The 142110-nt window shown below is 46.5% G+C and overlaps 10 protein-coding genes and 1 long non-coding RNA gene across 11 annotated transcripts in view; 8 read left to right on the top strand and 3 right to left on the bottom strand.

Annotated features, from left to right (window-relative positions):
• Window positions 1-39147: 39147 nt before the first annotated feature.
• On the top strand, window positions 39148-40111 carry LOC127311538 (uncharacterized). The gene is made up of 2 exons (XM_051341972.2): window positions 39148-39404; window positions 39501-40111. The coding sequence occupies exons 1-2, from the start codon at window positions 39285-39287 to the stop codon at window positions 39894-39896; spliced, it is 516 nt and encodes a 171-aa protein (XP_051197932.1). The 5' UTR covers window positions 39148-39284; the 3' UTR covers window positions 39897-40111.
• Window positions 40112-42618: 2507 nt separating this feature from the next.
• Window positions 42619-45452, top strand: LOC127311539 (succinate dehydrogenase subunit 8A, mitochondrial). Its single transcript, XM_051341973.2, has 2 exons — window positions 42619-42833; window positions 45134-45452. Exons 1-2 carry the CDS (start codon window positions 42735-42737, stop codon window positions 45209-45211), a joined length of 177 nt encoding a protein of 58 aa, XP_051197933.1. The 5' UTR covers window positions 42619-42734; the 3' UTR covers window positions 45212-45452.
• Window positions 45453-57555: 12103 nt separating this feature from the next.
• Window positions 57556-59563, top strand: LOC127316268 (aspartyl protease family protein At5g10770-like). Its single transcript, XM_071823791.1, has 2 exons — window positions 57556-57817; window positions 58260-59563. The coding sequence occupies exons 1-2, from the start codon at window positions 57556-57558 to the stop codon at window positions 59549-59551; spliced, it is 1554 nt and encodes a 517-aa protein (XP_071679892.1). The 3' UTR covers window positions 59552-59563.
• Window positions 59564-78944: 19381 nt separating this feature from the next.
• On the top strand, window positions 78945-84604 carry LOC127311540 (chaperone protein dnaJ GFA2, mitochondrial). The gene is made up of 17 exons (XM_051341975.2): window positions 78945-79149; window positions 79237-79323; window positions 79392-79483; window positions 80274-80357; window positions 80450-80488; window positions 80637-80759; window positions 81313-81363; window positions 81440-81527; window positions 81633-81697; window positions 81792-81866; window positions 82412-82484; window positions 82562-82653; window positions 82734-82805; window positions 83214-83270; window positions 83372-83420; window positions 84030-84096; window positions 84179-84604. The coding sequence occupies exons 1-17, from the start codon at window positions 79026-79028 to the stop codon at window positions 84279-84281; spliced, it is 1341 nt and encodes a 446-aa protein (XP_051197935.1). The 5' UTR covers window positions 78945-79025; the 3' UTR covers window positions 84282-84604.
• Window positions 84605-84937: 333 nt separating this feature from the next.
• On the top strand, window positions 84938-86320 carry LOC127311541 (formiminotransferase cyclodeaminase-like protein). The gene is made up of 2 exons (XM_051341976.2): window positions 84938-85544; window positions 85625-86320. The coding sequence occupies exons 1-2, from the start codon at window positions 85154-85156 to the stop codon at window positions 86200-86202; spliced, it is 969 nt and encodes a 322-aa protein (XP_051197936.1). The 5' UTR covers window positions 84938-85153; the 3' UTR covers window positions 86203-86320.
• A 2628-nt stretch (window positions 86321-88948) lies between these two features.
• LOC127311542 (elicitor-responsive protein 1-like) lies at window positions 88949-90525 on the bottom strand. Its single transcript, XM_071823790.1, has 4 exons — window positions 90439-90525; window positions 90236-90340; window positions 89010-89136; window positions 88949-88952 (listed from the first exon to the last, which is right to left on the bottom strand). Exons 1-4 carry the CDS (start codon window positions 90473-90475, stop codon window positions 88949-88951), a joined length of 273 nt encoding a protein of 90 aa, XP_071679891.1. The 5' UTR covers window positions 90476-90525.
• A 1472-nt stretch (window positions 90526-91997) lies between these two features.
• On the bottom strand, window positions 91998-93057 carry LOC127311543 (uncharacterized). The gene is made up of 2 exons (XR_007857734.2): window positions 92755-93057; window positions 91998-92278 (listed from the first exon to the last, which is right to left on the bottom strand). It is a non-coding gene; the product is annotated as an uncharacterized lncRNA (long non-coding RNA).
• A 2360-nt stretch (window positions 93058-95417) lies between these two features.
• Window positions 95418-106840, bottom strand: LOC127316270 (uncharacterized). The gene is made up of 6 exons (XM_071823789.1): window positions 106589-106840; window positions 106287-106485; window positions 105216-105634; window positions 105003-105108; window positions 104826-104918; window positions 95418-95467 (listed from the first exon to the last, which is right to left on the bottom strand). The coding sequence occupies exons 1-6, from the start codon at window positions 106763-106765 to the stop codon at window positions 95418-95420; spliced, it is 1044 nt and encodes a 347-aa protein (XP_071679890.1). The 5' UTR covers window positions 106766-106840.
• Window positions 106841-120479: 13639 nt separating this feature from the next.
• Window positions 120480-121954, top strand: LOC127311545 (protein LATERAL BRANCHING OXIDOREDUCTASE 1-like). The gene is made up of 4 exons (XM_051341979.2): window positions 120480-120704; window positions 120797-121056; window positions 121158-121488; window positions 121611-121954. Exons 1-4 carry the CDS (start codon window positions 120504-120506, stop codon window positions 121851-121853), a joined length of 1035 nt encoding a protein of 344 aa, XP_051197939.2. The 5' UTR covers window positions 120480-120503; the 3' UTR covers window positions 121854-121954.
• A 4621-nt stretch (window positions 121955-126575) lies between these two features.
• Window positions 126576-128945, top strand: LOC127311544 (probable low-specificity L-threonine aldolase 2). Its single transcript, XM_051341978.2, has 10 exons — window positions 126576-126692; window positions 126879-127343; window positions 127434-127545; window positions 127645-127695; window positions 127783-127854; window positions 127933-128065; window positions 128167-128225; window positions 128319-128416; window positions 128596-128662; window positions 128743-128945. The coding sequence occupies exons 2-10, from the start codon at window positions 126904-126906 to the stop codon at window positions 128824-128826; spliced, it is 1116 nt and encodes a 371-aa protein (XP_051197938.1). The 5' UTR covers window positions 126576-126692; window positions 126879-126903; the 3' UTR covers window positions 128827-128945.
• A 12745-nt stretch (window positions 128946-141690) lies between these two features.
• Window positions 141691-142110, top strand: part of LOC127311547 (jasmonate-induced oxygenase 4) — a 2059-nt gene continuing 1639 nt past the window's right edge. Inside the window, exons 1-2 of the mRNA XM_051341980.2 lie at window positions 141691-141761; window positions 142031-142110. The exon at window positions 142031-142110 is cut by the window's right edge and continues 161 nt beyond it. Coding sequence (XP_051197940.1) covers window positions 142044-142110 — 67 coding nt within the window. The 5' untranslated portion in view covers window positions 141691-141761; window positions 142031-142043. The remainder of the gene's footprint in view (window positions 141762-142030) is intronic.

Here is a 142110-nt window from a genome sequence, read left to right as displayed (position 1 = left end):
ATCACTGGATCGTCGGCGTTGGTCATACTGACTCACATACTTGTTGAGGAGCACCGGCGGGCCACCGGGCGTGCCAGAATGTGTTGACGTCAAAACCCACCGGCGGGCAGCGACGGGCAACACAGTAGAGCCGGGAACAACTTAGGGCTGCGGCTGGCCCTGGTCCCTCCGAGCGACGGCCCGCAAAGCCTCTGGTACACACGTCCGATGCTGATGCAAGGGCGTGCCACCTGACCTATACCTGGCCAGAAAGGTGATGGAGATGCCTCGCTTAGTTTCCTGCATGGCATACACGTAAACATTAAATACGAGCCTCGATCGGCTCTCAGGTTATCCTGTGAATCGGCTCAAGGAGCCGATCCACCCATGATTCGTACGGGGTGCACGAATATATGGTGGTCCTGCTTGATCAAGATAAAGCTGATACAATCTACGACGATTTAGGGTTTTCACCGCATAATCGGATCATCCTACTCACGATTGGGCCTCGCGGCCACGCACGGTGATCGTAAGCCGATCCTAGATAGGGCTTAAAAACCAACACGAGGTTGATCCCCGGAACATCCTGTCTAGGACTAGCAAACGACACCCTACGTGCCGCTGGATCCTCCAACCCTTTGTAAGGCCTAACTATTGCAGATATTAAACTAATCCTTGTAGAACAAGGAGCAACCGTAACGGATCGGATCTACTAAATAACGATCAAGCGGGGTGCCGCCCCTACACCTAAGATAGGTGTAAGGGCGGCTAGATATGCAAGGGTTGCACTACGATAGCATGTTATACGAAGAACTATGCTAACCCTAACACATCTATGATAACTACGTTGCTCGCCATCAAAAAGGCTTCAGTACGAGCAACGCATGAACAACATAAAGCTTGTGCTGCCTAGATCGCAAGATGCGATCTAGGCAGCATGTTGCTTACCGGTAGAAACTCTCAAGACGAAGGAGTTGGCGATGCGCCGAGATTGATTGATTGGTTGAACGTTGGTTGTTGTTTATTCCATAAACCCTAGATACATATTTATAGTCCAGGGGACTTTCTAATTCAGGCGTGCACCTAACCGTGCACAGGTCAATCTCTATTTTTTAATCTAAGATGCAATCTACTATATTACGATACACGGGCAATCTAGCCCAAACTCTTCGTGCAAGGCCGCTTCAGAGATCTTCCACGTGTAACCTTCCAAGCCCATCTCCCTTACGGCCCATCTCCTGATTTGGCCAAAATCTGGTGATAACAATAACTCATTCACTTATTATTACAACTATCATACACATGTCATCTTGGAGCTCCTCTTGGGTCCTAAGAGGAAAACTCCTGGGTTCGAGGCGAACCCAACTTAGCTTACAATATAAGAGTCTCATTAAGTTAAACATTTATTTCCTCGAGCAACTAAATACTAAGAGTTCGGCTGCTCGGTTACTACTACTACTGGATATCTCTAGACTTGATCTCCTCCGGAAGCCTCCCCGGATCCGTAGACGATGAGGTAGTCTACGCCTTCTATACCTCCAGAAAGGTCTGGTTCTTCATAGCCGATGATCTCGGCTCCTTCATTGTTGTCGCAGTCCTCCTCCAGTCGATTCAGACAATCTAAGCATGGGATTTAAGAGTGGGATGAGTACGAGCGTACTCAACAAGTTCATTATAGATAAGAGGTGTTTAATGCACTAGCTACGATATTAGACCAGAAAGTCTAATACCAATGCAGGTTTTGATAAACATTTCTTCAAGAGATTGCTTTTATTTTTAAAGAGCTATGTCCGTCAGCCTTCACCGGTTTACTAGAACTTCATGGAGCTCCTTTCCGGCTGCGTTCGCAGTTCCTCATCCCGGAACAGGGAGTGACAGGTCACAGTTCTTTACACTCTGCAGAGGTGTGTTGCTTTACCCATAAGAGATCTTAACCTTGGTGCCAACCGGGCAGCTTTCCCGTCCACACTTCCTTTGGTGTGAGGCCAGGTATAAGGTCTAGCCAATCATGTTCCTCCGCTACCTCGAACACCCACCCGTTGTTGCATGCCCCGACCCTGGGTCCACGCCGGTCCCATTATTCCCGTAATTTCAGGGTGGACCCCGACCACGACGACAGTGCTGGGCTCTACCATACACTCCTACGCCGGTAGCTGCAACCCATCATAGACCGCATTACCGTGGGGAATTAGAATGGGATCCCCACCCTCCGGTTGTTCCGCAAGACACAACTGCTACGGCAAACAATGCTTTACTGTGGGGAATTAGAATGGGATCCCCACCCTCCGGTTGTTCCGCCAGACACAACTGCTACGGTAAGCGCATCCGTTGATGAACGAGAGGTGGAAACACTTTTGACTACTCCGTCCCACTCCGGATCTTATGGTTAACACGGGTATTACGGCACAAGAATCACTGGCGACATTTGTTGTTTAATCCTAGATGGATATAAACCCGTGCAATGGAACCTCCACCATATCAACACCATCCATGGTTCCATTGCCCACCACATAGTCATATTCATAGTTATGAAAGTAGTGGTTTTGATTTTTGTGCAATAGTGATAACCATAATACTTTGCAAGTAATTTGATAAAAATACTCAAATGACATGAGCAAGTGATGAACTTGCCTGAACACTGCAAAGTTTTGCAGTTGGATGGTGTGGACTGACCCTTGTCCTCTGGTTCTGAAAAATAGCATCATTGTCCGAGAAGGGCAATGGTTAAAGAAGCAATTATGCATGATTCCATTTTTAGGGTTTGTTTTCCCCCCCTTCCGATGTCGTTGTTATTTTATGAGAGGTTAAATACTAAGCTTAGAGATACTTAATTTAAGGTAAATACAACCTTGAAATATTGTCAAGGTGTTTTTGATAGTCCATTGCATTAATGGACTTATTTTCTTTCTTGAAAATAATATGTGTGAGTTAAATGATTATTTAAATCATCAAATGAAGACTTATTCCAAATTGTCTTCAAAAATTCTTTTTTGTATTTTATTGTGATAGAGAATTTTATGCTGATCTATTTTCATATTTTTAATTATTTTTTTAGAGCTGTATTTTATTTTATAAAATTCTTGGGAATTCTCATTTAAATGGGTATTTTGGAAATGTCCAAAATACCCCTCGGGCCCACCTGTCAGGCGGCCGAGCTGGTTAGGTTGGACCAGCCCAGTGGGCTCGGTCCAACCGACCCAGTCGCTTCGTCGTCCTCCCTTGCTCCCGAACCCTAATCCCCTACTCGCTCTGGCGACGCGCGCGTCACCGCCCCCTTTGCCGAATTATTCCGGCCGACTCCGGCCATCGCCGCCGGCGAGATGCGGCGCATCTGATCCGCCGTTCGACGGCGCTTCAGATCCACCGCGCCGATCTGTGTTTTGCCGCTTCCTCGACGCGTCCCCATCGCCTCTGCTCACCTGCCGTGGTGTGCTGCGGCGAGTTCGTCGCCGCCGACACTCCTGGTGCCAAGGCCGTGTGCCTCGCCGTGCCTGCGCTGGAGCCTCCGTGCTTCGGCGACCGCCTGGCTTGGCCATGGCTTGGCGCTGCCGTGGCCAGGCTGTGCCGCCGTACCGCCATGGTGACGCCGTAGTGCTCCGCTCCAGGAATGTGCGCCGCCATCCTCTTCCTTCTTCCTTCTCTACTGCTAGTTCATCCTCCTCTCCTGTTCTCTTCTCCCTTGCGTCTGGCTCGACTACTGGCCTCATCCCCCATGTGGAGATGTTGGCCGTGCCGATGCGCTGCTGCGGCTTGCTAGCTTGTGCGCATGCTACTATGCTGTGTGACTGTGCTGCTGCTATGCATCTGTCATGGTTCTAGTTTGTTGTGCTATGCTGTTCTTGCTCAATTGCTTACTGTTGCAACTCATGAACTATTGCTCATGAGCATGCTGTGGTGCTCTGTGTAATTTAGTGGCTCCTGCTGATTCTCTGGATACCATTCCTCTCCTGTGTGTGCCATTGATTTTCCTTGGCTTGATCATTCTGTGATGATCCTTGCCTTTGGCAAGTGCCAGTGCTTCTGATGTGCTATTATCTGTGCTCTAGTTCCTGGACATGCTCAATTGAGCCTAACTGTTGCATTAACAACTCCATCCCTTGATGGAGTGCTTCTGGATACAATTATAATGCTCTATTCACTTATCTGTGATGCAATTGTTCAATTATATGGTTAATTTATTTATCTAGGCCATGTGATGATGCTATTCTAGGCTGTAGTGACCTGTAGCAAGAGCTAGTGATGCTCTGATGATCAATTTATCATTTCTTGCTTGTGAGCAAGTGTGTGCTCCTCACTGTGACTCACTGATGCACACCAGTGCTGCTTGTGCTTCATACAGGCTTAGCCTGTGTGTGCTGGTGCTTGTCTAAGCATCAGTGGATGCTTGCAATGATCCATTGGGTCATCTGCAAGATCCAGTGCATCATTAGCTTGCCTGCTTCATTTATCTGCTTAGTCTGCCTTGATATTTGGATATCTGATGTGAACTGCCTTGCAGTGATGATCATATAAGTGGATTTGGTTAGAGCTAGAAGGATGCCAACATCTGTTGGGAACCCTGGCTCCTTTTTGAACCCATCTGGGTGATGATATTAGTGCATGGCTTCTCTGTGGAATTTGGTATAGTGGTTGAGGTGGCCCTCACAGCAATTCCTTGCTGTTAGGGTAGCTCCCACCTGTATTGGCTTGCTGTGATTTGGGGAATATCTCACTGGAAGAATCCTTGTGGTTTTTCCAGTTTCCTTTGATGTTGATAAACATAAATAGACACTTAATAGTCTATCTGTCTGATGGTGTAGTGGCTATAGGTGCTAAGTGAAACTGGCTAGCTAGATAGGATCATTCCTTGTTGGATTTCTTTGATTATGCCACTGGTTTGGCATAGCCAATGTTCCCAGGGTGCTTTCCTATTGGTTTCTCTCTTGTTCACTTGCACCAATTTGGCTAGTAGCCATATGATGACTCACATATAGGGTTTCTACCCTTGTGGTGTACTTGAGATCATGCCTGTGCAATTTATGAACAAAACCATCTGGTTTGTTCATGATGATGTGTATACCTCACTCCAGCTCCTAGAATTGGTGTTGGTGTAGAGGTATTGCTTCTGGTTGGGTTATGAGCTTGCCCTGCTCCTCCTGACTTGCTGGTGCTGCTTGGTAAATTTCTGGTGATTGGGAATTAGATTGAACAGCAGTAGCTGTTCTTGTGTTCTTGTGTTCTTGGTGACTTACCCAGATGCATGTCGATGAATGAGCTAGTTCTGGCGGTGGAAAAAGGTTTTATATGAACCTTCTTTTGCTCCCTGGTCGACAGCTTGGCCTGGCCACCCTTGGTGACTCCTCTCTGGCTTGTGTGTTGTACAGCATGCACACATGCAGTGTGAGCTGCCTGTGTGTGTGTGTGTGTGTGCACCTGATACTTTGAACTTGGCTTGGAGAGGATCAGCTCGGCAGAGTTGATCATATCTGCTCAATTTTTCCTTTCTTTCTAACCTGCCAAGTGGCTATGCCACTTGGCATAACTTCTATTTGTTGTGATTATGTGCAGGGATCAACAATTGATCAAAATGAATATGGAGGTCATCAAATCCAAGATCAAGTGAAGATGATCTTGTAGTATTTAGGATAGGATCCATCCTTGTACTTTTCTTTTTATATTTAAGCAATTCTTGTAATGTATTGTATTATTCATTTATTTTCTTTATGAATATTGTAATGACAATGTAAATTGTGTGATGATCAATAAAGCTCAAGGTTTTCTCTAATGAGCTTTACTTTATTTTAATTGTTCATATTGTTTATTATTTATAATTTACTTAATGAATTTCCTCACAATTGAATTTATGAGATATTTATTTGATGTTTGAATTTGAAATTCAAATTCAACTTAGGTTTGAACTCAATCATGCAACTTAAGTTGTGATGCAAACTCTCCCCTCTCTTCTCAAAAACCTAGTTTAGTTAGATGAGAAACAAGTTTGTCGCACTCTCAAAACCCTAACCCTGTAAGGTGTCGAGAGAGAAACTTGTCCCCCTCCAATGCAGTTTTTGTTTAAAAGCGCGAAATTTCCCCAGAATTTACCATACAATGCACATCCCTTTCTAAAATCTACCCCTCGATCGTCTCTAAACCTGGGACATTACAGCCTTTCCCCCTTAAAGAAAACTTCGTCCCGAAGTTGTGGTTGTAATACCTGAACAGCTCGGGGTATGTTTTCCTCAGGTCTTCCTCCTTTTCCCAGGTAGCTTCCCTCTCGGGGTGATGCTTCCATTGTATCTTGCAGTACTTGATAGCTTTATTTCTGAGTTGTTTCCAGCTCTCCTCGAGAATCTTGGCTGGCTTCTCGATGTAAGTCAAGTCTGGTTGTAACTCGAGCTCTTCATGTGATACTGGTTCATCTGGGGTCTTTAAGCATTTCCTGAGTTGTGACACATGGAATACATTGTGAACTTGAGCTAGCCTTCTCGGTAGATCCAATTCAAAGGCTAAACCTCGGTTCTGACTCAGTATCTTGAAAGGTCCTATATATCTAGGACTGAGCTTTCCTTTTACTCCAAACCTCTGGAGTCCTTTCATCGGGCTTACCTTAAGATATACCATGTCTCCAACTCGTGGCTCCCATGTTCTCCGCTTCTGATCGGCATAACTCTTTTGCCGACTTTGGGCTATCTTGAGCCTATCTCTGATAATGTCAATGATTTGTTGTTTTTCCTTAACATAATCAGGGTTGAACTCTTTGCTTGCTCCGGCTTCATACCAACATATCGGTGATCTACACTTTCTTCCATACAGAGCTTCAAATGGTGCCATCTTGATGCTACTTTGGTAACTATTGTTATATGAAAACTCTGCTAGTGGTAAGTGCTCCTCCCATGATCCTCCGAAGTCTAGGGCACAAGCCCTAAGCATATCCTCTAGGATCTGGTTAGTTCTCTCGGTTTGTCCACCGGTCTGAGGATGGTAAGCGGTACTATAGTCCAACTTGGATCCTAAAGCTTCGTGTAGTTGCTTCCAGAATGCTGATGTGAACACGGAACCTCGATCCGATACGATCTTCTTGGGCACTCCATGTTTACTCACGATCTCTTTGATGTAAAGATCGATGAGTTTCTCTCCTTTATCCTGCTGATTTACCGCTAAGAAGTGGGCGCTCTTCGTCAACCGGTCCACGATTACCCATATCATGTCCTTCTTTTTATTAGTCATGGGTAGTCCGGTAATGAAATCCATCCCTATTTCCTCCCATTTCCACTCTGGAATAGGTAAAGGTTGTAACTTTCCTGCCGGACTCTGGTGTTCAGCCTTCACTCTCTGGCAGGTATGGCATTCCGCCACATATTGTGCTATTTCTCTCTTCATGTTGTTCCACCAGAATAACTCCTTTGGATCCATATACATCTTTGTACTTCCCGGATGAATGGAGTATGGTGTTTGATGAGCTTCCCGGAGTATTACTTCCTTAATTTCAGCAATATCCGGAACGCAAATTCTCTTCTGGAACCATAATGATCCAGATTCTCCTTGGTGAAATTCTGATGGTCTTCCCTCATCTATTCTTCTCATCTCCTCAACGATAAATGGATCGTCCAGCTGACCCATCATTATCTCGTTCTTTAGGTTAACATTCAACTCATCGGCTACTTGTAAAGCCGATAGTCCTTCATGGGCTTGAAACTCAAGCTGGTATTAGGCTTGTTACTAACAAACCTCTTAGGCTCAAACTTGGCCTTTTTCCTCTTCTCTTCCTGCAGTTGTTTAAAATCATCTTCCAGAGCGATGGCAGCATCCACCAACTCTTGAAACTCCGTAGCTCTCATCATACGGAGCTGTACTTTGAACTGGGGACTTAACCCCCTCAGAAACCTCTTCTTCTTCTTGTCCTCGGTGTTGACTTCTTCAACCGCATACCGGGATAGCTTGGAGAATTCCCTGACATAAGTCAGGATGGCCTTGTCCTTCTGCTCGAGACTTTCAAATTCTCGACGCTTCAGCTCCACAATACTTTCAGGGACATTGGATTCCCTGAACTTCCTCGTGAACTCCTCCCAGGTAAATACCTTTCCAGCCGGATAAACGGCTACAATATTGTCCCACCATGATGCGGCAGGTCCACACAGCAGATGGGTAGCGTAACGGACCTTCTCTTGATCGTTACATCCAACAGTATTGAGCTTTCGCTCAGTATCCATAAGCCAATCTTCCGCGTCCATTGGCTCGGGCGCATATGCGAAAGATATAGGCTTGGTGTTCTGGAAGTCTGCTAAAGTGACTCCCGGATTCTCGGGTCTCTCCACCCGGTTCTGTTGCAGCAGCTCTTGAAAGAATTTGTTCTGCTGCTCCAACGTAACACGTTGTCTTTCCTCCACCAGCTGCATGTACTGGACAAAATTCTGCTGCGTCATGGGTGGTGGTGGTGGTGGAAACTGATCTCTGGCTGCTCCCTCAGCCTCTTCCTTTTGTTTTGCTTCGCGCTCCATGCGCTGCGCTTCGGTCTCCTCTCCTAACGTTCCCGACATAACCCCCTAGTTCTGCAACACAAGATGATACTCATAATTACTCCATGCGCAAGTTTTCTGAGCTCAACTTTGTGCACAGAACTAGTCACGCAATGGAAATCAAGAAGCAAATCCAAATCATACAAAACATATACCCTGTATATACATACTTAAGTGGTCTTATTACAATACTCAAGTCGATGTGAGTATGCAAACTCACTTATTAAAGTATATGTACAAATTTATACAAATATTACATACTATAATACACGTGGTACTTGTGTATTATAGCCTCGCCTCCCTTGGTGGACTCTAGTCGATCTTCACTCCCGGTACATCCCAGGCTTCCATCCGGTCGAACGTGTCGTCCTCCTGATAGACCCTGGAACATAAGGTCTCCCCGTTGGCTGGTAATCCGAATCAGATGATGATCCTAGGGAGAAATCTGTGTTCACAAACTGATCGTTAAGTGCATCGTAGTCCACCCATCGGGTGTACTCCCCTGTAGCTCCACCATATGTGTTACCCACACTCATACCCGACTCAACCTGTGTCGGATACCCTCCATCAACTCCTTCATTACTAGGATAACCCTGGTTCTGGGTTGTGGAGTCATCATTCATCTCCCCATCATAATACACAGAAGTAATATGAGTTCCAGTATCAGATCCCCAACGCCAACCCGTGGAATTCTCGATAGGAGTCTCGGAACGCTGATTGTTTCCGGATTCCTCTCCGCCCTCGTATCCCCCATAGGAACTACCCAGATAGTTCCCAGGTGTAACAGGTGTAGGTTCACGCTCAAGTGGATCAATACTAATGTAGTCACCAGCTGAGTAAACTGGTGTGTGCACCACATTCTCCATAGGTTCTTTCCCTCTAATCTCCTCCTTGGGTTCAATAAATTCCTCTAGCATTGTATCAATCGCTCCCGTCAGATGACGGTTCAGCTGATATAACAATGACAGTAAGTTGCGGCTGTTATCCATATACTTAGCGGCTTCTGCTGGTTTGCGTTTTGCATATCTGAAGTGGTTAAGCATAGGATCATCTTCCTCTCCCATATGAGGAATGTGTGTGAATTCGGAACCCATAAGCTCTTTCGTCTTATGCTCCCGAATATCGGTTATGGCTCTCATTATGGCTATATGGTAGGCTGTGTTGATAGTCCCAGCCTCACCTGCTGGCATAACTATGCTCATTCCCAAGGATTCGGGAAGTCTTAGCCCTACCCTACACTTTGCCAATACTGGTCCATCATAGTACCAGTATTTCATCACTTGGATTTGGGGATCGCACCCAAATTCAAGTAACATGGCACGAAGAATGTCTGCAAGTCCTCCGTCATATTCACTCAGGTTTGACGGCTTCACTTTCACATTTCGTCCCGGGCGTGAACTTGCCATTGTTGGCTGTAGAAATAGAAAGAATATAAGATTAGTAATAATGCATCATAATAGAGATAATAAAGAATTATCGCACTAAAAGATATGATAGTTTTATTCTCAAGTGAATATACACCATATTTTTAGAGAATTCTTTACTAATCCTATTTGACTCCTAACGTTTTCGTCCCATTTACTAGGTTCCAACCTAAGGTCAAAGCTTTTGCTCTGATACCAACTGTGGTGACCCTGCATACCACTGCATGTTGTAGTATGCCAGTCGTTGATATAACATTCACGAAGTACCATTCTGCAAATATTACATCCCTCAGAGTAGTACAACAGAACATAGCAGGGTCCATAACTCATTCACTTATTATTACAACTATCATACACATGTCATCTTGGAGCTCCTCTTCGGTCCTAAGAGGAAAACTCCTAGGTTCGAGGCGAACCCAACTTAGCTTACAATATAAGAGTCTCATTAAGTTAAACATTTATTTCCTCGAGCAACTAAATACTAAGAGTTCGGCTGCTCGGTTACTACTACTACTGGATATCTCTAGACTTGATCTCCTCCGGAAGCCTCCCCGGATCCGTAGACGATGAGGTAGTCTACGCCTTCTATACCTCCAGAAAGGTCTGGTTCTTCATAGCCGATGATCTCGGCTCCTTCATTGTTGTCGCAGTCCTCCTCCAGTCGATTCAGACAATCTAAGCATGGGATTTAAGAGTGGGATGAGTACGAGCGTACTCAACAAGTTCATTATAGATAAGAGGTGTTTAATGCACTAGCTACGATATTAGACCAGAAAGTCTAATACCAATGCAGGTTTTGATAAACATTTCTTCAAGAGATTGCTTTTATTTTTAAAGAGCTATGTCCGTCAGCCTTCACCGGTTTACTAGAACTTCATGGAGCTCCTTTTCGGCCGCGTTCGCAGTTCCTCATCCCGGAACAGGGAGTGACAGGTCACAGTTCTTTACACTCTGCAGAGGTGTGTTGCTTTACCCATAAGAGATCTTAACCTTGGTGCCAACCGGGCAGCTTTCCCGTCCACACTTCCTTTGGTGTGAGGCCCGGTATAAGGTCTAGCCAATCATGTTCCTCCGCTACCTCGAACACCCACCCGTTGTTGCATGCCCCGACCCTGGGTCCACGCCGGTCCCATTATTCCCGTAATTTCAGGGTGGACCCCGACCACGACGACAGTGCTGGGCTCTACCATACACTCCTACGCCGGTAGCTGCAACCCATCATAGACCGCATTACCGTGGGGAATTAGAATGGGATCCCCACCCTCCGGTTGTTCCGCAAGACACAACTGCTACGGCAAGCAATGCTTTACCGTGGGGAATTAGAATGGGATCCCCACCCTCCGGTTGTTCCGCCGGGAACACAAGCCCCCTACGGTAAGCGCATCCGTTGATGAACGAGAGGTGGAAACACTTTTGACTACTCCGTCCCACTCCGGATCTTATGGTTAACACGGGTATTACGGCACAAGAATCACTGGCGACATTTGTTGTTTAATCCTAGATGGATATAAACCCGTGCAATGGAACCTCCACCATATCAACACCATCCATGGTTCCATTGCCCACCACATAGTCATATTCATAGTTATGAAAGTAGTGGTTTTGATTTTTGTGCAATAGTGATAACCATAATACTTTGCAAGTAATTTGATAAAAATACTCAAATGACATGAGCAAGTGATGAACTTGCCTAAACACTGCAAAGTTTTGCAGTTGGATGGTGTGGACTGACCCTTGTCCTCTGGTTCTGAAAAATAGCATCATTGTCCGATAAGGGCAATGGTTAAAGAAGCAATTATGCATGATTCCATTTTTAGGGTTTGTTTTCCCCCCCTTCAGATGTCGTTGTTATTTTATGAGAGGTTAAATACTAAGAACATCTTAGAGATACTTAATTTAAGGTAAATACAACCTTGAAATATTGTCAAGGTGTTTTTGATAGTCCATTGCATTAATGGACTTATTTTCTTTCTTGAAAATAATATGTGTGAGTTAAATGATTATTTAAATCATCAAATGAAGACTTATTCCAAATTGTCTTCAAAAATTCTTTTTTGTATTTTATTGTGATAAAGAATTTTATGCTGATCTATTTTCATATTTTTAATTATTTTTTTAAAGCTGTATTTTATTTTATAAAATTCTTGGGAATTCTCATTTAAATGGGTATTTTGGAAATGTCCAAAATACCCCTCGGGCCCACCTGTCAGGCGGCCGAGCTGGTTAGGTTGGACCAGCCCAGTGGGCTCGGTCCAACCGACCCAGTCGCTTCGTCGTCCTCCCTTGCTCCCGAACCCTAATCCCCTACTCGCTCTGGCGACGCGCGCGTCGCCGCCCCCTTTGCCGAATTATTCCGGCCGACTCCGGCCATCGCCGCCGGCGAGATGCGGCGCATCTGATCCGCCGTTCGACGGCGCTTCAGATCCACCGCGCCGATCTGTGTTTCGCCGCTTCCTCGACGCGTCCCCATCGCCTCTGCTCGCCTGCCGTGGTGTGCTGCGGCGAGTTCGTCGCCGCCGACACTCCTGGTGCCGAGGCCGTGTGCCTCGTCGTGCCTGCGCTGGAGCCTCCGTGCTTCGGCGACCGCCTGGCTTGGCCATGGCTTGGCGCTGCCGTGGCCAGGCTGTGCCGCCGTACCGCCATGGTGACGCCGTAGTGCTCCGCTCCAGGTATGTGCGCCGCCATCCTCTTCCTTCTTCCTTTTCTACTGCTAGTTCATCCTCCTCTCCTGTTCTCTTCTCCCTTGCGTCTGGCTCGACTACTGGCCTCATCCCCCATGTGGAGATGTTGGCCGTGCCGATGCGCTGCTGCAGCTTGCTAGCTTGTGCGCATGCTACTATGCTGTGTGACTGTGCTGCTGCTATGCATCTGTCATGGTTCTAGTTTGCTGTGCTATGCTGTTCTTGCTCAATTGCTTACTGTTGCAACTCATGAACTATTGCTCATGAGCATGCTGTGGTGCTCTGTGTAATTTAGTGGCTCCTGCTGATTCTCTGGATACCATTCCTCTCCTGTGTGTGCCATTGATTTTCCTTGGCTTGATCATTCTGTGATGATCCTTGCCTTTGGCAAGTGCCAGTGCTTCTGATGTGCTATTATCTATGCTCTAGTTCCTGGACATGCTCAATTGAGCCTAACTGTTGCATTAACAACTCCATCCCTTGATGGAGTGCTTCTGGATACAATTATAATGCTCTATTCACTTATCTGTGATGCAATTGTTCAATTATATGGTTAATTTATTTATCTGGGCCATGTGATGATGCTATTCTAGGCTGTAGTGACCTGTAGCAAGAGCTAGTGATGCTCTGATGATCAATTTATCATTTCTTGCTTGTGAGCAAGTGTGTGCTCCTCAACTTTGTGACTCAGCGATGCACACAGTCTTGCTTGTGCTTCATCTGAGGCTTAGCATGTGTGTCTTGGTGCTTGTCTAAGCATCGGTGGATGCTTGCAATGATCCATTGGGTCATCTGCAAGATCCGGTGCATCATTAGCTTACTGCTTCATTTATCTGCTTAGTCTGCCTTGATATTTGGATATCTAATGTGAACTGCCTTGCAGTGATGATCATATAAGTGGATTTGGTTAGAGCTAGAAGGATGCCAACATCTGTTGGGAACCCTGGCTCCTTTTTGAACCCATCTGGGTGATTATATTAGTGCATGGCTTCTCTGTGGAATTTGGTATAGTGGTTGAGGTGGCCCTGACAGCAATTCCTTGCTGTTAGGGTAGCTCCCACCTGTATTGGCTTGCTGTGATTTGGGGAATATCTCACTGGAAGAATCCTTGTGGTTTTTCCAGTTTCCTTTGATGTTGATAAACATAAATAGACACTTAATAGTCTATCTGTCTGATGGTGTAGTGGCTATAGGTGCTAAGTGAAACTGGCTAGCTAGATAGGATCATTCCTTGTTGGATTTCTTTGATTATGCCACTGGTTTGGCATAGCCAATGTTCCTGTGGTGCTTTCCTATTGGTTTCTCTCTTGTTCACTTGCACCAATTTGGCTAGTAGCCATATGATGACTCACATATAGGGTTTCTACCCTTGTGGTGTACTTGAGATCATGCCTGTGCAATTTATGAACAAAACCATCTGGTTTGTTCATGATGATGTGTATACCTCACTCCAGCTCCTAGAATTGGTGTTGGTGTAGAGGTATTGCTTCTGGTTGGGTTATGAGCTTGCCCTGCTCCTCCTGACTTGCTGGTGCTGCTTGGTGAATTTCTGGTGATTGGGAATTAGATTGAACAGCAGTAGCTGTTCTTGTGTTCTTGTGTTCTTGGTAACTTACCCAGATGCCTGTCGATGAATGAGCTAGTTCTGGCGGTGGAAAAAGGTTTTATATGAACCTTCTTTTGCTCCCTGGTCGACAGCTTGGCCTGGCCACCCTTGGTGACTCCTCTCTGGCTTGTGTGTTGTACAGCATGCACACATGTAGTGTGAGCTACTGTGTGTGTGTGTGTGTGTGTGCACGATACTTTGAACTTGGCTTGGAGAGGATCAGCTCGGCAGAGTTGATCATATCTGCTCAATTTTTCCTTTCTTTCTAACCTGCCAAGTGGCTATGCCACTTGGCATAACTTCTATTTGTTGTGATTATGTGCAGGGATCAACAATTGATCAAAATGAATATGGAGGTCATCAAATCCAAGATCAAGTGAAGATGATCTTGTAGTATTTAGGATAGGATCCATCCTTGTACTTTTCTTTTTATATTTAAGCAATTCTTGTAATGTATTGTATTGTATTATTCATTTATTTTCTTTATGAATATTGTAATGACAATGTAAATTGTGTGATGATCAATAAAGCTCAAGGTTTTCTCTAATGAGCTTTACTTTATTTTAATTGTTCATATTGTTTATTATTTATAATTTACTTAATGAATTTCCTCACAATTGAATTTATGAGATATTTATTTGATGTTTGAATTTGAAATTCAAATTCAACTTAGGTTTGAACTCAATCATGCAACTTAAGTTGTGATGCAAACTCTCCCCTCTCTTCTCAAAAACCTAGTTTAGTTAGATGAGAAACAAGTTTGTCGCACTCTCAAAACCCTAACCCTGTAAGGTGTCGAGAGAGAAACTTGTCCCCCTCCAATGCAGTTTTTGTTTAAAAGCGCGAAATTTCCCCAGAATTTACCATACAATGCACATCCCTTTCTAAAATCTACCCCTCGATCGTCTCTAAACCTGGGACATTACATACTCCTGCCTAGGCGTATAATGGGAAAAGGACTAGAGGAGCCGTAATTGCATGGGATTTGGTGGATCTAGCATTGCCGAAATTGATTGGCCATGCCATAAATACCACTGATGATACATATGAAATTTGGAGTGACTTAGTCATACTCCTTCCTAGGCGTATAATATGCATACTCGTAGTCTTCATAGTCGCCGCCGTTGTACTGGTAGTCGTCGCCTTCTAAGTTGCCGCCGTTGTCGTCGCTGCTGTCGTCGTCGCTTTCGTCGGGCGGCGCTCGTGGCTCGAACTGAGGGTAGCGCAGGCGGGGGATATCGCCGGCCGTGATGTAGTCCATGACGCTCTGTAGAGTCCGGCCGTACCACCATAGCCGACGGCCGGCCTCGTGGAAGTTCCCAGGAGGCAGACCGTCCTCCTCATACCTAGCGAGCGCCCTGTCACGCCGATTGATGAAGAAGGCGTCCCAACTATGATGGTTATCGGGATGCCAGCGGAGATTCATCCGCTGCTCCGGTGTGAGATCGAGGTAGTAGTGGTTCGTGATGGCCGCCCGGCGCGCAGTACCCTGAGGGACGGGAGGGACCGGCACGCCTCCGGCGCTTAGGCTCCAGCCGGCGGGGATGCGGTAGCCCGGTGGGCAAGGGTAGTTCGAGGCGCAAAGCTCCTCCACCTGCTGGTAGGTTAGAGTGGGTGCGGTGGAAGCCATGAGAGAGTGATGAGAGATTGTAGAGATGTGATAATGCTGGCCAAGCCGGGCTACATATATGTAGTGAGAAATGGCGGGAAAATGGGAGCGGGAAGACAGGAGACGGGAAGAAAGTGGCGGGAAGAAAGAGGCGGGAAGAAAGGGAAAAAATGGCGGGAAGAAGAGGAATCCAGAGTTGTTCATCTAATCTTTAGTCCCGGCTGGTGGGTTGATACGTCTCCGACGTATCGATAATTTCTATTATTCCATGCCACATTATTGATGTTATCTACATGTTTTATGCACACTTTATGTCATATTCGTGCATTTTCTGGAACTAACCTATTAACAAGATGCCGAAGTGCCAGTTGCTGTTTTCTGCTGTTTTTGGTTTCAGAAATCCTAGTAAGGAAATATTCTCGGAATTGGACGAAATCAAAGCCCAGGGGCCTATTTTTCCACGAAGCTTCCAGAAGTCCGAAGACGAAACGAAGTGGGGCCACGGGGTGGCCAAACCCTAGGGCGGCGCGGCCCCACCCCTGGCCGCGCCGGCCTATGGTGTGGGCCCCCCGTGCCGCCTCTTGACTTGCCCTTCCGCCTACTTAAAGCCTCCGTGACGAAACCCCCAGGACCGAGAGCCACGATACGGAAAACCTTACTGAGACGCCGCCGCCGCCGATCCCATCTCGGGGGATCCAGGAGATCGCCTCCGGCACCCTGCCGGAGAGGGGATTCATCTCCCGGAGGACTCTACGCCGCCATGGTCGCCTCCGGAGTGATGTGTGAGTAGTCTACCCCTGGACTATGGGTCCATAGCAGTAGCTAGATGGTTGTCTTCTCCCCATTGTGCTATCATTGTCGGATCTTGTGAGCTGCCTAACATGATCAAGATCATCTATCTGTAATTCTATATGTTGCGTTTGTTGGGATCCGATGAATAGAGAATACTTGTTATGTTGATTATCAAAGTTATATCTACGTGTTATTTATGATCTTGCATGCTTTCCGTTACTAGTAGATGCTCTGGCCAAGTAGATGCTTGTAACTCCAAGAGGGAGTACTTATGCTCGATAGTGGGTTCATGCACGCATTGACACACGGGACAAGTGACAGAAAGTTCTAAGGTTGTGTTGTGCTATTGCCACTAGGGATAAAACATTGATGCTATGTCTAAGGATGTAGTTGTTGATTACATTACGCACCATACTTAATGCAATTGTCTGTTGCTTTGCAACTTAATACTGGAGGGGGTTCGGATGATAACCTGAAGGTGGACTTTTTAGGCATAGATGCAGTTGGATGGCGGTCTATGTACTTTGTCGTAATGCCCAATTAAATCTCACTATACTCATCATGATATGTATGTGCATGGTCATGCTCTCTTTATTTGTCAATTGCCCAACTGTAATTTGTTCACCCAACATGTTGTTTGTCTTATGGGAGAGACACCTCTAGTGAGCTGTGGACCCCGGTCCAATTCTCTTTCTTGAAATACAATCTACTGCAATACTTGTTCTACTATTTTCTGCAAACAATCATCTTCCACACAATACGGTTAATCCTTTGTTACGACAAGCCGGTGAGATTGACAACCTCAGTTTCGTTGGGGCAAAGTACTTTGGTTGTGTTGTGCAGGTTCCACGTTGGCGCGGAATCCCGGTGTTGCGCCGCACTACATCCCGCCGCCATCAACCTTCAACGTGCTTCTTGGCTCCTCCTGGTTCGATAAACCTTGGTTTCTTTCGAGGGAAAACTTGCTGCTGTGTGCATCATACCTTCCTCTTGGGGTTCCCAACGAACGTGTGAGTTACACGCCATCAAGCATATTTTCTCGGCGCCGTTGCCGGGGAGATCAAGACACGCTGCAAGGGAGTCTCCACTTCTCAATCTCTTTACTTTGTTTTTGTCTTGCTTAGTTTTATTTACTACTTTGTTTGCTGCACTAAATCAAAATACAAAAAAATTAGTTGCTAGTTTTACTTTATTTGCTATCTTGTTTGCTATATCAAAAACACAAAAAAATTAGTTTACTTGCATTTACTTTATCTAGTTTGTTTTATTTACTGTTGCTAAAATGGCCAACGCTGAAAATACTAAGTTGTGTGACTTCACAACCACAAATAATAATGATTTCTTATGCACACCTATTGCTCCACCTGCTACTACAGCAGAATTCTTTGAAATTAAACCTGCTTTCTTGAATCTTGTTATGCGAGAGCAATTTTCTGGTGTTAGTTCTGATGATGCTGCTGCCCATCTTAATAATTTTGTTGAACTATGTGAAATGCAAAAATATAAAGATGTAGATGGTGATATTATTAAACTAAAATTGTTCCCTTTCTCATTAAGAGGAAGAGCTAAAGATTGGTTGCTATCTCTCGCCTAAGAATAGTATTGATTCATGGCCTAAATGCAAGGATGCTTTTATTGGTAGATATTATCCCCCTGCTAAAATTATATCTTTGAGGAGTAGCATAATGAATTTTAAACAATTAGATACTGAACATGTTGCTCAAGCTAGGGAAAGAATGAAATCTCACGGTTAAAAATTGCCCAACCCATGGACTGACTACTTGGATGATCATCCAAACCTTCTATGCAGGACTAAATTTTTCTTCACGGAATTTATTGGACTCAGCTGCTGGAGGTACCTTTATGTCCATCACTCTTGGTGAAGCAACAAAGCTTCTTGACAATATGATGATCAACTACTCTGAATGGCACACGGAAAGAGCTCCACAAGGTAAGAAGGTAAATTCTGTCGAAGAAACCTCTTCCTTGAGTGATAAGATTGATGCTATTATGTCTATGCTTGTGAATGATAGGACTAATATTGATCCTAATAATGTTCCATTAGCTTCATTGGTTGCACAAGAAGAACATGTTGATGTAAACTTCATTAAAAATAATAATTTCAACAACAATGCTTAGGAACAATTCTAGTAACAACTATAGGCCATATCCTTATAATAATGGCAACGGCTATGGTAATTCTTATGGAAATTCTTACAACAATAATAGGAGTTCACCCCCTGGACTTGAAGCCATGCTTAAAGAATTTATTAGTACACAAACTGCTTTTAACAAATCTGTTGAAGAAAAGCTTGGGAAAATTGATATACTTGCTTCTAAAGTCGATAGTCTTGCTGCTGATGTTGATCTTTTGAAATCTAAAGTTATGCCTAATGAGAATCATCATAATAAAATTGTTACTACAGCAAATGCCATTCAAGTTAGAATTAATGAGAATATAAGATTAATGGCTGAACTGCGTGCTAGGTGGGATAGAGAAGAAAATGAAAAACTAGCTAAAGAGAAGAATGTAGCTAAAGTTTGGACTATTACCACCACTTGTAATGCTAATGCTACACATGTTGCTGCACCTCCTACTAATACTAATAAAAGAATTGGTGTTAGCAATGTTTCCACTTCTAATGCAAAGCGCGAAAAACTGCTCGAAATCGCTAAAGCAATAAATCGCTCGTGATAAAGCTGCTGAAATTTTTTCCAACATTGGGGATGATGATCCCATTGCTTTAGATTATAATGGTTTGAATTTTGATGATTGCCACATCTCTGAAGTTATTAAGTTCTTGCAAAAACTTGCTAAAAGCCCTAATGCTAGTGCTATAAATTTGGCTTTCACGCATCATATTACAAATGCTCTCATAAAAGCTAGAGAAGAGAAACTAGAGCGCGAAGCCTCTATTCCTAAAAAGCTAGAGGATGGTTGGGAGCCCATCATTAAGATGAAGGTTAAAGATTTTGATTGTAATGCTTTATGTGATCTTGGTGCAAGTATTTCTGTTATGCCTAAGAAAATTTATAATATGCTTGACTTGCCACCGCTGAAAAATTGTTATTTGGATGTTAATCTTGCTGATCATTCTACAAAGAAACCTTTGGGTAAAGTTGATAATGTTCGCATTACCGTTAACAATAACCTTGTCCCCGTTGATTTTGTTGTCTTGGATATTGAATGCAATGCATCTTGTCCCATTATATTGGGAAGACCTTTTCTTCGAACTGTTGGTGCTATCATTGATATGAAGGAAGGTAATATAAAATATCAATTTCCTCTCAAGAAAGGTATGGAACACTTTCCTAGAAAGAGAATGAAGTTACCTTTTGATTCTATTATGAGAACAAATTATGATGTTGACACTTCGTCTCTTGATAATACTTGATACACACTTTCTGCGCCTAGCTGAAAGGCGTTAAAAAAAGCGCTTATGGGAGACAACCCATGTTTTTACCTACAGTACTTTGTTTTTATTTTGTGTCTTGGAAGTTGTTTACTACTGTAGCAACCTCTCCTTATCTTAGTTTTGTGTTTTGTTGTGCCAAGTTAAGCCGTTGATAGAAAAGTAAGTACTAGATTTGGATTACTGCGCAGTTCCAGATTTCTTTGCTGTCACGAATCTGGGTCTACCTCCCTGTAGGTAGCTCAGAAAATTAAGCCAATTTACGTGCATGATCCTCAGATATGTACGCAACTTTCATTCAATTTGAGCATTTTCATTTGAGCAAGTCTGGTGCCATTTTAAAATTCGTCAATAAGAACTGTTCTGTTTTGACAGATTCTGCCTTTTATTTCGCATTGCCTCTTTTGCTATGATGGATGAATTTCTTTGATCCACTAATGTCCAGTAGCATTATGCAATGTCCAGAAGTGTTAAGAATGATTGTGTCACCTCTGAATATGTCAATTTATATTGTGCACTAACCCTCTAATGAGTTGTTTCGAGTTTGGTGTGGAGGAAGTTTTCAAGGATCAAGAGAGGAGTATGATGCAACATGATCAAGGAGAGTGAAAGCTCTAAGCTTGGGGATGCCCCGGTGGTTCACCCCTGCATATATCAAGAAGACTCAAGCGTCTAAGCTTGGGGATGCCCAAGGCATCCCCTTCTTCATCGACAACATTATCAGGTTCCTCCCCTGAAACTATATTTTTTATTCCATCACATCTTATGTGCTTTTTCTTGGAGCGTCGGTTTGTTTTTGTTTTTTGTTTTGTTTGAATAAAATGGATCCTAGCATTCACTTTATGGGAGAGAGACACGCTCCGCTGTAGCATATGGACAAGTATGTCCTTGGTTTCTACTCATAGTATTCATGGCGAAGTTTCTCCTTCGTTAAATTGTTATATGGTTGGAATTGGAAAATGATACATGTAGTAATTGCTATAAATGTCTTGGGTAATGTGATACTTGGCAATTGTTGTGCTCATGTTTAAGCTCTTGCATCATATGCTTTGCACCCATTAATGAAGAAATACATGGAGCATGCTAAAATTTGGTTTGCATATTTGGTTTCTCTAAGGTCTAGATAATTTCTAGTATTGAGTTTGAACAACAAGGAAGACGGTGTAGAGTCTTATAATGTTTTCAATATGTCTTTTATGTGAGTTTTGCTGCACCGGTTCATCCTTGTGTTTGTTTCAAATAAGCCTTGCTAGCCTACACCTTGTATCGAGAGGGAATACTTCTCATGCATCCAAAATACTTGAGCCCACCACTATGCTATTTGTGTCCACCATACCTACCTACTACATGGTATTTTCCGCCATTCCAAAGTAAATTGCTTGAGTGCTACCTTTAAAATTCCATCATTTACCTTTGCAATATATAGCTCATGGGACAAATAGCTTAAAAACTATTGTGGTATTGAATATGTAATTATGCACTTTATCTCTTATTAAGTTGCTTGTTGTGCGATAACCATGTTCACTGGGGACGCCATCAACTATTCATTGTTGAATTTCATGTGAGTTGCTATGCATGTCCGTCTTGTCTGAAGTAAGAGAGATCTACCACCATATGGTTAAGCATGCATATGTTAGAGAAGAACATTGGGCCGCTAACTAAAGCCATGATCCATGGTGGAAGTTTCAGTTTTGGACATATATCCTCAAATCTCAAATGAGAAATTTATTAATTGTTGTTACATGCTTATGCATAAAAGAGGAGTCCATTATCTGTTGTCTATGTTGTCCCGGTATGGATGTCTAAGTTGAAGAATAATCAATAGCGAGAAATCCAATGCGAGCTTTCTCCTTAGACCTTTGTACAAAGCGGCATAGAGGTACCCCTTTGTGACACTTGGTTAAAACAATGCATTGTGATGATCCGGTAGTCCAAGCTAATTAGGACAAGGTGCGGGCACTATTAGTACACTATGCATGAGGCTTGCAACTTATAAGATATAATTTACATGATGCATATGCTTTATTACTACCGTTGACAAAATTGTTTCATGTTTTCAAAATCAAAGCTCTAGCACAAATATAGCAATCGATGCTTTTCCTCTATGGAGGACCATTCTTTTACTTTCAATGTTGAGTCAGTTCACCTATTTCTCTCCACCTCAAGAAGCAAACACTTGTGTGAACTGTGCATTGATTCCTACATACTTGCTTATTGCACTTATTATATTACTCTATGTTGACAATATCCATGAGATATACATGTTACAAGTTGAAAGCAACCGCTGAAACTTAATCTTCTTTTGTGTTGCTTCAATACCTTTACTTTGAATTATTGCTTTATGAGTTAACTCTTATGCAAGACTTATTGATGCTTGTCTTGAAGTGCTATTCATGAAAAGTCTTTGCTTTATGATTCACTTGTTTACTCATGTCATATACATTGTTTTGATCGCTGCATTCACTACATATGCTTTACAAATAGTATGATCAAGATTATGATGGCATGTCACTCCAGAAATTATCTGTGTTATCGTTTTACCTGCTCGGGACGAGCAGAACTAAGCTTGGGGATGCTGATACGTCTCCGACGTATCAATAATTTCTTATGTTCCATGCCACATTATTGATGTTATCTACATGTTTTATGCACACTTTATGTCATATTCGTGCATTTTCTGGAACTAACCTATTAACAAGATGCCGAAGTGCCGATTCTTTGTTTTCTGCTGTTTTTGGTTTCAGAAATCCTGGTAAGGAAATATTCTCGGAATTGGACGAAATCAAAGCCCAGGGGCCTATTTTTCCACGAAGCTTCCAGAAGTCCGAAGACGAAACGAAGAGGGGCCACGGGGTGGCCAAACCCTAGGGCGGCGCGGCCCCACCCCTGGCCGCGCCGGCCTATGGTGTGGGCCCCCCGTGCCACCTCTTGACTTGCCCTTCCGCCTACTTAAAGCCTCCGTGACGAAACCCCCAGGCCCGAGAGCCACGATACGGAAAACCTTACTGAGACACCGCCGCCGCCGATCCCATCTCGGGGGATCCAGGAGATCGCCTCCGGCACCCTGCCGGAGAGGGGATTCATCTCCCGGAGGACTCTACGCCGCCATGGTCGCCTCCGGAGTGATGTGTGAGTAGTCTACCCCTGGACTATGGGTCCATAGCAGTAGCTAGATGGTTGTCTTCTCCCCATTGTGCTATCATTGTCGGATCTTGTGAGCTGCCTAACATGATCAAGATCATCTATCTGTAATTCTATATGTTGCGTTTGTTGGGATCCGATGAATAGAGAATACTTGTTATGTTGATTATCAAAGTTATATCTACGTGTTATTTATGATCTTGCATGCTTTCCGTTACTAGTAGATGCTCTGGCCAAGTAGATGCTTGTAACTCCAAGAGGGAGTACTTATGCTCGATAGTGGGTTCATGCCTGCATTGACACCGGGACAAGGATGTGAAAGTTCTAAGGTTGTGTTGTGCTGTTGCCACTAGGGATAAAACATTGATGCTATGTCTAAGGATGTAGTTGTTGATTACATTACGCACCATACTTAATGCAATTGTCTGTTGCTTTGCAACTTAATACTGGAGGGGGTTCGGATGATAACCTGAAGGTGGACTTTTTAGGCATAGATGCAGTTGGATGGCGGTCTATGTACTTTGTCGTAATGCCCAATTAAATCTCACTATACTCATCATGATATGTATGTGCATGGTCATGCTCTCTTTATTTGTCAATTGCCCAACTGTAATTTGTTCACCCAACATGCTGTTTGTCTTATGGGAGAGACACCTCTAGTGAACTGTGGACCCCGGTCCAATTCTCTTTACTGAAATACACCCATCGTAATACTTGTTCTATCGTTTTCTGCAAACAATCATCTTCCACACAATACGGTTAATCCTTTGTTACAGCAAGCGGTGAGATTGACAACCTCACTGTTTCGTTGGGGCAAAGTACTTTGGTTGTGTTGTGCAGGTTCCACGTTGGCGCCGGAATCCCTGGTGTTGCGCCGCACTACATCCCGCCGCCATCAACCTTCAACGTGCTTCTTGGCTCCTCCTGGTTCGATAAACCTTGGTTTCTTTCTGAGGGAAAACTTGCTGCTGTGCGCATCATACCTTCCTCTTGGGGTTCCCAACGAACGTGTGAGTTACACGCCATCATGGGTGCAATCGGGACTAAAGCTAGTTTTGCATCATCTAATAAAACTGTCGGTGGGATAAGGATGTCAGGGTAAGATTTAGTCTCGGCTGGTGGGTGCAACCGGGACTAAAGCTATCGGTAGGATAAGGACGCGTGGGTGGACGCACTGCTCGATGAGATAAATCATGTAGCGCACGACGCCCTGTCGGAGGAACAAGACAAAGCAGAAGCGGCGCCGTGCCTATAAAAGGAGCATCGATACGCCTTGGCAAGCAGACCAACAAGCCAACCTAGCAGGTAGGGAGAGTTTCATCCCCATGAATGGAGTAAAGGGTTGGAAAATCTCCCGTGGCGCAACTTCTCGAAGATGTTGTCGGTGCACACGCCCTACGACATCTTCGGAAGTTGCTCCTCGGAATTTCTTCCTGCAAGCCCGTGAAAGAGGGGGGCGGGAAGACAGAGGCGGCCGGCAAGAACTGGCGGAAAGAGGGGCGGAAAGACAGAGGCGGGAAGAACTGGTGGGAAGAGGGGGGCGGGAAGACAGAGGCGGCCGGAAAGAACTGGTGGGAAGAGGGAGGCGGAAAGACAGAGGCGGGAAGAAATTTATTTTTCTAAATTTTTTGATGTATTATTTGTATTTTTAAGATTTTGAAATGAATTAGTTTTATTTTTCTGAATTTTTGATGTATTATTTGTATTTTTAAGATTTTGAAATGAATTAGTTCTATTTTTCTGAATTTTTTGATGTATAATTTGTATTTTTAAGATTTTGAAATGAATTAGTTTTATTTTTCTGAATTTTTCGATATATTATTTGTATTTTTCACATTTAGAATTGAATTAGTTTTATTTTTCTTAATTTTTTATATATTATTTGTAATTTTAAGATTTTGAAATGAATTAGTTCTATTTTTCTGAAATTTTTGATATATTATTTGTATTTTTAACATTTTGAATTGAATTAGTTTTATTTTTCTTAATTTTTTGATATATTATTTGTATTTTTAACATATTGAAATGAATTAGTTTTATTTTTCTGATTTTTTTGATATATGATTTGTATTTTTAAGATTTTGAAATGAATTAGTTTTATTTTTCTGAATTTTTTGATATATTATTTGTATTTTTCACATTTAGAAATGAATTAGTTTTATTTTTCACATTTAGAAAATGAAAGAATTTCGAAAAAGTCCTTTAGTCGCGGTTGGCCTGGCGTCACTAAAGGTCATTTCCGCGGGAACCGCACAAACGGGCGAAAAAAAGGCTTTAGTCCTGGTTGGGGTCACCAACCGCGACTAAAGGCTACCCTTTAGTCGCGGTTGGTGACCCCAACCGCGACTAAAGCCCCCTCGCTATAAATATCGCGCGCGCGAACGGTCGCGCCAGTTCTTCTTCCTCTGCCAGTTCCTCTGCCGCCTCGACGATGCCGATGCCTCCTCGACGCCGACGCCCCTGCACGCCGCCGCCATCGACCGCCGCCGCCGTGGAAGACCGCGCGCTTCGCCGTACGTCGTCGATGTCTCTCCCGCGCCGGCCGCGCGCCGCCGAACGTCTCCGCACGCCGCCGCGGCTGCCCTAGCTTCGCCGCCGCACACGGAGACGCCGCCGCACACCTCCGCCGCCGCGCGCCCACACCCTAACCGCCGTCCGCCGGCGCCGCCCACCCTAACCGCCGCCCACACCGTGCGCACGCGCCGCGGGAGAGAGAGAGGGCGGGGCGCGCCACAGGCGCCCCTGCCGATCTCTCGTTTTTTTTTGTTTTTTTTGTTTTTTTAACTTAACAATTAAATAATTAACTTAACATAAATCTGATGTTTTTTTGTGTTCGATGATCATGATGTTTTTTAACTTAAAGTTGAAATTTTAATACGTATATGTTTCCTCTACCAAAAAATAATAATTCGAAATGTCGGAAAATTTTGACAAAATATTATTAGCTCCTTGGTGCAAGATGTTAGATGTAGCTGCCGACAATTGGAAGCACCTGAATTGTTGACCCTTTTCCGGCTAGCGAGGCATCGCATCGCGTCCGACGGTATAAATACCGCGCGCCGCGGACGGCGGTTCATTACCGTCTTCTCCGTCGATCTTCTCTCTGCACGTCGCCGCCCTCGCCCGTCGCCCTGCTCGCCGACGCCGTCAGGCTGCCCGCCGGCCCTCTACACGTCGACGACCGCCGCCGCCCTCGAAGACCGCGCTGCCCCCTGGCCCCGTACGTCGATGTCGTCTCTGCGCCGGCCGGCCGCGCGCGCCGCGCGCGCGCCTCTACGGCCGCGGCCGCCTCAATCTCCGCGCCGCCGCACACACGCCGCCACGACACAGCCACAGTGTAACACACAGACATGGATGGGGTAATGGGGTCAGGACAACACACGGCACAGCCACTGCCCTTTCGCCACCGCCGCCCTTTCGCCACCGACCCCGCGTGTATACGGAGGGGGCGGCGAGGCCCTCGCCTCCCCCTCCGTATACGCGCGGTTTTTTTTTTGTTTTTTTACGAGAGAGAGGATCGGCACCGTCACCGCCACCGCCCTTTCACCACCGCCACCGGTCTCTCGGTCACGCGGTCACTGCGAGGCGAGGTCGATCGTCCGCATATACACATCTAATACGCGTCCCCCCTCTCGCCTCCCTCGTCGCCCTCTCTCTTTATATGTAGAAGAGATGTGATAATGCTGGCATATACACAATTAATTAGTTTTTACTACATGTTTTCAGGAGTGACACATATGGCGGACGATAGAGCCGACCCGATTAGGGATAACTATAATCCGGAAGCCGAGGCACATCTCTTCGGCATCATAAACGGCTACATTATTTATGTGCCGCCGCCCCAAGAAGATGAAGAAGAGGCCGATATCTCTTCTTATCTGAACCTTGGCGGTGATGATGAAGGTCGTCAGCGAGGTGATGACGAAGGAACGGGCACTGTTGATGGAGGTCAACCGTCGACAAACACCTCCAGCGATGTTGATAAGCAATTAGCAATCACCACCTCCAGCGAGGTATATATATACATTGAGCCTCAGCTGGTGATACAAATTTACCAATTTCAATAAATATGTGTATTAACTCGACTCTCTTTCTTATTTTAGCCCTCGGCCAGCAGATCGTCGAAAAAATCGGTGAAGACAAAGCGTGGCAAAACCAAGACGCTGAAACAAGGAGTAATATATACCATTGATGTTATCAGTCCAAAAGGCAAGCCGCTGGAGCCCGAAGAGGCGTACACCAAGTTCATCAACCAGTGCGGAGTCGTTGTTAGAGACAGCGTCCCGATCACCGTCCAGGAATGGCATGAGCCAGTGAAGGCACGTGTTGGTTCCAGTTTTGTCAGCAAGAGAAAGAAAAAGGAATGCTGGAGAACGATTATGGAGCATTTCGTTCTACCTCCGGAATACCGCAAAAAAGATGAATTCGGTAACGACGATCCGGAGGGACGTAAGAGGAGGAGGCTGGTCAAAGAGTTCGCTCTTCAGAAGATGGCCACAACATTCCGCACATACAAGAAAAATTTAGCGGCTCAATATGTCGAGAAGGGGAAGACTCCGGATTTCACCGGACAGTATGAGAAGCTGAAAGATGATTGGCCCGAATTTGTGAGGCAAAAGAAATCAGAGGAATTCAAGGCCATATCGGATAAAAATAAGGCAAATGCGGCTAAGAAGCAGTACAATCATATTATGGGGCCAGGAGGATACCGCCTTTCGGAGCCTAAGTGGCAAAAGATGGAGGATGACCTGAGGGCGCGAGGAATCCCTCTAGGTACCGAGGGATGGGACCCTAGGGCCAAAAGCTGGTGGTACGGGCATGGGGGAACGCTAGACCCGGTGACAGGGGAGTGTACCCACCGAGACACAAAGTTTAAACCCACCCAAGCCCTTATTGACGTAATGAGGGATGCTCAAGAGGGGAAGATCAAGTTCAACAGAGAGAATGACCAGCTGACAAGAGCCCTCGGGAATCCTGAACACGGAGGAAGTGTACGAGGCAAAGGCGTCATTTCGTGGGAAGAAGGGTTTTCCCAGGAAGATGACCCCTACAGTTACAGAAGCCGTAAGAGAAAGGCGGATCGGCAGAAAGATGAGCTGGCGCGGTTGGCATCGGAATTCAATGAGATGAAGAAAACCATGGATGTACTAGTACAAGAAAGAGATGCAGCTCGAACGCAGCATGAAGATCATCCACCGAATGTCGGAAGCCAGCAGCGGAGAAGCAGCGTGGCTTCCACGGAGGCCCCACCGGATGTCGAAATTACTGCACCGGAGCCTCCGGTTATCGAAATTACTGCACCGGAGCCTCCTCGCTACCCCGTGGACGATGTAAAGGAGATGAAAGAATGTCATCTGTATTATCCAATCGGGAACATGTCCATGAAGGTAGCCATCGGCAGTGCTTTACCATGTTTACCTGGAGCACTCCACCACAACAACCCCATTCAAGATGGCTATGCTCGTGTCACGGTGGAGGACATAGTCCAAGGGTTTGAGGACCTGGAGATTGACATTGCTACACCTGAAGGGGCGAGAAGACTTGGAGATGTCAAGCGCCAATTCATTCTATGGCAAAAGAAGTTTATCAAGTTTCCAGGCGAGGCGCCAAGGCCAACAAGTCCACCCCCCTACGGTGGTGGTGGCGGTGGCGGTGGTGGTGGTGGTGGTGGTACTTCACCTACACCTCCTTCACGTCAGCCGACGCCGCCCCCCAAATCACCTCCGGCGGGTAAGCAGTCGCCGCCCCCAGTCCGCCTCGGGCGGGTAAGCAGACGCCGCCCCCCAATCCACCTCCGTCGAAGAAGCAGAAGCAGTCCTGGACTATTAACCCGGAACCTTATGTACCTAAGACCACAAAGGTACCGGAGCCATCACTGAAGCCTCTCCCCACAAGGCCTTGGGAACGTAGTGCCGAGGAAGTCGACGCGGCCGCGACTGCTGATTATGAGAAATGGAAGGCGGACTGCAAGAAGAAAAGAGAGCCCGAGCCCAAGCAAGTATTTTCTAATGAGCAAAAGAAGTGGGCTAAGTCATTTTTGAGCACACCGTCCCAAGCCGCGAAGAATCTGCCTGAGGACTATGCACGTGAACTTCGTAGGCAAGCACTCATGTTGAAGGAGAAGAAAGAGTTGGCGGAGAAGCAGGAGAAGAAAGCCTTGGAGGAGGCCGAGAAAAAATTAGAAAGTAAAATAAGCGGGAAACGAGTTGCCCAGCTCGGGGAACAAAGTAAACAATCGAACCCCCCGCTCATAGTGAAAGCCGCAGGTCCGGATGCTGAACTAATGGACCCCACAATCATAGCAGCTGCGGCAGCACAGGGATTGACTGTAACGGGTGCCAGAGAACAAGCGGCCCAGATGGGTATGACTCTTCGTGCAGTGTTAGGCCTTGAGGAGGCGCCAGTGAGTGAGGTAGTAATTACATATGTGCCGAATGGACCTCTCGTCGAGCCTGCGCAGGAAGAGGATCTACCTCCACAAATGAAAAATCTGCTAATTTGGTACAAGGGTTACATAAAAAATAAAAACGCTAAAGAATATATTTATGCGGAAGTTAGACAGGAGCATCACTTCAAACATTACTATGTAACAGTTCATCGGAGTGAATTGTTCCAGCTGTTCAATCTGCGCGAGCTCGACAAATCTATCATCAGTTGCTACGTTCTGTAAGTGATTTATTTCTACCTCATATCGTTCATTGCCCTCCACACCTTCCCCGCCGCTGGCAGGGCCCTGCGCCGGCCCGGCAGGCTCCCACGCCCGCCCTACCTTTTCCACCGCTGGAAGCTCCTCACACCGGCCCGCCCCTCCTTCCCCAATTCTGGAAGATGCTCGCGCCGGCTCGTCTTCCCCGTCGCCGGCATGCTCCCTCCACACCTGCTCTTCCTCACGGCCGTTGGCCCCCCGCGTCAACCCTCCGTCCCCATCTCTGGCAGGCCTCCGCGCCCCCAAGCTCCGCCGCCCAGAAGCTCACCAAAGCGCATCCCCTTGTGCAGCTGTTCTCTTGTTCCTGTCGGGCCCAATCGACCACCCACCGCTGTTCTGACTGGCTCGGCCTCCCGCCGCGGCCTTGCGCGATCCTCGCGCCGCACAGGCTCACCCTGGAGCTCCAGCGCCCACCAGCAAAGGAGGCCACCCGCCCGGATCTTGACCTCCACTAGGGTCCTGTCGCCGCCGGTCGAAAATCGACCTCCCTCAAGTCCCCTCCGCCGCCTGCAGGACCTGCCCTTGCTCCCCATATCATCAGGCGGCGACCTACCTCTGCTCCACACGGCAGGGAGGTCTCCAGCCACGGCCTGTTCTAGCTCCACATCCACGCCATCCCATCCTTTCTGTTTATTCTGGTTTTCGTTGACCTGTACTGCTGGAGGGTAAAATGATGAACTGCTCGTTATTAAAAAGCTATACTTCCTATGATGCTATCCCAGTTTTTACTGCTGCAGGTGACATATCAAATGGAGTTGAAGCCCCGCGAACTGAAGCCATGCACTACTACTAGTTGTCACAATAGCTTATGAGTTGGCAATGGAAGGCCAGTCTTTGCAACTAAGCGCCAGGTCTTGAAGCAAGCTGTCACAATATCTGATCACAACTGCAGCTGCAGGAGCCAAATACAACGATGCCTAAAGCTATCAGCTAGGATTGATGCTAGGGAACTTAGTTTGCATGGTCCGTCTCATAGAAAGGCTGGGCGCCGCCGGCTGGGAACGTGCTTAGCGGGCGCCGCATCCCACAAAACTCTCTCTGGTTTCTCTCTGTATAAGACTGAAGGAAGTCTACGTGTTCATCAAAGAAAAGTACAGATAAATTACATGTCGATGAATTGATTCATGATCCCTTTCAACGCCCTGCTTCTTCCTGCTGCCGGCGACCCGTGTCGTTGACATCTTGCAGTGCCCTTCGCCTGTTCGTCGGCTCCCACAATGCCACGGGGCCACTCTGAGCCAGGCCTGCACCTCGCTGCTTCTCCGTGTGACGTCACGTCTCGGTATCCTAGCTCAGGCAGAGCAACATTAGCCGATCGGGCTGGCGCGTGGCTGGAGGCCGCCTCTCGAGGACGAGGCTCATGTTCTTTGTTTCTTCTTTTTGCCAAAATGCAAGGATGTGCACATACATTCAATCGGAGGTAGACATGTTGCTTCCAAAAATTATAAGAACCAAATGGAGGTCATATCTACCAGTTAGTGAGGAAAAATGATGAGCCAAATTATAAGAGCCAAACACTGACGTTGTGCCGGTTAGATGAATACGATCCGAGAAGTACACACCTCCTGTGGAATATGATAAAAAAAAATTGTCGAGAAGTAGAGCCGGTAACACTTGGAAATACTTTTTGGAAGTTCATAAAATAATAATCAATACCTGATCTAGATATAGAAAACAGAGAAATTTTACAAGGAAGTACGCCTTTTCCGACGACCTCCGTGTGGTCGTCATTTACACCACATTCACTTGCTAAGGGGCATGCACATATATTCCATGAGTACGTTTTTTTTATCATGCACTAATATTTTGACATTACAAATGGTTGTATCTAGGACGTACATGCATGGACCATGGGCAGTACATAAGAACAAATAAAAAATCCAATAAAAGATCTGAAAAAAATAATGCTGGGAAGTAAACAAAAACAACACATGAAGTACATGCTATAAAATTCGGGAAGTACATGCCGCTAATGAGATAACATGAATTTGTCCTCGACGGATTGTAGAAAAACTAAACACGTAATTGTCGCGATATGGCCACCCAACTCAGACCTGTTTTATTGCTTTCTGTATCTCGTATTTTATCGTCGGCAGCACATGCAAGTAGCAAATAAAGTGCAATCGCTCGATAAAATAATGTACACTTGATCGTCGTCGCGCAGTACAACTTGTTAGTTTGGGCAATGAAATCTAGTTGATTAAGAAATAATTTGGGCAATGAAATTGTCGTTCCTAAACAAACAATTCCTCGCTAAGAATTACAAAAAATTGGTTCTCATAAGTACAAAAAATAAGTGCGAGAAGTACAATAACTTGCCACTAGGAAGTACACACTACTGGTTACGCGATTCTCTCTATACTGCAACCTATCTATCACGGCACTTTGCTGCTAATACAGTTCGTGCGTTGGAATCCCCATATCCCTAGAGTATGCAACATGAAAAAGCAAAGCTGCAGTGTACATGCATTCACTTCGTGTGCAGAGAACTAAATACCACATGCTTTTTCTCTCTCTTCAAGGTCGGCTATATATACGTAGTGTTACCCGAAACTATTTTGGCAAAGTTATTTTTCACTTTAGCACGTAAGTATTATAGATTACAAGGTTGTAACATAGGTTTTGTTTTTGTATTTTATTATAGTGGAAATTTTTGCTAAATGAGCAAAAGGACTTTTTATTTGCCTCATAATAACTTTTCAGCCGGACCCACACTGTGACCGTGCCTAAGTATATGAGAACAAACCTTGTTAGTTATTGCTAAATGATCATGTAGCTGCAAAGAAAAGCAAGATATTCCCCCAATTCAAATTAATTTACTCAACTTTATCTAGATATACTTTGTTCTCATGTGTCGGCGATTCGCGTCTTCCCCGCGGACGACGCGCCCCTCGACTCACGCACTTCCGGCCCTGACCCACACGTGGTTGCTCCTCTGACCCCCGCCGCCCCACCCCTCTACCCGCGCATGGCCGCCCCTGAATCGCGCGGAAGTTCAAATAGTTGATGACGAGAAGTACAACCATTCGACACGAGAAGTACAAGCACTTATTATAGGAACTACGAGAAAATCGACAAAATCCAAATGTAGAAAAATAAATAAATCCCGTCACCCAAGAGGAAGTTCAAATTGTTGACGGCGAGAAGTACAACCATTCGACACCAGCAGTACATCCACTTAATATAGGAAGTACTAGAAAACCGACAAAATCTAAATGCATGAAAAACAAAAATAATCGAGTCATCAACGAGGAAGTACAACCATACAACATGAGCAGTACAACCACTTATTGTAAGAAGTACAAGAAAACCGACAAATTTCAAATGTAAAAAAGTAAAACAATCCCGTCATACGCGAGGAAGTTCAAATACTTGACAATGAGAAGTACAACCATTCGACACGAGCAGTACAACCACTTATTGTAGGAAGTACAAGAAACCCGAAAAAACTAGAATGTACAAGAAAATAAAATAATCTCATCATCCGCGAGGAAGTTCAAATACTTGACGGCGAGAAGTACAACCATTGGACACAGGCAGTACAACCACTTATTATAGGAAGTACAAGAAAACCGATAACAATCCAAATATACAAAAAAACAAAATAATCTCGTCATTCGCGAAGAAGTTCAAAGACTTCAAGTTACAAAGTACAACCATTCGACACAAGAAGTACACAAACTTAATATAGGAAGTACAAAAAGCCGACAAAATACAAATACACAAAAAACAAAAAAATCCCCTCATCCGCGGGAAGTACAATTAGTGATTCCGAGAAGTACGAGTGGTGATTGCAGGAAGTACAAGCGGTAACTACGGGAAGTAGAAAGTGTTTAGATAAAAAATTATTAATTTTTCTGAACGGTTTCGTGAAACCGCACCAAGAAGTAGAACCGCGTTGCCCGAGAAGTACAAGCACATGTCGAGAGAAGTTCAATGCTCTGTTTTTGCGAGGCGAAAATCTATTGTGCAAATCTCATTGTTTTGATCACCAACCACCTCAACCATTGCCACCCAAAGGTTTATCTGATAGATTAGGAGTCTAATTTCATTACCTACAACATTTCACAACAAATAAAGAGATCTAATGCATCAAATTCAAGTCGTTATCTCGCAAAGTATACCGGAAACATGATTTCAAAACTTCTAAAATTAATTTTAAACCATTTAGATTTGGCAAAAATGATATATATGAAAAAGATGCGCCTTTTTTACACCTTTCCAACCGTATATCATTTGCATTGCTTAAATATACCGCATAGAAATCGCGGGGAAAATCATTCGGTGCCCGTCTCATAAAATGGGCGGACAGTAATTCGAGTTATTCTCTTAAACTGTAAGGAATTAGAGAAAACAATTGGAAGATGAAAGTTGCGCCTAGTCCGTAGCTTTCCAACGCCATATCATTTGCATCATTTCGACATACGGTTGAAACAAATCGTCCAAATTACTGTCCGCTTGTTTTTTTAGTACGTCCGAATTTCGGTATTTTCAAAATTGTTCAAAAACTGTGAGGATTTTGAAAAAACGTAAAACATGAAAAAGTTGCGCAATTTCATTATCTTTCCAACGGTATATCATTTGCACAGTTCCGATAAGCGGTTCGAAAATCGAACTAAAAGTTCGTTTTCTGGCCATATAGAAGCTTTTTCGTATTTTCAAAATTAAATATAAACCGTGCAAAATCTGTGAAAAGTGTGAACATGAAAAAGTTGCGGTTTTTGATTATCTATCCAACGGTATATCACTTGCATAGTTCCGACAAATGGTTGAGAAACTCGTGGTATAATTAGTACCTCTGAAGAAAACGGGAAGTTCATGTAAGTTCGACAGAAAGTTGAACCATGTTATCCGGGAAGTACAACCTTGTGTCCAGGGAAGTACAAGTCGGTGCTCAGAATATTATTCTGCAACCGGTTGCAGAATAGTGCTGGTATATATATATATATATATATATATATATATATATATATATATATATATATATATATTGTCCTAACTATCTTGTTGTGTACGCTATTATGCAGAATGAAGCTTAGGGAATGCAGAATAAGGAACATCCATGATGTTGGGTTCATTGACCCACAAATCGTTAATGGATATGTGTTAAAAAATCACCCCGCCGATGTGGAGAAAGACCTGTGGCGGTTTCTTTCAAAGCAGGAACTCAAAAGTGATATTCTATTTCCTTACCATTTTGGGTGAGTGTTTCTGTCTTGAGCACATTCTCTTTTGTTTACTCCATGCATGGTATGTGGCTAATCGATGAGTTATGCATGACTGTGCATGTATCGTGTCCGCGGGTTTCACTGGATTCTGCTAGTAATTCAATTTCACGAATCCACAGTTCTCGTCCACGACTCTCTGAATCTGGATGCAAAGCTTTGGACCGACATGAGAAAAATGATGCAGAAGTAATTATTTTCATTCATTTGCGCTCTATATCGATCGGCCTATTTCGTTCATTTCCTAATATCAAGTAACTAATAACTCTCTTGTTCATTTAATTTTCTTTGCCTCGTAGGGTTTGGAGACGGTTCACAGATGAAACGGTCGGTGAATTCAAAAAAGAGCTACAATTTAAAAGGTCTGTGACTGGGACTGGGGTACTCAGCCAAAGGGGACCAATCTATGTGGATACTATGTTTGTGAGATGATCCGGAGATACACCTCTGAGCGGGTTCCGTCTGATAACAATGTCAAGAGGAATAACCTCCGGAAGATGCTTAGTCCAGAAGCTCGCTTCAGACCACTTCAAGAGGAGCTAGCTGGATGGTTCGTGAGGGGAGTCATCGATCCTAAAGGTGAACACTAAGTAGAGGACGTAGAACTTCTGATGCAGTAAATTATGTATGGAAACTTGTTCAAAATTGTATATGGTCATCCGATATTGAATATATATTGTATATTCCTCTTGAATTCTCTTTGGTTCTAATTTCAAATTTGTTTGAAATTGTACATTCATATGCATGTATGTAGTACCGTAGAATATGTGAAACTCCTTCAAAATTAAAATAAAACACAAAAGAAATAAAACTAAAATAAAACACAAAAGAAATAAAACAATACAAATTAAAAAGAAACCAGATTTAGGAGGGGGGGGGGGGGGCTAAAACCCTAAAACCCTAAACCTGCGGCGGCCTTTAGTCGCGGTTGGCCAGAAGAACCGCGACTAAAGGTCCTCCGCCCCGACAGTCGCCTGGCGCCCACGTGGATGGGCCTTTAGTCGCGGTTCGTAATCAACCGCGACTAAAGGGGGGGAGGCTTTAGTCCCGCTTATTTAATACCGGTTGTGCAACCGGTATTAATGGCCGTTGCAAACCGCGACTAATGGCCCTTTTTCCACCAGTGAGGGGGCCTTTAGTCCCGATTCCTTAGTCCCCAGCCGGGACTGAAGCCCCTTTTTTTCTACTAGTGTTGCTGCAATAACTTTGCGAGCATGTAACATTTCAAGATGTACACGAGACATTTTTTGTTTTATTTGATATTTTTAAATATGTTTAAAATGCATTTCAGTGCTGCACCCTGGTGTAAAAACACCCTTCCCAGAAAATTTAGTGTAATTTGTGGCAGATGGGAAAATATATGGTTTTGCTCGGTTGACACCGTGTTAGGTTGATTTTCTGCTAAACGACCTGATGACGATCTTTTTTTAGAATACACCTGAAAAGTGTGTTAATCATATCGTAGAAGAAGGTTAAGATGGCCGAGACGATGAATTGATCGACAACTGAACTGGAGTAGATGAGCTTTGCTAGAAGCTGCTAATTTGTCAATGTCACGGTCCTCGTAAGGTCAGCAAGTCCGTGCTAATGTGGCAAGCATTAAAATGGCTGATCAAATTTGTCTCAAGCTTTACCAGATTAATGAATGATCGTTGCTTCAGCTATTGTATTTTCTAAAAAAGAAAAGTTCAAAAAGGTCGAAAACATGACCAAAAATTCACCCTTTTTGTGTTGAGTGGGGTGGTGACACATTGAGATACGGAATATCTGTGTGTTTTCTTGGCTACACAAAGACCAAATATAAGACCACATTAGGGTATATCATGTCTGATTTTCATTTGCCTTATTGCACTGTTATAGTATAACAATTCGATACATATGGATCAACCATTTACACATGATTTTATACTCGAGCCCCCAGCCACATTGGATGTACAAATCCTGAGCAAACATCTTGAACCGGTTGCAGCAAAATTTCATGGCTTTGTCGTTGCTGCACTGGTTGAAGATGGGACCACATGACAAACCACATGAAGATCTTATATTTTAATGAAACTTTTACTTTCTAAATACATGTGCAAAGAGTATGACCATTCATGAGATCAAGATTAATAGAGTTAATAGTGAAAGCACACGATGCGGCTAACCCCAAACAAAAACATCAAGTTTGTTTGATAGCTGAATGTGCATCAGAACATGATTGATACATTCTACCCATTTTTCGGTTAACATCTCTACAACAAGAGGTATTCAAAGGAACTTGCCTGAAAACATTAGCGACCAATCGAACAAAATTATAAACAAAAGAATATTGGTGAGGTAGAGGAGCCCCCTAACCAAATATCTTCCTAAAATCTACTGTTTGTCTCATTCCCAACAGTGAAGAATCCTCTACCGAAGAAATCTTCATTTACCTTCATAAGGCCTTTCCAAATTATGAGTCTATGTAGGTCTGGCAGTGACTTGAGACAAGTGAAGATATTTTATTACGTATGAGCTATTGCCATATTCCTTCCTCATTAATAAGTTTGAATGGCCATTTACTTAATAGGTATCTATTCTTTAAATCTAAAACTTTAATTCCCAAACCACCTTGATCTTGAGTCAACGGATTATATTCTAGATAGAAAGTCTATACTTTCGTTTGTGGCCTAAGAAACAAGACCTATAAAACTCAGTCTCTTCCATATCTCTTAAGATATTTCTAAAAAAGATAACATAAACATAGGTAAGGAGTATGAGGCCGGCAGTTTGGATTGGTGAGGACAAAATCAACTTGGTCTCAGATCTTATTGATGGTGAGAATGGACGTTGGAGAACTGAATTAATTTGGAGGAACTTCATTGCTCATGATGCTGACGCCATTCTGAACATTCCACTGCGTCGCGGAGGAGAGGATTTCTGGGCCTAGAACTTAGAGAAGTCAGGTCTTTTTTCCGTAAAATCAGCGTATCACGGCTGCTCTAGAGGAAGGGACGACTACTGAAACCTTAGATTCTGAAAAATGGAAATGGGATGCTCTTGGAAGCTTAATGTGGTGCCAAAAGTCAGGGTGCTCTGGTGGAGAGTACTTCGCGGTATACTGCTAGCTGAGAGTATGTTTAAGCACCGACATATTGCACAGAGTGCACGTTGCAAAATCCGCCTAGCTGCAGACGAAGATCTGATCCATGCATTGCTTAAGTGCTTACATGCACGGAAGTTTTGGGAGGAGGCGCAGATGTTTCTTGAGTTTACCCTCCCCAGATTACATCCAAACACTTGGTCGATAGATATTCTATGTGACCCTATGTTCTCAGAGACGGATCGCACAAAAATTATTACTACCATGTGGACGATTTGGTCTTCGAGAAACAGCTAGATGCATGATCGGGGTGGCTTCAACCCCGTACAGTCAATGAAGTTGGCTAAAGAGGCTCTTGTGGTTTTAGCCCTGCCGAAGAAGATGACGACGATCCTCCCTGGCCATGGTTGGAGACCACCAGAACTTAATGTTGTCAAGATCAACACGGATGGAGGTCTCTTACTGGATGCTCACAAGGGTGGTGCTGGCGATGTAATTATCTGGCTGAGCTTTGTCAAACAAATTTATAAATATAACCAAAATTTATCGAAAATCTTTAAATTTCAGCAAATTATATAAATACCGGTATATTTTGTCCAGTGTAAAGTATTCTCGGTGGTGACCGGAATAACGGGTTTTCGGCAATATTTCAGAAATCTCAGCCGAGGAAAAAAAAAAGCTCTGCCCACGATAGAGCTTGTAAAAAGATTCCTGGTATCCTTAATTCAACCGCACACCCTACACCATAGTTTTAAATAGCCGGCTATAAAATATAACCGCGACTCGTGAAAAAGGCTATAGTCAGTTTATAGCGGGCTATAGCCATCTTTTAGCATGCGAATGCCTTTAGCCGCACCTTCTATAGCGGGGCTATAGCCGGCTATTTAAAACTATGTCCTACACCCGCTCCCAACCATCCATGCATATGAGATCACAGAGCGTGCATCTCTAAATTTACCCAACTACTATCACGCAAAACCACGAAATATCCCTATAAATACCGGTGTTCCCTCCGTTGTCAAACCACCTCCACATTCAAGCCCTCATTCTACTCTTCAGGCCACCGCTTCCACCCAATAAACCGGCTGCCGTCTAGTCGCCGGCCGCAACCGACGCAGACAGCAGCCGGAATAATATATATCAGCAGCCATGGGTGCATGCGCCAGCAAGCCCAAGACCGTCGAGGGCAAGGCACCCCAGGAGGAGGCCCCCGCCCAGCAGACACCCAAGGTTGCACCCGACACCACCACCGTCGACTCCACTGATCAGGTGACCAAACATATATACATACAGCTGCGTATGGCGTATGATTTTCGTTTACTTGATCCGAATGAAATTAATGTGTGGTGGCCGATACATGTGTAGGTTGCGGCTGATCAGACACCGGAGAAGGTGGTGGTGGAGGAGGAGCCAGCGGTGGTAGTGGAGGAGGAGCCAGCGGTGGCGGCGGCGCCGAAGGAGGTGCCCACCGCCGACGCCGTCCTCGTCGAGGAGAAGGCTGAGGCGACGACTCCCGAGAAGGCGATCGAGACCAAGGAGGAGGAAGTCGTCCAAGAGAAGACCGTCGTCGAGGAGGAGAAGCCCGCAGCTAGCCCCGTCGTCGTGGAGGAGGAGAGCGCCGCCCCCACAGTAGCCGAGGCGGCTGAGGAAAAGCCTTCGGCGGCCACCGTCATCATTGAGGAGAACACCACGGAGTCGATCATCAAGAACGTCGCGGAGGAGAAAAGCGGTGAGGAGAAGGTGGCAACGCAGCAGAGCTGATCGTACATCCATCCAACCACGTAATCGAATCAACACGGCTTGCATAACCTGCATATGCATGCCTAGATGTTGGCACGTACCTACGTACGTGTAATTCCGTGGGATCAAAACGATGATCGGTGAACCCTGTAATATTCATTTGGCGCCTCCCGTTTTTCCTCCACGGGCTCTACTCTTAATATTGAATTATAACTCATGGGCTTGTTCATCATCTACGACCAAAGCGTTTGCTCCCGTACGTAATGGTCGGTATGCACGTTCTCCCGAGCTAAGTGCATGTGTGCATCTCTCTATCTATACATATTAACCCCTAATGTCAATTATCAACTTATATTGGTGAGTAGATTTCAATTTTGTTTTTTGTGGGGAGTAGTTTTGAATCTTAAATTGGCTCACCTCTGCTGAATCTCTTGGATAATAACTCGAGAGAAGACCTGCTAGGGTTGAAAGACGACACCCCGCATGAGCCCGCGAATGAATGAGCAAGTTAAACGAAAGGTGTGGGAGAAGTGATGACGTGGCCTCACGAGAAGCCAGATCAGGCCGTGCGGTCTCCTATTTAGATGTTATAGATTGGACAAAGATTGCAACTACCTTAATCAATTCAACCAACTAAGCGGACGGATCGGGTGCCGCTTTACATCCCTACCGGCAAGGTATTTGCAGGCTTAGGAATTTTAGTAGATACGGAGTAGTAGTCAGCAGAGAATCACTCCATCTATTCTGAAATACTCTACAATCTTACTTCAAATTTTGTTCTGAAATAGTTATTGAAGTTTATTGAAGTTATTTCCAATATAGCTTTTTTTTAACAAGGGTAGGGTGCTGAGCACCCTGAGAAGCTCCATTACTCGGTGGGTAACATAACATACATGACCTTGGCTTTACATGGAATAGCGCAGGAGTCCTGGGAAATTACAGAAAGGACCTCAGAATGAAGAAATAAAAAAGCAATCCGGTCCTTCTTCACCACCGTAACATCGAATCAACCACAGACTACGGTCGCCGTCGACGAAGCCGGGGACTACGCCACTTGGTTCGTCGGCGGGATGGGTCACCGAACTGTGATTGCAGATCTTCCTCCACAGTCCTACGGTGTGGGGGAAGTAGATACTCCACGGAGCCGTAGCCACCGAGGAACGGCGAGGCCTCTCTGGCCGGAGATAGCGGCTGCAGAACACGCCGACGCTTATGAACCGCCGCAAAACGAGCTTCAAGGTACCCCAGTGCTGCCGAACCTCTGCTCTCTGCACCTCCTCTCCTCTAGATCTCCCCTCGCCACCATGGCCGTCCAGAGGAAGAAGAGAGAAAGGATGCCGAAGGGCAGAGGAAAGAACAGCCCGCTTCCAAGCTGGCTTGGGCGAGCAAGAACCACAAACCCACCTCCCCTCGCCTCCATGGCCGGCCAGAGATGGAGCTGCCGCTCGGAACGCCGTCGCCGGAACAGCCGCTGCTGTACACTCCCAGATCCCCCCCGCCACCTCGGCCGGCCAGAGAGGGGGATACAACAGAAGAAGACTGAACCTGCAAAGGGAAGCACCCATCGAAGTTATTCAGGCGTGCAGTGGCCTCCACCGCCGTTCCCAGCTCCGGCCATTGGAGCTGAGCCAAGAGGAGGAAGAACCCTAGCCTCCAGATCTCGCCGAGCAGATCCAGAGCTGCACCTAAACTACTGGCATCTAGCCAAAATCTAACCCTACTATGTACAGAGAAGAACCCAGCGCCGCCCCTCCGCCTCCCTCGACCGGCAACGCCGGCGAGGTCAGCTTCGGTTTGGCCCAGGGAGGATAATCTCTCCCGCAGGTACTGTAGCGAGGATAGAGACGAGAGGGGGGGAAATTTCCAATATAGCTTGGATTGGTTGTTTACATAGTACTATCTAGATAGTAACTAATAAATGCAACACTTATTTGCCTTACTTTTCTAGAATTTAGAGTAAATTAAAATGGAGGGAGTACCATAGAGTGTAGAGTAAGATACTCAAGGAGCCTTCAATGCTAGTCCTTCCGATTATAGGAGTAATAGGTAGCATTTTTGGAGCTATACCAAAAATTGTGGTAAATTGTGTATTAATTACCAAAATCAACTCTCAGGCATGCCATTTTGACCAATTTATGCCATTTTCATTGTGTCGCATGCAAACTGAAAGGGTTTTAACCAATGCATGTCTTCGTTCTAAAGATTTTCTCGCCTACTCGCCATCCACCTTGGTCGCATCGCTGAATAGCACGGCAATACAAATCCAAGATGATCAAGTGAGCATAGTATGAGTAGCACAATTTATGTGAAATTTGTGTCAACTTTACTAAGACTCTTCCGACGCCACGTTTGTCAAAGCCATTTTTGTGTTGGGTAATTGTCAAAGCTATTTGACTGGTCTATGGTATTTGTTTTTCCAAAATACCTTTGGTGACAAACATATTTAGCCAATAAATTTTAAACTTATACTTTTCCAAACTTTCAAGCTGCCTAAAATATCACAGACGCCTCAATCAAAATTCAATTATTTCTACAAGAATGAGATGCTTATATACAATGACGAGGTCCTTTTCAGCTTTTTTTTAGCATAGGTCTTTTTTTTTTAGACAAAGCATAGGTCTTTTTTAGCTAATACTCCAGGGCCGGGCCCTAGAGCTTCTTTTAAACGGGCCTTATATAAACTCATCCAAAAATGGCCCATCATCCGAGCTAGAAATCCCCCATTTTACCAAAGAAAAAAAGTAGACTCTTCCGCGAGTACGGTACGGCTCTGCCTTTTTTTTTTCTCCCGCCGCCCGCCCGCCGCCCGCAGCAGCGAGAGAGAGAGAGAGAGGAATCCCAAGGAAGGAGGAGGCCACGATGATCTACCGCAACTGGTCCCTGCTCTCGTCCACCGTGGTCATCTGCGGCAGCGTCGCCACCGCCGGCCTCGCCGGGATCTTCCTCTTCGGCGGCAAGGTAACCAATCCCCCATCCGCAATCGCCCCATCCCGTCGGTTCCCCGCATCCGTCGCCCGACCTGCTCTTGCCCTACGTGCGGTCTCGCATGTTCTTAGTATTCAGATTTGATTGGATTTGGATGGTTCGCTCGTTGGCCCTTTGCCCTACGTGAGGAAACACAAGTAGAATTGGTTTTTTGAGTGGTTAATAGAGGCCAAAAGTTCCTGGATTAGGGCAGATGTGGTTGGATTAATGTTCTCACTTGGGTGATTAGAGTATCTGTACTTATGCAAAGATGGATTGTTTTGTTTCAGTTCACGCGGTAGAGCGGTTGTTAGTTATCTGAGGAGCCCATAGCGTACTGAGCAATTGATGACTCTACATTTCTTACATATTATTGTCATTCATTACAATTTTGATCCTTTCCAGATCTGAATCAAAATAATGCGCTACAAACTAGAGTGTTTGCACATTGTGCACCAAATTCAGGAATTGGAAGCAGACGTGTCAGTGGTTTGATTCTTCCATTGAAGTTACCTACTTACCTGCGTTGTTACTCAACTTGTTTCATTGTTTCATTGCATGGTGAGAGATTGATGACCACAATCCGAGTATTGGGCACCTTAGCTTCTGATAAATAAAATACTCATGATGTGTATATTATTTTGTCAGATTAGATGGTCCTCTATTAGCATTTAGATTTGGTTTCAATTTTATATGTCTTCTCACATGAAAAGGCTTGGTTTGCCAATCTTTAGTAACTCCAAAGTTTGTGAAAATGTTTTTGAGTTTGAGTTGTCAACTCTTTGTATTGCTGTAATAATCATTAAATTGTGCATTAAGCACGGTGGCTTGATCCTTGATTCTTGGTGCTACCCAGAAACATAATTTAGTAGACTAGGAACATGGGGGATTGAAATGGTTGAGCAACATATGCATCCTATCTTGCATAATCTTCATTTCTGGATTAGCAAAGTGGGGAAGCCATATCTGCTTGTTGCTTTCTTTGATGAGATAAGCCACCCCAAGTATGTGCAAGTCGTGATATGCTGCCAGGTCTATTAGCACGGAATATGCAGGTTGTGTTGAGGTACTAGACTACTAGGCTATATGTTTGAATAGTGATCGAGTGACCAAGTGTCTAAACATGCCTTATGTTGTACCTCTATGCTGAAAAAGTTGCTTTGGGATTTTTAGCACACTAGATTCCCTCTATGCTGCTGTTTTTAGACTGTTTTGAGTTTCTATTTTGGATCAGTTTTACTCAATCGTAGCATTCCTGTCTTTGACAAATACTCCCTCTGTTCTCTATTAGTCTATAAATTTCAAGACCAATTAGCAAGTCATTTAATACTACTGCTTTGATATGTAAACAACCAATCCAGGCTACGTTAAAATCAATGGTATCACATAAAGAGAGTAAAAAGACTGTTGTGTTGTTGTTGATTACAAAGCTCAAAATCTAAACTACTATGGAACAAAATTTTAGTTTAATGTAGATAAAAACAAAACGGAGGGAGTATATGTTTTGAAGTTCAGTGTTGGCCTATTTTGGTTGAAGTATTGAGGACAAGCTTGTTCATGTTTTGCTAGGCACTTTATTACTCCACATTGTCTTGTAAGATGGCAGAATATATCTTGGATATTTCTAATTGTGTAGTATGCTTTTGGGTCATACTTATGATTTGATTATAACCTTTGAAGATTATATTATTATCCAGCTCTTAGAGTTTTTGGGATTTTTAGTTCAGTAGTTTTGAGGACCTAGTTAGTAGCTGGGCACAAACTTCTATTATCTATCTGAGATTTGAAGCTCTGTTTTCAACAAAGCAAGATGCGGTGGCAGATATATTGATTTGGCATATCATCCATTTTTTTTATCATAAGGCAGAAATTAAACCTGCTTGTTCCTTGATGTTCTATATGACATTCTCAATCTTATGGTACTTTCCCTTAAGCCTTGAAAGGTTAATTTCTTAGTCATCTTCCCCTGGAACCAATTAAATGCTGATATGCAGTCACCTTTCTTTCAGATGTCTTGTAGAACTGAGCCTAATGAATGCTTAAATATGCATGGTACTTCTTAAGTAACTTTTTGTTAGACACCGCCTCAAGTGAATCTCTTTGTGGTATATATTGTTGTAATTGTTGTGTTAAGAGCATCTTATAGAGGATTTGCACAATTTATCTATATTCCTATTGCTTGATTATTCTCTGGACATGACTCCTTTCAACCCTTTTTTTTGTTTAGCTTACATTCAAACAGTTGTCCAGAACTTGTGAGTGCAGCATAACAATCTTTGTTTGCATATTGGCAGGAAAAGTTCCAGGGCTATCTTTCCCGTGAAGGTGAGAGGCTGAGGCAGCAGGACAGAGCCATCATGGGCAAGAACTAGTGCAAAGCACAAGCACAATTTCGCCGGAATCGACGTGCAACCATGTGAATTAGACATGGAAAACTTGTCTCCCAGCACTAGAACAAATTATCTCCAACGAAAACGATCCTTGTAATGCCTTTTTTGTTTTCCATTTCTTGGAACCAACTGCCTCAAATAATGTCTGACGCTGATGCTTGTGGAGAACTCATTTACGTTCCGCAATGCTGTATAAATGATCGGTGGTATATCTTTGTTTGAACTTTGAATTGTCAAAGCATTCTGGGCTGTGGTTGTGTATCAACCCGTCGTGAGAGCATCCCCACTCGTTGGCGCTCCCCACGCCCAAATCCGGCAAAATTTTCGTCCGGATTGGAGGAAGATTTGGCGTGGGGAGCGCCGAAGTTCCAGCCGTCCCCCCGGCAGGAAACCCCCAACCTCGACCATTTGACATATTTCAAACAAATTTAACATAAAATTTAACAAGTTCGACGACCAAGAGTACGAAAATTGCTGAAACAAATTCGGCGATAATCAGTACAATGTTTAACAAGTGCTGAAACAAATGAAGCACACAATTTCACAATTTTTCAAACAAATTAAGACAGACTAGTTGGCTTCGGCGTTGGCGTTGCCTCGGAGCCTCCATATGTGCTCCACCAGATCATCTTGCAGCAGCTGATGCATTGTAGAGTGCCAGGGTTGGAGATAGTCTTCACAAATGTTGCCCACTTTGGATAGATACCGTCTGCAAGGTAGTATCCTTTGTTGTAGTGCCGACCATTGATCACATAGTCCACCGGAGGAGCATGACCCTCAACAAGCTTGGAAAAGACCGGGGAGCAGTTTAGGACGTTGATGCCATTGTTGGATCCAAGCATACCAAAGAAAGAGTGCCAAATCCAAAGATCATGGGTAGCCACTGCTTCAAGTATCACAGTGCAGCCTTTTTTGTGACCCTTGTACATTCCCTGCCACGCAAACGGACAGTTCTTCCATTGCCAATGCATGCAGTCAATGCTTCCAAGCATCCCTGGAAAACCCCTAGCTTCATTTGTTGCAAGGATCCTCTGAGTGTCTTCGACAGTGGGTGATCTCAAGTAGTAGTCCCCGAACACTGCTATGACGGCCCTGCAGAACCGGTAGAAACAATCAAGGGCGGTGGACTCCGCCATCCGAAGATAGTCATCTGCAGTATCACCGGGAGCTCCATACGCCAGCATCCTCATAGCCACTGTGCACTTCTGCAGTGACGAAAATCCAACCAAACCAGTGCAATCCGCCTTGCATCTGAAGTAGGGATCAAAGTGGCGGATGGCATACACAATTTGCAGAAATAGCTTTCTGCTCATCCTGAAACGACGCCGGAAAACACTCTCACTGTGCAATGGATTGTCGGCGAAGTAGTCGGCGTACAACATGCAGTAGCCCTCCATTCGCTGTCTCGGCTTGCACTTCCGGCAACCTCGTGCCGACCCACCACGTCGACCAGTTGCCAGTCCGGCGTACATGCTTGCCAAGCAACCAAGGATCATCATGTGCTCGTCGTCTTGGGCGGCTGCTGCCATCTCTTCTTGCATAAGCTCGACGAACATCTGCTCCTCCTCTTCGTCCGAGTCCATGGCCGGCGAGGCAAATGGACGAACACCTGACGGGCGTGGTCGAGGCAACCCGAGCCGCGAGCGACGAGGAGCAAGCAGGCCGGCGGAAGAGCAGCCAGATAGGCCGTCGTCCAAAGACGGCGGAATATAGGCAGGTGGGGAAGGAGGGGCGGCGGAATCTGGGCAACAAGCCGGCAGGGTGGTGCCGGCGGCGAGAGAGATACGAGGGGTGGGGGAGATTTTGAGCGACGTGGCGGTGGGGTTCGTGCGTCGAGTCACCGACAGATCGGGCCCTTCCCCGCTTTTCACTCGTCCGGAGTCCCCGAGCGCTCCCCGGGGGGCCGGGGGTGGCGTGGGCTCGCCGGATGGATGAAGGGCCAAATCCGGACGAAAACGAGGAACCGGGGGCGCGACTGGGCCGAATTACGCCGTCCAGATGGAAAAAACGCTCGTCGGGGGCCTCGACGGGGGCACGAGTGGAGATGCTCTGAACTTTGTTCTTGTGCACTGAATAAACAGGATACCCATACACACCCACGTTGTCAAGTCAAAAAAACAAAAAGTCTGCTGTTCTTTCCTCGAGTTGGTTGGTGTTGTCTGAATGTCTTCTGCTCGGCTAAGAAGCCCAGGCACGGTTCGTTAAGCCACGTGTCGTAATGGGCCTAACATGGGCCGGGCTCGCGTGCTTCGTGCCGGCACGCCAGAAGCCCGGTCCGTTGGCCAGGTTTGCCTGTGTATGGTGTGGATAAAGGAGGGGTTCTCCGGTGCTGGGCACCATGCTAAAGTCACACACATACATACGCTGATACGCAGCACCATAGTAGCCGGAAACGGGGAACGGTATACCGTTCCCTGAATCGGAATCACCGTACCGAATCGGGGTTCGGGGACGAAGTACGATTCAGTACGATTCGGTGGCCGGAACGCGTTCCCGGACGATCGATACTTGTTTCCGATTCAGCGATCGCAGATGCTAGATTCACGTTTCAGATCAGTCGATGGGTATGCAGCATCCGTATGGAAAAGGGAAGGCTAATGAATGGAATGAATAAATTAGGCAACTGCCGATTCACTTCCTTGTTCACAAGTATATGCAGTTATGCACCTCGATCAAAGGATCAATTAATCAATTGGATTCTGTTCTATGCGGTGATAGCAATAGCAAGTTTCGTTTAGAAGGACTACTTTTCTGCCTCCTGCGCTTCCATTCTCTTCTTCTTTCTGAGAGGTTCGCGTTCCCGATTCATCCTCCCGTACCGGGTTCATCGTCCCGAAATTGATTGGTTCACGTCCCCTCCATCGAAAAATCGATCGAGAGATGTATACCCCTACTGTACCCTAGTTTTGCCAGCCTCCGAATCCCGTCCCCCGTTCCCGTCCCTCGTTCCCACCGTACCGGGAACATGGCTACTATGCGCAGCACAAAGACACAGCTGCTTCAAGCATGGTGACCTGCAGCGGTGCCAACGCGTCCCCGGCGTGGGGCACGAAGCAGTACATCCTGGCGGCCATCGCCGTGACCCTCACCGTGAGCATCGTCGCCATCGTGACCTCCGTCGTCCTCAGCCCCGCGCGCATCGACTTCTCCGTCACCGCCACCTCCAACAGCAAGGTCGAGGGCGCGGCGCTGGTCCTCAACTTCACCCTCGACGCCGCCAACCCGAGCCGCCGCGCCGGCGTGGAGTACAGCTCCGTCACGGCCAGGCTGCAGCTGTACAGCGCGAAGCACGGGGCGGCGGCCTCGCTGCAGACGGAGGTCCACCATGCCATGCCGCTCCTCCAGCCGCCGGCGAGCTCGCGCGGCTTCCGGGTGTCGGGCTTCTTCGACCAGGAGAGCTTCGGGGACGGCCGCCGGGCGCCTCCAATGAGCGTGCTGGTGGTCGCCCAGGTCCGGTTCAAAGTCGGGCTGGCCTACTCCCGCCCGTACGACGTGGAGGTGTCCTGCCAGCCCGTCGACTTCTTCACCGCCGCCGCCGCCGCCACAAGGATCCGTTGCGCTGCCTGACATATCAATCCATCTGTGTCTACCTCTAGCTGTTCTTGTGATTTTCTTAGCGAAAAATCACTCAATCCCTGGCATAGTATTTAGTAGTAGTATTATTTTTAAGGAATAGTTGCTTAATTCCACGCTACTTTCTTCCATGAAGAAATGTACTCTGTGTATGTAATGATGCGGGCTAATGTTAAAGTTAATTTGCTGAAAAAAGAAAGGTTTGTTGGAAGAATTTGTCGTTCTGTAATTCACAAAAAGTAAGAAAGAAAGTTCGAAGTTTTGAAAGAATGACAGCCTTCGTGTAAGGCATAGTTATGCTAGAAGATGCTTGAATGAATGTACCTTGCTCCTTGGTACAAATGGTTTTAAATTTTGGTTTTGGAAATTTTCAGCCTCTATTGAAATTCCTGAATTTCAGTGATTCCCGTTTTCCTTTCGGTCAAATGATCAGAAATTTGCCTCTGAACTCATCATTTTTTTGAAATATGTTTAAATTCTTGTGCACTCATACAATATCTGAAAAAAAAATTACAGACAAAGGAATTATGCATGGGTTGCAACTGAGAGGAAAAATCAAACAATTGAAAGACAAGAATATTCATGAGTTCTAAGATTTCTCCAGGTGCACTGGGTTGCAACTAAGAGAAAAATCAAACCGTTGATTTTGTTTCGTGACTCATGCTAAAATGTGAGTTGCATATAAAGTTGCAACTAGATTGTAAGTAAGACTTCAATGACGCCGCCCGACTAAAATTAAGTTAAATCATTTTTTTGCCGGAAAAGAGCTGCTGATATTTAACAAGGTTCTTACAGAAAGACAAAAGGAAATTACATTGAAGCCCCTGAGCACCCCGTTGACGAAGACGGCGACGAAGACGTACCGCCGGCGCGCCGCCGCTGCTGCTCCACACATGCCTTGGATTTGGAGCAGCCCCTCTGCAGACGGGAAGTCGACGAAGCTCGGCCCCGAAGGGCCTCCATCCAGCGCCGCCGAAGCCAATGCCCTGCACCGCATCACTAGCTCGATTCAGATTTTTGAGACCCCGGATCCGACGTCCCGCGGACGCCGGCGAGGGATTGTCGCACCCAGCAGCTCCGCCGAGCCCCGAGCACACGGAAGACAGAAGATCAGCAGCAGAGCTCCTCGGACCTCCACCGCCGGAGAGGAAGACCTCCGTCACAAAACGCCACTCCGGCCGCGCCGCCCACTCCCCAACGCCGCCGGCTAGCTCCCAAACCGAATCCTCATCCTCCCGCCGCCGTAGCAGCAGCCGGAGGGTGAGGAAACCGCCGATCTGGCGGCGGCGAGGTGGAACGCCCGGGATCGCCGCGCCCTCTCTCTACTGTTGACGGGGAGAGGATAAGGCTCAAAAAAAAATCTAATTGACTAAGATCTGGACATGCCCATAATTAAAAGATTTTTTTTCTATAACCCACTGGACAAACAGAAACTATTTTATCTGTCAACTTCAGAACTTGTTCATACACGTCCAGCGGAAAAAAAATCTGCGTTGTGGTCATTAGTTTTCGGCTAGGCCAGAAAATGTGTTGGTGTCTGGATTGACCAAGAAAGTGTTATGAGAATGCATGGGAGCTTATACAAAAACCATACAGATGAGTGCCAAAAAAAAAAAGTACTCCAGATTGTTCCTAGTTTATCACGATTTAAAATTTAAATTATAATATCAACTGATAAATAAAAAATCAAAATGATCAAGAATTAGCAAAATCATAATTAAATCCCTTGACGATAGCGAATATCTATATCTATACCTAATAATAAAGAAAATAAGGCTTCTTGTTCGTCCGTCCAGTTTTTTTACAAATTTACCCTTCCACTAAATGTCATAATACTGACGATGCCACCTATACCGCTTCGTTTTTTTTCTTCCCACCGATCTTCCCCACGCGCATCGGCCCTGAGGTCGGCCGTCACACCTCGATCTCCGGGGAGACCGGCCGTGAGACCTGCTCACCGGCGTGCTCTGCCCTTCCCACCCTACTCGTGAGAGCTGCTCGCCGGAGCCACTGCGCATGAATCCAATCAACTGGGCGGAAGCTCATGGTCCTCCCCGACCCAACCCCTCTGTGCCATCCCAAGCCCCATGCCCTCTGGATTCCCGAACAAGCCCGACTTGCCAGAGGCCCGGAGTCGACCGGCCGCGTCCGTAGGTGGTCGCCATCCCGGATCACAGGTCTCCGTGGCGACCCGAGCCTCGCGCCGCAGCCGCCAGGGACCGCTCGGGAGCCACTGCCGGCGCCATTGCTGTCGGGTGCCGCCGTGGTGCTCCACGCGTCAATTCCTCTGCCGTGAGGGTTTGCCACAACACCCTGCCTCGCGCTCCGTGATGCAATCGTCGCACTCCAGGCTCTGCTCTTGCAGATTTTTCCTCAGGGCAGCAGGTCGAGGCCAATCAAGATTCAGGAGAACCCGCTACAGCGAGGATGAATTTCAGAATTTCCTCATCTTCGTGATTATTTTTGGAGTGTAATTTCTACAAGGTACTCTTGATGTGAAGTGCCTGAAGCTTTCTACTAGAGACAACGCACACAAGTATGGTGTAAATGCTGATGTAAAGCATCATTCTGCTCTTGGCAGTTGGCATCCACTGAGGAGATGAATGTTGAAGGCTTCACAAGTTGGATAAATGTGTTGTCCCACCGGGAAGGTCAGCCCACCGGCGTTGCAAATCCCAGCAGCTGTGTCGATAATGCACTTGTTCCTGCATTTGTGTGATGTGTTGTAGGCTGATCTGCACATTAGTGAAGTGGTTCCTACCCACGCCTTTTTACTCAATTGTTTGGTGAGGTACAAGGTGCGTGCTGGGATGCTTATGGTGGCCATGTGTGGAATTTAATGATGCTGGCTCGTGGGTGATTTTCTGACCATCTTTAGTCCGCCAGTGAGAAATTCATATTTTGTCTAATGGAAAAACAAATAAGATTTTTTGTAGGTTCAGAGTTGTCAGTTTGATAAAAGGATGGGTTGGGGAGCTTCAGTTAAGTGTAACACTTGCAGAAAATGCCATTGATAATGAGTTATCTTCGAGTGCAAAATTCTGCAAAACAAGCAACTCGAAGAAAACAATATGCATGATCTGGTGGAACTTTAACATACATCTTCATGGCTTAACTGGGTAAGCTAACCCAATCAATTTGCTACTTTTGTTAAGAGTTTTTCTATTAAACAGACAAAGCCAACTCTTGCATATATATGTTATTCCAGAGTACATACATGATGATGATGTTTAGATTTTAATATTTAATTAGGAATGTAGCTTACATAACAATCAGTTAGCTCTTTCTAGAGCATCAAAAGGTATTATGATCTATGCAAACAACTTTATTGATGGAACTTCCTTTGTAATGTACATACATGCTGAAGAGGATAAAACTGAACTTCAGGCTACCAATATATATATTCTTTTTGTAAATTCAAGGTGTCATCTTCTAAATGTGCTCCAAGAAAGCATATAACTTGTTAGTTCATCTTTTTGCGTGTTCAAATCTTCAACGCTTATTTTTTATGGTAAAATGAATTTGAAATGTCCTTTTCTAGAGATATAATGCATGTTGATCAAAATCATCGAGAGTGTTTAGATTTTATAACCATTTGTATTAGGTTGAAATGGGATCTCATGTAACTCAAAACTCATGTATATGAATGATTTTTGTTGCAACGCAAGGGCTCCCGATGCAACGCACGGACATGTTTTGCTAGTACTCTATAAATAGATACTGGAAGTGTATCTCTCATTCAGGAAGACCCCGCAGTAACGACGACTCTAGCGCAATAGCCAGTACGTTCCCCACTCCCCGGTAAAAAAACATCGAGATGGCCGAGCAGGGGGGCAAGACGACGAGCAGCTGGAGGAGTTTCCGGTGGCTATACATGGCCCGTTTGGCGGTGGCGTCCATTGTGACCGTGGTGGCCGTGGCAGTGATCATTCGGGCAGTGGTGGTGATGCTCCGCCCCGAGAAGCTCCAGCTGAAGCTCGCCGGCGGCCACATCCAAGTCGCCTATATCCCGTCGTTGCCGCCGCCCGGCAACGTCGTGACCTTCCGGTTCGTCCTTAGGGCCAACAACCCCAGTGGACACGCTTCGGTATTGTACTCCAACGTCACCGTCCGGCTCACGGAGGCGTCCTCATCATCATCATCTTCGCCGGCGCCTGAAGCGCGGGTTGCCGAGTTCGGTCTGCCGGAAGACATCACCGTGCCGCAGCAGACGGCGCACGAGGCCATCGTGATTGTGTCGCTGGAGGCGAAGGAGGACGTGCCTGAAGGCAATAATAGTTGTATTAATTCCAGATTGATACTGCGTGATTACATTGAGAGCCCCTTGGACTGATTATATAGTAGTAGAAGACTTGGGGACTAAGGCTGGTGCCAATGCACCACTACACTCTCACCCGCCACGTCAGCTTTTTCCCTCACTCTCACCCCACTCTCACTCCACGGTGCCAATGCACAGGCTATAGTGCCAGCTTTACTTCTCTCTCCTCCACGTCAGCTTTTCTCTCTCTTCAACATCAGCATTTCTTTTTCACATTACAACAATATAAATAATGCAAGGAAATTATTTTATTGAACTAAAATTGTTACCGATTACATCATAAAAAAAATTACATAACAATTTGAAAAGATTACATAAAAATTTGAAAAAATTACATAATCTAGGAATTAGCCCACACATGCTCAATCAAATCATGCTGGAGCTGTGTATACATCGGTGACTCCCTCATTTCGGTGTCCATCTGAATCCTGGCTGCTAGGCTTGGCATTTTTTCAGGATTTTTTGAACCCCAACGGCTAGCTGAGGTGGACGAATCAGATTGCGCCACCTCAGCTAGCCGTTACACACTGCCGCCCGCCTCTCGCCCGCATCTCGCCCCACTCCCGCCCGCCCTCTCGCCCGCCCGTCTCTCGCCCAGCCCCGCCAACGCGCCGCCCCGCCTCTCGCCCCGCTAACGCCTCGCTGTCGCCCTCTAACGCGGGCGGTAGCCGGGCGGCAGCGGGCGGTAGCGCCCGGCGCCAGCCGCAGCGCCCCGCGCTCTCGTCTCGCCTCGCTCCAGCCCGCCTCCCGCCCCTAGCCGGGCGATAGCGCCCGCGCTGGCACCAGCCTAAGAAGCCTACTAGAGATAGAATCCTAAACTACCAAATATAGGAAACCGTGTCATACTCTAATACTATCTAATTGTGGTATACTCTAACAGTGCCGATGCGGTACGTGCGGGCACTCTACGAGGTACGCGGAGTGGCCGGCGTGGAGATGGAGCTGAGCGGGCTCTTGAGCACCAAGGTGGCCAGGGCCACCACCAAAGTCCGCGCGACGTACTATTGCAGGCTGGTGAGCGTCGCCGTCGGTCCCGTCGCCTACACCGTCGCCGACGTGCCGTGCTTAGACCAGTTGGACGCCCCGGCCCATGTGTGATCAAACAAGCGGGCCGGCGGGCGGTCTACCGATCCACCTGGCTAGCTACCTACCCTGTAGAGCTGGAAATCGTGGTGTGATGGCGGCAATCTGTCGTAGTGTGGATGGACATTTCATGGGTGCTTCAGCTCTAGCTTGTATGGGTATTGCTGATCCTGCCACTCTGGAGTCCATTGCATGCCGTGAGGCATTGGCACTGGCTAGTGATCTACAGATTCCCAAGTGTGTTATAGCTTCAGATTGTCAGGAAGTAGTGTCAGCCTTGAAGAAAAAATTTCGTCCAAGTTTCTGTGTGAAATAAAGAAGCGTAGTGCTGAGTTCATGGATGTTAGATTCATTCATGAAAATAGAGTTTCTAATGGGCATGCCCATGATCTAGCTCGTAGCTCTCTGGATTTATTACAAGGTCGCCGCCTGTGGCTCCTTAACCCTCCTGATGTTGTACCTTTGGTCATTGAGTAATAAAGAGCTATGATCCCTCAAAAAAAAAAAGCTACCTACCCTGTAGTGTAGACTGTACTAGGCTTGTGTAGTCAATCTGGACTCTGGGGTACTAGAACGAGCCAGTGTACTATTCCCTCCTTGCCAATGATTAGGGCGTAAATTTTTTTGCAATTTTTCCCAGGGAACAAGGCGCGGATGACGCTAGGAGCGGATGCAATCACTGAACTCCCGAATATGCCCCTCCTCTTTTCTTGGTTCCTCCTCAAAAGTCGTCTGATGCAGGATGGACAAGTTGTCTTGGTGATGGTCTACATGAGATTTTGCTATATTATTTGGACCAAACTTGGTCTCGTGAAGTGCTAGAAAATAAGCCACGGTATCAAGATCTAGTAGCGAGGATGAATATAAAGCTCTAGCTAATGCCTCAGCTGAGTTGATATGGGATGATCTCTTCTTGGTGAACATTAAAAGAAATGTCATGTTGATGGTGTGATAATCTAGGAGCAAGATATCTCTGTGCAAATCATGTCTTTCATGCAAGGACTAAATATATTGAGATTGATTGTCATTTTATTGGAGAAAGCGTTGTACGCAAGATGTTAGATATCAAGTTTGTCTCCAGTAAAGATCAAGTAGCAGATGGTTTCGCAAAAGCCCAGTCAAAAATCTTGATGAGTTCACAAGGTTGTGATTACGAAGGGTTGTTAACAATATATGTGTATTATAGGGTACAACGTTTTATACATGTATTCTTATGTTTGGTATGTATACGATATGAAATAGTACTCCAATCGTAACATCCGCTTTTAACCGAACAACTATATCAACACGAAACCCGATGCGAGGCCAAGCATCGTTCCAAGCCATAATATTGACACTGACACTACAATCCCGATCAAAGCTAATATCGAAAGGATGATTGAATTTCTCACGAAGGAAGATTTTCTTAGAGCATCTCCAACAGACGCTCTAAATTTGGCGCTGTAAAAATCACTTTACAGCGCGCTTTATCTATGTTTTGTGTGTGAGGCCATATTCACCTCCAACAGAAGCTCTAAACCTTGGAGCTGTAAAAATCCGTAGTTGTTTCTGCGCGTGACGGATACAACGCGCTCTTTCCGGCGCGGTAGATATAATGCACGGCATAGCATTTTTGCCCCAAGCTGTATTTTACAGCGCGGGATAGAGCGCTTATTGGAGCATAATTTTGCGCCCACGCGCTAAACCAACCACTTTTTTTATAGAGCGTGGGATAGAGCGTCTATGAAGATGCTCTTACACCAAGCTTGATGCCCGAAAGCTGTCTCTCTGCCACCAATAACTATCATGGTCCCAGTCCCCGCATATATGAGTTTTTTTGTTGTTCAACAAGTCACTCCAAGAAGTTGAATTTCTGTGTATGTGCTTCAGTTTCCAAATCCCATGGTGAACTCCATATTTTGCTTTCACTAGCTGCTGTCAGTGACCTGATTCACTTACTAATGTCAACCACCACTTGCCGAAGAAGTTAATATTAGATAATTTCAACTTTTTCACCCCGAGAGACCGCCTTTTGATTTGGTCTTGCAACATCAAGTCCCATCTTACTTTGTGATGTCTCTGGAACCATGTTGAGAGGAGGAATCCAACATTACTATGCAGACATGTAGTACAGGTATAGCTAGATCCAGGGCCTGGCAAGATCTACCAATCAGCTGGAAATGACAACATCACAGGAAGCCCGTGCTTCCGGCCCGCTGGTTCTCTTCGCCGTCCTCCTCTTGTTTTTTTAGATCAAAGGCCAAAAGGCCCGACGTTAAATTAATAACGCCACAACGGCGAGAAGGTACAAAGAGTTGAACCCAGCTTACAACACACACCCACACACCCACACGAGTTGCCAACATGGCTACAACCGGAACCTCGAACGGCGATCACGACCCTTACGAAGCCTACGAAGATTCGGAGAAGACACCGGACAGCAACAGTGTCGGGTCGGAGCTCACCCTAGAGCGAGCCATCGAACACGCACGCCGTCAACAGAACTCTCCGCCGCGGGCAGCGCCACCAGTGGCCGACCACCACTGTGCATCGACCACCACCGATCGAACCCCAACAAGCAGCACCATGGAAACCCGACGAGGAAGCAGGGCAGCACGCAAGCCTTGCCGATGGTCGCCAAGCGAAGAGCCAACGACATCCGAAGAAACACTGGTAAACTCCAAGACGATGTCTTCAAGAAGAACACGACACGAGCGCGCCGTCACCGCCCAATCCGTAGATCTTGGGTTTTCACCCGGAGCACCTTGCTCGACGAATACCGCGCCTCAGCCACACCACCAACGGAGAGCCGCACAATGTGGACTCCAAGGCGGTGTCTTCAAGAAGATCACGGCACGAGAGCGCCGCCACCGCCCGATCCGAGGATCTTGGGCTTTCACCCGGAGCATGTAGAAGGACAGGGAGAAGCCTCAACAACGCCTTCAAGAAGGGAACGGCGTCCGCGGACGTCGCCGTCGTGGCCTGGGTGGGCAAGGGTTTCCCCTCGGCGAACTCTCCCCGCCTTCTACCCAGCACACCGACCGCCGGCGGCGGTCGATCCACTGCCACCGCACGCAGCTCGCCGGCCACCACGTCGCCCCCGCGACCATGGTTTCCGGCCAGCTCCAGAGCCACTGGCACGCCCGCCAACCAAAATGGCTCCCACCGACCAGGGCCGCCGCCCCGGAACCTAACTCTGAGCATGGCAAGCTGCTACGCATAGAGGACACCATCGCGAGGGCCGCAGACGCCGGCCAAAGACTCCGGGCCGCCGTAGCACCGCCGCCGACCCACTGGAAAGAGCACCCCCTGCCAGATCGACCACCAAACCGCCCCCGAGGCGGCCGGAGCACGCAGATCTGGGCAGAGATGGATGGGCTCGAAGGGCCCGGGCCCCTGCCCGGCCCGAATTGAGGCGGCCAGACCCGATCTGGATCCGCACAGCCCACAGCATGCAGGTCTCCTCCATGGTCGGCCGGACGAGCGCCGTTGCCCACCACGCCTTGCCGAGCTGGACCTCCACCCGACGTCGCCGCGCATCACCAGGCCGCCGCGCGCAGAGCTCGCGCCGCCCGCCGCCGGCCACTCCGGGAGCAACCGCCGCGAACACGCACAGGCCACGCAGCCACCACGCCGTTGCAGAAACCGCGCCGCCGCACCCCACGCCAGCACGGCGCCCTCGCCGGCCGCGCCAGCCCGCGCCGCCGCCACCGCACGAGGGGGAGAGAGGGGCCCCGCCGCCGCCGGCGCCGCACGGGCTGAGGCGGCGGCGAGGAGGAGGGGAAGGGGAGGAGGGAGACGAGGGGGGCGCCGCCGGGAGCCCCAGGCCGCCCGCGGGAGCGGCTAAGGGGCTAGGGTTTTCCTTGGCAGTCCCGTCCTCCTCTTGTCCATTGGTTGCCCCATTGCCCATGCCGGCGCTGGAGCAGATGGACGCCGCCAGCACTACAACGTCGTGCAAACCAGCCACCTGGAGCCGAAATCCATCTGCTCTGGCCTCAAGGGTACGATATACGCTTTGCTTTGCATGATCCAAATCTTTTGTTGGACCATGGGCCTAAGTGGTGTTTTTGTTTGCAGTGATTCCGTCAAGCAATGGGGCTTGGGTGCCGCTGCACCGTCCGTATGGCCCATGCTCGTCGTCGGCTGACAAGCCGCCGCCGTCCCTGGTCGAGATGCTCCGTTGGGATCAGGTCCGCACCGAGCACGTACGAAGAAAAACCATGGGCGGCGAGGCGGACGACGTGCTGGACCCGGATAAGGCGCATGTGGAGATGATTCAGGTGGACTACATGCTGGAAGGGAGCTTCGGCATCGGTTCCGGCTCCGGCGACCCGCAGTGGTCCAGGGACGGCGGCGACCCCATGTTCCTCTCCCAGACTATGGCCATCGACACGACGGTAGATGTCCCGTGGATCCAGTGTCTCCCTTGCCCATTCCCACAGTGCTACCCGCAGCGGAACGCCTACTTCGATCCGAAGCGGTCGAGCACCGCCGCGGCTGTCCGCTGCGGCTCCCGCGCCTGCCGTGCCCTCGGCGCCTTCGCCAATGGCTGCTCCAACAACAACTCCGCCGGAGAGTGCCAGTACCTGATCAAGTACAGCAATGGCAGAGCCACCGCCGGCACGTACATGACAGACACGCTGACCATCAGCCCCAGCACCACCTTCCTCAACTTCCGGTTCGGGTGCAGCCACGCCGTGCATGGCAATTTCAGCAGCCAGACCTCCGGGACCATGTCGCTCGGCGGAGGGCCCCAGTCGCTGCTCGCGCAGACGGCCCGCGCCTTCGGCAACGCCTTCTCCTACTGCGTCCCGCAGTCGAGCGCCTCCGGCTTCCTCTCGCTCGGCGGGCCGGCCGACGGGGACGGGGGCGCCTCCACGTTCGCGACCACGCCGCTGCTCAGGAACGCCGAGTTCATCAACCCCAGCATCTACATTGTGCGGCTGCAGGGCATCATCGTGGCCGGGCGGCGGCTCAACGTGCCGCGGGTCGTCTTCTCCGGCGGGACGGTGATGGACTCGAGCTCCATCGTCACGCAGCTGCCCCCCACCGCGTACCTCGCGCTGCGGCGGGCGTTCAGGAGGTCCATGAGAGCGTACACCAGGCGCGGCCCCATGGCGAACCTCGACACCTGCTACGACTTTGGGGGGTTCACCAATCTGACGGTGCCCGCTGTTTCCCTGGTGTTCGACGGCGGCGCCGTCGTCAAGCTCGACCCGGTGGCCGTCTTGCTGGAAGGGTGCCTCGCTTTCACCCCCACCCGCACGGACTTCGCCCTCGGTTTCATGGGCAACGTGCAGCAGCAGACGCACGAGGTGCTCTTCGACGTCGCCGCCGGGGCCGTCGGCTTCCGCCGTGGTGCCTGCTAGCTATAGGTAGCTGACCCATTAATTGTTTCACTTGTTGTATTGCCGTTGCTATCGGCGTCCTAATTAATTGAACTCCTGGCTGTTAGTGCTCTCGATCGATGAGGCGTATTGAAGTCACACCGCAGGAACACTCGAGGGGATTGGATTTCTCTGGAAGTTACTCCTTCATTCCTTCACATACAGAGATATACAGGTGAGTTTGGTTCTTTTACATTTTTGACCTCTCTTTCTTTCCTATCCTCAACTAAGCCCCTACAACACTCCCCCTCAAGATGGGGCGAAAATATCCACAAGCCCCATCTTGCTACATAATTTCATAAAAGTTACATTACAGACACCTTTTGTTAATACATCAGCTAGTTGTTCCCCAGATCTAACATAACAAACCTGAATTACCCCTTCATCTAATTTCTCTCTGATAAAGTGCCGATCTATTTCAATGTGTTTTGTCCTGTCATGGTATACAGGATTGTTCACAATTCTGATTGTAGCTTGGTTATCACAATACACACGAAGAGGTGTATTGTCAAACAATTTAAGCTCCTTTAGCAACAACTTCAGCCATATTAATTCACAGAATCCTGAGGCCATAGACCTAAATTCCGCTTCCGCTGTTGACCTTGCAACAACACTTTGCTTTTTACTCCTCCAGCTCACTAAATTACCACCGATGAACATGCAGTACCCAGAGGTGGATTTTCTATCATCCAAACACCCAGCCCAATCTGCATCTGTGTACCCTTCTATTTTTAGATGCCCGTTCTTGGAAAACAGAATTCCCTTCCCAGGGCAGCTTTTAAGATATCTCAAGATTCGTTTTACAATATCCATATGATCGGTTACGGGATCATGCATATATCGTGACAATACTAACAACATATGCAATATCTGGTCTAGTATGTGATAAATAAATCAAGCGCCCCACAAGTCTCTGGTAATTTTGTTTATCTAGTGTGTCACCCAGGTCAGCACGAGTACGATGATTCAGCTCTATAGGTGTGGAAGCTGGTTTACACCCTAGCATCCCAGTCTCGGCAAGTAAATCAAGCACATATTTTCGCTGGGATAGATAAATACCTTGTGGTCCATATACAACCTCAATGCCTAGGAAATAGTGAAGAAAACCCAGATCCTTGACTTCAAATGATTTTGCCAACATTTTCTTCAAGCATGCTATCCCATCATCATCATTACCTGTGATCACAATATCATCAACATACACAATAAGAATAACAATCTTGCCACCTCGGTGTTTAAAAAAGAGGGTGTGATCTGCATTGCTTTGTCGATAGCCCATAGAGCATATTTCCTTCCTAAACCTCCCAAACCAAGCTCTAGGAGATTGTTTCAGCCCATAAAGAGATTTTCTTAACCTGCATACTTTACCGACAGTTTCTCTGCTATTAAAACCTGGAGGAATCTCCATGTAAACTTCTTCATGTAGATCTCCATGAAGGAAGGCATTCTTTACATCCATTTGAAACAATTTCCACTCATTGTTTACTGCAATAGATATAACGGCCCTAATAGTGTTCATTTTTGCCACTGGTGCGAAAGTCTCACCATAATCCACTCCATAAGTTTGGCTATAGCCCTTTGCCACCAATCTAGCTTTATATCTTTCCACTTTACCATCTGGATTTTGTTTTACAGTAAATACCCATTTACAACCAACAATCTTTTTATTAGGAGGAAGAGTAGTAAGTACCCAAGTATTGTTCTTGTCAAGTGCCTCCATCTCCTCCATCATAGCTTTCCTCCATTCTGGGTATTGTTTTGCTTCCTGCCAGTTACGTGGTATAGGTAAAGTAGAGTCCAATGCTGCTATGAATGCTTTGTATTGGGGGCCCATAGATGAATATGAAACATAATTAGAGACATCATATTGGGACAGGTTTGATGGTAATTTACCAGCAGTAGTGCGAGATTGTTTTCTTAGAGCTATAGGGAGATCTAAATCATCATGTGGAGGAGAGATTATACCATCACTTGCAGAAGGACTCGAGTTCGGCTCTTGTATGTCTGAGTAGCCTTGAGTTTCAGAACTCTGTCTCAATAAAATATCTTCCTCTCCCTGCACCTGATCCTTCTCTACTCGGTGTCTTCGGGAATAAACCTGAAGGTTTTTTCGCCATCTTGACCCTTCAGGTTGATATACTTGCTGCTCCCCCTGAGTGTGATCTTGTTCAGTATTTGATGTATCTTCATCTCTACCATCAGGCTCATCTCCAGTTGGAATTACTCCAACAATCATCTTTTGTGAAGTTGCATCATTGTCTTCTCTTCTCTCATCTCCCCCTGCCCTCAACACTCCATCTGAGCTATCATCATTGAACAAATCAGGGAACACATCAGTCAAGTCAGTTGGTTCCCCATAAAAGGGTGCATTCTCTCTAAAAGTAACATCCATGCTGATAAACATTCTCCTCTCTGACGGACACCAGCATTTATACCCCTTTTGCTTACCAGAATACCCAACAAATACACATTTTAAAGCCCTTGGGTCCAACTTACCCATAGATGGCCTATGATCTCTTACAAAGCATACACACCCAAACACCTTTGGTGGGACCACATAAGTTGTTTTACCAGTTAAACATTCTATAGGTGTTTTATCACCAAGTACTCTTGTTGGCATCCTATTGATCAAATATGCAGCAGTCATCGCAGCTTCACCCCATAGGAATTTGGGAACATTCATTTCCATCATTAAACAACGAGTAACTTCTAATAAATGTCTGTTCTTTCGTTCAGCTAGACCATTCTGTTCAGAAGCACCTGGACAAGTAGTTTGATGAATAATGCCAAAGCTTGACAAATACTCATCAAAGAGCTTGTTCACATATTCTGTGCCATTATCAGTGCGAAAGATCTGCAGCTGAGCATTGTACTGATTCATAACCAAATTATGAAAGTCTCTAAAGCATTCAAAAACATCATTTTTGTTCCTTAAGACATATAACCAGGTTGTTCTGGTGCAGCAATCAATGAAGGTCACAAAATAACGATACCCATTGATCGACACAACTCCACTAGGACCCCAAACATCAGAATGTATAGTTTGGAATGGTTTTGCACTTCTATTATCAGACAACAGGTAGGAGCTTCTAATATGTTTGCCAAATTCACAGGCATCACATACTAACTTCCCCTTATCAACCTTGCCATAAAGGCTAGGATACAGCTGACCCAACTTCATAAAAGGTATATGCCCTAACCGACGATGAAGTATGAGAAACTCATCTGTAGGGGACATTGATAAGGTAGCAGCCACTGCAGTTGACATGCAACCATTTAAGTAATATAAACCTTCACATATAGTGCCTGTCCCCAATATCTTTCCAGTTCCAAGTTCCTGAAATATACATCCATAAGGGAGAAATATGACTGCACAATTTAGCTCATTAGTTATACAACCAACGGACATGAGATTAATAGGGAATGAAGGAACATGCATCACTGACGAAAGAGTCATGTGTGGAGTACACTTAACATCTCCTGACCCCTTAATACTTTGGATGGAACCATCAGCAAGTTTGACATGTTGATTTGCACAGTCAAGAATATAATTGTAGAAGTCTTTATAAGAGCCAGCCATGTGCCGAGATGCCCCTGAATCAATCAACCATGGTTTATCACTGCAATTACCTTCACTAGAAGCTGAATTATTACCAAAAAGATCAGCCGAGACAGTAGCTGCTTCTCGAGATCTCTTATCACTTTGCTTCATTTCCTTGAACTGGTACCATTTTCTCAACTCATCAGCAGTCATCGAATGATGATAGTTGAAGATTCTCCACCGTTTTCATCTGTCAACGTTCTACTAGTACGGACAGGGCGTGCAACTCTACACCAATTACAGAATTTGCGAAACCTAAAATCCACATTTCTGCAGCCTGAGTTTGGACATAGCCAATCCCCATCTCGTCGCCAAGACTTCTCAGTACCAACAGCACGTCTTCTGCTATACCAATTCTGCCATTGCTCAGGTTGATTGCATCCAAAGTAACTGTCATTTCTTAGGTTCATCCCAAACCTTGAATTCTCCCCCTGCTTGAGATTTGCACCAAGCAACATATCGTTCCTCTCAACCTACTCTTCACCTAAGACTCCACAGCAGCTTTATCTCACAAATTACCTCCTTCCTTGATGCTGCCACTCAGCAGTCTACCCAGCTCCACGGATACCACACACCTCTCCACCTGCTTACTTCTCTGCTTTTCTCACGCACACAACAAGTATTTCCCTTCTTGATAGCAAATTAGCAACAACTCGAACAAACCCTTGCTTCTTCAGTTCTTCCACAAGAAACGAGTAACCACACCTGGAGGATACCTCATGTACCTGCCTCTCCTTCTCTACCGCAGTACAAGCAGCTACACAGCTTCCAGCCAACCAAGTCAAGCCTCACTTCAGCTCACGCACTTGCACAGTTGCGCCACTAGCCGCCAGCCTCCGCCTCGTACTTCCGCACCTTGCCGGCCACCGGCTCCACACCACTACAACCTCTCCGCCTGGGCTGCCGCCCTTACCTGGAGGCTGTCCCCACCTTCATTGACGTCCCTGGGCACCCGGAGCTCTGCCACAGGCTGCTGATTGACCGCCGGCAAGCACAGCTATACCAGCAGAAGCTCTCTCCTCTGCTCTCTATCTGCTACAGAACACCACCCCTCTCGTCGCCTTCCTCCTAACCACAGGTACGCACGCCGTTCCTCTCGTCACCGGCCGCTGCCGCCTCTTCCTAGGGCCCGCTCCCTTATCTACTTTTCCTCGCCAGAAACACCACCGCGAGCATCCAACTCACCGCCGGCGAGGGCCGAGCACCAGCTCTGATACCATATTGAAGTCACACCGCAGGAACACTCGAGGGGATTGGATTTCTCTGGAAGTTACTCCTTCATTCCTTCACATACAGAGATATACAGGTGAGTTTGGTTCTTTTACATTTTTGACCTCTCTTTCTTTCCTATCCTCAACTAAGCCCCTACAACAAGGCGACATGGATGTGTTTGTTGAGTTCGCAAATTTTATCGGGTGTGGAAAGAAATAGCTCTGCTCATTATGCATTTCACTTTTGTCTAGCGCGGCTGGAGTTTGACCAAGCGACTCGGCGAGCGCAAAGAGAAAGATTGAAAAACTAACATAAATTTTTTCTTTGGCCCTGCTTTTTTTTTTTTGCCAAAAACAAAAACTCTATCGGTAATAGAAAACATCAAACAGTACAAACCACCTCAGTAAAAAGGAAAAGGGAGCTGTGTTACGGTGATTGTCGAGTACTATCCAGTACTACTGGGTACTACCGCTCTAATTAATTGTGTCCGTCCGATCTAGCCAGTTAATTAAGCAATTTATATTAAGGTTACTAGGGGTATTATGGTGAATTTGGAGGTAACCGCCCCCACCACGCACGACGGCAGCGCCCCTGCCGCTGCCCAACCTCTGCTTCTTTCGTCGTGAGCATCGGCGAGAACTAGCGACTGCCGACGAGCCCCTGCCGCCAAATCCCCGAGGCGACAGCGCCCACAGCCGGAGTGCCCCCCTTGGGTAAACCGCCCCTTCTGCAGCTCTCCTCTCCCGTGGACCGGCGGACGGGGACGGTGGCAGGTTTCTTCGGCGCTGGCTAGGTGTTGTCGGGACTGCTCTGCGCGGACGGTGCCGGCGCCGTCGAGAGGCGCGCATCGGTGTCGGTGTGGGTAGATTGGAGCGCACGCGCCGCTCTCCGGACGCACATTTGTGCCCCGTGCGGCCGTGCCCGCCTCGGCTGCCTCGCGAAGGAGCTCGGCCAGCCTCGCCTCTCGCCCACGAGCTCGCTCGCGTCCTCTAGGCACCTCTCGTCAGGTGAACCCCGCGACCTCCACGCCAGTGATCTCCACCTGACAGTGAAGAGCACCTCAAACAAAGCTAAGGTACACATTCCACCTAAATCGGCACGATCTTGTACAGTTGAATCAAATATGTTTTTAGTTGAAAAGTTGTCACTTTATGCTGTTAAAAATTCACATGGTCCACGAGAATTGACTATCGCTAGAAACTTTAGCTCCTCTTAATCAACCGAGATACTGATGTTTGATAACTGACCATGGCTCCTCTGAATTCCAGTTGGTCTATTCTTCTGAAAATCATTTGTCTGCGCTGATAGCTTTGTTTCAGCAAGTCAAATTAATCTATAGCTTGTCAGGGCTGGCATCCAAATATGCCCTTATTGGTAGATCTCTGTAGTTTTCAAGGTGGGCTGCAGTAATGTTATAGGAACAATTGATAGTTAACTGCATGACAATTCTGCCTACTTGGGACAAATCCATAAGTAAATTGGGATTGTAGACTGGAAGAACGAGTAATTGTTGCCTGCCAAAACTCACCGGCGAGCAGTGGTTAAGCAACACGAAGAGCCGGGAGACTCCCACGACCGCTTAGTGGGCCCTGGCGTCTCGCGTCGTCCCGCAAAGTCCTGGCACACGTCCTGGCGGTTGCAAGGGCGTGCCACCTGACCTAGACCTGGTCAGGAAGGTGTTAGATTGCTTCGACTAGTCTCCTGCATGGTAGACACGTAAACATTAAATACGAGCCCGATCGGCTCTCAGGTTGCCCTGTGGATCGGCTCGCCCCATGGTTCACGTTGGATATACGATGACATGGGGATCCTGCTTGATCAAAACAAAGCTAAACCAATCTACGACAGTTTAGGGTTTTCACCGCATAATCGGAACGTCCTACGCGTAGTTGGGCCTAGCAGACACGAAAGATGATGGAAACTATCCCTAAAAGAGGCCTAAAAACCAACATTAAGTCAATTCCCGGAACATCCCTTGTAGGAACGGCAAAACAACACCTAACGCACTACCGGATCATCCAACCCTAGCATAAGGCCTAATCATGCGGATATTAAACTAATCCTTGAACAAGGAGCAACTATAACAGATTGGATCCACTAAGTGGCGAACAAGCAAGGTGCTGCCCTTACACCTGAATAGGTGTAAGGACAGCTAGATATCGAGGGACGGCATTGCTAGGCAAATATGCATAAGAAAAGCATCAATGCAGGCCCCAAAACATCTACGATAAATAGTGCTACTCGCCATCAAAAACGCTTCAGCACGAGTAACACAAGGTAATCGAATAAACGTGTACTGCCTAGATCGCAAGATGCGATCTAGGCAGCATGATGCTTACCCGGAAGAAACCCTCGAAATAAGGGGTGGCGATGCGCCTGGTTTGTGTTTGTTGTGAACGTGATTGTCCCTCTTTCTCAATAACCCTAGATACATATTTATAGTCCAAGGGACTTTCTAATCCGGAAGTACACCTAACCGTGTACGAGCCAAACTCTATCTTTAAGTCTAAAAACGATCTAATAGTATACAGATACACGGGCAATTTAGCCCAAACTCTCGTGCAAGGCCGCTTCAGAGATCCTCCACGCGTATATCCTTCAAGCCCATCTCAATTACGGTCCATCTCCTGATTTGGCCAAAATCCGGAGATAACAGTAATATAGAGGATCTCGGTTTAGTACGTACAAGTTTTATGGCCAAAGTCCAATCACTGAATCTAGGTACTTCTTTTGCTGAAGATCTTTGTTGCTCGTATGCCAAACTCTACTCACTGAATTTAGGGAACTAAATGCAGAGTATGGCTCAGCCATTTTTAGCTTATTTGAACTGTGTATATGAGGGTTCTCTTTGTGGTCTTAGAGCTATTTATTTGTCTTTGCTACATAAAAAGAGCAATCTAGCTACATTTATACTCATCTAGGCATCCAATTTTCTATGGGGCAGCTGCAAATGTCGTCGAGGTGATTTCCTCTCACTTGCGGCCTCTCAGACATCCTAGCCCCTTTTCCACAATTGTAAGCATGTATAGTAGAGTCACATCTATTTGCTTCATCAATGTGGTTACTTTCTATTCGGTAAGATTAGATATATTTGAAGTATTGGTTGCTTTTTTTGTTGGATTAGATATATCTGAAGGGGCCTGGACGCATGGAGAACACCTCTGGTCTCTTAGTCTCAACCATATACACATAGATGATGCTGGCTTCATTGAGAATCAAACAGAAGTTTGTGTAAGTTGAGACTTCGAATCAATGATGAGTCCATGAATAACATCTCCTTTTTTTACTTATGGTGTTAAATAGGTAGTATACTTCATAAATGATAATATGCATCCCATCTGCACATTAGCTGATCCAAGATGATGGAAGGCAAATTGTTCGGTCATTCCGGAGGTACATTCATCACATCAATTTTATGCATCTGTCCATACTAGACTACTTGTAACGTTATTTTGCAACTTTCTGCTGCTCTGCTTGCAGGATTCATCTGCCCATTAGTTCCAATGATGCGAGTGATGTGCATTCTCATAAAACATGTCAGCTAGTGTTAACTGCAGCTGTCTGTATTTGGTAGATCTTGCAAGAAGTGAGAGCGTTGACATGTCAGAAACCACATGGGACAGATAGAAGGAGGCTTGGCATATTAACAAGTCACTTTCTTGCATAGGAGATCTTATCACTGCCTTAGCTTAGAAAGATTCTCGCATTCCTTACAGAATTAGCAAACTTACCCAGTTGCTGCATAGTTTATTAGGTATATGGCTGAATCTGTGAAGATGTTCACCACATGCACTTGTATAGATATGGATACTAATACTACTGATCAGCTCTTGATGTATATATATCATATCTTGAACTATCTTGCACATATAGTTATCATTATAGTGTAAATTTCTCGCAATAACAATGGTAATGAATATAGTGTTTGTTGGAGTATAATATATGAATATAAACAGTACATGCTCGACTTCTATTTCATAAAAAAGTACAATCAGCTATGCTATTACAAAACATGTAAGGTAACAGATCAATCGCATGTTTGCGGACTATGAGTGGAGACTACATAATCGAAGGTTAAGAATTTCCGTCTCACAATGTAAGGTACTACATGGTCAAGATTCTGTTTCATATTCCTGTAAGGTAACCTGTACTGATCTTGGTCCTGGATGGGCAGACCTCCCTCCACATCCACATAATCTCCTCGTGGGGGACGCAGTAGGCTAGTAGGTTTTACTGAACTACCGTCCAACAAGAACATATAGTCTAATGTTCCAGTAAAACCTGGACTGTAATTTGTGTTCTCTGGCTCCCTTCCAATCGCAGCATACATACTGTGCAGTTGTATACCTAGATCTGCAGAACATTATTATCATACGCACGAGAAGAACAATAAACAAGCTTACATTATATTGCAAAGGCTAACTGAACAAAAGAGGAAATCTTGGAAAAGCTCTTCAGCCTATGCATATATATGAGAAAATGATGGAAAATAATCTGACAATATGAAAGATAGATAAAAATGTCACTAAGAGCACCCGCAGTGCGCTAGTATAGACGTTAATCTAGCCGGTTACTGGAATCATTAAGCGCCAACAGGTTGGAAGCCCCGCTTTGCACAGAAAGTTCAGGCGCCGGACTCAAGAGTTGGTGCAATAAAAACAGCCAGGTGTTGGATATTTTGGTGATCTAGGCTGCTTTCCTAGGTCAGATATTTTGGACTGCTACAGTAGGGCGGCACTACTGTAGCTACAGTAAGGCGGCTCTACAGTAAATGGCCACCTATCCTTATGTGTTGTCTTGATCGGAGACATCGATTTTGATCCAACGGTGCTGGTTCCCCTAGTGCATAGTGCTAAACATATAAAAGGGGTCAAATGACCTAGAAGAGGAGAGGTTGAAGACGGCTGCTGCTCTCTGCCTTCTCTCTTACACACATTCTCTCAAGTACAAGCCACCGATCAGGCTAGCACTAAAGCACTAGGAAGAACCTAGCACAAATTGCTCCATCCTGGTGTGAGCAATTAAACAAGAGGAGGCATGGCATCATCTTCAGACCAAGGTATTTCTGAACTTATTCTTTTGTGGCTCAAACTAGAGCTAGTTGATCCTGCTGGATCCAACAATGGTATCAGAGCATCTAGCTCTTAAGTTTGAGCCCTCTTATGTTAAGATTCATGCTTGATTTATCAAGCCAAGATCAAGATCAAGGGCATATGCACATACCCATGTGTTTGTGTTGTCACCAAGTCAAGGCATATGCCCAAGTTGCTTCTGTGAAAGTATTTTATGCTTATGTTTAAAGGCTGTTCTTCCTGGTTATTAATCATGCCTTAAGTTTAAGCCCTGTTTTCTCAAACTCCAAGCCCTAACAGACTATGTGACACTCTAGGGTTTCAATTTGAGCTATTAACTAAAGGAATTAAAGCTCTTATGTTAAATTCCTATTTTTTCCAGAAACCCTAGAAATGTTGTCCTCTTTTCCCCTCCTCAATTATGAGCTTATGATTTAAGATTGATTAAGATTTAAAGGGGAAATAAGTTAATTATGCACAAATCTTGATGATTTTCCCCAATCCGGAACCCTAACATGATGAAAATTTCCCCTGTTTTGATGCACATGGTTTCGGTCAAGCATGAATTGAAGTGGGGATTGGTTGATTTGATGCCGTAATCAACCCTAAAGCAAAATCCCCAAAATTACCGAAACCCTAAATTATGAAATTCCCCATTTTTGGAGGAACCCTAACCCTAATTCAAGATTAAGAAGCGGACGATTACCTTATGGGCCTCGTCGTCGTCGCTGGCCACGGCGGCGTCGGAGCCATTCTCTAATGTTGGCAGGTGTGCTCGGGTTCAAACCCGAGCGGCCTCGCCGTCCGCTGCACCGGCCGGCAGCTCGTCTCTACGTGCGCTTGTCGCCGCTGGAGCTCGCAGCCGTGGCCGGAGAATGGTGAGGGAGGTCGCCGTCGCGGGACGCCCGCACGCGCGCACCTGCCTCGCACGGAGGCGCCGCCCAGAGCCGCTCGACGGAGCTGCGCGCTAGCCAAAGCTGCACGCAACTCCGGCGAGAGGGCCTGGGTGACGCCGAGTCTTCTTCCCCGTCGGGTGGTGCTCGCCGCCGCCGCCTCTTGGTCGCTCGGCGTCGCCATCGCTGTCGGGAGAGGAGAGGAGGAAGAAAGAAAAGGGGCTAGGGTTTTTTCGCCGGGAGCCGGGCGACGGTGAGCTGGTTTTGTTCCAGCTGCGGTCGTTCCTGGCCGTCGGATCGCATCCGACGGTTCAGTTCGTCCAGGCGTGTTGCTAATGGGCTGTGGCCCAAGAGGGGATCAAGGGGAGCTAAGTGCTGGGCTGGGCCAATTTTGGCCCAGTTCAGCAGGATTATTATGCTAATAATAATAATAATAATAAAAATTAGGGCTGAAATAAATATCTTTTCAGGGCTATTTTTCTGGATAAATTGATTATGCTTATTATGTTTATTTTAGGCCACAATTTTAATTGTCATGCTTAGTTGATTTACATGTTGATATTACTTTTATTATTTAGTTTATTTATGATTAATGAATTATGGTGATATTTATCACTATAATTATTATGTGATAATGCTTTATTTTGCAAAATAAAGTTTATGGATCCTCAAATAAAGTGTGGTTTTATGCCTTGTCATTACGACCAAAGTTGTTTGACGGGCATTTTAAACTGCAAAATTCTTTTATTGGTCCTGTTTCACTTGGCCAAAGCTGATGTGAACCGGGTCGGTAAAAGAAAATAATGAATGAGGATCATTAATGTGTGGCTTCTATTTATCAATTTGGCCAAAGCTAATTGATGAATATTTGTCCACAAAATTTTGTTGTTCATTTTCATCTCTGGCCAAAGCTGATTTGAATTTGATCAATAAAATTTAATGATGATTATGATGATGCTTACTAAAGCATTTTGAATTTTTCTTTTGCAGCAACTAATGTCTCTAATATTGCTGGAATGCTAAATGGCATTGAACAGCTAAATGGCAGCAATTATGTCACGTGGAAGGAGAAGCTTGAGATCACTATGGCCTTACTCAATATTGATTATGCTCTCCTTAATGATCCTCCTGAGGTGCCTAAAGAAAATAATGAAAATTATGAAGCCCTCAAGAAGGAATATGACATTATTAAGGCTAAGTGGGATGACTCTAATCGCAAGTGCCTTATGATGATAAAGGGCTCCATTACACAGAGTATGAGGGGAGCCCTTCCTGATTGTGAGACAGCAAAAGGGTACTTTGCAAAAATTGAGCATCAATTTAAAGGGTCTTCTAAAGTTTATGCAACAAGTCTTATCAGAAGGCTAATTGATGAAAAATATGATCCCACTGGAAGTCTTCGAGAGCATATTATGAAAAAGTGCAACATGGCCGCCAAACTAAAGTCAATGGAGATGGAAATCTCTAATGGTTTCCTCGTCCATTTTATTATGTCATCTTTGCCTCCCCAATTTGATCCATTTATGATCAACTATAATGCGATGGATGTTAAATGGGAGATTGATGAAATGATGGCGCGATGTGTGCAAGAAGAAGAAAGGCTTAAGGCTGACAATTGATCATGTTAATCAGTTTGGTCATTCACAAAAGAAGAAGTATAGAAAATTTGTGAATGAATATGTGAAGCCCAAGCCTTATAAGTTCAAGGAAAAAGGCCAATCCTCAAAAGGTTCACAGCAAAAGAAGCCAGAAAAAGCGCCTAATGCTGAAGGAAATAATTCCAATGCTTGCCACTTTTGTGGAAAAGGTGGGCATAGGCGAAAGAATTGTTTTGGCTTCAAGAGATGGCTCAAAGAAAGAGGTACCGACACTATTACTGTTGTTGAAGAATCCCTTTATGTTAATTATGCCACCAATACTTGGTGGATTGATTCAGGTGCAACAATTCATGTTGTAAATTCGTTGCAGGGATTCAATATGAGGAAGACCCTAAAAAGAGGGGAAAGAACAATTAGAGTTGCTAATGGTGTTGAAGCTTATGCCGAGGCGATTGGAGACTTCACTCTTACACTTCATGGCGGTTTTAAGCTTCAGCTAAATAATGTTCTTTATGTACCCTCGATGAAACGGAATTTAGTTTCCGTCTCATTTTTAGATGATGATAGTTATGAGTGTCACTTTGGGAATAAGCAATGTATAATTATGTATGACAATAATAATGTTGGTCTTGGCTGTCGACAAGACAAACTTTATGTAATTTCCCTTTGTGATGATATAAATAATGTGGATTTTACCTCAAATATAAATGTCGGTACCAAACGCAAACGTAATGATAATGAGACTTCTTCGAAATTATGGCACTACCGTTTAGGCCATATTTCGAGGGGGAGGATTGAGCGTCTCATTAAAGATCAAGTTCTTCCTTCTCTTGATTTTTCCGATGCGGATGTTGATCATTGTATCGATTGCATCAAAGGAAAATATGCCAAGAAAATTAAGAAAGGTGCAAACCGAAGCACGGGAGTTTTGGAATTAATTCATACGGATATATGTGGTCCGTTTAATGTGAGATCGGTGGACGGTTATAATTCATTCATAACGTTCACTGATGACTTCTCCCGTTATGGATATTTTTATCAAATTAAAGAAAAATCAGAGGCATTAGACAAATTCAAGATTTTCAAAGCTGAGGTTGAAAATCAGTGCAATAAAAGAATTAAAGTTGTAAGATCTGATCGTGGTGGTGAATACTACGGCAGACATGCAACTTATGGTCAAATTCCTGGACCATTTGCAAAATTCTTACAGGAAAATGGCATTGCCGCCCAATACTCAGCACCGGGTGAACCTCAGCAAAACGGGGTGGCTGAAAGGAGAAACCGCACACTTATGGATATGGTGCGGAGTATGTTAAGCCACTCCACTTTACCGGTGAATTTATGGATGGAAGCCCTTAAAACAATGACACATATTCTTAACGGGGTTCCCGGTAAATCGGTGCCCAAAACACCGTATGAATTATGGGTAGGAAAAAGCCAACCCTGAATTATTTTCATGTATGGGGCTGTCCTGCTGAAGCAAGGATTTTTAATCCGGTTATGGGAAAATTAGACCCCAAGACAGTCAGTTGCCATTTTATTGGTTATCCTGACAAATCTAAAGCATATCGATTTTATTGTCCAAATCAGACAACGAAATTTGTTGAAACAAGACACGCTGTGTTCTTGGAAAGTGATATGATGAGGGGGAGCATGACTCCCAGAGAAATAGTCTTGGAGGAAAAACAGGAATATGTCCCGATGCTCGTAATCCAAGAGCCGGTGTTTCAGTACATACTGAAATTGCACCTCAAGTTTCAGCTCCTGTAGCTGATGGTGCTCACATAACTGGACAACAAAAGGACCAAGGACAGCAATTACGAGTGTATTCAAGAAGGCAACGTGCTGCTAATGCAACACCTGCTGATACACCGGCGACTGTTCCAGATGTCACATCTAATGATGCTCTTATTGAAAATAATCAGCAGTCTCAAACTGTTATTAATGTGCCGAATAATGAGCCTCTTAGAAGGTCACAGCGGGCTAGAAAGCCTGCTATTCCTGATGATTATCTCACCTACATGAGTGAGGATACAAATGAGCCAGTGTTGGATAATGATCCCACCTCATTTAAGGAGGCTATGGAAAGTGAATATTCGTCTAAATGGCTCGATGCTATGAAAGATGAAATGAAGTCCATGAGCACTAATGATGTATGGGACTTAGTAGAAATCCCTGAAGGAGCCAAAACAGTTGGATGCAAATGGGTCTATAAGACCAAACGTGACTCCAAGGGTGATATCGAAAGGTTTAAAGCAAGGCTTGTGGCAAAAGGATTCACTCAAAGAGAAGGGATTGATTATAATGAAACTTTTTCACCCGTCTCTTCGAAGGATTCATTCAGAATAATTATGGCACTCGTGGCTCATTATGATTTAGAGCTACATCAGATGGATGTCAAAACGGCATTTCTAAATGGTGACTTACGCGAAGATGTTTACATGGCACAACCGGAAGGTTTTGTTATGGAAGAAAATAAACATTTAGGATGTCATCTGAAGAAATCCATCTATGGTTTGAAACAAGCATCAAGAGAGTGGTATCTCAAATTTGATCAAGTCATAAAGAAATTTGGCTTTAAGGAAAATAAGAAGGACAATTGTGTTTATGTTAAGTTCAGGGGGAGTAATTTTATCTTCCTGATATTATATGTTGATGACATACTCTTGGCCAGCGATGATAAAAATATGTTGATGGAGACCAAGAGATTCCTGTCTTCAAAGTTCGATATGAAAGATCTCGGTGAAGCAACTTATGTTTTAGGAATTGAAATTCACCGGGATAGATCCAGAGGGATCTTGGGGCTATCTCAGAGAGCATATATTGAAAAGGTACTGAAAAAGTACAATATGTATAAGTGCTCAGCCTACTTTGCTCCTATTGTTAAGGGCGATAAATTTGGGACTTTCCAAAGTGCCCAAGAAATAATTATGAATCACGCAGATGAAGTCAATTCCTTATGCCTCAATTGTTGGGAGTATTATGTATGCACAAGTGTGCACTCGCCCGATTTAGCTTTTGTGACCGGGATGCTTGGCAGATATCGGTCCAATCCAGGTCCGGATCATCGGAAGGCTGCTAAAAAGGTCTTGCGTTATTTGCAAGGTACTAAAGGCCTCATGCTTACTTATGAGAAATACGATAACCTCGAAATAGTGGGTTATTCAGGATGCTGATTTTGCGGGGTGTGTTGATACTAAGAAATCCACATCGGGTTATATCTTCACCCTTGCAAAAGGAGCTATATCATGGAAAAGCTCAAAGCAAGCTATTCGCATCGTCGACAATGCAGCAGAATTTGTAGCATGTTATGAGGCAACCGGGCAGGCGGTATGGTTGAAGAATTTTATCCGGAACTAAGAGTGATTGACAGCATTTCCGGGCCTCTCACTCTATACTGCGATAATCAACCCGAGTGATCTATGCGAGTAACAACAAGTCAAGTGCGGTGGCAAATTTATTGACATTAAGTATCTTGTTGTGAAAGATAGAATCCAGGATCAAACAATAGATATCAAGTACATTAGTACTAAGTTTATGTTAGCGGATCCGCTCACGAAAGGCTTACCACCCAGCGTATTTAGAGAGCATGTTGCCGGCATGGGTTTGGTTGAAAGCTTTTAATCCTGGAGAAGTTGGAACTATTATGGCACCATCTCCCCAAAAGGGGCTCATTTTGAGATCGGATGGGAACCATAGTCACTTGGTTTAGCAGTACTTAATTGACTGTTGTAACCTATTGTCTTGGTGTACCATTTTATCAAAAGATGAGTCTGTAATGTTTATGATGTTTATGTAAAGAATTATGTAAATTAAGTTAATATATGATGTGAATAAAGTTTATGGAGCTCATAAATTAAAGAGGTTCATTTTGATATGAAGTAATGTGCTATAGTCACTAGATTAAATGGTACCTAACAGACCATTATAATCTTTTCGTCCTAGTGCATTATTTTGTTGAAAAAATGAGCTTATAATGATCAGCCTTACGATCAAGGGGGAGAATGTTGGATATTTTGGTGATCTAGGCTGCTTTCCTAGGTCAGATATTTTGGACTGCTACAGTAGGGCGGCACTACTGTAGCTACAGTAAGGCGGCTCTACAGTAAATGGCCACCTATCCTTATGTGTTGTCTTGATCGGAGACATCGATTTTGATCCAACGGTGCTGGTTCCCCTAGTGCATAGTGCTAAACATATAAAAGGGGTCAAATGACCTAGAAGAGGAGAGGTTGAAGACGGCTGCTGCTCTCTGCCTTCTCTCTTACACACATTCTCTCAAGTACAAGCCACCGATCAGGCTAGCACTAAAGCACTAGGAAGAACCTAGCACAAATTGCTCCATCCTGGTGTGAGCAATTAAACAAGAGGAGGCATGGCATCATCTTCAGACCAAGGTATTTCTGAACTTATTCTTTTGTGGCTCAAACTAGAGCTAGTTGATCCTGCTGGATCCAACACCAGGAACTACCCGAAACGACTGGGATTTTATCCTTGGCGCCTGAAGATAAGCGCCCCATTGTGGGTGCTCTAAGGCCCTTCATCCCGACCCGAGTGAATTCACAAGACAAAAGCTCAAAGCCTAGTACATAACCACTAAACATCATCACGGTTATTACGTTTAGCCTAATTATTTACTATCGAGAACTTATTCTTAAAGTAGCCAGTGGACTATATTGGCTGCAACCATCAGGTAGTGGGATCAATTCGTGTTTAACCAACGCTTTAGAGTGGTTACATACATATCTTCACCATTTTTTGCTCTCAGGGTTTCCTCAAGAAAGCATGTGGCATTTAGAGTAGTTGTCAATGTCAAAAAATGAGTTTGAAACTATATGCAGCATCCCTACTGAATTTGTACTTTTAGATACAGGGCACATGTCCATCAGTGCACTTACAACTAGGAGGCTGAACCCAAAAAGAGTGCTACAGTGGACTGGAAGCACCTGAAATAGCACCTAACCATCATGTTCAACACCACCAATGCCCCGTGTGGCATTTCGTCAAACAGCTTCCACGCGACTGCGACATTGGCGAGGCCCGCCGTCGTGTACATGCTCATCAGCAATCTCGCAGTCTACGCGTCGCACCACCCCTGGGCAGCCGTGCCGGGGACGCCGTCTCGGAGGCGCTCTACCTCCAACACGTCGCACCAACGTCTGGTAACGCCTTGTGCCCCGGCCACCCGCAGCTTTGACACTGCGCTTGGCGGCTACTGCCTTGGCTCGGCGCCGCACCTGTACGCCGACTGAGAGGCGCTCTGCCTCCGACATGTCGCGACGGCGTCTAGTCGTGTGGCGGGACTGGCCGCCCGCAAATTCTACGCCGCGCTCGGCGGCTACAACCAGCTCCACCTCCTCTGCCTCATCCCTGTGGTCCAACGGGGGTGAACTGGAGGTTGTTGGAGAGCTCCATGTCTCGCGGACGGTGAGCTGTGAGTGGCGTACGTCGTCCTGGGCGACGAATCCCGTGCGACGCTGCACGGCGCGGCCGCCGGCCAGGGCGATGCCGGAGTGGCGACCGTGGAGGGCTACCGCAAAGCGTAATGTGTTCAGGAGCTAGGGGATGGAGGTGGTGAACGAGCGTGGATGGACGGAAAATCAGTATGCCGGCGGGGAGGGGGTGGCGGTGGGAAGGGAGAAGAGGGGCGGCGACGGGGCGATGGGACAGGCCGGCGGCCGCCTCCATGGCTGAGAGTAAAGTCAAAGAGATGAGGGAATACCATCTGAACACGAAATGACATAACTACCCTTCTATTAAATTAAAATAAATGAATAATTTCAGTACTTTTTAGTACTTTCCCGTACTTATTTTCCAGTACTTTCCAGTACTACTACTTTTTCCACCGTCGGATTAAATAGCTTGAAGGGCTCCTAAATTTCCCAACCATAGTAAAACTTGTAAAAGGAAAATTATAACAAAATTCTTGAGATGCTCTTCGTCTTCAACCTCCAGACCATGACAAGCTGCCGCTTAACGTTGTTGGATGTGGACATGAAGTGGCCTAACGGAACACAGCTCCCACAAACTTTTTCAGCCATGCTTACTTGTATAATGTACTATTACCTCTAGCTTTCTAAAAAATAAAATATTTCAAAGCGAAGCTAGTAGGTCTTTGAAACTTTTAAAGCTTGAGGTAATGAAGAGAGGGGCAAATCCAGCTCAACAAAGAAAAAAAATAGTTTCTACTTGATTATTGCATTAACTGAAGCTAAAGATTTGTCATCCTAAGATGATGAAGAATTGTTCAGCCGTGTGTGACCTAAAATACCAACAGGAACTTTGCAAATGCCTCTTGCATATTTTTTTTATTGCAGTTTGTTTTATTGGTTATCAGTTCAAATTTGGTTTATTACATAACTTCTACATTTTGTTTCAATTAATGAAGATTTTGCGTGTACACGTACAGCTGAAAAAATATATAGGCACAAATCAAGAGATGTTTTTTTTTAACAAGTACATTGTCACAATATTTGTTTTCTTGACACAAACCAAAGGGTGTATCATTTTGTATTTGAAGAAGACGTCAAGATGAATATTAAAGAAGAAGACGAGGAGGATATATATGTATTTTGGACAAAACTACAAATTATTGATGGTATACTTTCATGATATTGTACATGGATGGATATAATACTTAATACTTAAAACCCAGAAAAACACACTCTTCATGTCATTTTTGTAGTTATAGATACAGATGTAGACTTAAATCAGGTAAATACATGTTCTTGAAACTCCGAATATATTTCAAACAACTCATCCATTCACATTCAGCCAGCCACACGCCAAACAAACAGGCCTTTTTTTTTTTTTTTTTTTTGAGGGGGGCCAAACAAACAGGCCTGGAAGCGGGCGGCGGGCGGTGCTCGCGGAGAGAAGAAGAGCCCACCATTTCGGGCTCGAACCCATTCGTATGGGCCAGCCAGCCCACGCACGTCCGGCAAACTGGGCCGTGAGGTAGAAGAATGGGGGCCCGCGAGGCAGCGCATTCCAGAACGTTCTCCTCTCCTCTCCACCTTAAGCCCGTCCGTGGCGGCGGGCGGCGCCGACGGACCTCCCCTCGCGTCTCCTCCCCCGACCATGCGGCTCCCCGGCGGCGCACGCCTCGCGCTCCTCCTCGCCCGCCGCTCCCTCTCCTCCGCCGCCGCCGCCTCATCCTCCTCCTCCGCCCGCCCCTCTCTCTACGCTTCGCGCGCGCACAGAGGTGAGTCGCGTCTCCCGATTCCCACTGCCGGATACTACTACCTGCCCGCTTCGGCCTTCCCCTGACTGATGGATCTTCTGCGTGCAGCGAGATGGGGCGACGCGGCCCGCGCGGCGCCCTCCTGGAGGCCGCCCTTCTCCTCGGCTAGTAGCACCCACGCCAGGTTCTTCCACGGTGAGGATATCGTGCCTTAAGTTTGTTTCCGGTTTGGCGAGCTTGCCCTGAGGTATGTGGCTGTGCAGGGACCAGGCCCGTGACCGTGAGGGACTACTACGACGTGCTTGGTGTGAGCAAGGACGCCGGCCAGAGCGAGATCAAGAAGGCGTATTACGGGGTATGTCTCGGTAGTCGGCACAATTGAGCCTGACCCCTTTTTTTCAGGGAATTTCTGTTGTTTGTGCTAATAACTGAATTCAGCGAGCTATACATCTAAATTGTAATACTATGTAACACTATATCTTATACTACATCTTAAGATTGAACATGAAGCATGCTTTTGGTTAGTAGTTTTAGTTGGTTGGTGTTCCAACCTCCAATTACACAAGAATTCTAAATGCCTGGCATAAGCATCATGAGTTCTGTACTCATAGATCAGATCACCATTGACCCATTACAAAAGTTCATTGTGTATCTATGCTCAAGAATCAAATCACCATTCACCTTTTATTAATGATAATGCATGCTGTTTTGAGATGTCAATATTTGTCTATCTGGCCAATTCCAAAAAAGAAACCCTGAAAATAACTGTTCTACGCACTATAAAAGGCATGCATAGGTTAGTGTTATGAAAGGGTTTAGGTCCTTTGGATGTTTGATGTACAAAGTCTCATCGATCTTTTGTTTAACTGCAAACTTATCCTAGAAATAGTACCCCCTCCATCCATAAAAGGATGTCGGAGATTTGTCTAAATTCGGACGTATCCATGCACTAAAGAATGTCTAGATACATTCAAATTTAGACAAACCTGCGATATCCTTTTATGCACAGAGGTAGTACCTTTTCTGTATACACTGAACTGTAGGACGGTTCATTTCTTAATGGCATGCAAGTTACTTACCATCTTATATTTTGGCATGCGAGTTACTTACCCTCTTATATTTCTACACTTGCTTTTGCCTAAAAGCTTGCAAAGAGGCTCCACCCAGATACAAATAAAGGCGATACTGACGCAGAAAAGAAGTTTCAAGAGGTTCAGAAAGCTTATGAGGTGCCTGATTTTCTCTCAGTGTGCAGTGATTACTTTAAGTGTATACATATTCTAATAGTACTAATACATACTTTTTCCCTTCTCTTCTGTAGACTTTGAAAGATGAACAAAAAAGAACGCTCTATGATCAGGTAGCAATTGAGTCTCTGATTATACATGTGTCTACCTTGCTTGTACTATCAAATGGCTATTATGTTGTTTATGTTCATCAGTTAACTTAACCAGAAGTAGTTTAGCTAATGGAATTTGCACTCATAACTTGTTACCTGATTTTGACAGGTTGGCCCTGATCAGTATGAGAAAGCTGCTGCTGGAGGAGGTGGTCCTGGCGGATTCGATGATGGTATTAGAAATCCATTCGAGGATATTTTCAATGCTGGTGCTGGCGGTGGAATGAATGATGTACGTATTTTTTGAGTCATCAGTCTCGTACATTTATTTATGAAGTCTCAGTTTGGTGGTTTTGCTTCATTCCGTGATCAGATTAAAATGTATGTTGCTGACTACATAGAATAAGCTTTATGGCCTGCAAAATCATTTCATCATTTCAATTTTCACTTTATGGAGTTTCTTAGCTTAGCAGAAATGTTTGTGTGGTAATCATCAGGCGCACGATACCCCAATCTTAGCTCTCTTATTTTACATGCTTGGTTCTTTTATGATGACCAATTAGGCAAGTTACTTGACAATTTGTTTGTGATTAGTCATTACATACACTAGTTAGATGCTCTTCTAGAGCACCACACACACCCTCGTATTTCAGAAATGATATCTCTTTCTCTTATCAAGTTAGCTTCGTAAGCAGATAATATGTTTTGGTTCTTCTATTCATATATTTCTGCTTTCTTTGGCAATAAATAGATGAATGTTCTGCTGGTTTGTACATTCGAATCTCCTTATGAATCCCAACATATAATTATATATAATCTGACTTCTGTCTCTGTTTGCTATGAAGTTCTTTAGGAATATATTCAGAGATAGAGAATCCGGTGCACAGGATGTTAAGGTTGTTTCTACACTCATTTTCTTTGACAGTTACAGTTCTACTATTTGAATGAAAATTGACTGCAATCCATTTGCAGGTTAAGCTTGATATATCATTTATGGAAGCAGTTGAAGGGTGCACCAAAACAATCAACTTTAACACTCTCGTAACGTGTGAAACCTGCAGTATGTATATGCTCTTGTATTTGTATTTACCAACTGTAGTTGTTTGTAACTAATGACGTATTTGTCATATTTTTTTCCTTCTGATAAGATGATGCTTTTTGTTAGATGGAGCTGGTGTACCTTCTGGAACCAAACCCGAAACTTGTCTAGCTTGCAGGGGTTCTGGATATGTTAGTTCTTCCTCCACTGTGCCTATTTTGAATGTCTTCAATCAAATATTATTATGGCTCTTATTTGTTTTCTGTTTTTCATAATTTTTGGCAGATTGTCATGCAAACTGGTCTCTTCAGGATGCAGACAACATGCACACAGTGTGGTGGATCTGGGAAGACTATAAAGGTGGGCTATCGCTTTATAATAGCAACTATCTGTTGGAGTTAATAAACTAAAAGCAGCTGTTTGATGTAGCACATATAGTGTACCAACATTTCAAAGAATCATCTGGAGGAATGTTGACCTTTTAAGACTTTCTGCCTTAAGAAAACTATACTCAAAGCCTAACAAATATCTTATTAGTTTGAACAAATATTTGCATTACTTCAATCCAATTTACGAGAGTAATAACTACACATTGGTGTAGAACTGTGTACACCGAAATTTCCTATCACATATATTACTATTTAACATGGATGTTGATGGTTATGAACCCTTCAGAATCTTGCTATTTGTGATTTTGTTACTCATAAATGGTCTTATGACTTGGGATATGGGTATTAACTGATTGGACCTAATGATAGCTGAAACTGCCAATGATACAATTTTTGAGCACTTCTTATGGGACATGCGACACACAGTTGATATTTGTAGTTATGTTTGTTCCGTATGTACTGTCTATTTCTGATTACTTGCTATGACCTCGAGATTACAATTTTTTATGTTGTTAGGATTTCTGCAAGTCGTGCAATGGAAAGAAAGTTGTGCCAGGAAGAAAAACAGTCACTCTTGATATAGTGCCTGGTAAGTTTTGAGTTGTTGATATTGCTTGTACCACATGCTGTTCTGCGGCACTAAACATCCTTATTATGTCCATGCAGGTACAGATGATGAGGAGACTTTCAAAGTGCTTAGATCTGGCCAGGCAGATCCAGATGGTCTTCGTGTTGGTGACCTTTATGTAACTGTTAAGGTCAGCCTTCTTCTCATTTGGTAGTTCCACTTATGGATGAAGGTGCCCAGTTGCCGTTAATAATGTTATACTCTTTCCAGGTACGTGGCGATCCTGTATTCCGAAGAGACAAAGGTGATATCCATGTCGATGCTGTATTGAATGTGACTCAGGTAATTTGAAGCATCTTGTGTTTCTGTGACCTATGCCTTTTTATGTGTATTGACAACGTGAAATGGAAGTACTAGAGCCCCATTCCTGGTGCATGTTGAAAGTCTGTCTACATGCTAACATGAGAACTCTGTTCTGAGCCTCTGATAAGTTTGAGTACAAACCGTGATTGTATTTGGTTGAATTCGATATTGGTACACTAACCATCTAACTGTATGACCTTTGAGTCTGACAAATATCAATTCTCACACTGATAAGTTGGCTCGTGATGCAGTCTCATGTTAAAAGATGTATGCCATATTTCTAATCGCACTGCAGTGATTCATAAAATATGAGTTTTGTTGAGTAGGCATCGAATGCACAATTGTTTGCATTTTCCGGATACGCACTAATTTCCTGTCTTTTTATAGGCAATTTTGGGAGGCACTGTTCAAGTGCCAACACTCGCTGGGGATGTTGTTTTAAAGGTATGCCCAAATAAAGTCCTATGATAGTTTTGCAATATTCTACCTGTATCTGTTAAGATACAAATTCTCTATTTGTCTCATTCACATTATTCTTGTTGTAGGTTAAGCCTGGAACTCAACCTGGTCAAAAGGTTGTTCTCAGAGGAAAAGGTAAACTACACACGGGACTGTATCTTTTTTTTCCATGGTTCATGTTTATCTTTATATACGGAGTGACATACTTAATGATTGATGGTATAATGTTGTATGTAGCACATCTTCGTCGTACTTGCTAGGTATCTAGTAGTCTAAGATCAACTTGTTTCATTCTGGCACAGTCAGATTGCAGTAGTCATTAGCAAAATGAAATACGTAATTTTAAGTCTTCAAGTCAAACAACTGAATATGAATAAGAACAAAGTGGTTGCACCAGCAAAAATTTCTCCATGTGACTTCCGCTTTTAGTTCATTTAGTAAGAATAAGATGTGAAAGAAAAGGGCACTATTTCGCTGCAACTGGCATTTTCAGGAATTTTTAGCCTCCGAAATGATGTATTCCCTCTGTTCCAAATTAAGAGTCGCAGCTTTGTCTAGATATGGATTCATCTAAACGCATTTCAATGTGTAGATACATCCGCATCTAAACAAAGCTGCAAAACTTAATTTGGAACAGAGGTATAGTATGCATGAAATCCCCTTTGCAGATGGTGATCATGTAACTGACGAACTGATGCACTCTCTTTTGCATATAATAATCCTAAACATTGTCATGTCCTGCAGGAATCAAGACAAGAAACTCATATTCGTATGGAGATCAATATGTCCATTTCAGTGTCAAGATCCCTGCGTAAGTTCCCTCCAAACCTTTTCCTACGATGCCGATGCCTTGTGCTGTCACAGGCCGTTCTCTCACACATCATTTCCTGCAGGAATCTGACACAGAGGCAGCGAACACTTCTAGAGGAATTCGCGAAGGAAGAGCAAGGCGAGGATGAGAAGGAAGCGAAAAAGGAAGCTGGCGCATCGGGGTAGCCGGTTTTAGGAGCCAACCCACCCACATTTCATGGGCGGTTGAATTTACCGCATACCGATGCAGGATAGAGTAGGATGCAGCCTGGAATTTGCAGGTGCAAGGTTATATAGTTAGGTTGCATGGATTTTGCATGACAACACATAGATCTTGGTTTCTGAGTTTTTGTAGCTGAAATAATGCTACTACGCCCTGCCACCTGGCGTGTATTCTCCTGAGGGCAATCTATTGCAAGATTGCCAGGGGCATCTTGTGTTGTATAATCTTATGTGTTAGAGACATACTGAACACACGTTGCAACTGTCAATTCATGTCGCATTGGAAAGATTTGGCATTGCATAGATTTGTTCACTATATGTTCTGACTGGTTATTGGACGTTTTCTTTCTGGATCTTCACGTATGTGAAAAGTAGAGAACTACTGGATCTTCCAAGTGCATACATCCTACTGGTCAGCCTGATCATCCTCGATTCCATCTTGTAAACTTGTTTGGTTTCCTCAATTTTTTTGCTACGACTTCAGTCTCATGCAGATTCATGTGGTATAAATTTTTGGTATTTACAACAAAATTATGGCAGTAAACGAGCTTTCCGTTTTGCACAAAAAACAATCATATTTGAACAACTGAGCAATTTTCAGCTGGGCCAATGATGCTTCATCGTCTTTCTGAAGGCTAAAACATCGTGTGGCTGAGAGAGTAGACGCTTGTTCTCCTCTCGTCGCATGATCGACGCTACCCAATTCTGTCCACAAGCTCATATTATGTTCCTTGTACTGAAATTTTCTTTTCTTTTCGGTTGTTGGTCGCATCTGGATTCTTGATGCAGGGGAAGAGGAGGAGAGGCGAGGAAGCAGGACGAAGAATCGGAGGAGGATGCTGAGGCCGATGCTGGCGTGCTGCAAGCTCTACGTCTCGGAGGGCCGGAGCGCGGCGGCCCTGCGCGCCGTCGAGCAGGCGGCGCGGCGGCACCACCCGGCCGTCGTCCTCGTTAACACCTTCGTCGACGACGCCTACAATCGGGTCGGCTACACCCTCGTCTCTCGCCTCACCCAGGACGCCGCCTCGCCGACGCCGCTGCGCCGCGCCGTGTTCGGCGTGGTCGGGGCCGCGCTCGAGGCGATCGACCTCGGCTCCCACGCCGGGGCGCACCCGCGGCTCGGCGCCGTCGACCACGTCTGCTTCCACCCCCTCGCCGGCGCCTCCCTCCGCGACGTCGCCGCGCTCGCCGCGGACGTGGGCGCCGACGTCGGCGACAAGCTCCAAGGTAACAGGCCGATCCCGTCAGTTTCTTTCTTGCCATTCCGTACGGTACTCAGATTCTTGCAACAATGGCGTCCGTGGCAGTGCCGACGTTCTTGTACGGCGCGGCGCACCGGGAGGGCCGGACGCTGGCGGCCATCAGGCGGCAGCTGGGGTACTTCACCTCCCCGCGCGACGCCCAGTGGCGCGGCCCGCTCCTGGCCGGCGGCACGGACACGACGCCGCTCCCCGTCGCGCCCGACGCCGGGCCGGACACGCCGTCGGCGGCCAAAGGCGTGCTGGTGCTCGGCGCGACGGCGTGGGTGGACAACTACAACGTTCCGGTGCGCACCGCGGACGTGGACGCCGTCCGGCGGATCGCGCGCCGCGTCAGCGAGCGCGGCGGCGGGCTGCGGTCCGTGCAGGCCATGGGGCTCGCGCACGGCGACGGTGGCGCGGAGGTCGCGTGCAACCTGCTCGACCCGCGGAGTGTCGGCGCCGGGCAGGTGCAGGACATGGTCGAGCGGCTCGCGAGGGAGCAAGGCTTGGACGCTGGGGAGGGCTACTTCACCGATTTCTCCGAGGAGAAGATCGTCCAGATGTTTTTAGAGAAGTCGGCCCAAGCTAAGGTTTCTTCTTCATACGGTTTTGATACTTCTCACTCCACCGATATTCACCGATAATTACGGTGCTCGGATTGAGCTGCAATTGAGATTTTTGGATTGACCTCGTGGTGCGTGTTAGTTATGAGCTGTAACTGGTCTGAACCGTTGGATTGCTTCGTACTCCCTCCGTCTCAAACTACTAGTCTTCCCCGTATTACTAGATCGTCAATTTGACATATATAATTTAATTTATATAATGCAAAAGTTATATCATTAGAAAATAGAACATCTAAACTTTCTAATGATATAACTAATACTAAGTTGATCAAATTTGCGACCTAGGGTTACGCGCAAGTCTAATAAACTGTGAGAGAGGGAGTAATTCATGAGTTGCAAGCGTGGGTTCCAACCGAATTTTAATTACATCACGTAGCTGAGAATTAGTTGCATTTTTTTATTAATTAGGTGTGCGGTTGGTGATTGATTTGGCATGATGTTACTAGAACGAAGGATAATGAAGGAGAAAACATGTTAAGAGAATGGAGATTCTACTTGCAGATTTTATCCCACGGGTTGTGATTGGGTACATCCGACACTCACCCAAACTAAAAGAAAGGGCTGAGATCACTCGATACTCCTTGATAATAGAAGCATAATGGTATTTTATGTCTAATTATCGAATAGTTAATTTGTACGCTAGCCCATGTCAATCCGTATCGATACGTATATGGAACTTTTAACAACGGTGGTGGGCGGAAGTTAGGCGAGCCAAATCAATGTAATGGTTAATTGATCACGTTATCTTTAATGAGTTTGGTGTACCCAGGCACAACCCTTGTTCCATATGCCACCAGGCAAAATCAACTTACATAATATAAATTAGTGTAACCATTTAAAATAACTACTTACAATCAAAATATGATCTAGCATTTTTTAAAGTTTAGATGAATATTAACTATCTGCAATAATTTGGTGCAGTACATGGTCAAAAGATAATAATTTGCTACAGTACAAGACATATGGTGTTCGTACGGTATCCCAACTTTGCCTTTTCATTTTTACGGTAGGTAAGTATTGTAGCTCTTAGTCCCCGCCTTGGCCTTCCTGGTTCTCTATATACTTTTAATGCAAATTTTGTTGCCGCTAAGTCCACCATATCTCGACGAGCACAACCTAGTTCTAGTCTCGCTGAGTATGTGTGGGAGTTTGTTCCTTGGTACTCACGCTCGGCTTTCTCCCTCTTTTGTCTTCTCTCCACCTTCGTCGGCAACCGTTGGCCCTTTTCGGCTTGGCGTGGGTAGAGTTATTAACGCCCTTGGTTACCTTCATAACTCTTAGTCTAATTTATACTCTTGTCCGTACTCGGGCATGTTGTCTTTCTGTATGATTCAGATGTTTGTATTGTAAATTGGTATTCTTGACGCGTTGGGGTCGTTGTTGCAATATAGGTTTGGGCTCTATTGTAGACCTGTTGTAATGTAACTGCTGCTGACCGCTCCCACCGGCATCGCGTGTATGTTTCGACGTGCATGAGGTGTTGGTGGGCATCTCCAAGTCGTTACCGTGCGGATCTCGGAGAGATCGCTGAAATTCTCATGGTACCGATTTTGCGGCGTCACAAGCACCATCTCCAACTGGTTGAAAATAATTCTGTTTGCTCACAGTCAAGCAAGTAGCGCCATATATTTACAGCCTTGCAGGCAAAACAATCTACCATGACATACAAATGTAGCAATACTGACGGCTATGTTGGCAAACCCACATTATAGAACTGACTTTGTCACAAAGCTCTGCGAGTTATTTATATGATGCATATCAGGAGAGTAAATGTTTCTGATGATTGCTAGGATTGTGGTAAAATTCACTCAAGGGAGGCTTTTATTTCATTTTGTATCCGTTGGACTAAGTGACCTTCAGTAGACTTGTGATCCATATGAAGCAGGCTCAGCGTTATGATGCCTCCAGCCCTCCACACGCTAGGTCACTGAAGCTGGTATATCAATACGGCGGTGGTGGATAAGCTCCGTGGTAAGGCGCTACATGGTGTTTGTAAAGAGAGATCATCAAATTAGTTCACCTGCCAAGATTTATGAGAACATATGGATATATCTCAAAAACATTAAGACCTTACAAGGTGGATACAGTGATTGTGTTGGTGACGGCGGCGGGTATTGTTGCCCGTATAGCTGTGGCGGGTAGGGTTGCCCATATGGATGCGGTGGGTTAGGTTGCCCATATGGCTGCGGCGGGCATGGTTTCACGTACGGCTGTGGAGGGTGACTCGTAGGAGGATATCCATGGTGCGGGTACTGTTGCTGGGGTGGCGGAGCTGAGTATGCATAAGGAGCTGGATATGGTGCATGGCCAGGGGTCAGATAAGCTGGATGTGGGGGTGTTGCCGGATATGCTGAAGGTGATGGGTATGAATAAGCCGAAGAGGCAGCGTATGGCGACGGTGGTGGCACTGAAGGAGCACAATGACCCCCCATCTTGTTCTGCTGGTAGACATAAGAAAACTGATGAGGCAATGACACATCAACACAAACGATGAAAGAAAGAATAGTGATCAGTGTCTCTCTCTCTCTCACACACACACACATACACACCATTGCTGCGACATCAAATTGCATAATGAGTTTCACTTCCCCGGCAGACCTGCAGATCGACTTGAAGGTCAGGAAATTTGCAAAGTGACAACGGAGTATACAGGGAAACATGACTACTTACTTCATACGGCGTGTCTGGAGGGGCCATGAGGCGTCATCATAGCCGCATGCGAGCACCTTGTTTAGTGGCACCCTACATGAATGTGGTCAGCTATCAGTCACCTTTATGTAACAAGAAAAATCAAAATAAATAAATGAGCGGCATTAGGATGAACATACTTGCAGCTGCCAATGAAGACATCCTTGTTTATAGTGTTGCTGTTCCAGACGAGGACATTCAGCTCACGGAGCCCCTCGATGAGTGGTATATGGAACTTCTCGTCAAAGGACGGGTTCCTTCCCCCATCTGGTTGTATTAAAAAAAAGGATGGTTAGCTTACGGAGGAAAAAAATATAAGGAAGATATGAATATCCTTGAACTCCACTTAGAAAAAGCCAATGGGCCGGCGACTATCTGATAGATGTATATATTTATCTGTTATGAAATGCACTATCTTCTTTAAAAAATGGAGAGCTTAGCCCCTTCCTCTGCATCAAATTATCTGTTATGAAATGCACCGGCACAAATTTATCCGTACGGGGCGCACTCTCAGTAATCAACTATGCAGGGCCCATTTACTCATTTAGTGCTCCAACAGTCGTCATAGGCCCTACTCACTCCGTCCGCCAATAAGTGTATGTTTTTCTTTTCTAGAAGTCAATTATTTTAAAATTTGACTAATTTTTATATAAAAGATAGCAACATATATGACATCAAATTAATATATTTGAACTACATCTCAGGATGAATGCAGCGATATTAATTTAGTGTAATAAATGATGCTACTTTTTTCTAGTGAATTAGTCAAAATTAATAAAGTTTTCTTTTGCTGGTAAAAGTTAATAAAGTTTAACCGAAGAGATGTTCAAACGTGCACTTATTTGTGGACGGAGGGACTAGTTCCCACAATGTGCTTGAACATCATGATCAGCAGTCCCTACTAGCTCCTCCCTCCATCCCGCCCCCCCTACTTGAGAGTAACGAATCTGGATCGCTAACGTACCCAATGTGTGTAAACAACGGCGATTGATTGGCGTGAAACAAAATGAGCTGAGTATGCCCTAGCTAGATGCTCATTGAACAGACTAGCTAGGTTGGCTGTCAGATTGGACAATACTACAAAACACTGCTACGTAGCTCGAGCGGGCAACTCAACAGTAGCCACAGTTTCAAAATACGCTAGTTTTGCTCGGCTAGGACAGTCTGCTGACACACTCACACACAGTTTGACAGGTGGACATGTGATGGTCTGGTGACTGGTGGATGCCTTGACGGGAGTGAAGAGGTACGTACTTATGCATCACAGACACGGACATTCCAGTCATATACATACATGGGAAGCTGAAGCAAAAAAAAAAGGTGAAGGTGGTGCCGTGGTGGTGGAGGAGAGGAAGATGGGACTGACCTGTGCAGGTGCTTGTGCGGAGCTTGGTGTTAGCGTACTCGACGATCACGTAGGGGTCCTGGCGTGAGAAGAACTCCGTATCTCGCAGCTTCTTGCACCCGGTCACTGCGCAAGCCCCCCAAACCAAACACAAGCAAGTAGTTTCAGTAAAGCTCAACCCACGGCGGCAATTGGGGGATTCGGAATAGAGACAAGAAGCGCACCACTGAGGTCGAGGACCATGCCCTGGATCGACGACATAGAGACGGAGGGAAGAATGGGCGCCGACTGTGGCAGGGATGACGAGGTGAGGGCGTGAGGAGAGGCGCGTTGTGAAGAAGAAGAAGAAGAAGAATAGGAGGGCATACGACGAGGTCCAGGACGCGGAGACTTTGGGCCTGGATGCTTTCGCCTTCCCTAAAATATTACATGGACTCGCTCACTCGGGCTTTCAGAAACGGAATGGGCTCCGATTCAGTGGGCTCGGCTAGCGTGGCTGGCAAGTTCATATACCGCGTGCCTTGCGCGTCCAAGTAACCGGCCGTCGTTTTTTGAACTCGTCGCGCAAGTAAGGATGGCAATTTTACCCACGGGCACGGGTACCCGTGGGTACCGTGCCCACATGGGTAGGGTATGGGTACACTTTTATGCCCATGGGTAGTACCCATACCCTACCCGTTAAGTCATGGGCAGGGCACGGGTATAGGCTCGTACCCGCGGGTATACCCATACCCTGCCCGTTTATTGTTAAATTCTTACGTGACACGTCTACTTCTGTTGACTTATGAGTTAGAATATGAGAATGTGATTTTTAAATTATGTTAATTGTTATGTACTCAACTACTTGTTATTTAGTTGAGATAATTAATTTTTTCAATCGAAATTGTTATCGTTAAATGTAAAATTGTGATTGACTTGTGTACAATTTAACCTACCCACCGGGTATCCAATAGGTACGGGTACCCGCCGGGTACGGGTATGGGTAATGTTTTATACCCATGGGTACGAGTATGGGTAGAAGTTTATACCCATTTACTATACGGGTATGGGTATAGTATTGGTCTACCCTGCCCATTGCCATCCTTACGCGCAAGCAAACCTCCGTTGGTTTTTTCTCTTTTATTTTGAGACGCAAATGACCACATCGGTCGGAGTATCAACTTTGGTTTGCTAGAGAAAAGCAATCAAACAACCCGATCGATATTGCTGAAGAGCTGATAGTACAAATCATCATTGCCGAGGACATACCAGCCAGGACAAATCTCGCAAGAACACACTATTATACAGTATGGATTTTGGGACACTTCAAAGTGCCCCTATATGTCAATGAAGTGCCCCTAATTACCTTTAGGGGCAGTCTTAAAAGTGCCCAGGATACTTGTGTCCCTAAATGTATTAGGGGCAGTTTGATTGAAGTGCCCCAAAGAGTTTTAGGGGCACTTTATGAACTGCCCTAAAATAGCTTTAGGGGCACTTCGAGAACTGCCCAAAAGAGCTTCATGGGCACTTCAAGAACTATCCTAAAAGGGATTTAGGGGCACTTTCCGAACTGCCCCAAAAGGGATTTATGGGCACTTTGCGAACTGCCCCAAAATGGCTTTAGGGGCACTTCGATAACAGCCCCAAAAGGGATTTGGGGGCACTTTGTGAACCGCCCCAAAAGAGCTTTATGGGCACTTCAAGAATTGCCCCAAAAGGGATTAAGGGGCACTTTACGAACTGCCAAACATGCAATAGTAATTCATACAATCCAATAGAACCAAAACATAATTAGCACAGTAAATAATCTGGAATACCAGTACCATCACAGTATGTAACATCAAAATCAGATGTTTGAGTGTACATGGTTGGAAGCACAGTATTCCGTAGAACAATATAAAGCAGAAAACAATACGATTCCATGTGCTACATCACTTCAAGCTGGAACAGGAGAAGCTCGGTGCGCTATAATTGCAATCACGTAGGGGGTCTCAAGCATCAGCTTGGAGAGCCATGTCAAAGTTATCTTCTGCTGGTGTGGTTGATTAAACTAGCATGTGATAAGGGGGCGACAATTTCAACTGGCTGCAGAAACATAGAAAGTCAGAACTAGCAACATTCACTTGTTCACGTTCATACAAGATAGCAAGTGCACCCGTCAATCACACTATCACCATCTCATGAGCTACAAGAGACACAATGAATGTTATTATCTTTTTTATTCATGTCTGCCATATATTTCTGTGGATGAGTCATTTTTAAATACTGAAAAGGACAAAATACAATCATAAATCACACCAAAAGGAGAGTGTCCATTTGCTTGGTGCATCACACTAAGATTTGATACCACGCTAAAAAACAGCAGTATGGCATGATGAATACTAGAATCATTCCTAATACCAAAGAAATACTTGGCCTAGCCACATTTATCCAAGCAAAGTCAACTTAAATTCCACCTACCTGAGTTACAATAGTTGGTGAGAAATCTCTAAAATAACTAAAATAGAGTAATCTCTACAAAATACAAAATTTTGAGATAAAGAGGGAAGTTAGTTTCATACCAGCCATGACGTTTCATTCTGATATTCTGGTTTTATATCCAAGTTTTCAGGATGTACAAACTGCTTCATTCTGATATTCTGGTTTTATATCCAAGTTTTTAGGATGTACAAACTGCTGTAGCAAAGACACCTTCTCAAATAGTTCTTCATGGTATCTCACATCTTCCGGGACCGAAGCAAATACCTTATTAAACAGCTCCGTCGTAACATATCTCAAGGCCCTTGAAACACAAGTAAACCATGATAAATATCGTAAGATATGCTAGAAAGAATACAGTCTGGAACATACCATAAATTATTGACAGATAATAACAGGATGACAAAAATATTAGCAGCTACAGTTATATCATAAGTAACAACAAAAATGTTCATTTTGAGATACACAAATATTTACCAGAGTCATGTAACACTGCAAGTCTTAATCAAATGATGCTTGCACGTGACAGATGTAATTTGCATCAAATATTATTCAGTTCAGAACAAATGGAAACTCTAAATTGTAAAGCTTAATCAAAGATGAATATTTACAATATATATGATCATTGCGGCATTTGAACCATGAAAGGATGAAATACAACCAATTCTGGCAAAACATGATCTTGTTGCTTATCCTATCCTAGAATTAGCATTCCAATTCCAAATCTTAATATTATTATGCAAAAATATCAGCCATCATGGCTAAAATCTTGTCAAAATATATTAGTAATCACTAAGGATGACAAATTGCTTGTCAATCATTCTAAATTCAAGGTGGTGTAGGATTATGATCGTCATTTTACATTGCTTGTCACATTTTCAAGTATTAACTAAACACAGGTATCAATTCTAGTTGAGGGTGGTGAGGCCCCACAAAATATTTTTGCATGTACAAAAATCATCAATACCACAAGTAACAAGTTCACCGAGCATTAATTCATTGTTGCTTATATTTAGCCTTGTTAGTGGCATAACAAGAAACCAACAAACACATTGATCAATGTTTCAAAAAAACACTGGTAAATAGTTCGGTATAGTATACTTACAACAGTTAGGCTCAGGGTTCAACCATGGGCCGGTGCTAAAGCTCATCGTCTATCTCTAAATAGAGATTTATCTTCAAAACCAGAATAATAAACACACTAGTTACTTCATTACTGAAGCAACACGTAAGTAGATGATACAGTGACAACAGCGCCAGGCACAGCTACCTGTAGGCTGATACCCACACGACAAAGAAAATGGCTTGTCTCATGCAACTGCAAAATCTAGTTTGTTGAAGTCCACTAAAAATGAGAAATCAACTAAGCAAGCATGGACCCATTGTAAATGAGGCATACACCATGCTAAACCTGAAGTTGAAAGGAATATATAACCGATACAAGTGCACAAGGAACAATACAAAATTCACTACAAATGAGCCAAATAACTGAATATATAGGTTCTATTATGACACAAAAGCATAGCCTGAGGTGGGGCAGGACTGGTGTTAAATATAACTAGAAAAATAATTCTAATAAGAAGGTTGGGTTCATTGCAACGGGTAATATATGGAAGTTTTCATCATACTCTTTCTACACCAGACTCAATGCTTCTCACTAGCCCCCTCCAAAGTGCAAATGTGTGAATATTTATGTTTTTTTAACTAAATGCATGTGTGTGCCATGTAATCTGAATACTCTGTGCTTCTACTAGAGGTGGCAGCTATGTGCTACTTGCTGCATGCATAAACCTGGAAATATCTAAGAAATGGGTGCTGATGCCTAAAACAAACAGAGAGCCAAGATCAGCTTGAGATAAAGAACTGCAACAGTACCACCTAAAAGCCAAGAACAAGAACTCCTAAATAAAGCATAGAAATTTCATGAGTTCTAGGTTCAAACAAGGGAGTAGAACACCATACATGTCTGTCGTCAGCAACGACGTCATTGTTAAGAAAACTTCGAGATCTAAAGAAGTGCACGGTTAATAAGAAAATTCGAGAGCCTATGTTCAGATGCAAGCACTTGTTCATATGCTCGGAGGCTACTCTTATCAGAAGTATTGTCTATACTTCTGATAAGATGACGAGGCGAAAGAAAAAATACGGAGTTGATCAAAGTAGCAAAAGTTGAGCCTACAACCAAGTGCAAACACTCGGCTGTAGCCTCGGGGGCTACTCCCATCGGGAGCGCTGGTCGCGCACCCGATGAAATATGAGGAAGAAGAAAGAAGAGAATAATAAGACAATATAGAGTTGCAGACGAAGAATTTTTATCGTACATCTTCGAGTTACACGTAACTCGTCATGTACTTTCATCGGGAGATCAATATATTATTTCACTAGACAACTCGAATAAATTAACAATTCCAGCAGCCGATAAAAGCACTCGACAATATATTTTCAGAGCTCGTCCGTCGCAGTAAAAATTCTGAATGCCGTAACTCGAAAGAGATTACGAAGGTAAGTCCCCAGGATTTGTCATGTGTGGCGTGGTATCGCACCCGAATACTCTCTCTCACTTTATCCGTATCAACAGATGCGAAGAAAAATCCTAACGGACGCGTTAGGTACTCGATAAAACACAACTGAGATTTGGTTCACGATAAGTCCTTAATCGTCGCGTGTTGAATTATGCCATTATCCCGAGCTCGAGTCCAGGGACTTGAGCTTGAAGTAGGTTTATGCGGATTTGCCACAAGAGAAGTTAACTGGTACCTGATCCGTCAGATGAACCAGCCCCATTTACCACTATCCCTGTACAAAAGACATTGAGCAAAATATTCGTTATGACTCGAAGGTCTTATAGATACGTGAGTCAGTTTTACGATGGAGATTTTACTCAACTCTGCGATTCAAGCAAAATCTCGGAGACTACTGACATAGGCATGCCGAATAAATTACCCGGGTTATCTGACGAAGACGTGAGGCCCACAACCCGAAGCTTTGAAGGCCCAGAAGCCCAGAGAATTTCGATAAGAAATATATAGTTATATTAGGAATCATGTAACAATACGGGAAAGGCTCGGCAAGCCCTCTCGAAGTTTGTAACTTGTACGACACGAAATCCCTCTGTCGGGGGGAAGACCCCGGATAGGGCAATGGACGCGGAGCGGCCGGCTGGCCGCTGGCCGGCTCGCGGCAAAGCCGGCTGAGGAGCAGCCGGCTGGCGCCGTGGCCGGCTGGTCCGGAAGCCGGCTGGCTCTAGGTCCTAGTCGGCCTGGCTACGGCCACCAATGCTGTAGCTGGGCCGGCTTCTACAAGCCATATCCGACTGGGGTTTGTACCTCAGACCGACTCGTGGCTGGCGAGTCTTACCGGAAGGAACCGGGTTGGTGATCCGGGTTCCTAAAGTCCACGCCGACTCCATCTTCCGTAGCGCGGGCACCGTGGAGCAATAGTGCCGCGCGATGGACAGGCCGTCAGGGCTTACGACGATCCGCACCGGCTACGGTGGGCGACGGCGACAGGGACACCTCCTCCATACCGCTGACCGTGGCAGCCGGATGGGACAGGCCACGATGCCTCAACCACTCCTGACGTCACCGCCTCGGGAAGGAGCGGAAGCCGAAGCCGGCCCAGCCGGCCAGTAAACTATAGGGTCTTATATGTAAAGTGCCGGTGCCTATATAAGCCGCACTACCCCCTCTCGTGCAGGGGATCGATCATTTTATTGCTTTCACCTACCTACAGAGCTGCCCTGTGAGAGAGACCATCGTCTTCCTTAGCCTCTCAGGGCCAGCCGGACACAGCTCTAGGAGCACCACTGTACTGTGCGATCATCATATACACTCATAGCAGGAGTAGAGGTTTTACCTCCACCGGAGGGCCTCGAACCTGGGTACGTCGCCGTGTCGCTCGTGCCCATACCCGCTTCCGGATACCGCCGTGAGATCCCTCAGGAACCACTTCGATTAGCCACCCTATGGCATATGCCGTGACGATACCACGACATTTGGCGCCTACCGTGGGGCCTTCAGCATCCTCGGCCGGTGTCTTCATCCGGACGGGCCTCACCATCACCACCGGCGAGCGAGTCGCTTCAGGCTTGATCTGGAGATTCGGCTCCCTCAAGCTGCGTCGGCCGACAACGCTGGCTGCTTCGCTGACCGGCCCTTCCCAGCCGGCGGCAGCGTCATCTCCTTCGGCGGCTTCGACGTTTACGTCGCCACCGTCGCACCGCCGCGCTACCCGCGGCAGGTGCTGCGCTGCGCTAGCCCTCCTCCGCGAGCCGGCAGCAGCGCTCCCGCCAGCCCCGCCGTCGTGCAAGTCATGATGGCTGGCGAGGAGCTCCCCGAGAAGAACCCGCGCACCCGCGGCCCCGGCTTGGAGCGCAACATCGACCCCAACGCCTCCGGCTCGGGCCCGAAAGCGCCACCACCACCGTCCCGGCTGGATGCAGTCCGGGCAAAACTGAGCACCCCGCTCACGCCTGGCGGAGATCACACCGCCGTCGAGGCGGACTTGGAGGCGCACCGCCAGCTCCTCCTCAAGCAAACCGAAGAACTGGCTGCTGCTAAGCGCCAGATGGAGATCACCCAGCGCGAGTACAACCGCGCCCACGGCCTCACTCCAGGCGGCGACGAGCCAAGCCGAGCCGGCCATATCCGCCGCAGGGGCCGCGACCTTGGCGCTGAGATCGCCCGCGACGGCGCTCCTTCGCCGGCTCCGTCCATGGAGCTCCCCGTCTACAACACCCCCGACAAGAACATGCGCGCGGCAGAAGCCGCCGCAGAAGAGCTGAACCGCCTTGAAGGCGAAGAGTTACGCCGTCAGACCAGGCGGGTGACTGAGCTGCTTAACGCAGCCAACAGGCAGATCGCCGACCCCAGGTACGTCAATGCCCCCAGAGCTTCTCACGCTCGTGGAGCTGCAGGCGACGACAGGGAAGGCGCCAGGGACACGGCCGAGTCCGCCTCCCCAGGACCAAGCCGGCGCCATGACTCCCGGGCCACGCACAGCTTGGGCCGGCCAAGCCACCAGCCGAGCGGCAGCGGCCGCAGCCGGCCCCCTCCGAGCCGGAACCAGGAGCAAGACTCCAGACCCCGCCGTCATCACCGACCGGCTCCAGAAACAAGCGGCGCGCGCCAGCCGGCACACTCCCGGCTGGGCCCGCGCATCGAGCCCGCCGACGCCCGAGATCGCCTCGACCGGCTGGTCGAATCCCGCATTGCGGAAGAAGAAGCTCCAGCCGGCCCAAAGTGCTTCGGGCCCCGCATCGCCAACGAGCCCACACTCGAAGGCTTCACGCTCCCCCGTGACACCCCCAAGTACGACGGCACCGCCAAGCCGGAGGACTGGCTGCAGGACTACTCCACCGCAGTCGGCATCGCCAAAGGCAACAAGCGCTGGGCCGTGCGCTACTCCCCCCTGATGCTGGTCGGCTCCGCCCGCACATGGCTCAACAACCTGCCAGCCGGCAGCATAAACGGCTGGCTCGACTTCGAAGCGGCCTTCATCAGCAACTTCACCGGCACCTATCGCCGGCCGGGTCGCCCCCAGCAGCTCGAGATGTGCAAGCAGGGCCCCGACGAGACGGATCGCGCGTACCTGACGCGTTGGTGCGAGATGCGCAACTCCTGCGAGGGCGTGCACGAGATCCAGGCCATCAGCTTCTTCATGGGAGGCTGTCGGCCCAATACCATGCTGTGGCACAAGTTGCGCCGCAGTGACCCCAAGTCGATGGCCGCCTTGATGGCCATCGCCGACAAGTACGCGCTGGCAGAGGAAGCCGGCAAGGCGCCGGCTGATATTTCACCGGCTCCAGCAAGGCGGGACAACAACAGGCCGGCTGAGCACAAGCCGGCCGAGGGCGGTTCGCATGGCAGCCGGCGGGACAACTACCGCGGCAAGCGTCACAGCGACCAGCCGGACCGCCGGTACGGCTCGCCCACGTAGCCGCCGTGGGCAGACAACGCGGCAGGCGGCAGCCGCCGCGAAGCAAGACCGGCAGTGGAAGCCGAAGTACACCTTTGAGCAAATGCTCGACTCGCCGTGCAAGTACCACAGCGGCAAGAACCCCTCCAACCACACCACCCGCGACTGCCACTTCATGAAGCGGCTGACAAGCGGTGAACCTCTACCGCCTCCACCCCCGCCTCCACCAGCCGGCGGGCCGGGTGGCCCAGCCGGCGCAGAGAACGCTAACCTCGAGCACCACGAGGCTAACCAAGTGCACCATGGCGGCCGATATCTGGCCGAAGACGCCACCTACATCATCTTCACCTCCGAGCCCGAGGACAGGACGAGCCAAGAGCGTCGTTCCCTCGAGGTCAACGCGGTCATACCGCCGGTCCCCCAGTACCTAAACTGGTCAGAGCAGGCCATCACTTTCGATCGCCGTGACACACCGGCTGTCCTGCCGAAGCCGGGCAGCTACGCCATGGTCCTCGACCCCACCATCGGCACAACCCGGCGCAGTGTGCGTTTTTCGCGCGTCCTCATCGACGGCGGCAGCAGCATCAACATCCTCTACCGCGACACCGCCCGCAAGCTGGGCATCCAGGAGGCCGAGTTGCGCCCCACCCCCACCGTCTTCCACGGCATCGTGCCAGGCCATTGCTGCCAGCCGATCGGCCGGATCACGCTGGAGGTGATGTTCGGGCAGCCGGATCACTTCCGCACCGAAAGAATCGAGTTCGAGGTGGTGGACCTCGTGAGTCCCTACCACGCGCTCCTGGGCAGGCCGGCCCTGACCAAGTTCATGGCGGTACCCCACTATGGGTACCTGAAGATGAAGCTGCCTGGCCCCAAGGGGGTCATCACCATAGCCGGCGACTATCGCCGCTCCATGGACTGCGCCACGCAGAGCTCCAAGATGGCCCAGACGCTGGTCATCGCCACCGAGAAGCAGCTCATCCACGACGCCGTTGCCCTCGCCAAAGCCGCGCAGACAGACATGCCGGCTGCAGGCAACCCGGCTGGGACGACTCACTTCCAGCCGGCCGACCACACCAAGAAGATCCTTCCTGGACCCGGCGCAGCCGGGACAAGTTCGTCACCATCGGTGCCGGCTTGAACAAGAAATAGGAAAGCGAGCTCACCAGCTTCCTCCGTGAGAATCGGGACATCTTCGCATGGACTCCAAGAGACATGCCGGGTGTGCCGAGGGAGTTGGCTGAGCACCACCTCCACGTCCGGCCTGAAGCCAAGCCGGTGAAGCAGCCTCTCAGGTGCTTCGCCGAAGAACGAAGGAAGGCCATCGGTGAAGAAATCGCCCGGCTCCTAGCTGCCGGCTTCATCATGGAAGTGCTGCACCCGGACTGGTTGGCGAACCCGGTCCTGGTTTTGAAGAAGAACGGCTCCTGGCGCATGTGTATCGACTACACCAGCCTGAACAAGGCGTGCCCGAAGGACCCCTTCCCCCTGCCGCGCATAGATCAAGTCATAGACTCGACTGCCGGCTGCGAACTGTTGTCTTTCTTAGACGCCTATTCAGGCTACCACCAGATTCCTTTGAATCCGGCTGATCAAATAAAGACTTCGTTCATTACCCCGTACGGGGCTTACTGCTACACGACTATGCCATTCGGCTTGAAAAATGCAGGCGCCACCTACCAAAGGTGCATGCAAAAGTGTTTGCAGGATCAAATCGGCAAATGTTCACGCATATGTGGATGATGTCGTTGTAAAAACCAAGGAGATGCCTACCCTCCTTGACGACCTGAGAGAAACCTTCACCAATCTGAGAAGATTCCGGATGAAGCTCAACCCGGCCAAGTGCACATTCGGCGTACCGTCTGGCCAGCTCCTCGGCTACCTCGTCTCTCAGCGAGGGATTGAAGCCAACCCGGACAAGATCAGTGCCCTGGAGAAGATGGAACTGCCGCAGTGCCTCAAGGACGTCCAGAAGTTTGCTGGCTGCCTGGCCTCCTTGAGCCGCTTCGTCAGCCCTACCGGGGGAGAAGGCACCGCCTCGTATCAACTAATGAAGAAGGCGGACAAGTTCGTCTGGTCACCGCAGGCGGATGAAGCCTTCCGTGACTTAAAGCGCGTGCTCTCAACCGCGCCAATCCTTGCAACGCCGGCTTCAATGGAGCCGATGCTGTTGTACATCGCAGCCACCAACCGAGTGGTTAGCGTTGTCCTGGTGGTGGAGCGCAAAGAAGCCGAAAACAGAGAGAAGCTGGTCCAGCGCCCAGTCTATTACCTCAGCGAAGTGCTCTCCCAGTCGAAGCAAAACTACCCCCACTACCAGAAGGTCACCTACGGCGTCTACATGGCGGCCAAGAAGCTCAAGCATTACTTTCAAGAACATCCCATCAGGGTGGTTGCCACAGCGCCTTTGGCGGAAATCATCGGCAGCAAGGATGCCAACGGCCGGGTTGCCAAGTGGGCCCTGGAGCTAGCCGCCCACACTATCCTCTACGAGCCACGCACAGCCATCAAGTCGCAGATCCTCGCGGACTTCTTCGTCGACTGGGCTGAGATGCACACTGCCGCCTGTGCCGGATTCCACACATTGGAAGATGCACTTCGACGGCTCGAAGATGCGCAACGGCTTGGGAGCCGGCATCGTCATCACCTCTCCCAAGGGAGACCGGCTGGACTACGTCCTGCAGATCCACTTCGCCGCATCCAACAATGTGGCGGAATATGAAGCGCTCATTCATGGGCTGAAGCTGGCCAAGGAGATTGGCGTGCGTCGCATACTTTGCTTCGGCGACTCCGACTTGGTCATACAGCAAGCATCTGGCGACTGGGACGCGAAGGACGCCAATATGGCCTCGTACCGCTTCCATGTCCAGCAGCTATCCGGCTTCTTCGACGGCTGCGAATTCCACCACGTGCCACGAGCAAACAACGAGGCGGCTGATGCCTTATCCAAGATTGGCTCAACCCGGCAAGCCATCCCGCCGGGTGTCGCCTTGGCGGTTCTCAAAAAGCCGTCCATCATACCGTCACCGGACTCAGATTCAATATTCGTGCCGGCTGACCCGGGGGCTGCTCAATCCAACCCGGGGGCTTCATCGCCCAAGTCGGGGGCTAACAAGCCAAACCCGCCGGCTAGCATGCCGAACCCGGGGACTTCTCAGTCCAACCCGGGGGCTTCATCGCCAAACTCGGGGGCTAGCAAGCCGAACCCGCCGGCTAGCAAGCCGGACCCGGCGACCATGCAGTCGAATCCGGAAGCTCCCACGCAGGAGGCCCTGTTGGTCAGCGTATTCGAGATAAGATGCGTACCTTCATGGGCACAAGAATTCCTCTCCTACCTCACCGACGGTGTGCTGCCTGATGATAGAGTCCAGGCCAGGCAGATTGAGAGAAGGGCCAAGGCCTACACCATCATCAACCACCAGCTGTACAAACGCAGCGTAAGTGGGGTGTTCCAGCGGTGCGTCGAGCCGGCTGAAGGGATTGAACTCCTACGGGAAATCCATCAAGGAGAGTGCGGACATCACGCCTCATCCAGAGCCATAGTGGCCAAAGCCTTCCGGCACGGCTTTTACTGGCCGACTGCGCTCAGAGACGCAGAAGATTTGGTGAAGAAGTGCAACGGCTGTCAGCGCTTCGCAAAGCAAAGACACCAGCCGGCTTCCGCCTGAAAACCATCCCCATCACATGGCCATTTGCCGTATGGGGCTTGGATATGGTGGGCCCATTCAGAACAGCGCGAGGCGGCATGACACATCTCTTGGTGATGATTGACAAATTCACCAAGTGGATCGAAGCCAAGCCAATCAAGAAACTGGACGGCTCCACAGCCGTCACATTCCTCAAGGAAATCATTGTGAGATTCGGCTACCCCCACACCATCATCACCGACAACGGCACCAACTTCTCCCAAGGCATCTTCTCTCGCTATTGTGGGGAAATGGGAATCCGGATGGCCCTATCTTCTGTGGCACACCCAGAGTCCAACGGACAAGCGGAAAAGGCTAACGGCTTAGTCCTAGCCGGCATCCGGCCCCGGCTGGTGGAGCCGCTCGAGCGAGCAGCCGGCTGCTGGATTGAAGAATTGCCCAGTGTGCTGTGGAGCCTGCGCACAACGACAAATCGCTCAGTCGGCTTCACACCATTTTTCCTCGTATACGGGGCCGAAGCCGTCCTGCCGACTGATATCGAGCATGACGCGCCAAGGATCAAGCTCTACACAGAAGCCGAAGCCAAAGAAGCTCGCGAAGATGGAGTCGACCTGGTCGAAGAGGCCCGGCTGCTGGCTGAGTCTAGATCTACCATCTACCAGCAAAGCCTCCGACGCTATCACAGCCGGAAGGTCCAGCCCTTAGCATTCCGAGAAGGAGACCTAGTGCTCCGGCTGATCCAGCGGACAGCCGGACAAAGATAAATCGTCATCCCCATGGGAGGGTCCCTTCATCGTGAGCAAGGCAGTAGGCAATGATTCCTACTATCTCATAGATGCCCAAGAGGCTAAGAAAAACAAGCCGGACAAGGCTGACGAGGAGACTAAACGTCCCTGGAATGTCAGGTTACTCCGCCCATTTTACGCATGAGAGCAGGAATGTATGTATCCCTTGTATCCCTTTTGTGAGTTATGAAAAAGCTTGCGCCAAGAGCGCCGTTTCCGACAAGTTTTTCGCATACTTTACCTTGTTTCGCCAATTGGCTTGAACCCTCTCACGCGGTCGGCTCAGTAACGTGATCCGGTTTCCGACAGCCGGCTTCCGACCAGCTACAGACCGCAACCCGGCTGTCCGGCTGGCGGGAGTAAGGCCTAGGGAGCCGGCACGCGAAAAGCGACTAAGGGAAAGAGTAAAAGCGAGTTGACTTGCAACTTTTCATAAAAGTGCCGGATTGCCGAATTCAGCTCGTTCGACTGAAATACTGTCGGCCCCACCCAGCGGCCCGCTCTTGATCCGGCGACGGATCGCAAGTCGGACGTATGACCGGCAAGGGCACAGCCAAAGAGTGGGGTGGATGGGAAAAAGCGAACGAGTCGAAAGAAAGCAACTCGGTACACAATTGATTAACAAACACATTAAAGTGTGACATAATTAAAAGGCGATAATATTGTCTTACATCTGCACCCGGCATCCCGGGGATTTAATAAACTGTCTTGGCAAAAGAACAACTGAAAAGCAGGAAATCTAAGCCGGAGGGGCATCAGCGGAGCCGGCTGCCGGGTCGTCCTCAGGCACGTCTTCCGCCTCCTCATCATCCATGTATTCTTCATCGGATGGAGGAGGGTTCGGGTCCGCGACGAAGAGGGCCTTGTCGACGAAGCCGGCGATGGTGCTGGCTCGGGCAAGGCGGGCGGCCTTGAAGTCGGCTGGGAGCTTGTCCTCCACGCCGGCTCGCCGGAACTCAAGCTGCCCCAGGTCCACCTCGTTGTACCAGGAGAGGACGAAGGACAGCGCCATGTCGGCACCAGCGCGCGTGGCCGACTCCTTCCAGTCGAGGAAGCGGTCCGGCGCCCGCTCCATCGCGGAGATGAGGCCGGAGATATCTTGCGGCGCCGCCTCCCCAGGCCACAGCATGGGCACCAGCTCTTCAGCCGCCTTCCGGAGCTCCCAGCCGAGCTTGGTGACGGGCTCGATGCGGGCAGCCATGGACGCCAGGTGGTCCTCCATGGAGAAGTACTCCGAGCTGCCCTCGCCGGTCTCCCGCCTCCTGGAGTCGCGCGCGACGCCAACGGCTGCCAAAGCCGCGTCCTGCGTCTCCGGGAAGGCCGCTGCAAGAAGAAGAAGCAAGTCAGAAACCATCAAAGCCGAAATAAGCTGAAAAATGCAAATTTTCGAAGTCCTAAACCAAAAGGAAAAGCCTGGCGGCAGCCGGCAAGAACCGACTGCCGCCAGCCCGAAGATGAGGATAACGAAGAAATCAGAAGTTTCTGCTGCCGGCTGCCAACAAAAGCCGGCAGTCGACAGCCGAAAGCCGGCAAAGGGAAGGAACATAAAGATGCACTCACCCGCCAAGCCGCGATCAAGCGCACTGAAATCGTCGGTCCAACGCTTGGCGGTAGCCGTCAGCTCCGTGGACTTGGCAGTGACCTCCTCCTGCAGCGCAAGCCGCTGCTTCTCCACCTCCGACAGCCGCCGGCTCAGATCATCCACCTTCTCCTTCTCCGCCGTCCTGAGGGAGTCGAGCTCGGTGATGTGGTTCTTCTCCAGCAGGCGCAGCCGTGTCAGCTCCTGCTCAGCCAGCTTGAGCTTGCCTGCGGCAGATCGGCCCGCCTCCTCGCTCTCGGCGCACTGCGCGCGAGCAGCTCGGAGATCCGACTCCAGCTGCGGGACCTTGGCGGCCTCAACTGCGAGGCGGCCGGAAAGAAATGTCAGCCAACCAAGATTAAAAAAGAAATAAGACATCAAGTCGAAAGAAGCATAGAGCTTACCCTTGACAGCCTCCAGCTCGCGAGCCAAGCCGGCTCGCTCGATCTTAGCCTTGTGGTAGCTGGTCACCACCTGGTTGTACAAGAAGGTGCGCCGCTCCTCAACCGTCTGAAAGAATCAGTTGCTTAGACAAGACCTGGACTGGCTTCAGGCAGCCGGCCCACGTCTCGGAGGGCTACCAGGACAAGAAAATTGCAAAAGAAAAGAAAACACACCTTCTCAGCATCCTCCAGCGTCGCCAGCTGGGCAAGGGTCTCGGCGGCCTTGGTCTTGAGGCTGGCCCGATAGCCGGAGAAAAGCATCTTCATGGGCGCCGTGCCAGGCTGCCCCTCCCGGCTGAGTACCTCGCAGGAGTTCGCCTGATGCCATGCCCTCTCCATGGTTCCTGCCGAGCCGAAGCTGGAGTCGGAGGCGGACGGCACAGCCACCAGCCGGGCACCCTTGGCCACATGAAGGCCCTCAGACGGGCCCGCTGCGCCCTCCGTCCTCACCAGCGCGCGCGAGTCGGCGCCCTCCGTGCGCGCCGGCTCGTCCCTCGCCGGCTCCTGCCTGGTCGGCTCGTCCCTCGTCGGCTGCGGCGGCGGCGTCGCTCCGGGCGCAGAGGATGGCCCAGCCGGCCTGATTGTCTCCGGCGCTCGGGCGCCCTCCGGACTCTCGTCCAACTCCACCACGGTGGGCCTGCTGCCGGCTCCGGCCGCAGGCGGCGCGGCCCGCGCCGCCGGTCCTAGGAGCAGCCCCGCCGGCTCCGGCCCCGGCTGAAGGCGGCATGCCCCGCCCGGCCCCAGCGGCTGGGTCCAGAAGAGGCGTCCGGCGCGGGAACATGTCGTCCAGCGTCGGCTGCCGCGTTGGCTCGACCCGCGTGCCGCGATCTGGCGCGGAGGCCAGCGGCACGGCAAAGGAAGAAGCCCCTGTCGCAGGCGGCGGCGGCGTAGGTGCGCGCGAGGAAGGCTGTGGCGTCTGCTCCCTCCTCTGGCGCGGAAGCGGCGACACCACGCGTGGAGCTTGCCGGGAGCCGCCGCCCTGGGCAAACTTGATAGGGGCCCTAGCCGGATAAACAGAAAGATAATAAGCACAAAAGTAAGGAAAGAAAAGGAATCAAACAAGAAAAAGAGAGAGAGCTCACCCGGCTTGCTCCGGGACCTTCTTCGGCTGATGCCGGCGCTGTTTCTTCGCCCTCGACTCCGCGGCGGCGGTGGAGCCGGCTCTCTTCGTGCCCTTGGGCGCCGAAGTCGCCGTGGCGCTTGGCGGCCTCGTGCGCAGAGGCACGGCGGGGATTGGCCCCGTACCGGACGTCGCCGGCTCCTCCTCCTCCTGGTGCTCTGGTGAAGGAGGCGGATTGTGCTCCCCCTGGCCGCCTAGATCAGGCGCCTGCGGCAGGTCGTCGTCGCCGGCATGGTCGCCGGCTTGGTCAGCCGGATCGACGAGATCCGGCGTCCACCTCTTCGTCGCCAGGTCGCCGTCCTCGGCGTTCTGGCGCTCAAAAACCTAGAAAGACAGAAAAACATGAGCATAGCCGGAAGTCGGCAGAAGAAAAAGGAAGTCGGCCTCGCAGCCGCAAGCCGGAAAATGGCAAAGACACGAAGCTTACCCGCGCCGGTGGATGGTTCCTGTCGCAGGGCACCAGCCCGTAGCTCCAGTCCTCCGCCAGGTTCGCCTTGGTGATGTGGTTCACCCGGCTGGCCACCTGGGCCTTGGTGAGCGGCACCTTGGACGTCCGGTTCGGATCGAACCGGCCGGACATGTGCCCGATCTTGTGGGTGCGCATCTGGAGCGGCAGCACCCGGCGCTCGGCGATGGTGCAGAGAAGATCTTCGGCAGTCAGCCCGCCAGCGGTGGCTGTCGCCAGGAGATCCCAGAGAAGGTTCACCTCCGCGTCCGGATCCGTCGAGCGGGCGTTGTGGCTCCAGTTGATCCGGCCGACTGGAGGAGCCGGATTGAACTCCGGCAGGTTGATCCGGTCGACGAGCTCCCCCTCGTTGCGCACGTAGAAGAATGACATTTGCCAGTTCTTCACCGAGTCGACGGTGGGGATCTTGGGGAAAGGCGTACCAGGCCGGGTGTAGATCGAGGCGGCGCCGCAGGCTCGCAGGCGGCCGTCGTTGGTCTGCGCCTTCAAGAAGAAGAGCCGGCTCCAGAAGTCGATGTCGGGCCACAAGCCGGCGTAAGCCTCCATGAACGCTACGAAGCAGCTCAGGAGGACGCACGCGTTGGCCGGCAGGTGGTGCGGCTGAAGGCCGAAGTGGTCGAGGAATTGCCGGAAGAACGGCGGCCGGCACCCAGCCCGCGGTCGAGGTGCGCGCCGAAGACGACGCGCTCGCCGTTCCTCGGCTCGGGCTCCGTCTCCTCGCCGGGCACCCGCGTGATGACCGACCGCGGGACTCGCCGGAGGCGTACCAGGCGCTCGATGTCGTCCTCCCGCATGTAGGAGCCCCTCCACGATCCACTGGGGGACGCCATTGACGAGGTCGAGGAAGAAGATGACCAGGAGAGGCTGAACGGCGAGGAAGAACCTTGCGATCGCGGCGGCGACAGCGGCGGCTGAGGACGCTCCGTCGAGACGCGCGGCCCCGTGGCGCCGGATTGGCGGGGTGGCGGCGGCGGATCGGTGGAGATTCGCCCGCCGGAGTTCGCCAGCGGAAGATGTTCGCCGGAGCAGCAGCGAGCTCGAGCGCGCAGAGGATAGGGATGGGAGCAAGAGTGCGAGGAAGAAGAAATGGCAAGTGGCCGCCTCGAGGCGCCCCCCCGCGGCATTTATAGCCACCCGACGCGGGCGGTTGGCCTCCAAGTGGCGGTCGTGGGCCGTAACTCCTCCCACGTCGCCGGATTTACTGCGCCGTAACTGCGCCGTAACTCCTCCCACGTCCACGACGGTTACCGAAAACGGCCACACCACGTCGCCCACTACCGCACCGGATCCGGGGGAACATTGATGTGACCAGACGAACCGACCACCGGGCCAGGCGTCAGACCCGTCAAGTCGGGCGCAGGACCCGAGGCGGCGGAGACTCCGGCGCGCCGCAAGCCGGAGCCGGACCAAGAGTTCCACTCAAGCCAAAATTCATCAGCAAGGCGGAGGCGCCGTCAGATCTTGCAAGAAAGCAAAAACTGTACAAGTGTAAAAAGCGGCCGGCTAGAAGCAGCCGGCAGGAACGAGCCGGATGAGGGCGCAGCCGGCTGAATGGAAATTCTCAGTCGGCCCCTCCGAGTGCCGTCAGATATACTCGAGAAGCCAGGAAAACCTGCCTAGGTCCTTCTGGGCGCAGGACCTTGCCAGCTTCGGGGGCTAATGTCGGGGGGAAGACCCCGGATAGGGCAATGGACGCGGAGCGGCCGGCTGGCCGCTGGCCGGCTCGCGGCAAAGCCGGCTGAGGAGCAGCCGGCTGGCGCCGTGGCCGGCTGGTCCGGAAGCCGGCTGGCTCTAGGTCCTAGTCGGCCTGGCTACGGCCACCAATGCTGTAGCTGGGCCGGCTTCTACAAGCCATATCCGACTGGGGTTTGTACCTCAGACCGACTCGTGGCTGGCGAGTCTTGCACTGGAAGGAACCGGGTTGGTGATCCGGGTTCCTAAAGTCCACGCTGACTCCATCTTCCGTAAAGCGCGGGGCACTGTGGAGCAATAGTGCCGCGCGATGGACAGGCCGTCAGGGCTTACGACGATCCGTACTGGCTACAGTGGCTGACGGCGACAGGGACACCTCCTCCATACCGCTGACCGTGGCAGCCGGATGGGACAGGCCACGATGCCTCAACCACTCCTGACGTCACCGCCTCGGGAAGGAGCGGAAGCCGAAGCCGGCCCAGCCGGCCAGTAAACTATAGGGTCTTATATGTAAAGTGCCGGTGCCTATATAAGCCGCACTACCCCCTCTCGTGCAGGGGATCGATCATTTTATTGCTTTCACCTACCTACAGAGCTGCCCTGTGAGAGAGACCATCGTCTTCCTTAGCCTCTCAGGGCCAGCCGGACACAGCTCTAGGAGCACCACTGTACTGTGCGATCATCATATACACTCATAGCAGGAGTAGAGGTTTTACCTCCACCGGAGGGCCTCGAACCTGGGTACGTCGCCGTGTCGCTCGTGCCCATACCCGCTTCCGGATACCGCCGTGAGATCCCTCAGGAACCACTTCGATTAGCCACCCTATGGCATATGCCGTGACGATACCACGACACCCTCGGCTCTGCCTCCTATATAAAGAGCGTCGAGGGAAGAGAAAGGGATTGATTCATTGTCAACAAAACTACCGTAACTTTAGTCAAAACACCTTTGTCGGCTGAAACCTTCGAGATCTACTTGCCTTCCACTTCTTAGAATACCCAAGTCTACAATATGTAGGCATTGACAAGTTAACACCTTGTCATCCCGGGTGAAGGCGAAGGCGGTGTGCACCAACGACGATGAATACACGAAGGACTACTCGTCGGAGGGGGACACAAGCTCATCGGATGACGCGTCGAACGCCACTACCTCTTCGAAATTGGTGACAAGCAGGAAGCGCCTCCGTGAGGATGACGAGGCGGGGCCATCAAAGAAGAAGTAGCTTAATTTAGAAATTAGTGTGGACATATTTTTTCACAATTTTTATGTTTAACAACATGTTGCACTACTTTCAAAATCTCGATTCTACATACAAATTCCTTCTATGTATTGAAATGAAAATGCAAAAAATAAATAGAAAAATATTTTAATATTTGGGGGGCGCGTTTGGGGGTCATGGCTGAGCAGTGACACGCCCCAAACGCGGCACGAAGCAGAGGCGTCATCCAAACGCTCGATCCAACGCCGTTTGGTGGCCGTTTTGGGGGATGCGACTGGAGATGCTTTAATTGGCCATTCCCGACGCCAAAGCTTCCTAGTTTCATTCATTTTATCATAAGAACTAAAATAATAACATATTTTACTCACTTTATATACCAAATGTCATCATGCCATTTCTATCACAAATATGACTAATTACATTTTTCCATGCTTCATCAAACGAATTCTGTAGCAAAAATGCCTCATTCTCGTTGTTTGTCATCTCGCTATCCCTACAATTTTGCTCTCGTTGCCTTGGCGAAAGGGTGGAAGAAAATATTGAATGCTGCCATAGAGAGGGATGTAGCTATAAAGGAATCAGATGCTATGCTAGAACATCCAACACGCAAGTTCTCTTAACCCTATGATTGAATTAAATAAGTTAACAATTAGTATGATTACAACAATAGAAACACAATGAATTTGTATGGGCTGAAATAAGAAGTTAAATATACATTGGGACAACTTTCGTTGAGGTTGTCAGCCCACCCATGAGATGGTTGACCAGAAGAATACTCGCCGTGCGGCCAGCATTCACTCTAATATTCTTCTGATGTGCCAGCGAAATCTAATCTACCATATAAGAGCATGTCTAACAGACCTTTAAGGGGCAAATCCGTATAATAACCGCCGGAATACGGGTTTCGGCTCTACCCGGCCGTCTAGCCCGCCCCGTAAAAACGGCCCCCGTACTGATTTTTCCTGTTTTCGATTACGGGGCGGGTCTTCGCCCCTACTTGTGCGGGGTGGGAGCGGGGATAGAGGGCCAAACCAGTATCCCATTTCCGAAACCGCGCACGGACATTTCAGTCCCCCCCACCCGTTTTCCCCCGCGCGCCGCCGCTGGAATCCGTCAGATCCGCGCCCCTCCGTCGTCCGCCGAGCCGCGCCGAGCTGCGTCGACGCCCGCCGCACCTCCGCCACACCCCGGCCGAAGATCCGCGTCCCTCCGCGCGCGCTGCCGCCCTCCCGCCGCGGTCTTCTCCTCCGTTTTCGCCGGTGAGTATTCCTCCGCGTTCTTCTTCGTTCTCGCCGGTAAAATGCTCGTGTTTGGGGCTGATGTATGCTACACCGTGGTAGATGGCTTCGAAGGATGTGCACATGGCGGATTTGAACGCGACGTCGACCGATTGGTCCTCGTCGGATTCCAACGATTCGGACATCGACGAGTTGCTCAACGACGACGAGACGGAGATGATGCTGCCCCTGTTCGGCATGAAGCACATGGAGGACCGCGCCAAGCTGCTGGATCAGCGGAAAGGATCCGTGATGGGGTGTATGTGCATTCCGCGGAACCGCGCGCTCGACCACGAACAACTGATGTAAGATTATTTTGCCGAGGTACCGACCTATCCTCCCCGCCTCTTCCGTAGACGGTACCGACGAGACGGAGATTATTTTTCCGAGGTACCGACGAGACGGAGATTATTTTGTTCGAGAGAATCGTCAAAGATTGCGATGCAAATTGCGATTATTTCAAGCAAAGAAGAAACCCTGATCGGATTGAAGCTTTTCTTGCAGCTCATCGAGGCATTGAAAATGCCGAGACTCATCACCATCTCACCCAAGATCTGATTGATCACCATTGGCAGTTGCATGGCCAATGAGTTATTACATTCATTTCCCATTGTTGTATGTGTGAAACATTCATTTCCTATTGTTGTATGTGTGAAACATTTGTTATTTGTTTAATTCTTCCATTAGAACATTTGTTGACATTTCCGAAAAACATTATTGTAATAATTATGACGATTATTGTGTGATGTAAAACATTTATTTTATGTGAATGTTGTGTTGGTTCTAATATCCAATTTGTCAAAAAAACCCTGTTTTGAGGGGTTGAAAAGACCCCGTATCCCCACCCATTCTGTTTTACGGGGTGGGGATACGGGGTCTGCTAGCTCGTCCGAGTTTTCGGCCGGCGAAAAGTGAATACAGGGTCCTCTACTCGCGTTTTAAGGGGCGAAAAAATACGGAGCCTGTTAGACATGCTCTAACAACAACGATATGACATTTCAGTCACACTGCATAAGACAATCTTATTTCAAAAGGTATTTTATGTAGTGTACGGAAATGTTACAATAGCAACTGCTGGATATTTACGGAACTCCATGAACGGGAGTAGTTTGATATAATGTTACATGCAAATAAAGGCTTAAGTTATTTCTATGGAAATTTTGTTAACAAGATAATAACAACTAAGAAGGTAAAAACCATTTCCGTGAGCTCCCGTGCTGGTTTAGTTGGTAGACAACCACCACTTGATTCATCCAAAATTGATGTAGATACTAATTCTCGATGGCAGGCAATTGTGGGGAGGAAACTTTTATGCAATGTCGCAGAAATATGTACATATTTTCAAACGAGTCCAAGCTAGACATAAAAAAAACTAATTGTGTTGACTAAAGTCAGGACAAAAGATGTAAATGAACTTTCTTGAGAAATCTGAACCTTTTTTTGAACGTGAACTTTTTTCAAATCTGAACAGTTTTTAATTTTGAGGTTTGTTTTCAAATCTAGACAAATTCAGATACTTCGAAAAATTTAAAAAGAAAAGAAGAACATATAGATAGAGTGGAGACCGAGCAGAAAAGAAGGGAATGATGCGATCGAATTGGGACCGTCCCACGCGGGACCGTCTTTGACGCGTCAAGGCGCTTGCCTTCGGGCCAAGCGTTCAATAGGAACTCCTGAAGAAAACACACGAACCCCGTATGCCAGCAAGGTCGGCGGTTAACCAGCGCCACACCCCAAGCCCAGTATGGCCTGTTCCTAGTTCGCAAATTTTAAAAATGTTCACAAAAACCACTACGTAAACTAATCAAGTAGAGAAACAGAAGAGTAAGTAGAGAAATGGAACGATGATTTAGTACGAAAATCTCTTTTTACAGTGAACGGTACCTACAGCAGTGACGTCAGTAATGACGTCAGCCATGTGCTACCCAATTTTGTCACAAAATTGTGAAACAAATTTGAAACATAACTGAAATACTAATATTTTTGTGAAACAAACCGTAGTGACGTCAGCAATGATGTCATCAGTTTCACTTTTTGTCAGACTGTTTCACAATATTTTCCATGTATCACTTTAGTTTCAAAAAAATTTCACTTATGTTTCAATTATTAGTTTTATATTAGACAAATGTCAAAAGACTCACCAATCTCAAAGCAGAGAGTGGATGGTAGATATGATACCTACACCTACCGGCTCCTTTAAAATCGCCGTTCTATGATTTAGTACAACCATAGGAGCGCAACCGTGAAGCCACGATTGAATCAATCGGAATGCAACTGGAATCAAACTCGAACGTGGTTAATGAACATGCGCCAAGCCCACGTACAACTAGGGCATGTACCTTCGGCACCATTCCTGCACCGACCAGGCCTGCACGAAGCCTATATGCTAACCAGGTGGGCAGTTAGCCAGTTACCACCCAGCGCCGCACACCTCGCTAGCGTAATATGGGCCTGACCAGTTTACGTTTTTTCTTCACGTTTCTACGTTTTCTTCATTGCGCAGTATGGGCCTAGTCTAGTTCGTGTTATTGCCTTCACGTTTCTTCGTTTTCTTCATTTGCTTTCCTTTTTCATTGTTTTCTTCCTTTTCTTTTCCGTTTTCTCATTTTTTTCTTTTAATTTCATTCCATGCTACATACTATGATTTCAGTTGACGGTCATAAGTAACATGCATGTGTCGTGACGTGAATATAATCACAAGCTTAGTAGATGTCAAGTCCGTCTTGATTTACTTACTTTCAGACAACGGAAGCAACTTGGAAGAGCAAGTTGCTCTTATTTATATGGACTCACTGTTAGGTCTAATTCTTGACCACACACATACGGATCAGTTGTTAAACTTAGCTGCGTAAGATGCAAAACAACATGTATGATATATACCAAGTCTTGTAGAGACGGTCGTCCAGTCTTGATTTTATCATTTTCTGGTCGTATATCATGTACACATTGCATGATCGTGGAAATGGCGAGTCACGCAGCATTATTCTCTGGGCAACTTGATATTATGTGTCATCGTAGTTATCTATCTCAGGAAAACGTTCAGAACAAAGTTACCATCAAACGGCACGAGATTGACCGGAAAGACAATCTGGTGGTAATCAGGGGCGGAGCGTCTTGGAGGCCATACAGGGTTGTGGCCCAGTCTTTGCACAGGCTAAATAGCCCATGTATTTCTACTACTTGTTTGAATTTGCTTTATCTCACCCAGTCTATAGAAGCTTTGATGGTTTGCATCGTTGTTTGGTGGGTACCACTATAAAAAGGGCTACCTTCACGGAGGTCCAATCCCACGCCCTGATGCAGTCCGCGCTCGACACGTGGCATGTTGTTTGTCGCGAAAAACGTGCGGCCATACGTACAAGGGAGCCAACGACGCGCGTACTTTCGGGGGAACGTGCCCCCACACCCCGCACTCACCTACTCCCTCCGTCCACAAATAAGTGGACGCGCACGATTTTCAAGAGACCTTAAATTTTTTGTTAAAAAATTCCTCATTCCTTCAATAAATCTGCTCATTAATCAAAAAGATGCTTTGATTTAAGTGTTAATAAATGTTGTGCATGCTAGTAACCAATAAAACAGCATTGAGAAACCAAAAATGATTAATGGGGCTGAAATCAAGGCATGCACTAGGGAATCTAAACTTAAAGAATATACCAAAAAATCTAGATGTACACTTATTTGTGGATTTCTTAGAAGGCTAGATATGCACTTATTTGTGGACGGAGGGATAGCAAACATTGATAATTTTTCTATGCTACCACGTTAGCATGTACGAGTATGTTACACACGAACTAAAGTACGAGTACTTCAAAGTATATCAAAACTACGAGTACACTCGAAACTACGAATACACTGAAAGACAAGTACAAATCATTGAACAGTCGAGTACAGTTGCATATAGAGAACGAGTACAATTACATACACGAGCAAGTACAAGTACAATCGCGCTCACGAGCGAGTACAAGTACAGTCGCGCACACGAGCGAGTACAGTGACGCATACGAGCGAGTACAGTCACGCAGATGAGCGAGTACATTCATGCAAACGAGCGAGTACATGTACAGAATTACAGCGATGCACACGAGCAACTACAGGTACAGAAGTACAGTCGCGTACACGAGGAAGTACTGATATAGAAGCACAGGTACAGTAGCGCACACGGGTAAGTACAGTTACTGAGTAAAGGGAAAATTGCACCAAATACACTAAAAACAGAAATACTTATCAGTTGAAACACGAGTACAGTTAGGTACACACCACATGTACAATCATCATGTTATTGGAAGTACGAAAAAAAAGTATCTCCAAACCTATCAACATGGGATCTAGTTTTAAAGATCTCAACACGAGGATCTCAAAAGTGAAAACGGTTCGCAATTTGGACTTACGGTTCTCCAGATATTTTATTTTGAAAAAACGAATCTAGAAGAAAAAAGGAAAACTGACACAACTCAGTCTTCTCTCTCCTCCCCACCTTACTTCCCCTTGTGATACGTGGCGAGCAGGGAGACCACTTTCCAGAGATTTTCTCGCACCATAGCGTGCAACTTGTCATGTGCGGAACGAGTTGCCTTCCGTTCGCGAATGTCGGCTTTTTTTTTAACGATTTCGTTGTTTGGTTCATGCTTTGTTTTCGGTCACGCTCCGCCACTGGTGGTAATCATCCCCGGGCAGCCTTTCTGTACACATGGTCTTTGTCATTATATACTTTATTCACATTATTGGTGTGTAGCTTAACATGAAAGCATCAGCTTTACTAATCAAGAAGAAATGTCAATGCAGCCAAGTGCCAACAACAAGCTTGTACATGTCAAAGGGTGGCGGTGGTGCCGGTAGCCATGCTTAATTAATACGTATTTTCCAATTTTTCTTCCACAGTTCCACTTACTTGCATTCCGTAACATAGAGAGAGATTTTGAAGAACAAGAAATCAATATGCACGAGATAGAAGAACATGATGTCCCGGTTAGGTTTCTCTGTATCAATTTATTGCTGCGCCAGTCCGGGGAGCCCCCTCCTGCCCCTCCCTCCCCTCGCCGCCACCGGAGGTGTCGCCGGGCAAAGCCCGCGCGGCATGGCGGTGGCGGGGGCTTCAGATGGCCGCGAGCATGGGGGGGTGGAGGCGGCACCCATGATCTTCTCTGGTGGTGGTGGTGCGCGGCGTCGATCGAAAGGCGAGGCGGCGCCGGTGGGGGCGTGGCCGGATCTTGGCCCTTGGGGCCTGGAGGTGGCCGGCTGCTGCGCCTTCTCCTCCGCGTGAAGGGATGCTCCGTCCACATCACATGGGAGCCGGGGCAACGACCCCGGGCATGGTGGCGGCGACCTCCTCCCCGGAGGTGTACGACCTCGTTGGGATCTAGGATGGGGTATCTTGGGATCCCACACAAATCTCCAGCGGTGAAGATCCACTCGACGACGAGTTTAGGGTGACGGGGCAGCCGGTGAAAACCGTGCTTCGCTCTTGGGCTTGGCAGATGATGGTGGCGTTGCTTGGCGTCGTTACCTTGTCGAAGGCATCGTCTTTGCTTGTCTCGTCACTCCACTCGGTGAATTGGAGATGTGTGGCTGCCGGTGAAAATCATGCTCTGACCCTGGTCATGGCGGGCGATGGCGACGTTATGCGTCGTTACCTTCTTGAAGGCATCGCCGTCGCAACTTGCATCTACTCACTCGTGCTGCTCCGAGGAAAACTCTAGATCTGGGTCTCTCGGATCGAACGTTGGCGGCGCTACTTGCGTCGTTCTACCTCCTGGAGCATCTTTTGGAGCAGCTGCTAGATGTTAGCAGATGTTGGTGGAGTGGTATTCATCTACCACATTGTTGGCGCTGAGTCTCGATGCCATGGTGCTACAGGGTATCGACGACGGATGCGAGATGATGTATGCGTGCAGGATGGTGGACCATCTGGCATCATGGTGACATCGACGACAGGTCTTGCAAGGTTAATGCGATGATCTCTCTTGAAGATGGAGTCGAGGAAGACGTCGGTAGCAACTTATGTGGCATATGCGTTAGCGTGCGTTGAGAGTCTACTTGACTGGATGTGCTTCTCACCTGCTATTGGGCGGTTTGGGAAGATATTTGATTTTTTTGGTTGATGTGAGTTGTTGTATTATCACCCTTCATCCCACTGTAGGTTTAGTAAGGTGGCTTCGAGGTTGATCTTTTATATTGATTTTGTAAGATTTTATGAATAATCTAATAAAAAAAAACCGTGTGCATTCTTTTTTTTTTTGCGGTGATAAATACAGAAGTACAACGACAATTACACAAAGGCCCACATAAGAAACAAAAAAGCAGCCCAGCCCTTATGCAACTTGACCACGCCGGAGACGACGAGCGCCGTCGGTGGCGCGCCGCTGCTCGAACTCCGCTTGAAGCCTTGGATCCGGAGCTCCCCCAAGCCAGCGGGAAGTCGCCGATCGCCGATCCCACAGGATCTACACCTGAAGCCGCCGTCGTCGTCGCGCCGCTGCACATCTGCATCCATCAGACGATCCTGAGCCAGATCCGCCGTCTCACGGACTCCGGCGAAGGGGGAAACGAGCCGAGCAGCTCCACAGAGCCGCGGACTCGCCGTAGGCAGCAGGTCGACGCTGGAGCTCCACGGAACACCACCGTCGAGGGGAAGGACTGCCACCTGCAAAAACACCACCGGCCACGCCTCCTCCACCATGACGCCGCCGGCTGAAGCCCAACACACACCTACTAAACATATGCACAGATCCGTCGATTCCCCGTCCTCCCGCCGCCGGAGCGGCCGCCGGAGGGCGGGGAATCGAGCGGATCGACGGCGAAGTGGTGGCGCGAGTTGAGAGTTCCAAAAGTCGCCTTCCTCTACAGTAGACGGGGAAAGGAGACGCTCCAAGGTGCGGTCTAGCCACGAGTTAAGCTGGGGTAATATTTCATCCATTTCGAAAAAAAGGAGATAGAAGAACATGCAGAACACGGACGAATAATAGAAGTAATGTGTTTTTTCATGTGTGAATCCTTAAAAGAACATGATATGGTGCAAACAAATTACGTATTTAATTTTTTTGCGGGACTATTACTTACTTGGAGGCAACGGTACCCCAACTTGTGATTCATTTACTCGCCTTCCTAAACATCTTGACCGGGACAGATGGTGTCCAGACAAGATGTACCAGTGCGGAAGTGCCTCTTGAGTACTTTGAAAGTCCCCTTTGCACCCGCTATGTTTCCAGTGAATCTGGGCCGGCCAGTTGGTGTACCAACTTGCCGTTCAAATGCCTTCGTACTGATGCCACTTGATTGAAGCCAGGAAATCTAGTGGTGTCATTGTTTATCGTTAAAGAGTGGTTCAGAAGAGGATTAGCAGAAATCGTGGAGTTAGCAGGGGAGCACATGTCTGTGAAATAATGACGTGTACATTGGTGCCCCAACTTCTTTTTATTTACTATATATATTCAACAGTCTTTGTCCGGGCCAGTTGGTCTCCGAACTTGTGAGTGATCATTTGCCTCTCGAGCATGAATTTGGTTAAGGTGCGAAATAACGCGGTTACTAGCGAGTAACCAGAATTCCCATCCCATTCTAGTAAATGAGTTTATCATGCAAAAAAAATCTGTCCATCTGAATTTGGTTTGAATTTGTGCTGGCTGGTTAGTGAAACCTAAACCATGTGTGTTCCCCCGTCGCTATAACCAAATGTATGTCCCAACTCATTTGTCCGAGAATTCCCATTCCTTTGCCCATAAACATTATATTCAAAATATTTAGACATTATTAAGTTCGAAGTTCAAATAAATGAAATCTCATCCGCAATTTGACCGTTTATCCTTGAGAACCACGGTTAGCGAAAATCCTAGTTGCCTCTAGTTTTTTTCTTACTGGTATGCAAATCCTTACTCTTGAGTATTATGTGGATGTGCACGCTAGTGTAGGGATAGCACCATAGGGTATGTGCCTATATTCATGGGCGGATCTAGAGTGTTAGCCATGGGGGGCAGATGCCCCCACTCAAAGTTTTGTCCCTTTGTATTAGTAAGTTAAAAACAGTCATTTGCTCCCACTTAGCATGAGATTTTCCCTCATTAGCACATTTTCGCTCCCTCTTGATTTTGATCCTGGGTCCGCCCATGCCTGTATTGGTAGTGTCACCCCATATCTATACCCATCCCCTTCAATCTTACCAATCTCCCGTACCCATAACCATCAAAAGGTACAAGTTTTTTCTATACCTGTCACCCGTCAGGGTAAAAGGGTACCCACGAGTAAAATTACCCATGTTACAACCCATCAAATTTTGAGCAAACAATAGTGGTAAACAACAACATATAAGAATAATTTATAAACATCAGCACATACTTATGAACAACAAACAAAATATAAACAACAACACTTATCCATAAACAACAACACATAGGTGAAACGATCTTAACTAGGAACCTATGTCCTAACTAACCTACCAGCGATCGTGGGACGAAGCATAAGGTTCAACCTAGCTACGTGAATGCTTGATTATGGGACATTAAGTACGCCGTAATGTTACATAGGTCTAATTTGTCCAATTTGGATTGTTCCATGGGTACGCGGGTATGGATTCTACGATCCAATACTCGTACCTTTTTTTAGCAGGTGGGTATGATATTTTTTGATTTACATAATCATGGGTAAATTTGTATTGCATACATGTACATATAATAGGTTTTTACCCGCTGGGTATGCGGGTAATGGGTACCCATTATTGCCATCCCTACACTTGTCGTTCGACGAATCATGGCCAATTGGTGTCCCCACTTGTCTTACAAATGCCTCCTGAACATGGTATCCACTCATTCTTCTAAATCTAATGTCTTTATCTGCTAAGTCTATTTCTAAACATGATTAGTACAAAACAATCGGTGTGATATATTTGAGTTGTATGCTAGGTCCGCTTCTAGTCTTGACTCATACTGTGGGCGATACCGTTTGCCCTCGATCGTGCCCTTCTTGCAAGTCTAGTTGTGTCATTGTTTATTGGTAAGTGGATTATGACGAAAGCGTTGGTGTCAAGTGTTGGTGTCATTTGACACCAACGGTTGCATGCTAGATCCGCTGCTGCTATTTGAATACTCCGGGCCGGCGATACCATTTTGGCTTGATATGGTGATCCAAATAATGGTGTTGTGTTAGCATTGTCGCCGATGCCTCCTGACCAACTAGGTGTTTTCCACGAGGAAGAATGAAGGTTCTTTTTTTTTCTGCGAATTAATGAAGGTTCCTATACAGCAACATGTGTTGGCTACTCCAAGAGTCTATATAAACGAAGCTCCGTGTTCTGGCTCTTCCACAGTTATTACTGGTTGTAGAGCCACAAAGCTAGTATCAGCCAGAGAAATTGATTGAAGATCAACCTCGAACTGTTTGAAGGTAATTTCATTTCGCAGTTCATTTTCCACCATCTCTAGGATTATCCTTGTTATGGCATGCATCATGAATGAGCTAATTAAGGAACGGTTGCGGAGTAGCTTTTCTCAAAAAAGGGCAGTTCTCTTTTGTTAAACAAAAACTGTCTTCGTCTGGGGTCCCATTGTTTCACCATTTAGGGTATGCGCGCGGTCCGTAGGTGTCGAACGAGGCACTACTTAAAATGGAATTAGAATAGACTGCATCTCAGATTTTCCCGATTTTTGTGTTTCCAGTGCAAGTAGGAATATGGGAAGCATAGGAGGAGCGAGAGCGATGACGGTGCAGGAGCTCGCTGGTGCCATCGGCAAGCCCGACGTGCCAATCCAGTACGTCGTGCGCGAGTACAATGAGCAGCAGCTAGAGGCGGCCGTCACGGCACCGGTCCCCGTCATCGACCTCAGCCGCCTTTTCGAACAGGACGGCGACGAGGCAGCCAAGCTCCGGTCAGGGCTCGACTCCTGGGGCCTCATCTTGGTAAGTAACAATCCTGTCAGGTGCCAGATGTTGAAGAGGGATCTGGCATGCATGCATTATGTCGACCGCTTAGCATGCATATGTTCCTGCAGGTCAGTAACCATGGTGTAGACGCCGCCGTGATGGACGGCATGAGAGCCGCGTCGAGGGAGTTTTTCCGGCGGCCACTCGAAGAGAAGCAACGGTATACAAACCTGATCGACGGCGAGCAGTTCCAGTTCGAGGGGTACGGGAATGACCATGTGAGGTCGCCGGACCAGATCCTGGACTGGACCGACCGCATATACCTCAAGGTGGAGCCCGAGGACGAGCGAAGCATTGCCCTCTGGCCAGCGCATCCCGAAACATTCAGGTGACCGGCAGGCCGATCGATCTCACAGAGCGATGCTTTGTTTCTTTTATGAAGCTAGGATCATCATATCAGCTAGATCAAACTATATTGTTGTGTTGCAGGAATGCTCTGGACGGATTCACGAAAGAATGCGGGGGAGTGAAGGACAGCCTGCTCCGGGCAATGGCGAAGCTGCTGGAGCTTGATGACGATGACTACTTCATAGACCAGCTTGGTGACAGGGCGTCAACTTACGCCAGATGCAGCTACTACCCGGAATGTCCGAGGCCGGAGCTCGTGTTCGGCCTCAAGCCCCACTGCGATGGAACCGTTGTTACCGTCCTGATGGTCGACGACACCGTCGGCGGCCTGCAAGTTCTCAGAGATGGGGTCTGGTGGGATGTACCCGTGGTGCCTCACGCACTCCTGGTCATTATAGGAGATCAAACTCAGGTACGTTCATATATATTCTCAAGTGGTAATAATCTCCTTTTCCGAAAAAAAACACTGGCAAATGAGTTACTGACAACAGTTTCTAAGCTCTTTGCCTGATCGTGTTAAAACTTGTGTGACAGATAATGAGCAATGGAATCTTTAAGAGCCCCGTGCATAGGGTTCTGACAAATGCAAAGAAAGAGAGGATTTCGGTGGCTCTGGACTATTCAGTTGACCCCGAGAGGGAAATCGAGCCATCGGCTCAGCTGGTCAATGAGGAGAGACCGGCGTTGTACAGAAAAGTGAAGGTCAAGGACTACACTGCCTCTCTTTACGATCATTTTTCCAAAGGGGAAATGGTTATCAATAAAATACACACATAACCAAGTATTGTATCATATGCATTGGTTTCATACAACAAATGTGGGCATTTTGCAATAAATGACTGCAACAATGTATCCTTACATTCCAAGTAATTTCAGGTTCTGCCATGGTCTGCATAATAATTATAAAAAGCAGTTACAAACATGGTGAATGTATTTATTTATGAAAGTATGTGATGACTATATTTTCACTTGAGAAATCCAAATGTTCTTTATATAGTCGAGTATAAGTTCGAGAGAGGCCCGTTTGTGGGTTTCAGCGGGTGCTAAGTGTATGGGTGCAATGATGCTGGGAGAGCTAAGTCATTTTACTGTCTTGTAAATTTCTCCTTAATTAACAGATTTAGACAAAGCTTTTGACCCAATAAAAAAACTGAAAGACTTAAGACGAAGAACTACTTATCCAAATTTTTTTTGTAGAATTCAGCATGTCATGAAATCTAGAGATATAGTCACTACCTAGCTTCATTTTGTATTTGTAGTGGAGAGAATGCAATTATGACAGATCCATCTAGAAAGTGCCCCAAACTAAGCATAACGCGAAATATCCCCGTATCCTCTGAGAGTAAGCAAATGTAAATTACATCTCAGACAAAGAAATTATACAATACATTATCTTGCCTAGCTAAAAACTGTTTTTCTCACTTGTTATTTTCTATATTTATTAATGAAACTTCATATCATAGAATAGCACAAAAAATACAAATAATTGTATTTGAATAACTAGTGTGTCAAGGACTGAAGGTAGCATGTAAAAAGTATTATTTAGTCTATTTTTTAGAAATGGAAAAAAGTATTGTTTAGTCTGGTTATGCAAACACATTATCATTGTGTTGCCCATGAAAATCAGTTTCATAGTATAACAACTTTGCAAGTTTATAACAGTAACACGTGTATGGTTGTAGGAGTTGTTTTCTTGGGTAGTAGTTCGCTTGTGTTGTAGGTGTTGCTAGCGTTTGTGGTTGTTGGTGTCGCTATAATGGTTTTTTTGCCCGGTTTTCCGTTAATTAACTGTGCATTTCTCTACTTAATTAATAGATTGGGGCAAAGATTTTTCCCCCTTTCAATTGTTTTTTTGTCAAACTTATATGGGTCGGACCTCGAAACAACCTTCAACATTTTGACATATTGCCAAAATTTTTAAAGCTCTTGGGATAGTACGGAAGAAGATTATGTACAAAAGTTGCTACAAGTGCACTGTGTTCAGATTTTTCTTATTTAATACAAATCTTACGCCATTATTGATGGAAAGATACACATTATGATATGTGGGGTAGTGAAAATAAGAAAACAGAGATTATTAATATGTAAATTGGAAGTCTATTGTTTTGCACGACGGGCCATTAGCATCAATACCATTGGTTTTTCCGTGCTCACAGAAGAACTGACAATTCACGAAAAGATTTCTCCAATCGTCCAATCATATTCATCTCTAGATGAAAAATCTAGATGTACAACTGCATATCAACGTTATATCAATCCTCATATATCATTGAATTAATTCAAATAATATTTTTATAGAGGAGATAAAATGTTTACCAAATAATCTCATATAAAGTTTGGCATATTTTATGTGTTCATAAGGGTAGAGGGGTAGTTAGGGTTTCATGCATGAGCAAGCTAGCCGATCGGCCAAGTGGTCTGGTGACCCTTATCACTATAATGTTAACCCCGCAAGAGAATGCCACGTAATATCCAATATTTGAATGGATGTGTATGAATACGGTTTACATGTCAACATTTATGGTATCTTGGGTGTAAAAAAATGGATGAATCGACACTTCGAGGAAAAATGTAGAAGAGAGTAGAACAAAGAAAATAAGATGCATGAATGAATCATGTTCACTTGCGGAGTTCATGATTTCTGAAAGCAACCAAGAAGTGGTTGATTTGGAAAGATTCGAATCTTATAAGAACTATGTATATGGGTAGCTAGTTAAACATGAGCAAGAAAAAAATGTTGGACATATGCTAACATTCTATCTGGGTAAAAAAAAAGGAAGTAATGTTGTGGTTGCACAATTGAGTATGGTTTCGAAGAAATAAGACTGATAACATCTAGAGAATGATGACCATGTGTAGAAACATCTCAAGACATACACATGACCCTCCCAACAACTTGGACTTCAGGAAAGATTTCTACCAAAAATGCAAGAAGGCTTGCTCAATGGGTTAATATTGGTAAACCTCTTAAATGTTTCTTTATTAAATGATAATTAGACAAAAAATCAAGAGTTTGCATGATGACTAGGACTCTAGGAGAGAATAAACAAGCTCGACACAACCATCCGGTATCGAACTGTACATTATGGGCACAAATTTAATTTCATATTTATATTTAAAAATGTTGGACATCAAGTATTTTAAATATGAAAATAATTTTCCTTCATGCCCGTTCGAGTGCGACGGAGGGGTTCCCCCTGCTTTTCCATTGGCCTAAAATGGGCACCGCAGCCGCTAGTAATATTATCTTGCTGACTTTTTATTATTATGATCATCGATACATATCAATTTCCTAATACAAGTAACTAAAAGATCTTGTTAAACTTCATAAATCACAACTAGCTCAAGGGTGTTGTGTTGTTCAAGGAATGAACAAAAGATGACAAGCACACAAATGAACTTTTTAAGAGAGTGGATTTTGTACCTTACATGCATGAGTGTAGGTGTGTTCTGGACCGTCGATTTATTTCTCGAGATTCCCGATCGCCTTGGTAGATGGAAATATTCCTTTCTCTCTCCCTCTTTTATCCAAATCTCAAAGAAAAAAAAACGATGGTGATGGGAGCACCCACACCCATGCGTGTAACTACAAAAATATTTCCAACCTTTTAACTCATGGTTTCTTGTCAAATCAAGCCATCATCATATGCGTTCGCTAGAAGATAAAGATTCATTCATCAGTTGATATAGCTAAAATGCGATGCTCTTCATGGACCAGAGGTGTGTTCTGCCCTGCTCACGTTGTGAACACACCTCGGAGTACCAGTTCAAGAGCGGCTCCTGACTTAGGGATCAGTCGGGGCCGCGCCAGGTGTGTTGTTGGTCAGGGACATGCAATATGGTTCCTAATATAAGGATGATATGCCAACAGCTGCTTAGCTAGCCGAAAAGAATATGTCTGTAGCAAGTGTCAAGTCCCTCTAATAGTATTCAATTTTAGACAACAGATGCATGCATGTAGACAGAGCAAGTTGATTTTATTTGTATGCACTGGTTGTCACGTTTTTTTTTTTTTGCATCATATATAGATCAGTTGTTAGATTTAGTTATGTAAGGCACAAAGAATGCACGTGGGATATACCAAGTCTTGCATAGACTCTCATGTAGTCTTTATAATTATGTATACCAAGTCTTGCAGAGACGGTCATTTAGTCTTCAATTATAATTTTCTAGCCATGTCATGTACACATTGCATGATCATTATGGCTCGTGAAACATGATTTTGTCGGCAACTTCATAGCTGTTGAGGTGTACAAGTGGATTACACTAGCCCTTTTATCAGTTTAGACTTTTTGTTGCATTGTTGGGTAGTGCATCAAATTTGCCATGGCATCAGAACCTAAGGTTTTGAGTTCAAGTCCTGCCTTCAATTTTTTCTAAATTCTAAAATTATTGGTGCCCCTCCATCTGAGTTTACACGCCACTTCCATCCATGTATTGGCCTCTTTTGAGCCATACATCTGAGTTTACACGTGTTGACTTAGCATCTGAAGGCCGGTCTATCGGTCTGAAGACAGTGGCAGCCTATCAAAGCTTGACCAGGGAAGACAATGGCAGCCTGTTTGAAAACATCGTAGTGGTTACAGGCAACTGTGCTGATGAAGATTAGCAGCAAGTTTTTTTTTTTAATTTAATTCACTGCCAAATGATCCTCCTGTTCTAGCACCATGTGCAGGTCTGAATGTCACTGGGGGCTCTAGATCCAGATGTACCGACGACAACTTGTTGCCAGCTAGAACGCTTTGGAGCCGACGTAGCAATTGTCAAATTGACGTGCAACAGGGCCGATGGAAGGTGGCTAAAAACACAGGTAACTAAGTTTGTTACCCATGTCCAGCAATTATTTAGGTGCCTTACTGTCTGATGAACAATCTAAGTGTTCCTTAGTTCTCGAGGGCTAAACTAACAGTGGAGTTCATTATTACCAATGATTAGCGATGGCGATGCGCAAGGATGGTGGTAGCTAGAAGAACTCTGAGACAACTCTAACCTCGTGTCTGTGTAAAAAGCAAGAAAGAACTATAAGAGAACGATAGACGACGTAGAAAGAATTGTGTTGTTTATCAGTGCAGGTTGTCTTTAAATAAACATGGTGTGGTTGTAAAAATTTACATATTCATTTGATGTCCACACTTGTTGTGCAATTGCCTCTTGAGTACTCGTGTGGGGCGTACCCACTTTTCTTTCAGAGAATCTGTGCTAGTCGATGTCGTAAGTCCTAACTTGCCTCCTTCTTACTAATGCCGCTTGAGGGAAGTTTGGAAATCTAGTGGTGTCATTGTTTATTGGTAAGAGCTACTCTCTATTTTTAAAGAAGGATTAGTGCAAAGGATAGTCACTTGACACCAATGGTTGTTTGCTAGCTCTGCCCCTGTATTTGAAAAGATACCATTTTGGCCTGACACGGTGTCCCAAATCGTGAAGTTAGCAGGGTGAGCATATGCTGTCTGGACCGACTATGCATTTTCGCTCAAGAGCTTCCTATGGCAAACCTTTTGTAAGATATTACACCAAAGTCTATATAAACGAAGCTCCCTCTTCTGGATCTTCCACAATTAAGTTGCTATAGAGCTGCCATATCCAATTGATTGAAGATCCATCTCCAACGGATTGAAGGTAATCATCAACTGAATGATCTCTAAGAGCTTACGTACCCTGGTTGAAGGCCCTAGCTAATTAAGCAGCCGATTTTCTAACCTGCTGCCGTGATTGTTGCTCTTACTAAAAAAGAGTAAATGATGTTCTTTTAAAATACTACCTTACTTTCTCGGGGTTATTTATCGACTAGTGTTGCTGTAACAGCGTGACTTGGATCGAGCAACGCAGAATGTTGACCAAGGCGGTGGACCTCCGGTCGGACACTGTGACGAAGCCCTCGGAGGCCATGCGCGCCGCCATGGCCGCAGCGGATGTGGACGACGACGTTCTGGGCTCGGACCCGACCGCCCACCGCTTCGAGACGGAGATGGCCAGGATGATGGGCAAGGAGGCGGCCCTGTTCGTGCCGTCGGGCACCATGGCCAACCTCGTCTCCGCCCTCGTGCACTGCGACACCAGGGGCAGCGAGGTCATCCTCGGCGACAACTCCCACATGCACATCTACGAGAACGGCGGCATGTCCACCATCGGCGGCGTCCACCCTAGGACCGTCCGCAACAATCCCGACGGCACCATGGACATCGACAGGATCGTCGCCGCCATTAGGCATCCGAACGGGCTGTGTTATCCTACCACCAGGCTGATATGCTTGGAGAACACACAGGGAAAGTGAGTTGCTTTGATATCTGTTGCTGATGTTCCTCATCGACAGCCATACTAGGATTTTCTAACTTTACTTGATAAACTTTCTTGCTGCAGTTGTGGTGGAAAGTGTCTGTCTGTAGAATACACGGACAAGGTTGGGGAAGTTGCTAAAACTCATGGCTTGAAGCTTCACATTGACGGAGCTCGAATTTTCAATGCTTCAGTGGTAAGTAGTATGGGTCTATGGGATCAGTCAGCCGAGATATCTAAGTATGAAATTTGAGTAACCAGAATCTCAAACCACTTTTCTTACTGTGTTAACTAGGCACTTGGAGTTCCTGTTGATAGACTTGTGAGGGCTGCGGATTCAGTGTCGGTAAGTTTTCGTTTGTTTGCTCCTGTACATACAAATGGGGCTACATATATTCCTGAATCATTTTCTCTGTTTAACACAAAACTACAGGTATGCCTATCGAAAGGGTTAGGTGCCCCTGTTGGATCAGTTATTGTTGGTTCCAAGGCCTTCATAGAGAAGGTAATATTCTGCTTACTTGTTTATACTGAATTATTGATTAATGGAATATGTGACGATGGATCTGAACAACACTTTCAGGCTAAAATCCTTAGAAAGACCTTAGGTGGTGGAATGAGGCAGGTGGGAGTTCTATGTGCTGCTGCCCATGTTGGAGTCCGCGACACTGTAGGCAAGCTTGCCGATGACCATAGGAGGGCTAAAGTCTTAGCAGGTTTCATAAGCTGCGATTCTCAATTCAATTAATATGTACTCAAGTGAGTTACAAGCTTTTTTATCAGCTTATAATCCTTGTTTTTCATGTTCATCTTTTAGATGGACTGAAGAAAATTAAACAGCTTACAGTTGATTTAACTTCAGTCGAGACCAATATGGTTAGTCTGACAAACCATGTACAGAGTTTGCTTGTCGTCTGATATGTTTTCCTTTTAATGTCATATTGTAACCCACCATGGTGATTTCCCAAGGTATACTTCGACATTACGGATCCACTGATATCACCTGGCAAGCTCTGTCAAGTTCTGGAACAGCGCAACGTGCTGGCAATGGCAGTAACCTCAAAGAGGTTAAATTCTGTTCTCTATCCCAGCCCACCCCTTCTAAGTAGAAGCCTAATTATTTTTGTTATGCTGAACTGCTTATGCTGAGCTTTCTTTTTGTGAGAAAAACTCGCGCTACTTATTCCATATCATGTCTGTCTGGAATAAATCTTAACCTTCCATTTTGAACACCCGTATTTTGCAGTGTCAGACTTGTGACCCATTACCAAATTTCGGACAGCGATGTCCAGTACGCGTTGACATGCATCGAGGTACAGAAATCTTACATTCCTTTGCCCCTCCACTACCCATTCTTCAGTAGGTACCACTGACATGTTGCTCTGTGCTTCAGGAAGCAGTTGAGGAAATACTGTTAGGCAATGCTAAATTCGGGCATTTGACAAATGGTGTAACGGCAAATTCATATGGGAACTAGGTGGTCACTTCCATTCGCCCCAACTATGCAATCAAACGGATGCAATGTTCGGCTTGTTTGCTGTTGTGGATGTTTTAATAACAACTCTGCAGAATAATCTTTTGCCGTCTCTTTTTTCAGATGTCATATGGTGCACCTTCTAATTTTTAATTATTGGCTATCCTTCCACTGAAACCGCGCAACCAAGAAAGGAAGAAAATTGAAATTGAAAGAAAATCCTATATGCAAACAAGAACAACAAAAAGGACAAAGAATGGAAAACCACACCATTGTGAATCCAGACATGGTTTGTCGTTAGTCCTCGTTGAGTCAGCACCATGGCTCGTCAGTTACCTTTTTTATAACGGACGCTCTATTACTTAAATAAGTAATACACTTGACATCTGCATAACTAGGATGCACATAGCTGGCTATCAAAAAAAAGGATGCACACACCCGCACAAATTCACTTCAAATAACCAAAAGATAAAAGTTTGTTGTTGTTGTGGGTATACTTCATGGGTGTACCATCGACAAGATACCAGATCCGGCAAGTCCGGGTGGCCCACAAACGGTGATGTGGCATGTGGCCCATCGGGCGGCCCAGTTGCTGTTGATCATGGAGGATGAAGTCCAGCCCAGGATCGGGAAGCCGGATCCTAACCGACCTTCGGAGGAGGCCGGATCCGTGGAGGCCCATGAGGAACCCGGATCCAGTACGACGTAGATGGAAGGCGGATCCTTGACGTGCACGGCAAGATATTGTACCGTAGTTAGGCAACCTGTAATCCGGCTAGGACTCTCCATGTAAACCCTAGATCCGTGCGCCTTTATAAGCCGGATCCCGGGAGCCCTAGAGGCACAATCACAACTCATTGTAATAACGTGAAAGCGCCCAGATAATTCCAGACAAGCAGCAGTAGGCCCTCTCTTCGAGCAGGTGTTCCGAAGCTGGGTAAATCGCGTATCACCGTCCCGAGGACTCTCCGCCCTATGGCCCCTACTTCTTCTCCCCTCCATGAGGATCCCTCCTCTGGAGTACCGTCGAATAGGCAACGACAGTTGGCGCCCACCGTGGGGCCAGCGGCGTCTGGAGGCCGGAACCGGGATGGTTCCGCCATGGGAAGCTACGACGAATCCATCGCTGTGGGGCGTGTCCTTTACGTCGGGAACTTTCCGATCGTCCCTCAGGACGAGTGCTGGATTCCGGCCTTGGATGGAGTCGGCGAACTTCACATCAAAGTATCCGACTTCGAGACGGACACAAATGCAGACACCACTACGTTGTAGATGATGTTTTTCAAGTTGTTGCGGCGGAGGTAGAAGATGCGTTTCCAGAGGCCCCAGTGAGGGTGGATGCCCAGGAAACATTCACAAAGTGCGATAAAGATAGAGATATGGAGGAGAGAGTTTGGGGTCAGCTGGTGCAGCTGGATCTCGTTGATAAATAGAAGGCCACGCAGAAATTCGTGGACAGGAACAGAAAGGCCGCAAATGAGGAAATTGACAAAGGTTACCCAGAAACCGATAGGAGGATGAGAAGAACTCTCGTCTCCGGGAATCTTCATGGCCTCCTTGTTGATCAGGCTCATCTTCTTCAGCATCTTGTGGTCCTGCGCAGAGAGCTTCAACCTCTCCCAGTTGGAGATCTTGGCCTTCTCCACGAGTTCTTCGGTGCCTGGGGCACGGTTCTTGCACTTCTTGGAGCGCGGAGCCATGGCGGAAATCTTGGTGGAGAAACGAGGGAGCAGAAGCAGAGTGCGAGGAGCTTGAGGAGGAAGAAGGGCATAGAGAGAGAGAGAGGAGTTGTGCGGCGCAGCGAAGGGGATAAATGAGGACAAGGGTTCAATTTATAGGAAGAAGACGACGCGTTCGACCGTCGGATGAGGAGAGAAGAGTTTCAAACCCTACGCGTTTCCAAAGGGTAGAATGGTCTTAGCACTTCAATTTTACTGGAGGGAAGTTACTGCACGCGTGCTGGGAATTCCGGAGGATGTGTGCACCCCACTTGCACGACGTGTCAAAGGTGTAAAGTTTTGGACCCACGGAATAGTGGATTGCCAAGAGTCGTGGCTTCCCAAGGTGGCCATACGTGGCTGTCGTCAGCAACGATGTCATTATTAAGAAAGCTTTGAGTGGTGGAACAAAATATAGCGACAAGAAAACTTCGAGATCTAAAGAAGTGCACGGTTAATAAGAAAATTTGAGAGCCTATATTCAGATGCAAGCACCCGTTCATATGCTCGGAGGCTACTCTTATCAGAAGTATTATCTATACTTCTGATAAGATGACGAGGAGAAAGAAAAAATACAGAGTTGATCAAAGTAGAAAAAGTTGAGCCTACAACCAAGTGCAAACACTCAGCTGTAGCCTCGGGGGCTACTTCCATCGGGAGCGCTGGTCGCACACCCGATAAAATATGAGGAAGAAGAAAGAAGAGAATAATAAGACAATATAAAGTTGCAAACGAAGAATTTTATCGTACATCTTCGAGTTACACGTAACTCGTCATTTACTCCCATCGGGAGATCAATATATTATTTCACGAGACAACTCGAATAAATTAACAATTCCATCAGCCGATAAAGGCACTCGACAATATATTCTCAGAGCGCGTGCGTCGCGGTAAAAACTCTGAATGTCGTAACTCGAAAGAGATTACGAAGGTAAGTCCCCAGGATCTTTCATGTGTGGCGTGGTATCGCACCCGAATGCGCTCTCCCACTTTATCCATATCAACAAATGCGAAGAAAAATCCTAACAGACGCGTTAGGTACTTGCTAAAACACAACTGGGATTCGGTTCACGATAAGTCCTTAAGCGGCACGTGTCGAATTACGCCAGTATCCCGAGCTCGAGTACATGTACTTGAGCTTGAAGTAGGTTTATGCGGATTTGCCACAAAATCAGTTAACTGGTACCTGATCCGTCAGATGAACCAAGCCGATTTACCATTATCCCTGTACAAAAGACATTGAGCAAAATATTCGTTATGACTCGAAGTTCTTATAGATATGTGACTCTGCGATTCAAACAAAATCTCGGGGACTACTGATATAGGCATGCCGAATAAAGTACCCGGGTTATCTGACGAAGACGCGAGGCCTACGACCTGAAACTTTGAAGGTCCAGAAGCCCAGAGAATTTCGATAGACCTGTGTGCCGGCGGCGTCGAAGAAGATGACGGCTGGCGCAGAACAGATCCTGTAAACTAAAAATGAAAAACGAAATATTCCAAAAGTCGTCATCTTCTTCACGAGAACTATCTGCGCCGCTGTCTAGATCTCTCGCGCGGCCGCCGCCCAAGCAGCAAAGCACATAATCTAAACAGTTAGTACATGCGCCTAAGCAGTAAAACACCTAAGCTAGTACATGCGCGCACGCCACAAGCAGCAAATCACCTGCGCCGCAAGCAGCAAATCACAAATTAAGCAGCTAGTACATGCCTACAACACACGCATCTGTCTCGCGCGACCTGCAAGCAGAAAAGCAACTAATTCTAGCGAACCGCTCGATAGACCTGTGTGCCGGCGGCGTTCCATCGCTCCGTCAACCTCCTCAACAAGAACACCACCTAGCTAGCAAGATTCGCCGGGAATTGATGTAGAAATGGTTAGAATTTGAGCGGGCTGACAGGATGTGTGACCGGCGATGCATAATTTTACCAAATCAGCGAGAAATCGGCGGCTGGAGGCGGCTGTACGGACGGCGACGCTGGAGAAGTCCGTTCAGTTTTGAGCCTGTAAACCACCCTTTGGTCTGTATTAATAGGGGTCAAGTCTAAATTTTTTTGGGCTCCTGAAAAAGTTTTTCGGGCCGGACACCGAGTTCAGTCTCTGTTCTCCGCCACTTGCAACCTGAACCCGTAAATCAACCGGAAAAATACGGTTCTAGCGTGGTTTACGGGCTCTGCTAGAGGTGCTCTAACTGCTCTGTTCCTTCATACTGAATAATTGCAAACGTTCGAATTTTGCAACGGAACCGGCCGCAGTATTCATGGAGGGTCTGAAAAAAAAAAGATTGAGAATGGCGATGACAATCTTCTGATCAGCTCTTAATCTCTCCTGGTTGCAAGTTTCAACCACTCTGCATCGTCCATTCTCATATGTTAAATACATGAAGCTCGGCACTGTATACATGTGTATCTATGAATCGGTTATCGATCTATTTCAGAGAGAAAAGTCGAGCCACTTCGGTGGCCTCGAGCAACATCAAAGAGTTTGTACAGTAGAGCATGCAGTTCACATCGGTTTTACAGGTGGCTTAATTTGCATATGTTTCTTTTCATGTTTTACAGAAACTGAGTTCACACAGTATGGCAGGCAATTAACATTAATTTTACAGGTTTCTTAATTTACAGATGTTTCTTATGTTACACAGTAGCCAAACAAACTTTGTTGATTCTATTTATCTGCATGATATCTTTATTATTTCTCCTCAATTTTTCATCCATTTTAAAATTGCTCCTAATTTTTAGTTGAAATTATATGTGCTCCCACCGGCTAACTAAACTATTTGGTGAAAAAGTCGGTTCGTCCTTGCTTCGTACGACATAAAATTTGAAGTCAATGGAAGTGGATGAATATGGCTCATCTTATTCCTACAAGTCGAGCGTGGACGTCGGTAGGTCAAAGCGGATGACGCGGTGGGAGGAGTTCACCAAGTTTGAAGTATTACAAGTAGCTGGATGATGCGATTAATCATGTTCACCGTGAATATGAAAAAACTATGCAATCGTGGATAATTCAATGGAGTGTTTGAGTTTTTTTATTTCCCGGTGCAACGCACGGACAGTTTTACTAGTCTACCATATAACAACACCGACATGACATTTCAGTCACACTGCATAAGACAATCTTATTTCAAAAAGTATTTTATGTAGTGTACGAAAATGTTACAATAGCAATAGGTGGATATTTACGGAACTCCATGAACGGGAGTAGTTTGATATAATGTTTACATGCAAATAAAGGCTTAAGTTATTTCTATGGTAATTTTGTTAACAAGATAATAACAACTAAGAAGGTAAAACCATTTCCGTGAGCTCCCGTGCTGGTTTAGTTGGTAGACAACCACCACTTGATTCATCCAAAATTGATCTAGCTTCAGTAGATACTAATTCTCGATGGCAGACAATTGTGGGAAGGAAACTTTTATGCAATGTCACAGAAATATGTACATATTTTCAAACGAGTCCAAGCTAGACATAAAAAAACTAATTGTGTTGACTAAAGTCAGAACAAAAGATATAAATGAACTTTCTTGAAAAATCTGAACCTTTTTTGAATGTGAACTTTTTTCAAATCTGAACAGTTTTTAATTTTGAGTTTTGTTTTCAAATCTAGACAAATTCAGATACTTCAAAAAAATTAAAAAGAAAAAAAGAACATATAGACAGAGTGGAGACCGAGCAGAAAAGAAGATAATGATGCGACCAAATTGGGCCGTCCCACGCGGGACCTTCGGGCCAAGCGTTCATTAGGAACTCCTGAAGAAAACACATGAACCCCATATGCCAGCAAGGTCGGCGGTTAACCAGCGCCACATCCCAAGCGCAGTATGGCCTGACCTAGTTCGCGTTTATTTTCATGTTTCTACGCTTTCTTCAATGCGCATAATGTGCCCGGTTGAATGTTTTCCTTCACGTTTCTTCGTTTTCTTCATTTACTTTATTTCCATGTTTTCTTCTTTTTCTTTTCTGTGTTTCTCGTTTCTCTTTTTCCTTTTTGTTTTTTAGATTTAAAATTGTTCTAAAAATGATTAGATTAAAAAAATTTGCATTTAAAAACTCAGATTTTGAAAATTGTTTAAATTCAAAATATTTACATTCAAAAATTGTTCAAATTTAAAAATGTTTAGATCTAAAAATGTTCAAATTCTAAAATAATTATATCAAACTACTCTTAATTTTTTTTTCAAATTTAAATACGTTCATGTTAAAAAAAATGCCCAAATTTCAAAAATGTTCACAAAAACCACTACGTAAACTAATCAAGTAGAGAAACAGAAGAGTAAGTAGAGAAATGCAACGATGATTGAGAACCAACCTGAGGTTGGGTGGTTAGGAGGGTGGTTGTACCCCCAGCCCACCAGAGTTCAAATCCCAGATTTGACATCTGTGTGTCTCATTAAGGCGGAATATTCATTCAGTGGGAGGCGACGTTCCCGTCGACAGCGAGGCGCTAGTGGTGACTTCGTCAATTTCAAGATCCCCGCCTCCTCAGTCTTTCGGAGGTGCTCATAGGAGTAGGGTGTGCGTGTGTGCGTTCATGGGGGTGAGTATATGCGCGTATATATGGTGCGTTGTACTGTGTTTCTCAAAAAAAAAAATGCAACAATGATTTAGTACAACCATAGGAGCGCAACCGTGAAGGCACGATTGAATCAATCGGAATGCAACTGGAATCAAACTCGAACGTGGTTAACGAACATGCGCCAAGCCCACGTACGACTAGGAGATGTACGTTCGGCACCATTCCGGAAAACTCTAGAAAAAGGCCGACCTTCGCGAAGGGAAGACAACTCGCTCCGCGCGCGACAAGTGGCGCGCTGTGGTGCCAGAAAATCCCTGAAAAGTGGTCTCCCTGCTCGACACGTGTCGCAAGGAGAAGCAAAGTGGGGATGAGGGAGGAGAGAGAAGGAAGAGGGGGCTGCGTTTTTCCCTTTATTTTCTAGATTCGTTTTTTCAAAATTAAATATCTTGAGAACCGTAAGTCCAAATGACGAACCGTTTTCACTTTTGAGATCCTCTCGTCGAGATCTTCAAAACTAGATCCCATGTTGATAGGTTTCGAGATACTTTTTTTTCGTACTTCATATACTATTATGGTTGTACTCGTCTTGTGTACCTAACTGTACTCGTGCATGAACTGATAAGTACTTCTCTTTTGAAGGTATTTAGTGCATTTTTCCATTTACTCGTGTGAGCAACTGTACATGTACTCGTTCATGTGCGCGAGTGTACCTGTCTTATGTGGATGACTGTCCCTGTACTCGCTCGTGTAGGCGACTGTATTTACTCGTGGGCGCGACTGTACCTGTCTCGTGTGAACGACTGTACCTGTACTCGTTCGTGTGCGCGACTGTACCTGTCTTATGTGGACGATCGTACTGTCATTTCGCTCGTGTAGGCGATCGTACTTACTCGTGTGCGTGATCTGTACTCTCGTGTGAACGATCAGATCAGATTCTTCGCTGTGCGCTATCCTCGTTTTATGTGGACGACTGTATCTTCGCCGCGTGTAGGCGATCAGATTTACTCGCGCTGATCTGTACCTACCCGTGTACGTGACTGTACCTACCCGTGTGAATTGTACTCGTATGTTGTACGTAACTATACTCGTGTGTTGACTGAGCTGTAGTCGTCCTTCATTATAGTCAGATTATGTAGCTGGTACTCGTATGTAACTGTACAAAAAATAATCATCGATGCTACCTCTTTAGTGCCTAGAGCTAGCTGGTTAATCCATGATGCATGTTAGGATGGAACGAGCTAGCTAGCGAATGGATTGGCTGCGCGCAGGGTGTACTCGCGCGGGAGACGTGGGTTGTACTCGCGCGGGAATACGCGCGGGATGGTGAGTTGCGCGTTCGCGCGGGCGTCGCTGGCTCGCGCGCCTCCGGCTGCCACGCGTCGATCGGTCGTACACCGCGCGGGCCTTCGCGAAGGTCGGTCTTCAGGTAGTGGTACCCGCACCATTCCTGCACAGACCTGCACGAACATGAGCCAAGCCCACATGGTCAGTGTAAAGAACCTCCCCTAGACCTGCACGAAGCCTATATGCTAACCATGTGGGCAGTTAGCCAGTTACCCAGCGCCGCACAACCCGCCAGCGCAGTATGGGCCTGACCAGTTTACGTTTTTTTCCTTCATGTTTCCACGTTTTCTTCATTGCGCAGGATGGGCCTAGTCTAGTTCGTGTTTTAGCTTCACGGTTCTTCGTTTTCTTCATTTGCTTTCCTTTTTCATTGTTTTCTTCCTTTTCTTTTCCGTTTTCTCGTTTTTTGTTTTAATTTTATTCAGATTTGAAAGTTTTTATAAAATTGTTAAAAATAAAAATGTTCAAATTTAAAAATTCATATTTTGAAATTTTTCAAATTCAAAAACAAATTACATTAAAAAATTGTTCAAATTAAAAAAATGTTTAGATCTAAAAGATTTCAAATTAAAAAATGTTCAAATTCTAAAATAATTATCTAAAAATATTTAGGTTTTAAAATATGTTTTTTCAAAATTTAAAAAATGTTCAAATTTAAATATGTTCATGTTCGGAAAAATGTCCAAGTTTAAAAAATGTTCAAATTCTGAAAAATATTAGTTTTTCAAAAAAGTTCAGATATGTACACAAAAAACAGTACGTAAACAACTCATGTAGAGAAACAGAAGAGTAAGTAGAGAGTCAGATGAGTCAGTACCTGAACCATAAGAACATAACATCCAGCCACAATTGGACCGATCGGAAAGCAAACGGAACCAAACTCCAACACAGTTAACGGACATGGCCAAGCCCACTTATGGCATGTACATTGGTTTAGATGGATGGTGTTTGTAATACTACTACATGTCATCTACAGACAATGATATATACAGGGTATACAATAGTCTGTCTGTAAGTTATCTATTTTTAGTCATAGCTATATGTGAGTATAAGTTATAGACACCCTTCATACAACAACAAAAATGGTGTCTGTAAGCTATCTGTAAGAAGGCTACAGACTGAGATAGCCTACTTCTCTCTCCTCATTGTTTTTCCTCCACATCACTAAAATCACTTATTACTATTTATTGCAGACAGCTGAGTCATCACCATTGTACATACCCTTACGTCCAGGGGGTGAGCGGCACCAGTCCCGCAACGACCAGGTCGCTGTAAAGGACCTCCCAAGAAAAAAAGAAAAAAAAAAGCACAATCAAGGCATGATAAACATGGGGAGTGAGCGAGTTTGGGCCAGCCCATTACAACCAAACCTGAAGGTTATTTGCACTTTACCGAATCTGCTCTTGACCAAGTGAAGTGCAGATTGACCAAGTGCAGTGCAGATAACTTGCCATAATTGTTCACTCCATGCTACATACTATGATTTCAGTTGACGGTCATAAGTAACATGCATGTGTCGTGACGTGAATATAATCACAAGCTTATAGATGTCAAGTCCGTCTTGATTTACTTACTTTTAGACAACGGAAGCAACTTGGAAGAGCAAGTTGCTCTTATTTATATGGACTCACTGTTAGGTCTAATTCTTGACCACACACGGATCAGTTGTTAAACTTAGCTGCGTAAGATGCAAAACAACATGTATGATATATACCAAGTCTTGTAGAGACGGTCGTCCAGTCTTGATTTTATCATTTTCTGGTCGTATGATCATGTACACATTGCATGATCGTGGAAATGGCGAGTCACGCAGCATTATTCTCTGGGCAACTTGATATTATGTGTCATCGTAGTTATCTATCTCTCAGGAAAACGTTCAGAACAAGTTATCATCAAACGGCACGAGATTGACCGGAAAAACAATCTGGTGGTAATCAACCCCCGGCAGCCTTTCTGTACACATGGTCTTTGTCATTATATACTTTATTCATATTATTGGTGTGTAGCTCAACATGAAAGCATCAGCTTTACTAACCAAGAAGAAATGTCAATGCAGCCAAGTGCCAACAACAAGCTTGTACATGTCAAAGGGTGGCGGTGCTGCCGGTAGCCATGCTTAATTAATACGTATTTTCCAATTTTTCTTCCACAGTTCCACTTACTTGCATTCCGTAACATAGAGATTTTGAAGAACAAGAAATAAATATGCAGGAGATAGAAGAACATGCAGAACACGGACGAATAATAGAAGAACTGTGTTTTCCATGTGTGAATCCTTAAAAGAACTTGAAATGGTGCAAAAAAAAATTACGTATTTAATTTTTTTGCGGGACTATTACTTACTTGGAGGCAACGGTATCCCAACTTGTCATTCATTTACTCGCCTTCCTAAACATCTTGTCCGGGACAGATGGTGTCCAGACAAGATGTACCAGTGCGGAAGTGCCTCTTGAGTACTTTGAAAGTCTAAGACTAGCCTCAATGGGAGTATCATAAGTAGTACATCATGCATGTCATGTTGACAAAAATCTGATGTGGCGCACCAATTAATGAGGTGAGAGATGAGAGTGGTATCATAAGGCTGCTCATAGTGGGGAGTAATATAAGATGGTGTCATGCATAAGTTACTAGTTCATGTTACTACCTTCATAGTGGAAAGTAACTTAGAGATGGTATCATGCAAAGTCTCATTTATTAGTTTGTAGACTTATTTTATCTTGGGGTGTGTGATGTTATGGTAACATAGCTAGTTACCACTTCCCTCTCTTTCTTCATTTATTGCTATGCCATGTCACCAAAACACCTAGAAATATGTGATGTTACTACCTAAGTTATTCCCACTATGAGCAGTCTAATATGATACCGTATCATAGCACGTAAAACTAGAAAACTTAGTGGCAAACACATCATGTACACAAATTTACATTGAGATTCTACAAAACATTAAATGTGATGATACTATAATACTATCTTATGATACTATGCATTGTGGGGTAGTATCATAAACTAGTATCATGTGCATCATACTAGTGTATGATACTTCTCATTGTGACTAGTCTAAATGTGCACCCGCTATGTTTCCAGTGAATCTGGGCCGGCCAGTTGGTGTACCAACTTGTCGTTCAAATGCCTTCGTACTAATGCCACTTGATTGAAGCCAGGAAATCTAGTGGTGTCATTGTTTATCGTTAAGACTGGTTCAGAAGAGGATTAGCAGAAATCGTGGAGTTAGCAGGGGAGCACATGTCTTTGAAATAATGACGTGTACAACGGTGCCCCAACTTTTTTCATTTACTATATATATATATATATTTAACAGTCTTTGTCCGGGTCAGTTGGTCTCCGAACTTGTGAGTGATCATTTGCCTCTCGAGCATGAATTTGGTTTCGGTGCAAAATAACGAGGTTACTAGCGAGTAACCAGAATTCCCATCCCATTCTAGTAAATAAGTTTATCATGCAAAAAAAAAAAACTGTCCATTTGAATTTGGTTTGGATTTTTGCTGGTTGGTTAGTGAAACCTAAACCATGTGTGTTCCCCCCGCTGCTATAACCAAATGCATGTCCCAAGTCATTAGTCCGAGAATTTCCATTCCTTTGCCCATAAACACTATATTCAAAATATTTAGACATTATTAAGTTTGAAATTCAAATAAAATGAAATCTCATCTGCAATTTGACCGTTTATCCTTTAGAACCACGGTGAGCGAAAATCCTAACCCCCTCTAGTTTTTTCTTACCGGTATGCAAACCCTTGCTCTTGAGTATTATGTGGGTGTACATGCTTGTGTAGGGATGGCACCCATAGGGTATGTGCCTGTATTGGTAGTGTCACCCCATATCTATATCCATCCCCTCAAATCTTACCAATCACCCGTACCCATAACAATTAATACGTACAAGTTTTTTTCATACCAGTCACCCGTTAGGGTAAAAAGGTACCCGCGAGTAAAAATACCCGTATTACAACCCATCAAATTTTGAGAAAAAAATAGTGGTAAACAACACCAGATAAGAATAATTTATAAACATCAACACATATTTATGAACAACAAACACAATATAAACAACAACACAAAGGTGAAGCGATCTTAATTAGGAACCTATGTCCTAACTAACCTATCAGCGATCATGGGACAAATCATAAGGTTGAACCTAGCTACTTGAATGCTTGATTAAGGGAAATTAAGTACGTTAATGTTACATAGGTCTAATTTGTCAAATTTTGGACAGTTACATGGGTACGCGGGTATGGGTTCTACGATCCAATACTCGTACCTTCTTTTAGCATGTGGGTATGATATTTTTCCATTGACATACTTATGGATAAATTTTTTTGCATACATGTACATATAATAGGTTTTTATCCGTTGGGTATGTAGGTAGTGGGTGCCCATTGCCATCCCTACTTGTCGTTCGACGAATCATGGCCAATTTGTGTCCCCACTTGTCTTACAAATGCTTCCCGAACATGGTATTCACTCATTTTGTAAATCTCGTGTCTTCTATTTTTAAACATGATTAGTACAAAACAATCGGTCTGATGTATTTAAGTTGTATGCTAGGTCCGCTTCTGGTCTTGACCCATCAATACTATGGGCGCGATACCATTTTCCCTCGATCGTGCCGTTCTCACAAGTCTAGTTGTGTCATTGTTTATTGGTAATTAAGTGGGTCAGTACAAAAGCGTTGGTGTCATTTGACACTAACGGTTGCATGCTAGATCCGATGCTGCTATTTGAATACTCCCGGCTGGCGATGCCATTTTGGTCTGATATGGTGATCTCAAACCGGGACAAATGAGTCCTAATGAACCGGACTAAAAGGTGCCGTATGCTTGGGCGTTTTACGGGTGACGTGTTCAGACCTTTAGTTCTGGCCCGTGACGTGGCTGGCACAAAAGAGGCCTGCAGAAAGGCCTGGTTTCTACTAGTGAGCAGCCGATGCGTAGATCGAAGTTGCACCACATAAAATGCCAGCTTCACCCGATTTACCTAATTGCTAGACTATGGGCAGCAGAATTGCTAATTAACCCAGATCCGCTGCTGCTATTTGAATACTCCCGGCCGGCGATACCATTTTGGCCTGATATGGTGACCCGAACGGTGCTGTGCTAGCTGTGTCACCGATGCCTCCTGACCAACTAGGCATTTTCCACGAGGAAGAATGAAGGTTCCTAGTTTTCTTTTAGCAAATTAATGAAGGTTCATGTACAGCAACATGTATTGGCTACTCCAACAGTCTATATAAACGAAGCTCCGTCTTCTGGCTCTTCCACAGTTATTACTGGTTGTAGAGCCACAAAGCTAGTATCAGCCAGCGAAATTGATTGAAGATCAATCTCGAACTGTTTGAAGGTAATTTCATTTCACAGTTCATTTTCCACCATCTGTAGCTAGGATTATCCTTGTTATGGCATGCATCATGAATGAGCCAATTAAGGAACGGTTGCGGATCGAATAGCTTTTCTCTAAAAAAGGGCAGTTCTCTTTTGTTAAACAAAAACTGTCTTCGTCCGGGGTCCCCATTGTTTCACCATTTAGGGTATGAGGTCCGTACATGTCCAACGATGCACTACTAAAAATGGAATTAGAATAGACTGCATCTCAGATTTTTGTGTTTGCAGTGCAAGTAGGAATATGGGAAGCATAGGAGGAGCGAGAGCGATGACGGTGCAGGAGCTCGCTGGTGCCATCGGCAAGCCCG

The sequence above is a fragment of the Lolium perenne genome, chromosome 7 (genome assembly GCF_019359855.2).
Source record: "Lolium perenne isolate Kyuss_39 chromosome 7, Kyuss_2.0, whole genome shotgun sequence".
NCBI lineage: Eukaryota > Viridiplantae > Streptophyta > Magnoliopsida > Poales > Poaceae > Lolium > Lolium perenne.
This window is presented reverse-complemented; position numbering and strand designations above follow the sequence as displayed.

Bases quoted from the DNA above. Each gene is read 5' to 3' on its own strand.
- LOC127311538 (XM_051341972.2), top strand. From the start codon at position 39,285: ATGGGTGCATGCGCCAGCAAGCCCAAGACCGTCGAGGGCAAGGCACCC. The intron at 39,405-39,500 runs GTGACCAAACAT...ATACATGTGTAG, and splicing joins CCGTCGACTCCACTGATCAG to GTTGCGGCTGATCAGACACC.
- LOC127311539 (XM_051341973.2), top strand. From the start codon at position 42,735: ATGATCTACCGCAACTGGTCCCTGCTCTCGTCCACCGTGGTCATCTGC. The intron at 42,834-45,133 runs GTAACCAATCCC...GCATATTGGCAG, and splicing joins TCTTCCTCTTCGGCGGCAAG to GAAAAGTTCCAGGGCTATCT.
- LOC127316268 (XM_071823791.1), top strand. From the start codon at position 57,556: ATGGGCTCGAAGGGCCCGGGCCCCTGCCCGGCCCGAATTGAGGCGGCC. The intron at 57,818-58,259 runs GTTGCAGAAACC...TTTTGTTTGCAG, and splicing joins GGCCACGCAGCCACCACGCC to TGATTCCGTCAAGCAATGGG.
- LOC127311540 (XM_051341975.2), top strand. From the start codon at position 79,026: ATGCGGCTCCCCGGCGGCGCACGCCTCGCGCTCCTCCTCGCCCGCCGC. The intron at 79,484-80,273 runs GTATGTCTCGGT...TTTGCCTAAAAG, and splicing joins TCAAGAAGGCGTATTACGGG to CTTGCAAAGAGGCTCCACCC. The intron at 84,097-84,178 runs GTAAGTTCCCTC...CATTTCCTGCAG, and splicing joins TTCAGTGTCAAGATCCCTGC to GAATCTGACACAGAGGCAGC.
- LOC127311541 (XM_051341976.2), top strand. From the start codon at position 85,154: ATGCTGAGGCCGATGCTGGCGTGCTGCAAGCTCTACGTCTCGGAGGGC. The intron at 85,545-85,624 runs GTAACAGGCCGA...CGTCCGTGGCAG, and splicing joins CGTCGGCGACAAGCTCCAAG to TGCCGACGTTCTTGTACGGC.
- LOC127311542 (XM_071823790.1), bottom strand. From the start codon at position 90,475: ATGTCGTCGATCCAGGGCATGGTCCTCGACCTCAGTG. The intron at 90,341-90,438 runs GTGCGCTTCTTG...GGGCTTGCGCAG, and splicing joins CATGGTCCTCGACCTCAGTG to TGACCGGGTGCAAGAAGCTG. The intron at 89,137-90,235 runs GTCAGTCCCATC...TAATACAACCAG, and splicing joins CCGCACAAGCACCTGCACAG to ATGGGGGAAGGAACCCGTCC.
- LOC127316270 (XM_071823789.1), bottom strand. From the start codon at position 106,765: ATGCGCACCCACAAGATCGGGCACATGTCCGGCCGGTTCGATCCGAAC. The intron at 105,635-106,286 runs GTACGGGGCCAA...AGGGCGCCCGAG, and splicing joins GGAGGAGCCGGCGACGTCCG to CGCCGGAGACAATCAGGCCG. The intron at 104,919-105,002 runs GTAAGCTCTATG...GCCGCCTCGCAG, and splicing joins CGAGCTGGAGGCTGTCAAGG to TTGAGGCCGCCAAGGTCCCG.
- LOC127311545 (XM_051341979.2), top strand. From the start codon at position 120,504: ATGACGGTGCAGGAGCTCGCTGGTGCCATCGGCAAGCCCGACGTGCCA. The intron at 120,705-120,796 runs GTAAGTAACAAT...ATGTTCCTGCAG, and splicing joins ACTCCTGGGGCCTCATCTTG to GTCAGTAACCATGGTGTAGA. The intron at 121,057-121,157 runs GTGACCGGCAGG...GTTGTGTTGCAG, and splicing joins GCGCATCCCGAAACATTCAG to GAATGCTCTGGACGGATTCA.
- LOC127311544 (XM_051341978.2), top strand. From the start codon at position 126,904: ATGTTGACCAAGGCGGTGGACCTCCGGTCGGACACTGTGACGAAGCCC. The intron at 127,696-127,782 runs GTAAGTTTTCGT...ACAAAACTACAG, and splicing joins GGGCTGCGGATTCAGTGTCG to GTATGCCTATCGAAAGGGTT. The intron at 128,663-128,742 runs GTACAGAAATCT...TCTGTGCTTCAG, and splicing joins ACGCGTTGACATGCATCGAG to GAAGCAGTTGAGGAAATACT.